At 47.1% G+C, this 125854-nt stretch overlaps 2 protein-coding genes, 1 long non-coding RNA gene and 1 pseudogene across 14 annotated transcripts; 2 read left to right on the top strand and 2 right to left on the bottom strand.

Moving 5' to 3' along the window:
- The first annotated feature begins 5436 nt into the window (after window positions 1–5436).
- On the top strand, window positions 5437–24575 carry MEAF6 (MYST/Esa1 associated factor 6). 8 transcript variants are annotated; one of them, XR_012497144.1, is made up of 9 exons: window positions 5437–5596; window positions 6773–6888; window positions 9187–9274; window positions 9421–9466; window positions 13145–13191; window positions 17744–17936; window positions 21429–21458; window positions 22243–22276; window positions 23024–24575. XR_012497144.1 is itself a non-coding variant. In XM_074334408.1 (8 exons), the coding sequence occupies exons 1-8, from the start codon at window positions 5507–5509 to the stop codon at window positions 23030–23032; spliced, it is 606 nt and encodes a 201-aa protein (XP_074190509.1). In that variant the 5' UTR covers window positions 5439–5506; the 3' UTR covers window positions 23033–24575. The 8 variants fall into 8 exon arrangements, 2 of the variants coding, with proteins under 2 accessions (XP_074190509.1, XP_074190510.1); XR_012497142.1 differs by lacking the exon at window positions 13145–13191 and adding an exon at window positions 21564–21621 and having other exon boundaries at window positions 5439–5596; XR_012497145.1 differs by lacking the exon at window positions 21429–21458 and having other exon boundaries at window positions 23024–23126.
- A 3091-nt stretch (window positions 24576–27666) lies between these two features.
- LOC141572616 (small nucleolar RNA U3) lies at window positions 27667–27743 on the bottom strand (annotated as a pseudogene).
- A 5170-nt stretch (window positions 27744–32913) lies between these two features.
- Window positions 32914–42647, bottom strand: ZC3H12A (zinc finger CCCH-type containing 12A). Its single transcript, XM_019726547.2, has 6 exons — window positions 42512–42647; window positions 41214–41689; window positions 36612–36751; window positions 35362–35596; window positions 34684–34790; window positions 32914–34511 (listed from the first exon to the last, which is right to left on the bottom strand). Exons 2-6 carry the CDS (start codon window positions 41606–41608, stop codon window positions 33631–33633), a joined length of 1758 nt encoding a protein of 585 aa, XP_019582106.1. The 5' UTR covers window positions 41609–41689; window positions 42512–42647; the 3' UTR covers window positions 32914–33630.
- Window positions 42648–42762: 115 nt separating this feature from the next.
- Window positions 42763–77041, top strand: LOC109444847 (uncharacterized). Of its 5 annotated transcripts, none has more exons than XR_012497138.1 (6): window positions 42763–42897; window positions 54027–54870; window positions 58043–58191; window positions 58614–58798; window positions 62130–63019; window positions 76054–77041. It is a non-coding gene; the product is annotated as an uncharacterized LOC109444847 (long non-coding RNA). The 5 variants fall into 5 exon arrangements; XR_012497139.1 differs by having other exon boundaries at window positions 61580–63019; XR_012497141.1 differs by lacking the exon at window positions 62130–63019 and having other exon boundaries at window positions 54027–54688.
- The last annotated feature ends 48813 nt before the right edge of the window (window positions 77042–125854 follow it).

Raw genomic sequence — 125854 nt, 5'->3', positions numbered from 1 at the left:
ATTGTTTTTCCATTGAGGTCTCACGTACACATGTGTACTCGGCTAAATGTTGACTAGAGTGGGGAGGGGCAGCTGGCTAATGTTTATTCAAAAGAAATGGAAAGATCCTCTTTGAAGAGTGAACACAATAAGGTTCAGATGAAAGGTTAGATGACATGACAACGGAAGAGCAATTAGCATCCCCCCAATGTGTTGCACATGGGCCACTATAACTAATATTTTCCCAATTTAATTGTGCCACATAGATCATATGTTACATCTGTGCATGTCTAAAAGGTGGGTTTTGTTTTGATGAGTTTTTCTCTTGATCCAGAGTGATGGTTTTCTCTTTCAGGGATTAGGCCTAATCTGGCATCTCACTCCAAGGCCTCCTTGTTCAGTCTGTTCTATTCGTACTATTGCTTCCTGCAGGCCTTGGGCTTTGCCTCACACACCAGCCTGGTGGGCACTGTGATAGATGACTATTTTGTCTACATTTTTCCATAACAGGTCCCAATTGTGGAGTAAACTTTTGCTTCCTGTGGCTTAAGAGAGTCTTCATGCCCAATATCTGGGAAAGTGTCCCTCCTACACACACCTTTTTTTAAGAAAGATGGTCAAGGAAAAGATACTACCCATCTCCAAAGCCAAATATCACCAGCAGACTTCTCATTTGAAGCTGACAAAATCCTAAAGCTTTCTTGAATGAATTCATTGCTTAGAAACTCATGTTCATCTAAGCTACGTATTTGCAACTTTATTCCCCACCTTTTCTGTACCCTGGCTGGCTTGTCTACAAATTATTGCTGTCGAAATCAAGCTATCTGCAAAATAGCCCTTTGCTTCTGATCCCCTCCCCCAAATCCTCTGGTGGTCTGAGTCCTGCCAAGGTATGGGACAGAGTGTTCAGATTTTCCCCATAAAACCTTTTTCTGGTCATCTAGTTTCCTCATTCTAATATTGGCAAAGGACAGCTCATTAACTGCAGCTGGTGCTGTAAGTAAAAGCACAGTAATTCAGACAACTGAAATTAAAAAAATTTTGTATTGAGTATGTCAGTATACAATAGACATGTAGCTTGGTTTTAAAAGGCTTAGAACTTAACATATTTTCAGGTTGGTTATTAGTTGATATTGTACCCAAATGGTGATATTTTTTAACATCCTTCCCTTTGTGGAAATCTGTGGATGTGAGGAATGAAATTATATTAATCAAAGCCTAAGTGTGACACACCACACACCAGCAATGACTGCTTGTGAGATGACGTTCTGAGACCACGATGATCCTGGGTATGTGAATTTATATCAACTGAAAAGGCTACTTGATTGAAATGAAAGCTTTGGAATTGGAAGCTTCATTTGGTCTCCTGGGTGAAGTTTCCAGTATATTTATCAAATGGGAAACAATTTTAAGACAGTTAATTTGTTCACATGTACCCTAAAGTTAAAGTGAATTAATTCACTAAATCAATAGTTGCATAAGCTTACCATGCTCGCATTTGATTTACAGCTGTGAGTTAGAAGCAGCGAGCAGTAATTTAGAGGTGGGCTGCACCATGTGCAAGAGATGGCATTTAAGGTATGCCTTAGAGATGAAGTGGATTTTGAATCAGTAGAGGGAGGGCACTGTTTCAGACTGAGCAGTCCAGGGGACAGCAGAGCGGGAGTGGAGGATGTGGAAAGGATCCTATAACATTAAGCTGTTTACCTGAAGACTCACAGCAAATTAGTGGAAGAGCTCGGATGAGAACCCACCTCAGTCCCGGTTCAGTGGTCTTTCCTCTGGACTGTGGCTTCCCATCTGCCTAACAGAGCTTAGTGAAGAAATCTGCGGAGGGAAAAGACAGCTGAGCTGGTTCATTAGGTTGTCCATTCATAGGGGGTTCAAGGAAATCACAATGGCTGGGATTTCCAGGGATAAAGAGTGGCTCAGGCAAATCCTCACCTCAGCAAGTCATAGCCAGAGCTGCTTGGAAATCATTATGTTTTCATAAAAGTAAACAAATATTCAATAATCGGGTAGCTAAGAATTGCCATGAACTGAGAGCTCAATAATAAAACTGGCTAAAACTTAGGAGTACTTTCTATGTATAAGGCATAGCTTTAAGCATTTTACATGTACACTGACGCGTACCTTGATACCTTCACACTTCTTCCTCATAATCCTACGAGGCAGGCTTCTCTTACCATTTCATTTTGCCGATGCAAAAACTGAGGCACAGAGTTGTTCAAATCACACAGTGGTAGGTAGGACCAGGATTCAAACCCAGTCACCCTGGTTCCAGATGCCACATGCTTAACCACTGTGATATACTGCTTCTTGTAGCCATGAGAGTTACAAGATCTGGCCCTCACAGAGCAACATAACCCGGAGCTACAAACAGTGCTAGAGAGGAGAAGCAGTGGGGATTATGGAAGCACAGAGAAACAGTATTCAATAAAGCCTTAGGAGTCAGTTACTCAGAAGAGGCCAGTGGGGATGAGGAAAGAAAGGCATATGAATTTCTAGGCAGATAGACTAGCACTCAAAAAGACCTGAAGTAACAAACTAATGAAACTTTGGAAGCACTTGAAGTTCAACAGGGAAAAAAGGATGAGTGAGACTATTGGTTTCTGAACCCTCCTGCTTGAAAGTAGCTCAAACTTCTGGATAAAATATAAGCAAAACAATTTCTTAAAGCATTCAAGAACCTACAAATTAGTAAAACAGTTGTCAGGCAAAAAGTGAAGATAAATAAGAATCCAGAGAGAGATGGACCGTAGATGTCTGGAAGCCACCTTTGGTCTAAAGGCAAACCACATTTGATTCTAGCAAATCAGATCTTACCCTCGCTTGAATGGGACAGAAATCAAAACCCAAAGCCCACAGGCAATAGTCTAATAGAACATGATTCCCACAAAAAGCTGGCATATCAGAGGTCTATAACTTTTAGAATAAAAGAGTGGATAAGAAATTGAATCTTCCCAGGTATTTATAGCCTGGAAGCTCAGGAAACCTCAGGCCTTGAACTTGGTTTAGGATGACCTTGTGCCTCCAGGTGTCTGAAACAAATGAAATTCATCTTTGGAGGAAGGGACTCTTTATCTCCCCTCTAGTTATTTCCACATTTCCCCCCCAAAATACAATTATTTTTATTAATGAACAAGAAAAGGCATTATAGGTGAGAAACAACAGAAATAACGGGCTGGCCTGGTGACTCATGCTGCTAATGCCGAGGTCACTGGTTTGATTCCCACATGGGCCAGTAAGCTGCGCCCTCTACAGCTAAGATTGTGAACAACAGCTCTCCCTGGAGCTGGGCTGCCATGAGCTGCCGCAGGCTGCCATGAGTGGTGGGCAGCCAGCCTGAGCCGCTAGATGAAATGGACCAATTCTTCAAAAACCATAAACTACCAACATTTACCTGATAGGAAGTAGATTATCTGAATAGTCGTACAGATATTAAAGAAATTGAACTTGTAATTAAAAAGCTGAAAAGAAATAGCCACACCCAAATGGTGGAAGAATTCTACCAAACATTACAAGAAGAATTAGCACCATTGTGTACCTTCTTTTCTAGAAATTAGAAAAACAGGAAATACCTCCCAACTCATTTTAGAAGGCCGTTATTATTTTGATACCAAAGTCAGACAGGAAAGTACAAACCCTACACACCAATACCCCATGCACTTAGCCACAAAAATCCTCAGTAGAATATCAGCAAATTGAATCTAGCAATATATAAAAAGAATTACACAACATGGCCAAGTGGGGTTTATTCCAAATATGCAAGGCTGGTTCAACACTTGGAAATGAATCTGTGTAATCCACTATACCAAGAGGATAGGGAAGAAATATCACAATCATGTCAATTAGTACAGGAAAAGAATCTGACAAAATTCAATACCATTCATAATAAAAACTGTCAGTAAACCAGGAATAGAGGCGAATTTCTCAACTCGATAAAGAGCATCTACCAAAACCTTACAGCTAACATCATACTTGCTGGTGAAAGACACTACTTTCCTAAGACAGAGAAAAGTCAAGGATGTCCCCTCTGACCACTCTTATTCAACATAGAACTGGAAGTCCCAGCCAGCACAGTAAGGAAAGGAAAGGAAATAAAAAGCATACAGGGTGGAAAAGAAAAAATAAAACTGCCAATTTGAAGAGGAAATGATTATCTATGTAAAACATCCCAAGGAATCTACAAAAACACCTCCTGAAACCAATAAGGGAGTTCAGCAAGATCCCAGGTTACAAGATCAACACACAAAAGAAATCCAGACTGTAGCAGAGAGAGACAAAAAAGATAGTGGGTAAAAAAAATTGAAGGATTATTATGTTTCATCTAGAAGGAGAGAGAAAATGAGGCAGAGGCATTATCTGAAGAAAAAAAGCTGAGAATTTCCCAGAACTGGTGAAAGATACCAAACTATAGATTGTAGAAACCCAAAGACTTCCAAGTAAGGGGAAAAGGAAGGAAGGGGGGAAGGAAGGAAGGAAGGAAAGAAGGAAAGAAGGCAGAAAGGAAGGAGAAAGGAAGGAGAAAGGAAAGAGAAAAAAGAAGAAAAAAAATCCTATCGAGATTAACGATAGTGAAATTTACATAACTGAAAATTGGAGCAGCAGGGGCCAAGTGAAAACAAAGTTAAGGAGACTGCACTTAATGAATAAAGCTAACACTCACGTAGTCCTTATTACTTGCTAAGCCCCTTACAGACATAAAGTGATTTACTCCTCACAGCAATTGTATTAAGTAGGTACTATTATTACCTCCATTTTAGAGATAAGGAAGTTGAGACAGTGAAATTTGGTTACTTGCCCAAGGTGGCTCAGCGTATCAGTGGACGCTAAGGTCGGATTTTGAACAAGGTAGTTCTGGCTCCGGTTTTCGGTTTTCGTCCTTAACCACCACACATACAGTACTTGTCTCTCTAAAGGGCAATGAGAAGCCACTGAAATGTTGAAACCAGGCGAGCGATACATTCATTTTCCAAAAACAAGTTATCCTGGCACCACTGTGGATAAGAGATTAAATGCAGTTTAAGTGTGGAAACAGGAATCTGTTGGAATAATGTAGCCAAAAATAGGGAAGGCCGGGATGACCGAGGGAGATGGCAAACAAAAGCAAATGGATTTGCGGGCTCTTCCAGGGCCCAGGGGACTTCGTTTTGTATGGGATTAAGGGGTGAAGGAATGAGGATGAGACCCAGGTTTTTGAATTGGGCAATTCGGCGGGCAGTTTAAATCATTCACTGACGTGACTTAGGAGGAGTCTGGTTTTGGCACGGTGAATTTGCAGTGCCTGGAAACGTCAGCCGTCCATGAGGGGCAGAAACGCCTGTAGTACCAAGACTAGCAGAGCGCCCATCACCGCCGGCCTCCAGGTGAGGCGCGCGCGGGACCGAGGCCCAGAGCGCCGCCAGGCCCGCGTCTCCGGAAGCCGCGAGCGCAGGCGCAGTGCGGCGCGGGCGCCCCCTGGCGGGCGGCGGCGGGCAGGGACCGCCCCCACAAGCCGGCGCCGCCGCTGCCGCCTCAGCCCAACATGGCGATGCACAACAAGGCGGCACCGCCGCAGATCCCGGACACCCGGCGGGAGCTGGCGGAGCTCGTGAAGAGGAAGCAGGAGCTGGCGGTGAGGGGCTAGCATCGGGGACGCACGGTGGAGGATCCGCGCCTGCCCCCACCTCCAGGCCCCAGCCCCGCCGCGCCAGGCCGTTACGGGCGCTGCGCGGCGGCCGACAGTCCGGCGGCCCGAGCCTGGGCTGCGCATTCCGCGGCTCGCCGGCGCCTCGGCTTCCTGGCGGTGCGGGAGCCCGGGCCCCGAGGGCGGGGCGAGAAGCCAGGAAGAGGAAGGAAGAAGGGGGAGGGGGACGAGGCGGGCGGGGGGCGTGGAGGAAGGATGGCGCGTGGGGCTGGGGTGCTTAGGTGTGGGAGCCCCGGAAAGGCAGTGTCCGTGAGCTTTGGCGGTGGGTGAGGGCGGGCGGGTTCGTAATCTTTGAGTGTTGGGGGCGGGCGTATCGGTGGGCTGTAGGAGATTGGTTCGGGCTTGCCTGTGGGCTTTGGCGGGGTGGGGTAGGAGGCGGCTGTGGAAGGGGGACCCAGTCATCCAGTCTGGTCTTTGGAGGATGGAGGGGCGCATGTCCTTTTGGGAACTAGGAGTAGATCCATTGGATGGAATTTTTGATGGGCAGGGATGTGACGTGTTTGGGAATATCTAGAAGGTGACAGCCGAGGGGAGCGGATTCAATCTCGGGAATAGGAATGTGACCCAAGGTCTCATGCACCCTGGTGGCTAAGCCCTCCCTCCCCCCCTGAGTCTTGGCTTGGGCACCTGGGAGGCTCATCTCACCTGAAGCTGCCCTTCCATGTTTCCATAGCAACTGGCTGACCATTGCAGGCAGCCTTTTTGAGCCTGCGGGGAGGGGAGCGACTTGGCGCTGGAAGGCTGCTCCCCCTTCCCTCCCCACTGGCAATGCCTTTTATGAGTGGAGCCTGCCTGAGCTGGGGTTTTTGACAGCTGGGTTTCCATGAACCCTCTGAAGTATATACAAAATTTTGCATGTGTGTACATTTTTCAGGGGACAGGCTCTCTATATTTCATTCTATTCTCAAAAGGATCCAACAAGACAGGTCTAGACTGTCTTAGTCTGAAACAGCTTGTCCCTTCCCATACCATCTGTCTCTCCACAAGGGTAGTTTAGTGTAGTTGTGCTTGAGTTTCTAAGTCTAATATTAAGATTTCAGTTTGGTCCGACTTAATATTTGCATTTAAAAGGCATTATCCGTTTCCTTGTTTTTCATCTCTCAGGAAACACTGGCAAACTTGGAGAGACAAATCTATGCTTTTGAAGGAAGCTACCTGGAAGACACTCAGATGTATGGCAATATTATTCGTGGCTGGGATAGGTATCTGACCAATCAAAAGTGAGTGTCAGAAGCCTGTAGTGTTTGTACTGTGACCTACTAATACTTGTTTTTAATGCTGTGTATATTGGTGGCAACTTTGCAGGGAGGCAGAAATAAGCAGTGTGGAAAGCGGTTTGCGCTTGAACTTTGCACTCTGGCTCAGCCTCGCTGAGTCATGCTAGACAAAGCCTACATCCATAGACTAGGGAAGGTCTGGTCCATAGCACAGGGATGTGTGAAGCTGAAATGAAATACAGCCTATACTACCTTACACCACAGCATTCTATTAGTGTCTTCCACATTTTAAGTCGTCATGAGTTCCACCCTCACAATAGTTGCCAGACCTGTGTGCCAACCCTACCACTATTTATTTAGTGCTATTATTCCTGAAAACTTTCTACACTTTTTGAAATTTTTAAAATCTATAGAAAAATGGAAAGAATAGTACATGAACACTTGAAACCCTTCACCGGCATTCACCGATTAACTTGCTGCATTTGCTTTCTTGCTCTTTTCTCTTTTCCTCACTATAATATATATAAACACACATACCTATATTTACATTTTAAAAACATTTTTTTTTAATTTTGAAATAATTATAGATACGTAAGAAATTATAAAAATAATACAGAGAAGTCCCATGTACCCTTCACCCAGTTTTCCCCGATCGTTTTTATGTAACTATAGTACAACATCAAAACCAGGAAATTAACGAGTACAATGTGTATATGTAGTTCTGTCATTTTATCATTGTGTGTAGATTCCTATAACCACCACTGCAGTCAAGATACAAAACTATTCCATCACCACAAAGATCTGTTACCTAACTCTACCCCTGTGTGGTTGTATCCCTTTTGCCCTATACTTTGGGTTTGTTTTTTTTCCTAAACCATTTAAAAGTTAGAAGCCGAGATCATGACACATTGTCCCTAATTATGTCAGCAATTATCTCCTAAGAATAAGAACATTTTTCTTAGTTAACCACAGTTATCATGTCTAGAAAATTAGCACTACGTTAATAGTATCTTCTAACACGCAGTGTTTATTCAAATTTCCCTAATTGTCCCCAACATGCTTTGCTACCTTGTTTTGATCCAGTCAAAGTTTTTCGTTGCATTGATGTTTTTTTGGTTTCTTAATAAGAGCGTCTCCCACCCTTTTTGTTGGTGAAGTTGTGGTTTACAACATTGTCTTGTAGATTGTCCCAATTCTAGATTTTTCTTATTGTGACTTCATGAGCGATCCTTTAAACATTTTTGGCAGAAATGTTGCATTAGTGATTTGTGTACCTCCTGTTGTTTACCTTTATTTTATTAGGCGGCACATAATGTCAGATTGTCCCATTATTGGTGCTGCTTAAGTTTGATGATATGATTTCTCCATTATGAAAGCTTATTTTTTCTCTTTGTAATTGACAAGTAATTTTGGAGCTTATACTTTTAGACTGGGAATATATTGCTCCTCCCAAATTTTATTCAGTGGTTTTATTATACATTGTTGATTCCTACCTGAATCAGTTATTATACTGGAGGTTGCAAAATGGTGGTTCTAATTTTACTGTTCCTTTTACATTTATTACTGGTATTCTGAAAGAAGAGCCTTCCCCTTTTATCTTCTCTCCCTTTCATTCTATCTCTGTCCCTCTTTAGCATCACTATAGACTCATGAATTATTTTTTTTTAAATCGGTGTTGGGATCTAGTGCTGTCCCTTTTTTACTGTTGAGGTTTTATTTTTTAGTATAAATTAATTTACTGAAATTGATAGAGAAGTGCAACAATCATAAATATACAGCTCAGTGACTTCACAAAGCCAACACACCCGTTGTTATCCTTTTTAATGCTTAGTTTATCCCGAATGTGGCCAGAGGCAGCCTCCTCAACCCGATGCCTTTGTCCTTTTGATATGATCCTATTAGTCTCAGCACTTTTCCTGTCATGTCCTTTTATTGTCTCAGACCTAATTATCAGCCATTTCTCTAAGGAATCTTGGTTTATTTCTTTAAATTTTAAAAATTAAGTTTGCATAACAGAGACACTTCATATCAATAGTCTGCTAGTTGTTTTTAATAGTCGTTAACTACATATTAAAATGAAAATGATTATGAACCCGCTGAAGTCATCTCGTGTATCACAGAGGAGTACCTTCCATTGGAAAACATTTGTGTCTTCATAGGCATTCAGTGTAAAGCTTATTTTGGTCAATCTGAGTGGTGTGGAGGTAATGAAAAACAGTTCTCACATTTGCCCTGGGACAGCTTCAACTTGAACCGTAGACCGAGCTTGGTGCTTATCATGAATTCTTGTGTGTGTTTTAGAAACTCCAATAGCAAAAATGATCGAAGGAACCGGAAGTTTAAGGAAGCTGAGCGGCTCTTCAGTAAATCCTCAGTTACTTCAGCAGCCGTAAGTGAGGTCGGGGTATCTTTATGTGGCCCTTTGTTGGGGAAGCCCTCAGTTAAATTTCTGAGTTTTCTCTTTCCCTTCTGTCTGTGAGTGCTCTCCTGAGGTCTGTGATAATCTTTCTAGTAACGCGTGGTTTTTTTCTTCAGGCAGTAAGTGCATTGGCAGGAGTTCAGGACCAGCTCATTGAAAAGAGTAAGTTTATGTTTTTACTTTTTCATCAGTTTATTTTTTATTTATTTATTTTTTAAAGATTTTATTGGGGAAGGGGAATAGGACTTTATTGGGGAACAGTGTGTACTTGTAGGCCTTTTTCCAAGTCAAGTTGTTGTCCTTTCAATCTTAGTTGTGGAGGGTGCAGCTCAGCTCCAGGTCCAGTTGCCGTTGTTAGTTGCAGGGGGCACAGCCCACCATCCCTTGCAGGAGGTGAGGAGTTGAACTGGCAACCTTGTGGTTGAGAGCCCACTGGCCCATGTGGGAATCGAACCGGCAGCCTTCGGAGTTAGGAGCACAAAGCTCAACCGCCTGAGCCACTGGGCTGGCCTCTCATCAGTTTATTTTGAAGCTACCATAGTAACTATCTTTAACTCCTATCCAGCTGTGTATCTGAAGACTGTATCTGTTATACTCTTGTCTTTCTAGAAGTTAGTAACTCTCTTGCATATCTTTAATCATGTCTTTCTTATGAGAAAGAAATTATCATGTCCTTCCTTCCTGCCTCTTCTATCACAGGTATGTTGATGATAGCTGCTCAAAGACATAAAGATATGTCTTCACTCCTAATAAGTCGTAGGGAATTTTTTTAAAGTTTAAGTATTTTATCATGGAAAATTTCAGGTTAATCTAATAAATTCCCCACATACCCAATTTAATAATTCGTAGGAAGTTCTGATCCTGCAAATAGAATGTACCTGTGTATTCTTAAATATAATAGTGGAGTGTAGGTAGCATTTACTTTGTAGAGAAATTGTCATTCTTTGTATGTAAGCCATATAGCCTAATTCTGTTTTAATTTCTAGTGATGGGCTATAGACCTGTACACTTACCTTTCTGAGTCAGACTCTGTGTCCCTGTGTATTGGTTCACTTTGAAATACAACCTGTCTTTTGTATTGTGGCTGTGTACTTCTTTCAGGTGGCATATCGTGTTGTGGGATCCAGTTCTTTTGTTTGCATTGGGGCAGTAGTTTGAGGAAAAGCGATTTTGGTAGTTTGGAAATTAGAATTACTCAGTGACTTCAATTATCTCTAGGTACAGATTTCTAAATTTTTAGCTCTATCCTTAACCCTTTTCTGAGCGTTAGTCATACATTTCTAGGACATTCTAGAAAAATGCCTTCTAGACATTTCCACACAGATACTTCAACCCGAACATTTTGTCTAAAACCGAGCTGTTTTATTTCCTTCACCACATGTCTGCCCAATTTTTCTGTTATGGTACTTCTCCCGCATTCAAAACTTTGTAGGCATCTTTTTTCTTTTTTCTTTTTTTTTAATTTTTATTTTAAGTGTGTTCTTCCAGGACCCATCAGCTCCAAGTCAAGTAGTTGTTTCAATCTAGTTGTGGAGGGCGCAGCTCGCACTGGCCCGTGCGGGGATCGAAATGGCAACCCTGGTGTGAATAGCATCGTGCTGTAACCAACTGAGCTAACTGGCCGCCCCTGGAGGCATCTTTACTTTTTTCTGCCGACCTAATCAGCTGTACCAAGTCTTTTTGATTTCTGTTTTGCTATGATTGTCAGTTAAATCTTATTTCTTTTCAATTAATGCCACTTTTAGAATGTAGAGGCATTTCATCTGCTTTGTACAGTAAATAAGACAGTTAAGGAACATTCTGGATCTCACTCCTGTGAGTTGAGAAGGAATGATACCTGACTTCTCAGTTTTCACAAGAGCCTATTATCCTGCCCCTGGCTTATCAGATAGTTTAGTATATGGCTCTGTACCTAATTATTCACATAGAATAGCTACACCTAGGAAAAGACTCTTAAAACTAGAAGTTTGACTGAGGCAAGTCCATTATGTATTAAGGATTTTCTGACCGCCCATTACTCTAAGATCTTCCTCCTGGGCTGAGCCTCACCTCTGTAATACCTCCTATTGGTGTTCCTTGGCCTTCTGTATAAAGTTGTGTTTGGTCTTGTAAAATGTGTCTATTGTAAGAGGATGTTGCAAATGTTGTTTACTATCATTCTAATTATCATCTCCTTTAGGAATAGTTTTCCCTGACTGACTAGGTGTTTCTTACTGAAAATCTTGTAATTGACTGCTAAAGTGCTTAAAACCAAATTTGTGGTTCCTCTCTAGAAAGCAAATTGGAATTTATAGCATGCATTTTAGGACTGAATCTTAGTATTGCATCCAGCTTACTTTCCTTTTCTATTCGTCTTTGCCTTACATATCTCATTTTAAATTTGTTTTATTGAATTTCATTATACGAATCACAGTAAACTGCCTTGAATTCTTTTTGGAATAAAGCAGAATATAGAGTATTACATAAATACTGGAGTTCATTAATTCAAATGGTTAGAGCCCCTTTAAAGTAATTCTGTTGCATTTTATCTCACCACCTCTATTACCACTTCCCACTGCTATTTTTAAGACTTTATTATATTTTTGTCTTGATTTTCTGCGGTTAACTGCAATGTATTTAAGTATGATTTTATTTTTTAAATTTTTTTCTGGCTTGGGTTTCACTGAACTTCATGAAACTGGGTTTTTTTTTGGTTTTTGGTTTTTTTTTTAAATCAATTCTGGAAAATTCCCAGCTGTTACCTTTTAGATACTACATTTGTTTTATGCTTTCTCTCCTCTCCTTTGGGTACTTGAGTTAAATGTATGTTAAACCTTCTCATTTTATCCTTTAAGTCTTTCATTATCTTATCTCTTCTATATCTTCTATCCTTTTGTCTCTGTATTGTATTATGAGTAATTTTTTTCTGACTTATCAGTTCCTAATTCTCTTTTCAATTAAATCTGATTTGCTGTTAAACCTTCCCTTGATTTTAAACCTTTTGTTATTACATTTTTATTTCCAAAAATTTTACTTAATTATTTAAAAAATTGTTATGTAATTTTTCAATAGCTTTCTTTGTAGTTATTTTCAAACTTGTCTTTTATTTCTTTAAGTATGATAAGCATAGTCATTCTATAGTCTGTATATAATTTCAATTTCTGAAGTCTTTAAGGACTTGTTTTTGCTACTGTTTTCTGCTGGTCATTACTCATGAAATCTAATTTCCTGTGTGCTTGGTTTTCTTTGTGTCTTGCTCATTATTATTAAAAGTATTTGTAGAATAAGTTGAGGGTTAGGATGAAGGTGCTGTCTTCCAGAGAAGACCTGTGTTTGCTTCTGCTAGGTACGCGGACCTCTTTAGACCAAGTTCAAGGCTTGGGTGTCCCTAAATGACCCAGGTGATTCAAATGAAGTTTTAATTCCATGAGTGGAATGGTCTACTTTGCCTTTCATTTCTTTTCCTTTGTACAGAATCTCTTCAATGGCTCAGAATTTCTGTACAACAAATCTTTTGGAATGACTTCTGTTTTTTATCTTTGGTGGCAATGACGTGAACATTCTTTTCTCTTGAATTTTGACTTGCATATTCTTAGATCTCAAGAATTTTAGAATTTTGCACTTTCAGCATTTTATTTTGAAACCATTCTGAAAAATTTCCTAAAAAATGCATTAATTTTTGTTTCCTTTGGCTAAGGAATGATAAAGTGGATTCGCATGGTCCCCAGAGGGGAATTTTATGCAAATTAGTGAAGCATTGCATATTTTTTTTAAAAGACTAAAAGAAAAACAAAACAGGCATATTTTATCCAGTTTCCTTTAACGGATCTCTACTGTTTATTTTACTGGATTCCTCTGAAGCTTTCATCAAACCAAATTTCTCCTCAACATTTATGTCATTCCAGTGGGTAAGTAGACGACTGCATGAATTGTTGCTCTGGGTATCTTCCTTAGCTCCTTTAAACTTGTGCTGCTCAGAAGTTATTGCATTGACACTATGTAAAAGCTATTCCTTTCTTTTAATAAGTAGAGTATTTTATTTGAAGATGTATTAAACTTAATCAAAACCTGATGTTCTTTGCTCTAAAAATCAATTGCTCACTTTTATGTCAATGAGAAACAAACTCATATGTCTTCCCCTAGTGGCAGTGTCATTCGGTTGGCTGACTTGCTGCTGCACTTTGAGATGTTGTCACCCACCCCTTTTGCTGTCACTCCTCTTCTGCTTCCATGTGCCAAGGAAGAAAATTATTCTTACTTTGTGTCTCACTTTGTGTTTGAACAGTGTTTAATCTAGTCTCCCTAGCTCCAGACCCTCTTATAAACCACTTCTAGCCCGATAATTCTAAACTGTGGATTTGTACAGAGAACTCAGTAGTCATTGTTGGGTAAATCTCTATTCAGAGATTCTTTTTGTTTGTTTGTTTGTTTTTTGGAGTGTTTTTTCTTTTAATTAAAATTATTGGGGTGATGATTGTCAACAAAACTACATAGGTTTCAAGTGTGCAATTCTATAGTACATCATCTATATATTGCATTATGCGTTCACCACCCAGAATCAGTTCTCGTTCCATCACCATGTATTTGACCTTTACCCTCTTCTACCACCTCCCTCTCCCCTTACCCTCTGGTAACCACTAAACTGTTGTTTGTCTATGAGTCTTGTCTTGTTCCTTTGTTGCCTTTAGTTAGTTTTTTGTGTGTTTTTTGCCTTTAGTTTTATATGCCATATGTGAGTGAAGTCATATGGTTCTCTGCTTTTTCTGTCTGATTTATTTTACTTAGCATAATGATTTCAAGATCCACCATATTGTTGCAAATGGCACTATTTCATCTTTTCTTATGGCAGAGTAGTATTCCATTTTGTATGTATACCACCACTTCTTTATCCATTCATCTATTGAAGAACATTTTGGTTCTTTCCATGTCTTGGCTACTGTAAATAATGCTGCAGTGAACACCAGAGTACATATATGTTTACAGATAAGTGTTTTCAGATTTTTGGGGTAGATACCTAGGAGAGGGATTGCTGGGTTGTATGGTAATTCTATTCTTAATTTTTTGAAGAACCTCCATACTGTTTTCCATAGCAGCTGCACCAATTTACATTCTCACCAACAGTGTAGGAGGGTCCTTTCTATCCACAGCCTCTCCAACACTTGTCATTATTTGTCTTGTTGATGATAGCCATTCTAACAGGTGTGAGGTGAGATATCTCATAGTGGTTTTGATTTGCATTTCCCTAATAGCAAATGAAGTTGAGCATTTTTTCATATATCTGTTGGCTGTTTGTATGTCTTCTTAGGAGAAGTTTCTGTTCATGTCCTCTGCCCATTTTTTAATTGGATTGTTTGTCTTTTTGTTGTCGAAGTTGTATGAGTTCCTTGTATATTTTGGATATTAGCCCCTTATCGGAGGCATTGTTTGCAAGTATCTTCTTCCATTCAGTTGGTGGCCTCTTTGTTTTGTTGATGATTTCTTTTGCTGTGCAGAAGCTTTTTAGTTTGATATAGTCCCATTCATTTAATTTAGCTTTTACTTCCCTTGCCTTGGAGGTCAAATTCATAAAATCCTCTTTGAACCCAAGGTCCATAAGTTTAGTACATATATTTTCTTCTATGCAGTTTATTGTTTCAAGTCCTTTGTTTAGGTCTTTGATCCATTTTGAGTTAATTATGTACATGGTGACAGATAGCAGTCTATTTTCATTCTTTTGCATGTGGCTTTCTAGTTTTCCCAGCATCATTTATTGAAGAGGCTTTCTTTTCTCCATTGTATATTTTTGGCTCCTTTGTTGAAAATTATCTGTCCATATTTATGTGGGTTTATTTCTGGGTTCTCAATTCTATTCCATTGGTCTATGTGTCTGTTTTTCTGCCAATACTATGCTGTTTTGATTATTGTTGCCCTTAGTACAAGCTAAAGTCAGGGAGTGTGATACCTCCAGTATTGTTCTTTTTTCTTAAGATTGCTTTGGCTATTCGGGGTCTTTTGTGGTTCCAAACAAATCTGATGATTTTTTGTTCTATTTCTTTAAAAGATGCCATTGGGATTTTGATGGGGATTGCATTAAATCTGTATATTGCTTTGGGTAATACGGCTATTTTAACTATGTTGATTCTTCTAATCCATGAACACGGAATGTGTTTCCATTTCTTTGTGTCTTCAATTTCTTTTAAAAATGTTTTAAGCAGTTTTCAGTGTATAGGTCCTACACATCCTTTGTTAAGTTTTAATTCTTTTTGGTGCAATTGCAAAAGGAATTTTTTTTTAAATTTCTTTTTCTGAAATGTCATTGTTAGTGTAGAGGAATGCAATGGATTTTTGTATATTCAGAGATTGATAGCTTCGCTTTGTTATGTCCTGCTAACAACTGTTTTACTGCAAATAGTATTTACTGTTTGTTTAGAATTTGACTTGCATGCTTGTTGACCTCAAGGATATTGAGATTTGAACACTTACTGTGTTCTGGACACTAAGCAAACACTTTATTTGCATGATCTCATTTAATCCTTAAAGCTTGAGAACAGGGAATATTGCTGTAGCCCAATGCCTGGTCCATAAGAGACAGTCAACACATAAAAGAAACATAACTCTTGTTTTACAAATGGGGAAACAGGCTCAGAAAGGTTAAGCAACAAGTCACTTCTCTTAACCATCACCTCATACTGTCTCCCTAGATGAAATCCCTTAATCTGACATTTATGAGTCCTCTTAACCTGTCATTCCATTTCACCTCTTATTTCTCAAGCTCTCTGTTCAAATGATGTTGTTTGATTCATTTGTCCCAAATATACCTTGTGTTTTCCCACCTCTGCACTTTTGCTTACGCTATTTTTTTTCACTTATTTTGGCTTCTCATTTTTCAAGGTCCAGTTTAAATTTCACCCCTTCAATGAAGCTTTTCCTACATAATACACTCTTTCTTCTCTGACTCACATGATACTTAATATCCGTATCAGTACTTTGGCACATAGGTTACTGCCTGGGATGTTAACCTCTTTAGAGGTAACATAGGTGGATTCTCCATAGGGCTTTGGCTCAATTTACACTGTTTTGTATGTGTTTGCACACGTGTGTATGCACGTGTGCTTAACTTACAGAATATGACCACCTCATCCATTTACTCAATACTCCCATAGCATCTGGCCCAAAGTGAATAAATAGTTCATTTTGCTCATCAGTGTCTTTTAATAGAATTGCCCCATCAATGTTAGAAGGGATGGATTGGCCAGTATACCCTTGTTGAAAACCAATTGATCATAAATGTTAAGAGTTTATATCTGGACTCTGAATTCTTTTCCCTGGATCTGTATGTCCGTTCTCATGCAAGGACCACACAGTCTTGATTACTGTAGTTCAATGTGGTAAGTTTTGCAGTTCTTTTGCAAATTTTTATATAAAATCCGTTTTCTTGAACTTCAGAAGGGCCGGATTGGTCAATATACTTTTTCTAGACTCATAATTCTAGAGCTCCCTCTTCTGTTGCTTTCATGAAGTGTTCAACAATAGTTTCATGAGTTCTGAGATCTGGTTCTGTTTCTCTTTTGCTTTGTGGGGACCATCTCTTCCTTTCACTAATCGTATTCATGTGCTACTCAATTTGAAGTCTTCCCAGCAGTTTAAAATACAAAAACATCAAAAGAGGAAAAGTGGTCCCTGGTCCTGCTGTCCTCGTTTAACCATTTTGGAAGCAGATAATGTACATATTGAGGAGCCTTCAGCAGCGGAGTAAAGTGCACGTCTAACCCCAGCCTTACCTATCAGTTTGAAGAAATTTTCTTTCAGGAAAGAAAAAACTATGCATTTACCAAAATATATGTAATTATTCTTTATATATATACACATATTTATACAAATAATTCTTGAACTTGCTTGTTTAATATAGCTAAAGGATGTTTTAAAATTGGGACTGTGTGTCAGCTAAAGAGTATGATTACTGTTTTTTAAAACTATTCTTAAGACTTCTCAGAGTAACTCAGGTAATGGGGCTCTCCTCATGGGCCCCTTTTCTTGATAGAAAGACAGGATTCCTGTGTGGTTTTGGGGAAAGAACCAGGACCAGCTATAGGAAGTTTTCCCACGGTCATCCCTCACCTGTCCCAAAGAACTGTTTTCGGTAATGCTTCTTGTATAATTGTTAATCCCATTAATATAATCTGTGTTTAAATAACCTTTATGCATTGAGGTTATCCTGGTTGTACGGTCCCGTCTCCCAGCAGTCCTTAGATCTGTTGCCTCTGGTTTCACTGTTTCCAATTACACATTCTTCAGAAACTCAGCTAGCTTTAATGCTTTGTCTGTATGTATCTTCTTGTCAGTTAGAAGGTATGGTCAGTGAGGATAGAAATATAGTCGTTTCCTATACATTAGTGCTCAAAAACATCTCTCCTGACTGACAGACAGATTGCCTGAAGAATACTGATGATGTTTCTGGGGGCTTGTGTTTATCCCTTCCAGGGGAACCAGGAAGTGGGACAGAAAGTGATACTTCTCCAGACTTCCACAATCAGGAAAATGAGCCCAGCCAGGAAGACCCTGAGGAACTGGATGGTTCTGTGCAGGGAGTGAAACCTCAGAAGGCTGCTTCTTCTACTTCCTCAGGGAGTCATCACAGCAGCCATAAAAAACGAAAGAATAAAAACCGGCACAGGTTAGTGGCAGGGACCACCTCCCACACCCTGTATCTCCCCACCCCCCAACCCACCCCCATCCACCCAAAGCTTCCAGGACTGTTGCTGTGAAGGGACTTTACTAGAATAAAAATTCTTCAAGGTTGGTTCTGTCCTTCTGTTGCTATTGGGAAGAAGTTCCATTGGTCCAAAGGAAACAGACTAATTTGTCTGAGGGCTGAATTGGTAGACATTAGTGTAACCGTGCAGAAGGACAGACTTCTCACTGTTTCTAGTGTAAAAGAATTTTATTCCATAAAAACTTTAATATGGTGAATTTGGAATCCTTTTAGAAGTGGAAAAGGGGAAATAGAAGCAGAACCTATGTAATAGTGTTTGAAAAATGCCACTCGTCCATGTTGGGAAGCTGCAAAGTAGGATAAAGTCCTTTGCTCTTAATTCTGATTCCTGCCTACTCTATTCCCTTGTGCATGCAGAGAACTAACATTCCTTTTTTTTTTTTTTCAAATACAAGTTCTATGGTTGCTTGTGATTTCTCTGTTTTTATGTATCTGCAATATGCTGATTTCAGATATCAGAGGAGTAACATAAAGTCTAAGACGTAAGAGTGCCTTCCTAGATTAACGTTTGTCCACTGTGTTTTTTTGCAGTGCATAATGAGCTAGGAATGACATCAGTGGACAGAGAGGTCAGGTGTCACCCAGAGAGGATTTTAGCATTCACTCTGCTTGGGGTTTGTATAATAATGCAGTTGCCTATTAACTCTGATAATGGGAAATACAGCTGCACCCAGAGAGGATAATGCATAGTTTCTAGAGTAAGGAATCTTGCCCTGGCCTCAGGCCTTCTGGAAGGCATGGAAACCAGGTATCCATAAGGCAGCTTTTGTTCCGCTCCTCTTGGGAGCCTGCGTGCGGAGGAGGTGAAAGGAGGCGTGCAGGGGATGGGTGGGGTTCCCTGTTCTCCGGTGTGCTTCCGGGGTGGGTTGCTTTACAAACATGTGGGGTATTCCTTCGTGCACCCAAGGTATTGAATTGCTGGTGCCATGGGCATGGCACTTGGGGGTAACACAGAATTAACTCTAACGGGTTTAAGCCTCCTGGGCATCAACGGATTCTTTTATTCGTTTAGGACTTTTTCTTGGTGGTGGTGGTAGCTTTTAGATTGCAGACCTAGTATTTCCTCCAAACAGTGACTAAGGACTGCTGCTTAGCATTTTTCTGCAAACCACAGATCATCATGCCAATCTCATAAGTGCAGTAAGACATAGAACAAATTACGTATCTTTTCTTTTTTGTAAAGGCGACATGTTGTTTGATCACTGATAGGACCGATGCTAGCTTATCATAAACAGTAGCAGAGAACCATACTCTTAAAAATATAGTTTTTCAGTTGTCAGGATACTTAAATGTCACGTTCTGTGTTGCTTTTCTTAAATTTATTCCACTGTCATTTTAAAATAATGATGTTTTCCCTGTTTCACAGTGTTTAGAGTAGGGGGTCCCATGAAAGTCTCTGGGACCGTTTTTCCCCATTACTGATACAAATAGACTCTAGATAGCTATGGTTTCCATAGGGACCTGGTGATAAAATGGGATTAGGCGTTAAACTTAACATACTTCTTGCAGGTTTCTAGTAGATTTCCATAGGAACAGCACTTCTTCCTATCCTTTTCTCTCCTGTCCCTGGAAGCTAACTCCTTTCAGAAAAATTACTAGGATTTATAAAGATCTTTGATGTTAGTTATTGTTTTCACAAATAAGTGCTTTTTGTTTGGGAAACGGGATCCTTTGGCTATTTTCCTGGTTTAATCAGGCTGGGTTACTCCCTTAGTCTTAGGTACTCGCCTGCTCCAAGGGAGCAGAGTGGAGCTGATTTACCTTCTTCCTAGGGAAAACAGGTTCCGAGCGCCCGAATGGCACCTCCGGAGTCAGTTAAGGGTCTCAGCAGATTCCTGACACCTTTCGTTAAGCAATGTGTCTGGCCCAGACGCCTCGCCCCCTGGCTAATGTCTTAGTGGGTCTGACAGAGTGGAGCTGAGGGTGGAGCACTTGGCACACATTTCTAAGTTTGCACCCAGTCCAGTACTAGTTTCTCCTCCAACGTGCCACACCCCATATAGTCAGATAAAGCCAATAGTAAATTATTTCATCAAGTGTGTAACTACTATGTGCCAGGCACTGTTTAGTGGTGAGTAAAGCAAAGGGGAAATACATATGGTACTTAGCAAAAAGGAAGTACTTTTGAATTTGTTCTCTTCAGGAATATGAAAATTTATCAGTTAATTTTTAGCATTCATAAATGCTGTTCTGAGTTTTTATATTTTACATATCTGAATGATTAAGTCCCAGTATCTTTAAAGAAAAAAGTTAAAATAATAACTTACAGCTTTTCTTTTAGATAAACTACTATACCAAACTCTAGAATTCTTTAAGATAGTTTGTAAATTTTTCATTAAGTAGGTACAGTCTACTTTAATTTGTGAACAAAGTTAAGTAAGATTGAAAGTTAAATTTTTGATAGTTCCTGGTTTGTACACTTACTGTATCCTCTTTCTTCCAGCTTCACTCTTGCAAACACTGGCTAGGAGGAAAAAACAGACATTTGCATGTTGTTTTACCACCTGTCTATAATCTGAAAAGCTTTGGAGCCACCTATGAAGCTGGTGGTGTCATGCTCCAGGTTCATGTTTGTTATAGAGGTCTGTCCAGACATGGTCTGTCAGCAGTGATGGCCCCAAATGGCCTCCTCCTCGTACTGCTCCCATCCAGATCCCCGAGGCTTAGGTGCTTGTGGGTGTCAACTTTCCTTTGTTTTCATAGGGGCGCAGCAGATTTGAGTGTTCCATAACTGTAGCCCTGACATAAACAGTTAACTGCCATCACCAGGGCAGGCTCTGCAGTTTCTGGAACAAGACTCACCTATCACTGAAGTTTATTCACTCGACCCTTGGCTTCTAGAATGAATGCTGTAGAAAAGGAGTACCATGATCCCTGGACATGAGTAGAACATATAACTGGAGTTAAAAGTTGTAAAATGTTTCCTTTTTAAAAATTGTATAATGTTTTAAAAAATGTATAATGTTTTTATCTTTTATTGTAGTGCAAGTATGTTTTGCTGAGTTGTTAGTACTGTCTTCAAAGCACCTTTTGTTATATGACTAAACCCTTCTTTCTCTGTTTCTTCTAATGCCCTAATTCTATTTGTCATTACAATGAAATATTTTCAAAGTTCTAACTCTGAATCTGACCGCTAATACAAGGCCTGCAGGTATCTAATTTCTAATGCAATAACTTTTCCTTTCATAGTCTGTTCTTCTGATATGAAAACCATTGAGGGAAGGGAATCTCAACCACAAAATCTTTGGTGCTTTGATGTTTGAAACTTTATGGCTTTAGATTCTTAAAGCTGATTTTGTTTCTACAAATCTTGTTAGGGTGGCTAATCGACTAATTTATTCAATTAGTATATTAATTTCTATTGCTTTCTTCCTTTCAAATGCTGCCCCTCAGCCCGTCTGGCATGTTTGATTATGACTTTGAGTAAGTTTGATTTGAATTAGTATTTGTGCTGTGTTGTTTAGTGTGTAGAGACCAATGTGCCTTTTTGAGACCTTTCTAACCCATAGTTTATCTGTTTAATTGTAGGTATGTATATTAGGTTAGGCTGGGAAGTTTTTTTTAAAAACAGAAAAACGTGATGGAGGTAACATTTTATTTAATAACTTCAGCAAAATTAAGTAAACTTCACTTTTATGCATTTTAATTGCTTTTAAAATAGATAACTTTTACTTTAATTCTTATTTAAATTGATTTTCTGGCTTTGCTTCATAAGGATTTTAATAATTTAAGATCTTGATATTTTGCTTTGGAAAGATTTAAAAATTGAAATTTGTTTAATTTCTTTTGTGTTTCATGCCCAGAAATACAAACTCCTAGTCTCTTTCCTGTTCGTAATCACTGTGTGTCGCAGTGACTCTCAGTGGTGTAGTTACAGAGCTAACACATTAACGTAGAGCATGCCCTTTTAATCCAATCTCTTTAACGTGTAATTTTGGAATCACTATTAAAAATTATATGGCTTTCATAACTGCTATGTATTTCCTTTTTGAGTCATCTAAGTTTGCCTTGTGGCAAAAATATTTGCTCATGTTTTAAATACTTGCTTAATAACTGGATAAACAACTAAATATGACATAGTCTAATGAAGAATGTGGATTTTACTTAACCAAATAGTCTTCATTATAGCTTATGCCCTATGCAGTAGCTGATTCTTGGACTCTTTCTGTAAATTAAAATGCAAATATCTTTTATCTTTCCTATACAGGATTGATCTGAAGTTAAACAAAAAACCACGAGCCGTAAGTATCAGCTGGACCATTTTAGAGAGGCTGGTAATTCTGGAGATGATTAGAAAAATGTATTTGTCTTCAGAGCTTGAATGTTCCTAATCCGGGGTCATGACTCTCATTTTAAAATCTGGGGTGTCCATCTGTACCCACTTCAACTTTTAAGTGTTAACTTTTTTTTATATTTTGGAGAGAGAAAGGAGTCGCACATTTTTACTGAAGATACCTTCTCTTTGATTAAATAAAGAATTGTTATACTAGCTTTTTTTCCTGACTGGTGAGCTCAGGATGTCTAATGAAGGCAGAATTGGTCTTTTAGTCCCTTGGCGGACTCAGAAGACAGGCTATTTTCAGATACGAAATAACATACAGTAGTACCTCGGTTTTCCAACATAATCCATTCCGGAAGACCGAGTTCTGAAACGTTCGAAACCCAAGGTACGGTTTCCCCATAGAAAGTAATGCAAAATGGGTTAATCCGTTCCATACCTTTAAAATCAACCCCTAAAACTGCAAATTTAGCGTGAATTTTACAATCTAATGATACCATAGATTCATAAAATTTACGGCATTCGTAAGCCGAAATGTTCGTCAATGGAGATGTTCGAAAACCGAGGTACCACTGTACATTACATTTAAGAGAGAATCTTTGGCTACAGGACAATCCCCTAGCAGAGTTGTTTATGAGATTTTGTTTGTCTTTAGGTTCAAACCAGCGTTCTTCTGTGAATTAATTGGGACTTCGTTTTCTCTCTTTAGGACTATTAGAAGACTCATTAGTGCAGAAGCTTCCAGGCTGTAGAGCCCTGCTTCCCTCCTCCGACCTCACAAAGATAAACATCCCTCACCTGAATGTGTGGCCATCCACCTCTGCTTTCCCAGACCCAGTGCCTGTGACTCTTGAGTAGTTTGTTCTGAAATGTGGTGACAAACAAGTCGTTTTCGTAAGACCACATCGGATCATTTACTTTGTGTCATTTTTAGTAACAGAACTGCAGGAAGACCAAGACATGGTTATAATCCCATCAAGTTGCTAACTGAATCTCTCCCTTCTTGGAACAAATGTCTCCCCCCACACTGGCTGGCACCAGCTTTGTCTGTGATACCCATTGAGAAATGGTCTCTGCTTTTGTTTTATGCTGAAAGTAGAACGCAGGTTACATTTCAGAGGGAGGTTGTAAATACCTGGCATTTTCTTATTTTGTTTGTGTTTTATCATTTTTCTATTGTTGTTTTTATCATCTTATTTTCTTTTGGGACTTTTTTTGTAATGCCTTTGTACAGCTCATACCTTCCTGCTGACATATCTGATAATCTGTTTCGTGGAGTTGCCAATATTCTTAACTGAAGGTAATCTGGTTGACCACAAATAAAATGAGGAACTTGGCTCTTTGTTTTGTTGCAGGGGAAAGGTAAAGAGTGTTTATTTAATAATTACCTATCTTAAATCTTTCTGAGTTGGAAGCAGTTTCATATTCAAGGAAGAGGAAAAGGTGAAAAACTAAGTTTTAATCAGTCCTTTTAAAATAGATATTTTTATTTTTTTGTATAAATAAAATTTCATAGGCTTTGATTTCTCATGCTTTACTTTTAAACCTGAGATTGTTTTTTCATTTATTTATTTGTATCATGCCTTACGAAAATTTCTTTTTCCATCTTTTTTCTCTTTGCTGGTATTTGCCTGATTAAATATTGCTCTTAAAATCTTTAAGGCATATGGAAAGCCTCAAAATTGTGCTCAAAGCTGATAACGTATGGAACTCTTGAACAGGGTGAAAGATAGGATCAACGAGAACCATCAGTGCCCAACAGGTCCCCCTTTCTTATGGGCGTGATGGGCCGAGGAACTCGCTGGTGATTGTTCCCTGCTTCTGGAGCAGTGGTCAAGGTAGCTTGACTGTACATTGGAATTACTGGGGCAGCTTAAAAAATTACTGCTATCTGGGTCCCACCCCCCAGAGACTCTTGACTAGGGTACCATCTAGTTAGGGAATTTCCTTTCAAAGAGTCCCTGGGATTGTGATAGGAAGCCGAGCTGAGAACCACTACGTTAGGAGACTGGGTGGTGTGATTGAAAGCCTCTGTGGTGAAGCAGTCTAAGGGGTAAGATTTGGGCCTTACCTTTCCTTTGCCTCTATTTAGTCATAGTCCTTTACTTATGCCCATATCTTTGTTAGAAAAAATATGTTCCATTTGTGATGATATTGGTAGAGCTGAATATGGGTGATGTCTATTATCAAAACAATTCTACCTTGTCAGATGTGCAGAAGCTTTCGCTCTTATTCTCAAATAAACTTTGTTTTGTTTTGGACTCTGGCTGTTTAGGTGTCGTTGGCTATGTCTTTGGTAGCAGAACTCCAATGTCAGGGTTTTCTGTGTTTTTTTTTTGATTTTTTTTTTATTGGGGAATATTTGGGAACTGTGTTTTTCCAGGGCTCATCAGCTCCATGTTAAGTTATTGTTTTCAATCTGGTTGTGGGGGGCGCAGCTTACTGGCCCATGTGGGAATAAAACCGGCGACCTTGGTATTATGAGCACTGTACTCTAAGCACTGAGCCAACTAGCTGCCCCCAATGTCAGGGTTTTTAAGGAAATAGATTCTTATATTTAGGTTGTTCCTTAAAAAGGGGGGGGGGGGGGCGGCCAGATGGCTCAGTTGGTTAGAGCACGAGCTCTGAACAACAGGGTTACTGGTTCAATTCCCACATGGGCCAATGAGCTGCATCCTCCACAACTAGATTGAAGGACAATGACTTGGAGCTGATGGGCCCTGGAGAAATACACTGTTCCCCAATATTCCCCAATTAAAAAAAAATTTTAAAAAACAACAAGTAACAATGGAAACCAGAAACAGTCTATATCCTTATCAGTTTGTCTCCTTTTCCGGGGTGGGGTGGGGTGGGGGTGGGATACCTACACTTCCCTTAACTCTGCCAGAAGTATATGGCAAACCTGAAAATATTTGACTTTCATAGTTTGACATTTGCTAAAGGTAGGGTAGGACTGCTCTTTAAAAAGTATATTATTTAAAAGCATATCTGTGTGTATATATATATATGAATATACCCACATGTATATTGATTGCAGAGTCGTGCTGCTTGCTTTATACTTACTTTCTCTACAAAGTTTAATCACTGATTATGGGAACCTCCCAGTTTTCCTATAAGTTGCCCAGGTGTACTGGAGATTTTTCAAGTCCGGAGAGATCGCTTAGATTCTCTGCACTGGGGTGGTTTAGAAAGAGGCACCAAGGGCTGCCTGCCTACCATGCTTGTGATACTTGTAACCTCCATTATAAACTATGTTTGCCTGACTTTAAAAGGAGGTAAGGTAATGACTTTGATCAAGTGATTGATGAAAAGAACAAAGGTGCTACCCCAGGAGGACACAGTCACTTAGGTGGCAGATGCCTTCCGAGCACCCATCTGTAAGGTTTGGGAGAGGTAGTCTGCTGGGTGGCCTACGATATCCCATCTTAGCAGCCCCCACCAGCGACCTCTGAACTGGCACGACTGCCAGGACCACCCAGAAGATGCCTCCTCCTGGCCATGGCTTCACCATGTTAGCTGGGTTTAGAATAGTACTTTGCTTCAGGTCTGAGGGACAGAAAATGAATCGGCTTAAAGAACGAGAGCCAAATTGCAAGATGACTCCCTTCTTCCCTGTCCTGTAATCCAGAGGGACAAGAGGGCAGGGGGCGCTGAGGGCAGTCATGCTGGTGGATTTCTGCCATCTGGGCAAACTTGGTTTTCTGTACTTTAGCCTTCTCAACTCTTAGATAGAAATAGGTTGTCCTTTGCTCCTTTTGGTAGTTTTAAGACATTAAAAACAAGTCCAGACACTGTAGTTAACGTTTTATGTCTTATCTTGGGAAGGTGGTGTCTGTACCAAGCTTCCTGGCAAGTCTCAAGTATGCTCTCCCAGGGGGCTGAGGAAATAGTTTATTCAAACTCAATATTCTAAACACCCTCAGACCCTATAAGTTGCCTACAGCAACTTTGCAGGAACAATCGACAAAGTAAAAGATGGTTTTCCATAGGGCCAGGGTGGGGGACTGAAGGGAGGCAGCATGAATTTGGACAGGGCCACTGGGATGAGAGCATGGACTTTCAAAGTCGCAATACACATTTTGGGCTCGAGTGCTCTAAGGAATTGATCAAAAATACCAGTAACAGAACTGCAGGAAGACCAAGACATGGTTATAATCCCATCAAGTTGCTAACTGAATCTCTCCCTTCTTGGAACAAATGTCTCCCCCCACACTGGCTGGCACCAGCTTTGTCTGTGATACCCATTGAGAAATGGTCTCTGCTGTTAAACAGTCTCCCCACAACTGACTTTATACTTTCTGCTTAGAAAAAAATCCCTTGCTTTGAAAGAGTAGGAAGCAGGCACCAGAATTATTACTCCAAGCTTGAGTCTTTGTGTGCTGCGGTGACCTAAGTACTCTATAAGCAGCATTCTTGACATCCTGACCTACGCAATAAATAAGGGAACCAGGCAAGTGTGAAATGCCTGAGCTTGAAAGCAGTAAGTATGCTGTTTTGAAATAGACTATGACCTAGTTTTTGCTTTTCTGATTTCTCTGTCCTTCAACCTTACTCCAAATTACTGAGGCATTATTACACTAACAATTCACACGTGAAGCCCAACCCCGGGGCAGTGCTCTGGTTTGGCTGCGGTGTGGAGAGAGCAGATCATGCTGCTTTGTACACATTTACTTCTCCCAGGTTGGTGACATAGTCAGTGCCTGGGAAATTGATGTGTGCGGAAGATGCAGAGATAATGAAAAGAAGGGATTGGGACTCATTCCTGTGTTAATCTAAATTAATGTTATCACGTCTGAATTTTATAAGCACTAAGATTTACAATTTGAAACAGTTTTCACTTTGCAAAACTGCTTCTGTAGAGTAGAAGTTTTCACCACTGAGCTGGGCTGTGGTGGAGTTGATTCTGACCCTCACTTTGTAGGGCAGTCGTCCCCAGTGGGGAGGGTTTGGAGGGGGGCTCATGGGCGGTGGGAAGAATATATCAAGACTTTGATTTATATTTACTTTCAGGCTCAACCTTATTCGGTTCCTCACTTTGAGTGTGTTATAAACTATACTTAAATGTTAGTTTATTAGTACATGTAGATGATTTATGAATGAAAGGTTGAACTACAAGCAATTGTTGATATTCAACCATTTTGATCTTCAAAAATGACAGTCATCACAGTTTAACCACATACGCATAGTAGAGGTATATATGCTCCAAGGTTTTACTATTCGTGTACAAGAATAAACTAGAGACCCCCAGGACAGTACAACCCGCCCCAGATCCCCACCTGCACCCCCATAACTTACTTCTGTTCTCCAAGGGGCCTTTACAATTTTAATTTAAACGAGCAATACAAATGGCATACAGTCAGGTACTCTAAACGTTCAGAGAAACTTCTCTAGTAACAAACTATAGAAATGATCCCTGAAAGTATAGTCTTTCAAATGGCAGGCATTCAAACGGTACTGAATTGAGTCAACGAAACGTCAGTCCACCTGTCTCAGCTACCAGCTGTCCTTCCCAGAGACAGTTTCTTGTGTATCCTTCCAGAGGAACTTGGTACATATGTGAGCAATATGCACACGTACATGTGTCTCACAAAAATGGTAGTGTACGACGTGCACTGATAGAACCTTGGTTTTTTTCATCTAGCAGTACAGCTTCGAGAATGTTCTGTCATAGCAGCTGCCTCATTGTTTCTATTGGCTACTTAATATTCCATTGCATGTGTATACCAAAATGTATTTAACCAGTCCTCTACTGATGACGTTACAGTTATTTGCCATCTTTCGCGGTTTCAGACTCGTGTTTTACACACCTCATTTTGCAAGTATGTGAAGTACTTGTAGGATAAATTCTTAGCAGTGTGATTGCTGAGCCAAAGGTTGTGTGTCAAAGGATTAAAACACACAGATCTCATTGTAACTTCATCTTCCAGATCATTTGTTAAAAACGAATGCTTGTAGTTTTCTTCTTTTCCTTTCTTGTTCCTTCAGTTCTTGAGAATTTTTTTCCATTGATGTTTACCCTTTTTATTTTACATAGTCCTATTTGTTGGAATGACTTTTTACATTGCTTTTTTTTTTGTAATTCAAAAGTTTCTTTTTAAACATTTTAATTAAATTTATTGGGTGACATTGGTTAGTAAAATTACATAGGTTTCACGTGTACCATTCTATACTACATCATCTGTATATTGCATTGTGTGTTCACCGCCCAGAGTCACTTCAACATGGATGGATCCTGAGATTATCATGCTAAGCGAAATAAATCCAACAGAAAAAGTCGAGAACCATATGACTTCACTCATATGTGGGATGTAAAACTGAAAGCAGCAAAGGAACAAGACAAACAAAAACTCATAGACACAGACAACAATTTACTGGTTACCAGAGGTAAGAGGGAAGGGGATGGTAGAAGAGGGAAAAGGGGGTCAACTATATGGTGATGGAAGGAGAATTTTACTTGGGTAATTTGTTACTCAGAACAGTTGGCATTTTCTATAGCTTTAAATTTTGTAGGTGCCTTGACTGTGACCTCTGGTGCTGCTTTCCAGGGTAGAGCTGCAGGATGCCATTAAGAATTCCATGTTTTTGCCTTTGAACTTGAACTTACTTTCCATATTATTCTCTTTATTGTTTTCAGATCCTGCTGAAGATCCTTTAGGCCCTTTGTTCAGGCCAGTGCTGGTGGCTTGGGTGGCTAAGCTGGCCCCCTGGTCCGTAGGCAGTCATACCAGTAGGAGCCAGCAGGTGGCAGGTAGAGCACCAGGATGGCCCTAGCCTTTGCTAGGCTCTTTGGAGAGCAGCCAGAATCAGAGCCTTTGGGCTCTTTTCCAGTGACCTGTCCTTCCAGCACCATGCCCAGCTCAGTAGAGGTGGGGGTGGGGTTGCCTGATCCTTTTCTCCCACCTAGTTTTGCAGCCATTTCTTAAATGAGTGAGTAGTTTAAGATTGCCAGCAGCTGCCTTGAGTTGGGCTTCAAGAGGCCACACCCCAGGATGACAGCTTGGTGCCTACTCCCCCTCCAGGAACTAGCTGGAAGGATTTACATACCATGGCCTGGGATGGCTTGGGTTTCCTTAATTGTAGGGCCCTACTTCCTGTCTCTTTCAGCCAAATCTCCCACACCCTTCCCATGAACTAGGAGGTCCCCAGAACAGGCTCTTACTCACTGCCCTCTACTCCACCCACTCTGCTATGTTCTAGGGGGAAAAAATGAGCCAGAAGTTTGAGAAACTGTGGGGCAAAAGTACTAACTAACCCTTGGCCTGCCTTTGGGGGCATGAGCCCTGAGGACCAGCTGGGTCCAGAGCTCAGGTGGCTGGCAGGACCCCCTTCTCCTAGATTTGTAGCCCATTGAATCCCCGTTTTTCTGTTGCTCACTCACTCTGTCTCCGACAGAGACCTGCCCAGCACTTCCTTCATGCAGGAGTCTTCCCCTTCTGTGTTGGGGAGACAGACTCTGGCTTTTCCAGGAGACATGGGGGAGGTGGGCTGGTAGGAAGAGGGAGGAAGTGGCAGCTGCAGTGGTGAGCGGTGACCTCTTCGCAGCCACTCCCCCACACTACCCTGCAGGAGATTAGCCATGTTTGGGGTGTTAGCAGCACTGGAAGGCCCTGGGAGAGGTGCTCCCCTTGAAGCCCTAAAGCTCTCCTGCTCCTATTTTAGGTCCCTAGATTTTTAGAGACTGCTGGATTTTCCTCAGGCTGGTGAAGTGGGTGGGGACACCCAGGACCGGGAATTTCATCCCATTGTAGGCCAGTTCATTCTCTGCCAAGGAGGCTGAGGTCTCCACAGGCATCCTCCTCCCCAGGCGGGGTTAACCTGTGTGTGAGACAACTTGCAAGAAAACTCAGGGTCAGGCCCAGGGTGAGAGCCCCAGGGTGGGGCCTGTGGGGGTTCAGGGAAGGACTGGCAGGAGGCCATCCTCTGTGAGCTCCCCGGGACCATTTCCCAACAAAGCGGGAATTTGCATACTCATTGGTTTCCCCGTCAGCTTCTGAGCTCCTGGAACCAGGAAAACTAGAGGAGGAAATAGCACACAGGGCAGCTACCCAAGTTTGACCCCCTCCAGTGCCTCAGCCTCAGCTTCTGCCTCAGGATCACTGTCCAGGCCCTGCCACTCTCTCCTTCACACCAGCCTGAGCCCATGTGAACCTTACAAGCTGTCTTAAGAGGCAGGCCAGGAAGCTGAGGCTTGGGGAGGGGAGGGCAGTTCCCCAGGGCCACACAGCCAAGGAGAGGGACTTGAACCCAGGCCTTCTTTCTCTCATGCTGCCATCTCAAGAACTGAGATACCCTTTTGTCAAATCTAGAGAGACCCAGGGATCATTGTGTCCCTTTTACAGGTAGGGACACTGAGGCCCCCTTCATAAAGGTGCTTCAGAGAGTAGGGCAAGAGGTCGTGGGGAGAGCTTCACAGTTAAAACCCAAGTCATGGGAAAGAAATATCCTGGGCATTGGGCCTGGCAGCCTCTGAGTGGCTCTGCCCGGAAGTTAGATTGAGAAAGAGGCCTGAGGGGAGGCTACAAAGCCTGTTAGCCAGCCCAGCCAGCTGCGGCTGCCGGGAAAGCACGGGATGCAAGTCCAGGCCAACGGCACTGAACTGACTCAGCCCTCCCCAGCCCAGCCCAGCCCCAGCTGGCACCTGCTATGTGGGCTCTGATGCCCTTGTTGGTGCCTGGCAACAAGCCAGCAGGGCCAGACACGGCCTCCAGACATCAGCCCAAACCAGCCTGGACCTGCTGCCCTCGCCCACTCCCACCTATTGTAGGATCTGCTTCCGCCCCTCCCCCCCCCAAAGCAGAAGCAGCAAATGAGCAAGAGTTCAGCTCTGGTCAGGGACCAAGTGTGAGCCCTCAAGTCTATGGACAGTCAGCTGGTGGGATGGAAAGAGGGGTGAAGGCACCCTATTCTGCTTCCAGCCTCTGGATGCCTCCCGGCCTTCATGCTCCACTGGGGTGCAGCTAGAGGGGGGCTTGGTGGCTGGGGCTGTTGGGTATCTGCTGCTGAGCAGGTGGGTGGCGTGGTCCTGCCTCTGTCATGCTAGAGGGATTTCTATATGAATGTAAACGTTAAGAGGGTTATGAGGTATGGGTGTTAGTTGGGGCGCCCCCACCTCCTCCACCCCACTCAGGGGCCTGAGAATCACTGTAAACTAGTGCCTGGGGCCCTCCCTTCGTCAGGTTTGTGGGGCCAGGGGACCTGAACTTGAGGCCCGGTCGGTCTGTCCCCCTCCATGGGACTTGGGCAAGTCACTCAGCATTGCCATTGGCTGATAATGAACAGGACAGTCCGGTATTTTTGCTTCCTGTCCCATAAAAACAAAGGCCCATGGATAGCCTTTTAACCTGCAGTACAGTTGTTGATTGGAAACGATATTTTATAAATAAGGCCATGAGATTTCTTTGTGCAGCTCCAATCCTCCCTAGGAGGCTGGAAGCCACAGGCAGGGGGCACCTGGCGAGCATGCTGTGGACTGTGCGTGGGCTCCTGTCTTAAGTGCAGGCTTCTAAGGACGCTCAGCATGAGGAATGGGCTGGGGGGCCCAGCATGCAGGGAGCTCCCCAATGTGGCATTTGCAACATGCTGCACAGCTGCTCTGCGGCAGAGCAGTTTCTTAAAAAAAAACAAAATGTACAGATACCATAAAAGCTTCATAAACAATAAGTACAGATTAGGTGAGATGTTCAAAGATATGCGTATAATTATTAAAACTCTATTTTTTCCATTTCCCCTGCTGGTGGTGTTTGTTTGGGGATCACCTGACAGCTCAGCTTTTCACTTAAAATATTTAACATTTATACCTTAGTTTTTTATCTTAAAAAAAAAAAAGAGATGTATCATCCTGCCTGGCCTCTTTCCTTCTAGGGGCAGATGAGAAGGTTGAGATGGTGGATGGAGGTGAACACAGCCCATAGAAAGTAAGAGCAGAGGTCCTTTCATGAGCACTTACTATGTCCCAGGCATTGGGCCACACACCCAACACATATGATCTCAGGCACTCCTTACAACCACCCTGTAAGGTAGGTACCATTATTATCCCCACTTTGTAGACGAGGAAACAGACCCAGAGAGGGGTAGTCACTTGCCCTAGGTGACATAATTGGTGGCAGAGCCAGTTCTTGAGTTTGGGAGCAGGAGCCCTAAGCTCCTACTTGGAGGTTAGCCTAGCCTTGCCTCTCCAGGCTGCCTTTGGCCCTGCTCTGCTCTGCAGTTCTGGGTCTAGAACAAGGCAATCTCTGGGAGGACAGAGCTGAAGCCGAGCGCCCAAGGGCTCCCCCACACCCCCCCACACCCCAGCTCCCCTGGAAGCCATCTTCTCAGCCAGGTGCCTTTTCATCCTTGTCTCAGGTCACAGAAAAGGGGAACAGGCCCCATGCCCAGTACCACCCCCTCCCTGCACCCCAGTCTCAGGACTCCAGGCCGTTTCCCATTTCTGCTTCCCACTTTCCCCCACCCCTGCCTGTGGCCATGGCCTCCTCCTCTCAAGGGCCTCAGGAAGGATGCCTCTGCCTCCTCTCGGTGGAGCTCGGCAGGTCTGAGGCACACACCTCTGACCTTCCATCCTCTAAAGGCCAGCTCAACCCCCAAGTACAACGCCACCTCTTTAAGGGGCTCACATTATATTTTATTGATGTGTTCATGGAGGCAAGGACTTTCCACTTCAAATGTTAACATTACACACACCCACCACCCCATGTGGAAGGGTGAGACGATGCCAAGTGTGGAGGTTGGGGGAGCAGAGGATGGGGTCAACACAGTCCATGGACCCCTGGCAGGGGCGATGAGATTGGTGAACTAGGGGACAAAAGGAGGTTAAAAAGCATCTTGCTTATTACTAACATGAAGCCTCATGCCAGGCAAGAGAGCATGGGTAAGGCCTCATTGGCTTAGAGGAGGGGCCCTTGGAGGGCAGGCACACAGTGCCCAACTAGCCAGCCAAGGCCGGCACCCCAGGGACGGGGCGGAGGTGGGGAGCCTGTGCAGAGGGCCTCCAGCCTCTGCTCCCCCGCCTCCCTCCCCGCCCTGAGAGAAAGGAGGGTTTGGGCTTCAGCCACGGACCACGGCCGTTACCGGCAGCGTCTCCTTAAACTACAGATACAATGTGCATCAACAGGGTGATCGCTTCTGACCCACTTGGGCAGATGGCTAGAGGTGCCAAACGGGCCAGAACCAATCCTACAGTATCACTGGTTTGTGGGTTCCCTTCCCTACTTTAATCCTCCCTCTGTCTAGCCTCCAGGGTGGGCCTCAGGGCTGGGAATGGGTTGCTCGATAGCCCACAGCCCAACCTGACAGGCCTCGGAGGGCTGACAGGGCTGCCTACTCACTGAGGTGCTGGTTCTTGTAGGAGAGTATCTCCGCAGCCAGCTGCTGGGGGTCCAGGAGCTGCGGGAAGCGCCCCATCACGGCCTCTACCAGGCGTGGGGGGAAGACACCACACAGTTTGGTGTACACACTGGCTCGCTCCTTGGCCAGGCTGCCTGCCCCACCCCACGGGCCCCTGTCAGCCCCTGGGCCTGGCACCTGGGGCTCCTGGAGCACTGGGGTGGGTGGGGGAAGCTGGTACGGCTCAGACCAGTACTCTCGAGGTGGAAAGGCGGCTGGTGAGGGTGCATAGTCAGCAGGGACACTGAAGTGGCCAGCACCCACGGCCCGTCCGAAGGCAGAGAAGGCTGGAGTGGCCGGGAGCTCAGCCCCGTAGGGGCTGTAGCCAGCATAAGGGCCTCGAGGTGGGCCCGGCTCACCAGGGCTTCCCCCTCGACTCCCCCAGAGTTCTGGCATCAGGTTCTCCAGGGAGCCAATGCCCGAGTCCAGGCAGTCCTGGGAGGTGTACGGGAGAGAATCCAGGGTCTGTGAAAACCAGTCCGTGAGCCCAAAGCTGCTGCCACTGCCCCCACTCGGTGGGAGGCTCCTCCCTGCAGTCGTGGGGGCCACGGTCTGGGTCAGACCCTCTTGGTGGGGCCCCAGGGATGCCTGGGCTCCTAGCTTCTTTCCTTCTAGGCTGCACTGCTCACGCTCTGTAGGCTGAGAGCCAGGCTGAGATGGAGGTGAAGGCTGCCGGCCACTTCTGTCCTTGCCCGCGGCCCTCGGGGGCGAGAGGAGGGCATTGGCACGCAGCTCGTCAGCCACTGAGCGCTGGGGGCGGCTTGGCCGCTCTGGATGGAAGAACCGGCACTTGATCCCGTAGGTGCACTTCCTCCCTGGAAGAGAAGGAAGGGGGATTGTAAGCAGGGGAGCTGCAGAACCAGGGGTGGCACAGAAAACTTGGGGTTAAGTGGTCCCCAAGAGGAAGAATCTAGGGCACAGGTCAACTTAGGTGAGAGGAAAGGGAAGGAGCGAGAAAGGCAGTGGAGGGTAGAGCGGGTCTCTTACCGTAGGGACATGGCTGCTTCCTGTGCTCGGCCGTGAGTGGCTTCTTACGCAAGAAGTTGTCCAGGCTTGGCCCGTGACGGCCCAAAGGGTCATCGGGGGGCATGAACCTGAAGAGCAGGTGGGAGACATGAGAACTTCCAAGTGCAGGTAAGGGGCAGGACAGCAAGCCTCCCTCGGGAGGCTAGGGGAGCAGCTCTGGAAGCTGGTGCCCATCCAGCAGGACGTGCCTGGGTTCCGGGTGGGACTGCCCCAAGGGAGGGGAGGAGAGCCCAGTCGAGGGCTATACGTAGCTGTGGGCGACTTTAGAGCAATCCTTGTTGCTGGGAGCTGAGGCGGTAGGGAGGCCAGCAACCTTAAAATCTGACTCTAATGCTATATCCACTGGCCTCTGGTCGGAGAGTCAGTGCTGGGAACCAGGGAGGCTTTCTTGGAACCACTGACCACATCCTGTTACAAACGCTGCTGCTCCATTCCCCAAAGCAAAACTCTACCCCGGCCTGGTCCCAGCCTGACTCTTCTTATGTGGAGCCATGTCCCTCTCACTCCCAAAGCTGCCTGGATCCAAGGCCACTGCCGCCCAGCAGAGCTCCCCCAGCCCCAGCCCACCCCAGGGCACCTCTGGTTTCCCCTCAGGACTCAAAGGCCATCAGCCCGCCCCCCACCCCCTCGGGAACTCACTTGTCATTGACGAAGGAGTACATGAGCAGCCGCTCCTCGATGAAGCGCTTCCACTCCTGCCGCTCACCCTGGAGGTCCCGGTACGTGTCATTGGAGACCACCACCCCGTCGGACTCGAAGGCCAGCTTCACGATGAAGCGGTCGTCGTAGCACACCACCCGCTTGCCACCAACACGCCGCGACGGCGTGAACACCAGGATCTTCTTCTTCTCCAGTTCCCGCAGGATGTGCTGGTCTGGGAGGTGGCAGGGGCACAGGTCAGGGCCCAGCCTGGATCCAGGGCCAGGCCTGTAGGGCTCCCTAACCTGGTGGCTGGCACAGCAGCTCCTAGCTCCAGGTGCACGAGGACAGGAAGTGGCTCTGCTGAGGCCACTCCACACCCCAGCCGCTCACCTGGGCCTTGCACATAGTTTGCTGCCTGAAAACCAAGAACACCTAAGAACGGACCTGGAGGTCAGCTCAACAAAGGCTCTGGAGCGCAGAGGTGAGCCTTGTCCTTTCCTTCGGGACATCAGGTCTGTTCCTGCCTGTTCACAGGTGGGCTTGGCTTGGTGCTCACCTAGCCGGCCTCACAGGGGTCCATGAATGAGCCCCAGTTTGAGTGGGGCAGGAGACCTGTCTCGGCTCTGTGCCCTGAATAGCCGGGACAAAGCTACCAGAACCCATCCAGAGGGGGACACTTTTCACAGCCAGCCTAGCCCCATGTTTCAAGACTTCTAGGGACACACACTCAGTTTTTTACTCTCAAAGGTTGGGGTTCTTGTTGTAAGAACAATGGTAACAGCTAGCATTTATCAAGGATTTGCTATGTGCCAGGCACTCTTCTAAGCACTTACCATGTATTAACTCATGCGATCCTCATGACAATCCTGTGAGGTTGTCAACTCCCACCCATGTCTGAGGTGAGGGGTACGTGAGGGGTACCTGTCTCAGCAAGGTGAGCCAGAGCCAGGATCCAGAGCCCACAGGCTCAGCCACCACACTATGCTGCCTGTGCCACTGGGGATGTGAAGAGCATCCCACCATTAGGTGAGGGAGGTGTCCAGTACTCAGAGGCAGAGGCTGCACAAAGTGACCTCCAGTGGTCACTGTTCAGAGCAGGGATGCTGAGAACAGCACAAAATGGGAAAAAGAAATGCTGGTCCCTGCTTGAGGCCTAGATGTCATTGGTCACACCCAAAGGGTCTTTCCTGGGGAGAATCAGGGCTCCTGGGGCGGCAAGAGCATCCCTGTCCAGAGGTACCATTCACCTGTAATGGGCGCATCAGGCCGAGGCTGCTCCTTCCTCCAGGATGGTACAAATACTGTGATGTCTGTGTGGCCCCGCTCCAGAAACCAGTTTACAGCCAGCAGGATGCCTCGGCAGGAGAAGACCTCCTTGTTCCCATGGCTGGGGGGGGAAAGAAGGGTTGGGGTCAGCCCACGGGGATGGCTCACCTGCTATCCTCTAGAACCGAGCAGGAGGGAGGTCCCACTCTAGCCCCTGCCCTGGCTCAGGCCACCGCCTTCCGGCTGGGGCCCAAGGCTTGCATTCCCTCCTGGTTCTCACAGTGCCTGGGATGGCCAGACCTGGGGCTTTCCCTCATATTCCATCTCCCGACAGTGAGGAAACGCCCAGGAATCTGGCAGCACTCGCTCCCCATGTGGGGGAGGGTCAGGCTGCTTGCAACACACCTGGGGGTGGGGGAAAGGAACAGGAGACTTCTGGTTCCTGCCCCACCCGAGGGTGCTGGGACCAAGGGGACACAGATGTACACATGCAGACTGAGTCACCACCCCTCCCTGGCCTGGGGGTGGGGTTGCGGGAGGCGCCTGCCCCAGCTCACTGAAGAGAAACCAGATTGCTGTGGATTAAAGTTCAGTCCTGCACACACTGGCGGAGCTGGGCTAAGGGGCAGAAGCCACGAGCCCAACCTCTAAGGCAGGCGGGCAACACAGGTGGAGGAGGCTGCCCAGGAGCCTTTCAGTTTGAAAGTGAAAGGATACTGCTTTTCCGCTCAAGACCGCCAGTTCCCCAAAATGCCTGCACTGCCCTGTACTCTCCTCACCACTCTCAGAAAGGCATAACCCGAGGCAGAACGACTGTCTGGACAGGAGACTCAGATAGCAGGAGAGCTGGGACATGGGACATGCCCCTGCCATGGTCTCATGACCAGACCTCACCTCATCCTAATGGGGTCGGATCCAGAAGAAAGCCCTGAGGTGCTGCTGGGTTGCTCTGACTCAGTTTCTCTACCTGAAAAATGGGCCTGGCTGTCTGCAGCCTCCTTAAGAAGGCCCATCTCAGTGGGACAACTTTCCTGTTTGCTTGAGACCAAAGATAGTCCAGCAAAGTGGAGGGTCCCACTGGCTTCCTGGGAGGGTGAGCGGGTGGAGCTCCCAGGTAACACTGAGTATGGTGGAAGGGCTCCAGGACCAGGCTTGGAGGGGGGCTGGAGGCCAGCTGGGGGATCCCTCCCCAGTAGCCCCTGCCCCTCACTAACCCCTCAGTGAACAACTCAGACTCTTATATTTGGCAAATAAAACAGAATAAACGTTACGCAAAAGAGGCAAGTCCATGGCCGACCACATCCTGTGGGTGGCTTGGGGGGTGGGGGGTTTGATAGCTAAAGCCCCAAGAGAAGGTAGAGAGGGAGGTTGGGCGGCTGGGGGGGCACAGAGGCTGTCTGGAGGTGAGGCCAGGGCTCCCAGGTCTGAAGTTCTCTGTAAATTGTAGGGAAGCAAAGTTCAGCCTGGAGGCAGTGCTCACCCCGCCTGCTGGGGCCTCCCGACCAGATGCACAGCGATCAGCCTGCTTACGATAAAAGTTAACATTTACTGAGAGCTCGGAGCCAGGCCCTGATCTGTGTGTTTATAATGACTCATCAGCAAGCTTCTGAGGAGGGTACTATCATTAAAAGGCTCCTTTCCCCTTTATTCAGATGAGAAGAAGGTGGTCCACAGAGGGCAACGAGTTGCCAGCATCATGAAACAGCGATTGTGGAACAGAGATGCAAACCCAGAGCCTGTGCTCACAACCACCATAGCTGCTGACACTCAGACAGGTGGCAACCCTGACGGTGGGGATGGAGTGGGGACTAGCGGGTACCAAGCTCCTATGGGAGGCCAGGTGCATCTCACACCTCCTTGCTTCACCCTTATAAGACTAGCGGCAATGAAGGAAACCAAAGCTCTGCGATTCATCTAAGATCTCCCAGCTAGTGGTAAGAGACAGAACTTGAATCCATGTATGGGACCACTGGATTGTCTTCCTGTTCCCAACAGCAAGATGTGAAGTTTACTTAGGAGAAAAAACGAAAAGCTCCCAAACTTGAATTTGAATAATGTTAAGAGGGAGGGCAGGCTGGGCACAGGAAAAATGATGCATCTGGCCAACTCCTGCTCCTCCATCAGGACCCATGTGAGGCGTCACCACCTCTGAGAGGCTGTCTCTGACCTTCCAGGATGGGTCAAGTTCCTGGTTCGTCCTCGTAATACCCATTGTATGAGAGGGACTAAAATTAGCTGTAGGAGGCCTCCGCACCTGGGAGGACCACGTCTAGTGTTCTGCTTCCCCTATCATATTACTCCCTTCCCTGGGCCTTCTGTCCTGTGTCCCCAAGACCACGAGGGTGTGATCGTCTCTGGCTGGGCTTCCTCTCTCAGGCATGCAGTCCGCACAAGCATCCACCTACCTCCTTCTGTACACATGTGTGTACATGCATATGCCCCATCCTAGGCCAACATCTTCAAGCCCTGGGACTTAGTGGGATGCCAGGGTTTCCAGGGCAGCATTCTGCCTTTGGGCATCAAAAACCTTGGCTGCTCTCAGCTGCCCCAGCCTCCAGAATATTCCCTTGGCAGGTAGTCAGAGCCTTACTCTTGGCAGAAGTAGACCAGATACTGCCCGTCCAGGCCGGGAGTGCCGCCCTACAGCTAACTTTAGTCCTTCTCACTGCAACGGAAGAAGCTCGGCTGGCACAGGAAAACCAGATATCCTCCCACTACCACCACAGTCCTGTTTGCCCAGGTCAGGGCCCCCCAACCTGGCTAACTAGACACTGGTAAGGCACCTGAGTACATAGGAGACTCCTGCTTAGCAGCTCCCACCCTAGGACAGAGGCCAGGGCCAGGCCAGGCTACCCAGGTGAAAAGATCTGCCTGGGCTGGGCCCAGCTAGAGAAAAATTCCCTTAGAAGGAAACAGAGGTGAATTTCCCCACGATTTGCATATGGTGGGGGCTGGCCCGCCTCCCCTGTGGGGGAGGGGGCGGCAAGGCAGGAACACAGTAGCAGCTGAGACAGGAAGTTTGAGGCTGGAATTCCCCTCTTGCTATGGCCCTGAGCTCAGAAACCCCCAGCAGCTCTGCCTCACCCGCCAGCTTCTCCAGTCACCCAGCTTCTCCAGTCACCCCGCCTGGCCTCTACCACCTGCCCCTCCTTCCTCTCAAGCCCCTCCTCCTGCCAGGATACAAACACACACAGCACATGGCTGCCCCAGGGCTCAGCACTCTGGCCAAAACCCCTGGAGGAAGGAGTCACAGACACATCCTGGCTCCTTGCCCAGCCACATGTTGCTGGGGCCTGAGAGGACCCCTAACGCTCAAAGCCCAATTTGTGATCAGCTGCCACTGGCATGTGGGAGCCAGCTTTACCCAACTTTCCACCCAGGCTCAGCCCATTTCAGAGATGGGAATACTGACTTAAAGGTGGCTAAGGTGGGACAGGACCAGCCAGACAGCTCTGACTTGGCCCAGCTGGGCAGGGAGTGGAGGGGTGGAGGGGTAGAGGGGGCCAAGGGCCTCGGGGCCTCAAGCAGCCCACCAGGCAGATCCAGGAGAGCAGCAAGTGAGGGAGCCCTCCAGTCTCTGTGCCTGGAGTCTCTCTGGCCATGCCCACAGGAACTTTTCCTTGTGAATGATCTGCCAGCCCTGACTCACCAGCCCACCTTAGAGGGACTGAGAGAAGCAGGGCTGGAGGGCAGAGCCTGGACTGAACAAGGGTCTGGGCTCCCTGGGGTCAGGAGCAACCCTGGCCCCATCCCACCCCATCCCTGTTAAAGCATGGGGGGAGGGGTACTGGGATTGGGTCCTGGCTCTGGCCCTAGGGAGCTCCCAGAGCCCAGTCCAGCCCACGTGGCTCCAGCCAAATCAGAATGGACCCAAGTCACAGCTCACCTGACGCCAAAGCATCAGGCCACCCGTTTATATCTCCCACACAGAGCTAGGTCCTCGAGGTCACTCTTGGTCACAACTACGAAGGCCTCCATAGCTGGGCCTGCTTCCATGCGAGCCCAAGTCTGAGATAGGCCTCAGAAGCCCCAGCTCCTGAATAACTGTACTCACGACTACTATTACTGCTCCCTGAGCGAGCTCTCTGCAGGCACTGCATTCACTCCTCACAACCGGGGGCTGGGTTGGCCCTGTCTTACAGATGGAGGAGGAACGAAGGCTCAGAGAGGAGGTGACTCCTGGCTCCTCTAAGAGTGAGCGGGAGCCCAGTCTGATTCCTTCCACTGTACTGCCTCATGTCACAGGAGAGAACAGACAGTGCTTGCCCTTGGGGAGAGACAAAGGGCATAAGGGGAGCTCTGGAGACAGAGGACCCGAGTTGGAATCCTTGCTCAACCACTTCCCAGTAGTGTGACCCTGAGCAAGTCTTTGATCCCCCGTCTCATCCCTAAAACATTCCTAGCCATCCTACTTCCAAGGATGACAGGAGCCTCCTGGCACGCAGTAGGGCCTCAATAAGGAGCTTTTCCTCCCTCTAGACTAGTGTGTGAGAAGAGGTCAACTCCTTTCCAAAGTCCCCTCTACCAGAGGTGCAGAGACCCACCATTCCTGGCCACATCTTGGCCACAGAAGTGACACGTACCTCATGGCCACGTTGCTCCCGTCGATGACCACTGGCCTTAGGTCACTGCTCTCCTTGTCCTCCTTTGGGGTTGAGGGTTCCAGGATAGGAGCCTTAGGGGTGCCTCCACCTCGGGGGACCAGAGGGGGCTGAGGGCAGGGGTCTGGTGAGGCCTGGCGCTCCCGCTCAGCTGCTGACCCATGTTTCAACAGCTCACCCAGCACTGTGTTGGTGTCCGCCTGGACCCCCAGCTTCTGCAGGACGCTGTGGATCTCAGCAGATGAGTAGCCCAGCTTCCTGAAGAAGTCCACCTTCATCTGCAGCTCAGTAGTGGCTGCTTCCTCAGCAGGGGGCTCCTGGGCCGACCTGGGGGTACCTTGGTAGCTGTGGCTGTCTTCAAGTTCCCACAGACTCATGGCGGGGGCTGGCTTCCTGGGTGGGCCTCTCTCCACCGGCCACTCACAACTCAGACTGGTGGAAGGCACCTGTCACAGCTCCTTGTAGGACAACCACAGGATTAGGGATGGGGAATGGCTCTCTCCCATCCGCCCCACCTAACAGGATGAGGCAACACTGGTGACACTGTGCAAATCCATCTTCCTGTGCTACCTCTGTTAGTCCTCTCAAAAGTGCTCCCAGCTAGGGATCATCGTTTGCATCGTATAAAGGATGAAACTGAGCCACAGCCACTAAGAACTTGCTCAAGGTCATCCGGCTGTTGGCTGATGACGAAAGGATTTGAACTTAGGAAGTCTAAATCCATCTCTATCCCAAGCTCAGTCCCACAACAACTCTGGGGACCCACAAATCTTGGGAGGTCTCAGAGAACCTCGCCGCACAACCACAGCTGCGGGGCGGGGCGCTGGGATGGAAACCCCGGGCTGGAAGTGCGTTGCGTCTGTGTGTGTGGGGGGGCGGGGGCTTCCCCACTGAGGCCATCGCCTCCGCCTGCCCGTCCTGCTCACGGAGCCAGGCCCAAGAGGCGCAGGGCCGGTGGCCAGATTTCTGGACCGGGGGAGGAGAACTTTCCGGGGAGACCCACAGGCGAGAAAAGTTGCTGGGAAACTCTGGTTGGCCGCCTACCTCGGTGACGCGGAGGCTGTCCCAGCTCCGAGCTCCGGAGCTTGGTCCCCCTTCCCCTAGGTTCCTCCAACTTGGGCTAAGTTGGAAGGGGTCCGAGGATAGGCCAGGCCGGAGAGGATCGGCCCCACGTCCCTCCTCGTCTGGTGTATCCAGCCGGAGCCCTCCCCGCCCCCTCCTCTGCCCGGCCTGAGGCCCTCGCCCTCGCCCTCGCCCCTGCCCCACCGCGCGCAACTCACCCCGCCGTGCGCCGGCCGCAGCAGGTGGCGTCTCCATGGGGCCGAGTCCCAGGAGCAAGGCCCGCGGCGCCTTTATACAGGGCGGTGGGCGGGGAGCTTGCGTTAAGGACCTTGACGCGGAAGCCGGGCAGGGGAGGAAGAGCAATTCGACCCAGGGGGCGGGGCGGCCACCGCCCCTTCCTGCTCCGCCCCACCGCCCGCCCCGCCTTCGGCCTTGCCCCGCCCCTGCCCCGCCCCTGCTTCTGGTCCCGCCCCCGCAGCTGAGGGCTCCGGGCTCCGCCGGGAATAGGGGCGGGGGACCAGGGGAGGCAGCCCCTTCCGTGGGTCTCCAGGCCCTGGCGGCGAGGAGATGAGGAGGGCGGGAGTGCACGGCCCGCATGCGGAAGGTAAGCACAGGCTGAACCAGCCACAACTGACTGAGGTGCGTACATAGATGCAAGGACAGGTACAGCCATGTACGTTCAGATACTTGACAAGTACTCCACGACTGACTAAGGTACAGTCAGAGACGCACTGAGTGAATCAGGTACACAGAGGTTGGTCCACGCACCCTTGGAGGTAGGTTCTTAGTCATAAAGACAGGTACGCTCAGACAGGCACTTTTCAGATGGAGACAGGAACACTCAACAGGTACACCATGACTAGAGCAGGTACACAGAATCCCCGAGCTGCACTCAGGACCAGGAGTTTTCTGAAATGAGGACCTTACCAGGATAGAAAGATAGGTACATAGAACTAGCAGATACACAATTAGGAGGCGGAAAACCAGGCAAAGAACGTGCGTTTACACCAGTCACCATGTGAGTTTTCACAGCATGCTGTCTTACACAGCTGTGAAACTCACAGAGGCCACCCACCCCTCCACAAGAATGCTTTTAGGTTCCCAGGTCAACCAGTCATGATCCCACGCTGAGCGCAGCACTTTACAATATCTACCTGTGGGCTTAGGTGAGGAAGAAGACAGAGGTTATTATACCCGTTCTACACTTGAGAAATTCAGAAAAGGCTAATTGCCCCAGCTGGAAAGACTCGGAACCAGGACCAAGAGCTCCCATTCCGGGGCATCAGCTGCCAGCCACCTTTACCACTTTGAAACCACCAGTGACCTAGGGAAGAGGGGAGACTCTTCTGGTGGAAGGGTGAGGCCTGGGACCTGCTTTCAAGTGTGTGTGTGTGTGTGTGTGTGTGTGTGTGTGTACAAAGGGAACAGAGAACCCACAAGCTAAACGACCAGTTTTTGGCAGTGCTACCAGCTCACTTTGCAAATGGGGAAACTGAGGCCCAGGGAGCCAAAGCACTCAATACCGACTGTATCCTGTGTGAGCCAATACTTTACTTACATTTTCTCTGCCTTATCATAGGTAGTATCTTGTAAGGTTGGTATTAGTGTTGTACCTAAGAATTGTTTATTGTAAAAGACACCACATAGTCTATTCATGGTTAGCTTAATGGATAATAATAATAATAAAGCATCCATGTATCTATCACCGAACTTAAAAAACAGACCTGTGCCAATGCCTTGGAGGCCCTCTGTGTGCCTCCTCCATTGCATCCTCCTCCCCTCATCCTAAAGAGCCACTTGGCTGAATTTTATTCTAATTGTGCTAATCATTTCCTTGACTTTCTTTTAGTTTTATCACCCTTGTATGAATCCCTAAATAACATTGTTTAGTTTTGCTTTTTTTTTGCTTTGTGCAAATGGACTCATTCTATATGATTATGTGACTTCCTTTGTTCATGCAGCATTGTTTTTAAAATCCATTTTCTATTACCTATGTACCTATAATTTATTTACTTTACTATTGAATAACATTCCATTTTAGAATATACCGCTGGTTAGTTATCCATTCTCCTGTTATTGGATGTTGTTTATAGGATGTTTTTGGTTTTTGCTATTACAAAGGGTGTGCTTTGGATATTCTTGTACCTATCTTAATGCAGTTGTAAAGTTGAGGAAACGGCTGCTCAGAAATTCAGAAAGGTGAGGTCACCTGCCCAGGGTCCCGGAACTGGTGGAGCTGGAAATCACACAGCTCTCTCTGAGGCATTCATCTCCACGTTGACACCTGCTTATTCTGAGACCACCCCAAAGAAGGAGGGAGTGTGCATTTCTAGCTGGGTCCTGACGCTCTTCCTCTCGACTTGCCTGACCCTGTCTAGCCAAGTCCCTGCGTTGTTGCCTGGTCATCTTTAAAGACCCCAGAATGTCCCTTCCTCTGTACCCCCCAGGGACATAACCAACCACCTCCTCACATGCTCACAGCCACTCCCGATCAGTGCTGTGTATGCTGCACCCCTCATCTTCCCAATAGCCCCTTTTAGACTTGAGAAAAACTCCGTGACAGTAGGCATTTATTTATTGTAGTAACTACCTTTAAGATAGGACCAATCTTAAGTAATGAGTCTAGGTTAATAATCGTGATGACAATTCACCCACAGCGATAATGCCTCACATGTATGAAGTACTCACCAGGCGGTGGGCCCTGTGCCAGCACCTTGCAGGCACTCCGTGCCTTTGTATCCGCTTCTTCCCCAGCCCAGGAGTGTCCTCCCTCCCCACTACTGCTTGGCCAATTCTATTCATCTTGTTGATGATGTCACCTCCTCTGAGGCCTGCCGGGACTCTTTAGATGCTGAGTTGCTTCCTCTTCTGTGTTCCCCCAGTGTCCCCATATGCTGGGTTGTGGTTGCCTCCCTGAGACGACCTCTGGGGCCAGGACTGGGCTGGGACTCCGTTAGTGCTCCCAGGCTACATGCTGCCCAGCACTGTGCCAACGGGAGTCTGAGGGACATCGATGAGTCATGCAGCTCCTGTGCCCTCCCAGAGTGAGTGCAGTTGCACTCTCTTCCAGCTCATAAAGGCTGCTCTTGTCCAAGAAGCCAACTCTTATGCAGAACCCATTGCTGCTCCAGGGAACTCCTGCTCCACTTACAGCTGAATTTTGCAAACGTGGGCCCCAATCCCCAGGAGTCCTCTGGATTTCATGGTGCCCAGCCCACACACGCCCCCCTGCCTCTTGCATGCCTGTCTCAGTGGCTGAGCTTGCCAATTTCCTTCCTGGAAACTTCGTGCTCTCCTGCCACCTGCCTGCACCTGGCCAACCTAGATGAGGTCTGCAGAGCTCCAGGACTGGTCACCCCCTGGGTGTGGGGTGGGTGTGGGGGGAAGTCTGGAGAGGGAAAGATTCCAGGAATTAATTACCTTGGCCTTTGGTAGCTCCACTGGATGTCTCTAGGAAGGACGCGGGGCATTAGGGGACCTCTGTAGAAGTCCCCAACTCTTAGCAGAGTGGCTGCAGAGGTTAAATTCAACAAGGTCTCCTGAAAATGGAGAAAGGGCCAAGTCCCTTCTATGTTCCGAGGATCCTGGTATATTTGCCAAAGATTTGTTACAGTAGAGCTACAAACACTGAAGTATGTCTTAAACTGTAATTGAGCAAATTAACTTTTTTAAACATGTAGTCAAATGCAGTGCAATATATTTGGACTATTGACAAGATGATTGAAGGATTTGTTTTTTAAAATTTATTGTTTCCCTGGTGAAAGGGCAGGGGCAGAGAAAAGGTGAGCCTGGAACATCTTGTGGTACCAGAGTTAGGAAGTGCTCAAAACACAAAAAGGATGGGGGGGGGGGGGTGTGTGTGTGTCAAAGGGATCCAGGAGCCAAAAGCTCCCAATGGCCAAAACTGCAACAATTAGAGCAATACAATAAATAACGGAATATTCTATTGTAACCCAAAGCATGAAATACATATCTGTGAGTTCCTACATGTAGAAATAAATGATTGAATAACTAACGGTGGGTGGGTGAGGGGCAAAAGAGACAAATCTTCCAAATAGCATAAGTAGATTCTCCCTCCTCCAGCTTAATTATCCCCTCATCTAATAGTAACTTTGCAGTGGAGAAACCTGACAGACATCACCTTGACCAAGTGGTCAAGTTCAGCATCACCCCGTAGTAAGTCAAGTGGATATCATGTGATGAGGAGGGCACTTCACTTCTGTGGTATTCTTCCCCCAAACCCATAACCCCAGAGAAAAACATCTGACAAACCCCAGTTGAAGGACATCCTACACAATACTTGCCCGGGTCTCCTCAAAACTGAAAGGGGCATGAAAAGCATGGAAAAGCAGGAACAGTCACAGGCCAGAGGGCGCTAGGAGACATGCTGACAGATGCACTATGGTTTCCTGGATTGGATCGTGGAACAGGAAGAGCATTAATGGAAATGCTGATGAAATTCAAATAAGGTTGGGACTTTAGTTAACAGAGATGTGCCAATGTTGTTTTTATTTTTCGTTTTGACAATGTACCGTGGTGGTGTCACATTGATAACACTAGGGGACACTGAATCTGGGTGAGAGGTACATGGGAACTCCGCTATCTTTGCAACTCTTGTGTAAATTTCAAAATAATGCCACAATTAGAAAGTTTATTTAAAAAATATATAATTTCATGGGCCTTACTGTAGGTGGTATGTTTTGGTAATACGGCCAGACATCTTTCTCCATTTCTCTCTCTCTCTCTCTCTCTCTCTCTCTCTCTCTCTCTCTCTCTATATATATATATATATATATATATATACACACACACACACACACACACACACACATATATCTTGTGACTAAGTGTAATCATTTGGTGATAGCGTCCAAAGTCTAAACTTGGGGACTTTTTGTCTGTGGGGCCCTGGCCAGCTGGGCCTCCTGCTCCCCTCCCCCGTTCAATTCAGCTATTCCTGCTCCCTCTTTTCTGAACCTTAGAAGCTCACATTCTGATATAAATGATAAACATCTAACTATTACTTTGTTTTGTGCACCTAAAACTAATAAAATAAAATAAAATTTTTTTAAATTAAAAAGCAAAAAGAGAAAAAAAAGCTCACATTCTGCACTGTTAGGGTGGGAAAGCCCCAGAGAGCTTGATTAGCTTGAAACCTGTGTTTTATTGCTGGGGAGACTGAAAGAGGGAAAGGGACTTGCCTCTCGCCACATCACAAGTTCATTTCGGCAAATCTGAGAATGGGACCATCCAGGCTTTCTCCACCCCAAGCACCCTGGCTCCATGTGCTGCAGACGTGGGGATCAGAAATGCTGGTGACTGACTTAGGGAACTGATAAAGGCAAGACCTGCCTGGAAGGAGGGGTAGGCTCTCAGGTGTCTCCAGGAGAGCACGGTGGCAGTGAGGTTTTCTCTTTGGCACCATTGTGCACTCACTTAATCAGTGAATCCCACCTGGTTTGGAATGTACAGAAGAGGTGGGGTCTGAAGGAAGGCAAAAGGGTAAGTCTGACTGCCCCCCTCCCTCCCCAAAGCCTCTGCTGTGAAGGGGCCAGAGGGAATTCTGCAAAGCCACGAGAGTGTGCAGAGGGGCTGGGTCCCAGTTTTGAGGTTGAACACTCCCTAATCTGTACTGGGGGACACAACTTTGGTGATTTACTGGCCTTCCCTAGGGCTAGGAGAGTGTGGGGCTGGGCTGAGGTGGCCCTGCTACTGAGCATTCTAGAGTGGACATTCATGCCCTCTGGCCTGGGAAGGGGAGGGGCCTGCCCCTGTGCCAGGGCCCCTGCTGCTGTCCCCCTCACTGTGTTCCCACACTGAACTCTAAAGGTCTGGGGCGCCACCATCTCCCCACCTGACTATGGCTCCTTGAAGATGGGTCTCCAGGACAGGACCTGGGACAAATGTCCGTAAATGCTTGGTGAGTCAATACATGAGTTAGCTGGAGTGGTTTCAGGTATGTTTTGCCCTGAGCATCTCTGTTGCATCCCCTTTTCCAAGTCTAGTTCATGGAAGTCTCTGTGTATCTGAAAAGGGCAGTCATAGGCCTAAGAACTCGGGAGCTTGAAATTTACCTGCAGTCTCCAACTGAGCCATCTGTGGAGAATCAGATAAGAATGGAGAACTAGAAACTGTAACGTAGACAACTTGCAACTGAAGTCTAACCACAGTCAGGAGGTTGCTGCTGGCTGGGCTGACATCAGCTCATGTGGTCAGTGTGGCCACCCACAGATGGAGTTGTGTTGTGACCAGCTCACAAGATCCTGGAGGTCACTAGTGTGCACCTCACATGCTGGTCAGAAGTTCCTATGGGCTGTTGGAGATATCATTGGCTGATTAACATGTGATGGGAACCTTAATGGCTGTCTCGACGGTTCCCTTTGCCGGATTCTTCTTTTATACTGGGAATTTCCCAGCCTTGTGATCTGGTCAGAAATGACCCCATTCTAGGGGTGGGTCTTAACTGGCTTAAGCAAATGAGAATATCGACTCCTCCAGGCTATAGTAATTGGTCAGGAAAAGGCACATGACCCAAATCAGGCCAACCAGAGTTAATGAGTCTGAATTCTGGGTCTTTTCTTTGAGCTAACTGGGAAGCAAGTGCTCTGTTTCTTGCCAATCACAAATGAGAAAAGCAAGCAGTGCTAGGAGCTCCTGGAAGTCACCTTGTGACACATCATAGGAAGCAGAGCCAAGAGAATGAGAGAACATACGGCCTTGGTAACAGCTGCTGGATCAAGCCTTGCCTGAAACTATTCCTAGTTCTAGGATTTTGGGCTATGTAAATCCATAAATTCTGTCACAACCAAAAAATCCTTTATAATGGTAACAATAATTACTTAATAATTATTAAGTATATAATAATTACTAAATACAGTTTAGTGGGTAAAGTCTTACAAAATATGGGGTCTTGTGGGGATGGTTTGGAAATAAAGCAAACCCTTAATGGTGAAAGGTCAGCAAACTGCTGATCTAGTTCAAACTTTGCCATTTGGCATGTAGTAAAGCTAATGCCCGGAAAGATCTTGAGATTTGCTAGGGGTTTTATAGCTGCTCAGTAGGGCCTCCTGACTCTCTGTTCATTAATTCTTGATGTTTGATGATAATAATTGGGATGCTTGAATGTCTGTGCATTCCTTGTGAAATCATCACTATGTTTTTCTCTCTTACTTGTTTTTCCAAGAGGCAGAGAAAGAATGGCAATGATTCTCTTCATTTCTCAAATAGGGAGGCAGAGCCCAGAAGTTGGTGGTGGAGGCTAAATGTCCTGAATATCACCTCGCTCCTTACGCTAGCTACCTCTGCCTCCATTAGGAAAAGAGTAAAGATTCGGGGTGTGGCAGGATTCCTTCTTCTGGCCTTCCTTCTCCGCTGCTGAGTGATTAAAGAGGACTTTGAGTTGTAAGGGCCAAGGAAGTAACATGGGCCCTTAGGAAAACAAAGGCTACGAGGCTCAGAGAACACTTAGGATGTTTCAGTTGCCAGAGCCTCCACAAGGGAGACCAACATAGAGCGATGGGGGTCTGTATGCATGGGATTCTGGCCTCGTAATCCATGTGACCTCAGCTCTGATATCTCCTCTCCCCTGCTCCAAAGCCTTTCATGGTTCCTCAACATTTTCAGTAGCCACAGGGGTGACATGCACAGCTGCACAGGTGGTGCACTGCACAACTTGGATTATGATCTATGTGGTGCTCCCTGGAGTTGTGGAGTTCACAGCTTGCACAACCATCCACGGTGAGCCTCAGTTGCATTTCTCAACACGTTTCTCAACATGTTTGGACACTTAAATTGTTTTCACAGCAATTGATGACCTTTTTTTGAACAAAAACATTATTTCATTTTTGCAAGATAAAGGAGACATTTGAGAAAAATGTATTTTATTTTAAATCAGTCTGATCCCAACGATTGTGTTAAAAGCTTGTATTTAATAAGATTTACTATTTTTAAAGGCTGCTTCTGACCCTTTTCCATTTCATAAGTGATGCCTAGTGTTTAATAGAATTTAAATTAATTTTATGAGGAAAAGCAAGATTTATAGACAAATGAATTAAAACCACTTCATCAGGCTTGGATTAGGGACTGAAGGTAGGCTGAAATTATCAATATAGATTGAAATTTAACTACTTGCTAGTTAAAAAATAGATATACTTGCTTTCAGTACATAGGAGTTTAGAATTTTTGCATCTTGTGCTTCATTTTTGTAATTTATGTAGTTTTAAAAACAAATTTTGGGGCAGGCCGGTTAGCTCAGTTGATTAGAGCGGGGTGCTGATAACACCAAGGTTGCCGGTTCGATCCCCACTTGGGCCTCTGTGAGCTGCGCCCTCCTTTTAAAAAAAAAAAAGATATCCCTTTCAATAAGTATAAAAAAACCAAATTTTATGCTTTGTTTCTAAACAAAGAGATAAGAGAGAAGATATCATTTCTTCAAATAACCCATTTCAGGTGTGAATAGCTGTTATTTCCAAAAGATGAAAAGCTAAAATGGCTATATTTTCTCTTTCCAGTGTTGGGTTTTGAAGTACCAGAGACATCTTGATGTTCTACATAAGATTTTTTTTTTCTTCAACAGGGGATACATAAACAATGTAGAAGATTCAAAAGGTACAGGTGTGTTTATAGTAGCTCCAAAATCTTTTGTTCCACCGTTCTTAAAAGTGATTCTGCTCTCCAGGAACAACTGAAGCTAGCAGTTTCTTATGTATCTTTCCAGATAGAATCTATGCTGCTACAAGCAAATATTTGCACATACATATTCTGCTTTGTTTTTCTTTATTTTAATGCAAACGAGGCCCTCTATAAACCAACAGTACCTTGCTTTTCTCAGTTCATAATAAACCTTTGAGATAATTCTAATCAGTACATGTTATACTGCCTCATTACTGAAAGATACTCAGCTGAAAAATATTCTATGTCCCATCATTTATTTAGGCCATTTTTGACTGATAGACATTTGAGGTGTTTCCAGTCTGTAGCTAATTACAAACAATGCCGCAGTGTAGACCTGGGACTACTCACCACTTTGCAACTGTGCAAATACATAGTAGGATAAACTCGTCTTCCTGAGTCAAAGGGTGTATTAGTTCACTAGGGCTGCCGTAACTTAGTACCACAAAGTGGGTGGTTAGGCAACAGAACTTTATTATTTCACAGTTCTGGAGGCTGGAAGTCTGAGATCAAGGTATGGGCAGAGTTGGTTCCTTCTGAGAGCTGGGAGGGAGAATTTTGTTCCAGGCTGCTCCCACGGCTTCTCGTGGTTTGCTGGCAATTTTTGGTGTTCCTTGGCCATTAGACGCGTCACACCATCTTTGCCTTGATTTTCACATGGTGTACTTCCTGTGTGTGTGTGTCTGTGTCCTAATTTCCCCTTTTAAGGATACCAGTCATATTGGATTAGAGGCCCACCCTACTCCTGTATGACCTCTTCTTAACTAATTATATCTGCAATGACCTTATTTCCAAATAAAGTTACATTCTGAGGTACTGAGGGTTAGGACTTCAATATATGAATTTTTTTTGGGGGGGAGGATACAATTCAAACCATAACAAAGAGTATATGAGCATTTACTTTAAGAAAAATAGTGCCAAATTGCTCTTCATAGAAACTGTGCCATTACCTTCCCACAAGCAATGATGAAAGTATCCTATGTCACCATGTCTTTGCCAGCACATTGGGCCATCAGGCATTTTGATCTTTGCCATTTTAGGAGATGACAAATGGTTAACTCATTGTAGTCCAACTGGTATTTCACTTTTTTCATATATTTAAGACTGATTTGCATTGTTTTTGTGACCATTTATTCACATCTTTTGCCTATTTTTCTATTAAATTATCGGTCTTTTATCCTGTTGATTTGTAGGATGTCTGAAGATTAGGGAAATTAGTGCTTTGTAATATATTTCAAATATTTTCTTTTCCTGTTAGTCAATTGCTTCTTGACTTGTCTATGAATTTCTTTTTTCTTTTTTTTTCTTTCCTACCCAGGGAAAACAATTCAATTTTGTGTAGACAAACAGATCATTCTCTTTATGGCTTTGGGGGTTTTCTGTGCTACATAAGAAGGACTTCTGTACTCTAAGATTATGACACAAATTCTTCCATTGTTTTCTAACACATAGATGGTTTCATTTTTTTATATACAGTTTTTTGTATCCATTGGAATTAATTTTGGCATAGGTGTAAGGTAGGGACCCAATTTAATTATCCTGGTAGATACATGGTGGTCCCAATGGCATTTATCAAGTACGTGTGAGATTGATCAGATGTAAGTAGGGTGTAGATATGAGGAATTTGCAGAAATATTTTCATTAAAATTTTTTTCCTATTAAGTTGTATTTCAGAACCATTTTTTTGTTAGAATTTATGTTTTTAACCAGTGATACATTATGAGGATAGACTATAAATTTGTTATTATAATAAAAATAATTTAAAACTGGCAATTTAAAATAGGCAAAACTATCCCAGGGGCTGGTAGTGTTCAGCTGAGTAATAAAAGGTCTGATCACTTTGAATCCCCATTTGATAAGCATTGAGTCTCTTAAACAGTTCCCTTTAAAAAATTAGTATTTATTAATTGATTACAATATAGAAGTAGAAACAGATGGTAGTACTGCATTTAGAGACATGAATCCCCTGGGAAAACTCGTTGACCCTCTTGGGGTTCACTTGAAAGGTTAAGAGTTTGAATCCTGACTTTTTCACCTTCCAGTCCTGCTTCCTTGGGTAACTTGCTTGACCTCTCTGTGCCACATTATTAGATCCACACTAATGTGATCTCATCACATTTTTCTTTAGCCCCAAACTAATGTGATCTCAGGCTGCATCTATAGAGGTATAGGGTTAGGGATGAGGGAGGTGATTGCTGGAGAGTTGTATTCAGTTCTGGTTGCCATACTTTTGAGGGGACAGGGAAAGACCAGAGTCCAATTTGCAGAGGGCAAAGAATAGTGAGGACTTGGGGAAACTAACCTTGGAGAATAGAGACTCAGAGGGGCAGAGGCAGGAGCAATAGTATAACCCTGCCTGGCTCCAAGAGCCAAATTGGGACCCGTGGAGATAACAAGGGGCTGAGCACCAACTTGGACTGCCAGAACATTCCCACAACGAAAAAGATTACGTTCAGAGGTAGTGAACACCCCGTCACCAATGGTATGCAAGTAGAGTGAGGAAAGGTTCCTGCTTTGGGCTCTCAGATTGTTTCAACAAAAATACTAGATCCTACTGATAAAAATCCATATATACACATGTTATAGTCAACAAATATGCAATCTACATTTCCCCTATTTTAAGGTATACTTTTTTAAAAAAATGAATATTACTTTAATTGGTGCTGTCTTACAATCGATGTGTACTCTTAACGCATCCTTCTTTCTGAAAAATTGTTATTCAGGCATTTTTCAATCAGCAAAATGAAGTGTACGATTTGGGAAGTTTTTTGACAATCTATACTTTTATCTTATACTTGTCCCATTAGAATGTCTTGAATTAAAAGAAATCGATCTAAATAAATAACATATATTTTTAAAAATCCAACATTCTCTCCTTAGTGAAGCCATACTCAATCTATTGAATCCATCCGAAGGTGACATTCCACCTTGTCGCTGCCGTCCTTGCATCTGAAATGGAACAGATGCAGGCGATTAAACCGTTTTTTAATCAATTCACAGCAGCAGGTTCTTGGCTGGGGGAAAAAACATTCCACTTATCAAGAGATGTTATTCCTTCAATAGATGAGAAGCTACTTCTCCATAAAGAGAATTTGGAGGGAGCTCTTTGTTCTGCGGGGACAACATCTGGATTTGAATATGTCCATCCTCAAAAGATTTCTCATAATGGATTGAACTCAAAACACTCAGAACAAGGACCGGTGAGTTTTCAAAAGGAGACACTTCCTGGAGGCGCGAGGCCCCTCGTATCCCCACCAGCTCAGCTCTGGGGGTCGGTGGAGGACCCCTCTACCATTCGCATCTAACTTTCACAATGAAAGGACGATCATCATCTTCCTCCTCCCTACCCCACTCCTGGAATTTGGGACCTGAATTCATTTAAAAACATTGGTGGTTTCAGGAAGCTCTTTTAAATTATAAAGCTGCCAAGGAGATCTTACCATGAAAGACCATTTTAGAGATGAGAAAGGAGGAAGCTAGGCCAAGGCTGGTCTGGCTCTCGCAGTGGGTTCATAAAGTGGGGTACGCGGAGCGAGGCCACCTGCGGACGATGCTGGCGGGCACTAGACCCACGCGGCAGGCGTCCACGGACCTGGGTTCGAACCCCCCCGGCCTGCCCGTCTCTTAACCGCGACCTTGGGGAAGTTGTGTAACCTCTGGCACCGCGACTCCCTTTCCTGGAGCCCGAAGCTGGAAAGAAGCCCCTTGAAGCACTGACATCAGAGGTGACGCGAGTCTCTGCAGGCGGAACGCGATGCCACTCCCTTTCCCGTGTTGGGGCGGGCGCGGGTGTGTCGCCTCCGACCAGGTGTGCCTGGCTCCTCCAGCAGCTCTCCTAGCTGCCCGCACCCCGCGGCCCACCAGACCCTCCCTCGCTCCTTCGCCGGGTCCGCAGATCACACGACCGGTGGGTTCGCTTGTGGCGCCCCCTCCTGGTGACCGTAGTGAGGCCCTTGCCTGGTCTCAGCAAAAAGAAGTCTTTTCCGGGTCTAACCCCTATCTCCCCTGGGGCTGTCAGAAGTATGAAAATCAGGTCGTATGGAGTCCAGGCAGTCCTTTTTCTAGGCTGGGCCGGCCATCTTGAGGCCCAAATGGAAGGGACCACCTAGCGTGGGATCTATGCAGGATTTCTGTGCTAAAAGGGCCCTTTGGGAGTAACACTGAGGACTGTTGTGCTGATGGGGTGCATAAGTGGGGCTTTCACCTGAGCGTGGGAAAGGCGGAGAGACCCAAAAGAAGGATGCTAGGTTAGTGTGGGGACAGAGCCCCAGAGAGCAGTTTCCAGGCTCTCGGCCTCACGTAGAAAGGTGCTGGCTCAGGTAGTAGATGGCCATCAGCTGTGACTAGTTGGCCATCGACTGTTACCAGTTAGCCATTAGCCACTGATGTAACTGCCGTGGCTAAGCTAGCAAGGTGGTGGCGTGGTGGTGTGGCTTGGCGTGGTGTGGCGGAGTGTGGATTGCGGATTGCAGTTAGCAAGGCGGGTTGCAGCTAGCAAGTGAGGTTGTTTGGCAGAGAGAAGCGGACGGCAGGTTGTGGATAGTGTGGCTCCTGCTTCCTGTGTCTCCAACCCAGCCGCCAGCGAGACTATAGTGGTATGACTCCCCTATCTATGGCTCCGTGGGTGTTCCTTTTTGGCCTCACCATGTCCTGCGTTCTTACGTGGGGAGTAGGACTAGAGACCCTGCATGACAGGGTTTCGAGGAAAAAATAAGGATGGGGGAGGGGGAGAGAGTCTCTGCCAGAGGGAGGGTTTTGGTACAGCCCCCAACTCACTGACCTGGTTAGCGCCTTTCTCCCGTCTCCTCCCATTCCAGATGTGATCAGTGTTTCGGCTGTATTGGTGAAGGGTCTCAGTTAACCATCTCTTAAGAATAGAGAGAACAAAAGGGATTAGAGTTAAGCACCAGGCAGAACTTCTCAATTAAGAGGGATGTTGGACCTCAGAAAGGAAAGCACCGGGGGACCTTCCCATCTAGGCAAGCCTCCAGCTGAAGTGGGGTCTGGACAAAGAAGTGAGACAGCTCCCCGAAGCTCCCCATCTATCCTGAGGGTTCTGAGACTAGGGCGTAGTCCTTGGGGAACCAGGATAGAAAGGCCTCTTGTGAGGTTCTTGGTGGCTCTGGCCTTTGGGGATGGGATGCACCTGGGCAGGGAGAGAAACAGGGGCCAGAGTCATTGCCATCCTGCCCCATTGGCAAACTCATCTTCCTTCCCCTCTTATCTGGCCTCTTCTCTGGTCCCCCAGGAGAGGCCATGATGCTCCCCTCCCCCCAGGTGCTCCCATCGCTCCCATTCTGTAATGGCGGCTCCATGTCTGCCCTCTCCGCGGGGCCGTCTGTCGTGCTCCCTCTCCGTTCTCTCCCCGGCACCAACCATGCTGCCTGCCACATCACTGGTGCTTGATGAATATTCGATGACTTCAAATATTGACTTAGGAAGGTGCTCCAGGTCTTCCTTGGCTTTAGGAAGGATTTAGGCGGGCAGAAAAGGAGGCAGAGCCCAAGGCTTGACTGCCTGCCCGTGATCTGGGCAGCCCCTCCTCTCTCTGCACCACCCCCTCTCAGACTGGGACTGCCTGGCAGGGTTACCCGCCCCTTCACTTAGACACCCTCCTCACTCAGTCTTAGGCTTGGGCACCCTCTCCCAGGCTGGCCCCCTCCTCATCCATCTGGGCCTCTGATTCCTCATGCTGGGCCCCTCTCCCCTGCATGGCTGCCCTACTTAACCTGACTAGGTGACATCAGCACCAGCTGTCCCATGTGTGAATGCCCCCCTTGTCCCATTTGTACTGATACTTCAGGCCAGACTGTCCCTTGTGATAGACAATCTCCTCACCTTGACATTGATGCTGGGCTGCCTCCCCTACATGACCCCCCATCATCCTGCTCTGGTTTTCCAATGTTCCCCCACCCCACACAGATGTCTCCTTGCTCTGCTGTACCTAATTAATGGCTTTAGGATTGAATAGTTCAGGAAGGCAGGAAGGAAGAGAAGAGGAGCCACAGAACGGTGTTTTTCTTCTTCTTTTTTAAAAGATTTTATTGGGGGAAGGGGAACAGGACTTTATTGGGGAACAGTGTGTACTTCCAGGCCTTTTTCCCAAGTCAAGTTGTTGTCCTTTCAATCTTAGTTGTGGAGGGTGCCGTTCAGCTTCAAGTTGTTGTCCTTTCAGTCTTAGTTGTGGAGGGCGCAGCTCAGCTCCAGGTCCAGTCGCCGTTACTAGTTGCAGGGGACACAGCCCACCATCCCTTGTGGGAGTCGAACTGGCAACCCTGTGGTTGAGAGGATGCGCTCCAACCAACTGAGCCATCGGGGAGCTCAGCCGCAGCTCAGCTCAAGGTGCCGTGTTCAATCTTAGTTGCAGGGGGCGCTGCCCACCATCCCTTGCGGGACTCGAGGAGTTGAACTGACATCTTTGTGGTTTAGAGGCCACTGGCCCATGTGGGAATCCAACCGGCAGCCTTCGGAGTTAGGAGCATGGAGCTCTAACCGCCTGAGCCACCAGGCTGGCCCCCAGAACAGTGTTTTTGTAAAAACATTTTAACGGTGAAAATTTTTGTGCAAGCAAAATCTTGGAAAGAATATATATAAACTAGAGCTGCTCTGGTTGAATAGAGAGAGAGAGAGAGAGAGAGAGGAGACTGGAGCCCCACCCACTTGGTCCCGCTGTCTCAGACCTGTCATTAAGTCCTAGGGGTTCCTCAGTGTACAATTTTGGAACTACTGGAAAAGAATTCTGCCTAGAATAAAAAGGGGCAGCCCTTAAGATGTCCTCTCTGAGCTCTTCTGAGAAGCAGCCCACAGGTAGCTCGCTCACCTTGTACCCTGAGGTAGCTCTCACAGCCAATGGGATGGAGCCTGGGGACAGCAATTGCCCCTGCCTGGAAGGGTCTGGAGCGGGTGGGGGCAAGAGAGCCCTGGGCAGATGTTGGATGCCTGTGGGAAGTGGGTCAGGGTCTGCAGGACATGGGCTATGAGTTATAGGACCTTCATGTGCTGAGGAGCTGAGCAGACCACCTCTTCCCCATCTGCGCCCCTTTGTGGTTCTTTATGTCTCCATCTCTGGTTACCTCCAGGAATAGAAGCTGCAAATTCTGCTTTGGTGGCTGGAGCAGATGTCATTGACCTCCTAACGGGTATTCATCAGACTGTGAGCAACACTTGAGAGTTTACAAAACACTTTCACATCCATTCACTGGTTGGATTTTGATCTTTGCAACTGTTGGTAAGATAGCACTGTTACCAATTTCCTCTGGGAGGGAAGAGGAAGTGAAGGATTCGGGGTTGCGTAAATTGCCCTGAGCCGCAGAGATGAGGCCAGGAATCCCAGACTCCCACCCCAGCACCCTTGGCCTTTCCCCACCCTGTGTCTTGATCAGGCTAAATGAGGTAATGAGCTTCATTAGCCGGAGCCAAATGTGAGGTTAGGGCTCAGGGTTTCCAACACCAGGGAGCAAGCTCCAAGGCCTCTCACTGGGATGGGAAATTCAGAGTAGGATGACTACGTAATTAGTCATCCAGATTATGACATTTTGGAGAATGAAAGGGAGGACCATTAATAGTTACCCCAAGGCAACAACCAGGAACTGGGAGATGAGGTCACTCTATTATGGAACCACCTGCCCCACCTCTTCTTCACCTCCACAGTCTCAGCCCCTCAGACCTGATGCAGGACAGTGTCCATTCATCAGGCATTCAGCAGTGCTGGGCACCCCGCAGAGCTTGTTTGATTGTATCTTCATGACAACAGTGGCTGATCCAGTTATTGTTCCCACTTTGTTGTTGGAGAGACTGAGGCCCAGAAGACTTTCTTGTCCAAGAACACACAGCTGGTAAGTGGTGGAGTTGGGGTTTGAACCCAGGGAGGCTGGCTTTCCTTAGAAGGATTATGAGAAAATTTTAATGAATTGGTTTGGGACACAAGAATTGTGCCATAGAGCGGGGGTTCCCCAAGCGTCTCCTCAGACCTTCCCCCAATCTCTCATAGCTGTCTTTAGTGTAGGCACATCATTGAAAGGACCTTTGAGTAGTGAGGGGATGTATAGCTGAGGGAGGGAGGCAGACGCACTCAGCAGAGGGGACCATATTAGGAGCATGAAGTGGAAGTGTCAAAGCAGGATCAGATAATAAAAGCTCACATTTATTAAGCACTTACTGCATACCAGGCTCTGTTTTAAGTGTTTTCAAGGTGTTGTGCTACTCAATCCTCACAACAACCCTATAAAGGACACAACATTATTGTTCCCATTTTACAGATGAGAAAACCAAGGCCACTTGCCTTCCATTATTACACAGCTGGTAAGGGGTAGAGCCAGGACCACCCAGTTGGCTTAACCATCATACAGGTTGTCTTTGAGGAAGAGGATGCTGCTGGCCCGGGGTGGAGTCTCTCTCTCTTGCCTCCTCTAGGACACCCAGTGGGCTGATTTTCAGGGAGGAGAGAGTCCATGGTCCAGCCTTCTGTAGGCCCCAGCCAAGTGTCCACCAACTCCCCCTGCTGCTTCTCTGTCTCCTACAGGAGGCCCGGGGTGGAGGGAGACAGGCAGAGGTGGAGCTGCCATCTCTGCTGCCCTCTGCAGCAGCTCATTTTCATTCATTTCCTTCAAAAGCTTCTCGCTCTGTTTTTAAATCTAATTTTTCAGCTTCTTTTTTATCTTCACTCAAGTTGCTTTAATGAAACGAAAATGTGTCTGTTTCCTCTGCTGGAGCTGCCTGGGGAATTTCAATATAAAACAAACAAGTTGGCTTTTAAAATTAAATTTTTATGGGTGGCATTTCCTCATTTAATGGGAGGTACAAAAGGCTGGAGTAAAACCAATTAACACGGGGTTGGGACTCGGTGTTCAGCAAAATTAAACAACAGGAGCACAGTGTGCTGGCAGCTGGGGGAGGTGAGCAGACAAGGCAGCCTTGGAAGGCAGTGCCTGCCTGAGGCCAGGATGCCCTTGGGATGGACGGACACTGGCACATGTGTACCTGCACGCCTCACCCCACCCCTGTCCCCAGGACCCCATGCCCAGGTGCTTGCCTGCTCTACACATTCAGATGGCAGGCGATGGTGGGAGATAAGCAAATGGGGGGATGGCTGCTTTGGATTCCTGGTGTCCTGGAACTGGAGTCAGGAGTGTGGCAGCTCCAGCTGACCCCTACCTATAGACCTGATTGTGCTGAAGACACAGGAAGTAGGGTTCACACTGACAGTTACAAACAGATCCTGTAAATACTGGGCCATGGCACCACAGCCCCCAGGTAGCTCCCAGGAAAACAGTTTCAGAGAAAGGGCCTGGGCCACCTCTTCTGCTCCTGTCCCCTCCCCCCTCCCCGCACTGATTCTCTCTGTCCTCCACTGGGTCAGCTGTCTTCCCACCCTTTCTGCCCTCTGACCCCTCATTCTATGGAGAGGACCACTCTGGTTACTAGAATCCCCAGAGCGATAATAGGATGGGGAAAGCCGAGTGTCCACCTGCTCTGGTCAGGAAATCCAGCTGGTCACCACCAGCACCCTTAGTCCTCCCCCATAAGGCCTTTGGACCCACCAGTGTCCTCCTGGACAGAGTCCTGCTGTCCCTGACTGACCCAGTGGGAGTGCCGATGGTGGGTGCTAGGACCTGGCTCTCTTGTGAGGGTGTCTTTGAGGGAACATCTGAGGTCGGACGGAGGGCTTCCTGATGCAGGCCTGTGCTCTGATCCATGCTCACTGAAGAGTCCCTCTGACGTCTGTCTGAGGATCCAGGTGACAGTCTCTTTGAGATCAATCTGAGGAATCTGTAATTTATTTGCAAGTCTCTTTGAAGCCTGTTTGAAGCCTAAAGACTGGGTGGGCTTGAGGAGCAGTAGCACAAAACCAACAAAAATGGCTCGAGGCCACGGCTGACATTGACCCTTCTCCCTCCTTACAACAAAGAGCAATTGTGGCCAAGCTTGAAGTGCATTCTTATGGCCAGGATGCTGGCAGAGCAGGTGGTGTCTTTCCTTTGGTGATGTATGAAGTTTGCCCCAATCACAAAGCAGTTGGCCAGAACCCCTACTCTATCTCCCAAACCAGCAGGCTGACCTTGACTAATCTGGCAAAGGCAACACACTTCTTCAGGACCACATTAACTTCCTGGAGAGACACACAATGTGCCCGATCTGAAATGGGTTTTTAAGCATGAATAGTTCACATGGTGCACAAAGTGGGAAGGACAGTATTGACTGAGTGACACCAGGGAAGACACAGAAATATGAAACAGTTCTCTGTGGGCCAAGAGAACTACAAGTGTTTCCTGGAGTCCAGGACTCGCGGGAGTTAGGCATATGAAAACACACAAAATAAAGTAATAGAGACAGCCTTGTAAACTGTAGAGTGCTACACAAAATGAAGCATTGCTGTCGCCACTCATGTCTCTTGCTTGTCATGGGAACCAAATGAGTCGAGATGTGTGATGTTGCATTGTAAGCTGGAAACGTGTTTATACAAATGTTAATATATTTAGAGAATAGGTAGAATAAGTGTGATAATCTGGAGATGGAGTAGACAATTAAAACATCTGCTAATTTCTCTCTTGAATTCACATTTCAGGAAATGTTTATAAACTGCGAATTCTAATTACTTTTCTCTCACCTCTTTTCAGATGAATACACTATGAGAGATTTACAGTAGCTATTAAAAATATTGTCAATTTCCTGGTATTATCAGCTGGGACTCTGTAGCCAGTACCAGAAGACCCATCACAAAAGGATGTGTAGCTTATGTAATTTGAAAGTCCAAAGGTAGCATGAACTTCAAGACAGGTTTGATCCACAGTTTGTTACTCCTGATGCTCAGGCCAGCGTCTCCATGTTGGGTACCAGTAGCTTCTAGCTTCTTCCTCCAATTCCTGGGAGAGAGAAGGGCTTCCCTTTGGCCAACCAGCCAACAAAATTCCTGAACTTCACTTCTGAGTGGACCACTTGGGTCACGTGGATGGGGAATGCCAGGGCCTTTTGGTGTCAGTCTAGATCAGGTAGCTATCCCTATAACAAACACTGGAGTACAGAAGGTGGAATGGGTGACCCCCATACCTGGTCACTGAGGTGGACCACTGGACTTCAGGTGTGCAGACCTGGATTCGTGTTCAGTTTCTGCCCTCATTGCTGATTCAGCATTTAAACTTTCTCTTTCCTGTATCTCTTCCTTTGCAGGCGTCATACTGGTCCAGACCTCAACCAACCTATTACCCCATACTCAAACTATGATGATTGTTTATTTATTTGTTTTTTTAGCTGCTTACCCAGTCCCTAGCCTCTTTGCTCTCCAATAAGTTTTTCTCAATAACTGCTCAAAAGCTCAACATATTTAATCATAGCAAAGAATGAATATTACAGCCGATGTGATAAGACAGAAAACATAATTACAAAATGCAGCTATGGGAAAATTATCATCATTTGCCAAAGACAATTTTATCACTAGAAAACCCAATAAAATTAACTCAAAACAATTAATTATGGCAAATAAAAGAGTTTAATAAGATGCTAGAAACAAAATAACAAAAATAAGAAAAAATGCTTTTTTTCTGTGACAACAATAATAAGTTTTCAAATATTGTATTAGGTTATCTGGAGAAGAGGGTTTTTACATTTTTGTTTTTAAACTTAATGAGGACATTCACTTGGGGATAGTTGATTTCTGGAAATTATGTTGGTTTTTAGAGGTGGAGACACATATGACCTTGAATTAGACCCATCCTCCCACTCTTTTAAAGAAAATCACCAGGGTGGTTCCTTCATACAAGTAACGCAAATACCACCTGGTTTTCTAAAAAGAGACCTGGAAAAAGAAATCTAAGTGCAGGAAGGCAAACTGAAATGGTAAATATTGTGTTTTGTGATGACGGCTTTTAAGCCATTTGCTACAGATGTGATGTGGTTTTATTGGCTGGGGTAGGAGCAGAGGAGAATAGGGATTTTCAAGTATTGAGAGAGAGAGAGAGAGAGAGAACCAGGAGGAGGAGCAGCACGGCAGTGGGGTGACAAGCAGCTGTTCCGGACTACGTGGCACATGTGAACACCTACCCAGGTTCCCGGATGCCCAGGTATAATTCTCAAAATGTTAAAAACATAATTCTCATGCAATACATGGTGAGCCCAATCAAAATCTTATTTAGCTCAATGAGAAAATCTTGGAACAAAGGTGATTCAAAGGAGGATATGAAAAGCTCATATGAAAAACAACGATGGACTAAGATTACTCAATTAGATACAAAATTGGCCAATATCCTATAGGGCAATAAAACCATAACCTTTGGGGTTATTTTCTCTGCTGGATGGAAATCATTTGTACCTTATCAGTTTTCCACGAGTGAACGGCTAACTTTACAGAGCATGGGCCCTAATCAATAGTAATCAGAACCTCAAACAAAGCTGCCTGCCCTAGAGAGTCAGCTGACTCTAGATGGGCTTGCTGGCCAATTTACAGGACTTGGAGAAGACGCACAGCTATTTTTTTTTTTTTTTTTGCTTATTTCCAGGTTTTGAATAGGATGAGGAAAAAGGAACCTCATAGAGGACCATGCTTTGTGTAGTTGGAGTTTTAGGGATGCAGAGTCATTATAGATGGACCCCAGGAAAGAAATATGAGTCAACCTTGGATCCCAGCGTGGTGAGGTGGGGCAAAGAAGAGCAGGTCCGTCAGTGCCAGTGGCTTGGGGCTCCATGGGGAAACATGGCCTGTTACCCACCCCTGTGCCGTGCTTTGAAGCACCTCTCCTTGGACTCAGTCACGCCAACCTTTTTATTTTCTCGAGGTGGTTTTCTGCTTTTTTAAAATTAAAAGGTTTTTATTGTGGTAAAACATACATATCCATAACATAAAAAATGACCATTTCAATAAGTTTACAGTGTGCAGTTCAGCGGTATTAAGAGTTAACATTGGGGTGCCACCGATATCGCTCTCCGTCACCAGAAGTTTTTCATCTTCCCAAACTGAAACTCCATCGCCATTAAACACCAACTCCCCATTGCCCCCCGCTCCTACTTCCTTCTACACCATCTGCCTTCTGTAGCTGTGAATTTGACAACTCTAGTTACTTGTATAAGTAGAACCATACAGTATTTGTTCTTTTGTGACGGGCTTATTTCACTTAGTGTAAAGTCTTCAAGATTCATCCATGTTGTAGCATGTGTCAGGATTTCATTCCTTTTTAAGGCTGAATAATATGCCATTGTATGTCTATATCATATTTGGCTTATCGTTTCATCCATCAATGGACAGTTGGGTTACTTCCATCTTTTGGCTATTGCGAATAATGCTGCTATGGACATCAGGGCACAAATACCTGTTTAAATCCTTGCTTTCAATTCTTTTGGGTATATACCTAGAAGTGGAGTTGCTGGATCATGTGGTAATTCTATGTTTAACTTTTTGAGGGACCGTCATACTGTTTTTCATAGCAGCTGTGCCATTTTACATTTTCACCAGCAATGCACAGTGTTCCAATTTCTTTACACCCTTGCCAATACTTATTTTGTTGTTGGTGTTGTTTTAAATAATAGCCATCTTAATGGATGTGAAGTGAAAACTTTTAGTTTTTAAACAATTGCTGAGGGCCAGTGATTATCAGAAGAAAGTCTGACTGAGAGTCTCTCCCCATGTCTCAACTAGCCAGCAATCTTTGGCTGATGCCCTCTGAGGTCAATCCCACTTCCAGGACCATGCCTAGAAGAAATGAGAAAGCCCATGATTGGTGTTACTTCTTACTGCCATGTGGTGTCGCTGTTGAAAACTAGTCCTACACAGTCTGATGGATATTGCCTGTGCCTTGCTACCGTGTTTCCCTGAAAATAAGACCTAGCCGGACAATCAGCTCTAATGCGTCTTTTGGAGCAAAAATTAAAATAAGACCTGGTCTTATTTTACTATAATATAAGACCGGGTCTTGTATAATACAATATAATGTAAGACGAGGTCTTATATAATTTTGCTCCAAAAGATGCATTAGAGCTGATTGTCTAGCTAGGTCTTATTTTCTGGGAAACAGGGTGCTGACGTCTCTGTTGGTTCAGTTCCCTCCATGAACACCCCTAGATCTTCCAGAGGAAACAGTATACGTTGGCTAAGATTACAGTCCCTCATTTAACAAATATTTACTGAGGGTCTACTATGGGCCAAAGCCTTGACCTAGGTTCTGGGAAAACATCAAAACAAAATAGACAATGATCCCTGCCTTTCTGGAGGCTAGACAATAAACAATGACCACAATAAAGAAATAAATTACAAAACATGTTAGAAGGTGTTAAGCACAAGGTGCTAAGCAGAATGGGAGATGACAGCGTAGAACAGGGAAGGGGATTGGGCAGTGTGGTGGGATGCTGAGGGAGAGTTCCATCATTGGGAAGGCATGCAATAAAGTCTTGAAGGAGGTGGGCTATCCCTGGAGGAAGAGTTCCAGATAGATGGGCCAGCCCTAAGGCAGGAGTATATTGGGTATGTTTGAGGTCGGAGCCAGTGAGGGGGATGGGTAGCAGGAGAGGAACATGGCCTTGGAGACCATCTAAGCACTTTGGCTGTTATTCTGCAGGATTCTGAGCAGGGAAATGACATGATCTGATTTATGTTTGTTTGTTTTAATTTAAGTATTTATCTATTACTTTTTTGGGGGACAATTTAAAGACTATTTTTCAGAGCAGTTAGGTTCATAGCAAAAGTGAAAGGAAGGTACAGAGATTTCCCATCTACCCCTGACCCCCACACAAGCAAGCTTCCCCCAATATCAACATCCCCTCATAAGAGGGGTACATTTGTTACAAGTGATGAACCTACATGAACACGTCATTATCACCCAGAGTCTGTAATTTTCCTTATGATTCGCTCTTGGTTTTGTATAGTCTATGAGTTTAGACAAAGGTATAATGACATACATCTATCATTATAGTATCATACAGAGTAGTTTCAATGCCCTAAGAATCCTCTGTGCTCTGTGACTTATGTTTTAAAAGATTCACCAGCCTCCAGAAATGTGAGAAATAAATTTCTATTGTTTAAGCCCTTTTAACAGATGATAAAACCGAAACCTGAGGTTTAGGAGACCAGGTCACTCAGCTGGGAAGTGGTGGAGCTTTGGACTGGGCTGTGGTGGGAGGATGGGGAGCCAGAGAGAACAGGGCTTGGGGGAGTCCTGCCTGTGGGGATGGGGGGCCCAGCACTGAGGAGTTGCAGAGGGATAAGGCCAAGTCTTGGGGTGACTGGGCCTGGTGGGCTCCTGCCTGGGGGTGGTACCCTCTCTGAGCAGTTTCCTTGAGGCCTGGCTCCAGCTTTTCCAGGGGTACAGGGGGTCTGCCTAGGATCCCACGGAGGCCCTTCCTTGCAATCTCCCAGGCTTGCTGGTGCTTGAGCTCTTTGAGGTGGCAGGTGGTGGCAGTGGTGGTGGGGGGGCACAAAGGGGGAAGGGAAGGCACCCACATCCAATCATGACTCCCCAGGGCCCATTCGCGCTCACTCTCAGAGACTGCTGTGAAGAGCACAGTGTTAATGACAGTAATTGCTTTAATTATTTTTTTGGTTTGGAGAGTCATAAAATGCGACAGCTCGCTTAGTGCTAATCATGGTAATTAGGAGGGGCTGGGGGCTGTGCTTGAAGGGCAATTGTTAAGTAGGGGGAAGCCACAGCCTGCAAAGACAAAGAGAGAAACAAATGGTCAGTCACCCTTTTTCTCTCCTCCCTGTCCCGCCTTCCCTCCCCCCTCCCCTGGCCTTTTATCCCCTTTTCCCCCCACCTCAGGTCTCCCCTCCTCCCCCTGCCCTGCAAGACTCTTTGATGGTGACAGTGACCATAGGGATGGGGGTGGCAGTGGTAGGTCTGGAGGGAGCAGCTGTTCTGGGGAAAAGGGGAGAGTTCAGCCACCAGCAGAGGTCTGGGCATGCTCAGAGCGCACTCCTGTGGAACTCCCCCAGGGCTGGGAGGCTTCAGACAGTTGGCTTTGACCAAGCACCTTGACCCTTACACAGGAGCCAGAGGCAGAGCAGAGCTGCATCCTTGAGCAAAGTGGAGGTGGGGGAAGCCTTAGGTAGCAGAAATTGGGCCACTTCCTGCTTCCCTTAACCCTAGCCAGCCAAGCCTCCTTGTGTGGGGGTGTGAGGGGGAACAGAGAGGCTCCTGGGGTTTGGTGAGGAGCTACTATTCCAGGAGGCCAGATGTGGGGAGAAGGGGCTTGTTGGGTGCCAGGTGCTGCTCCAAAGTGTGTTGCTTATGTGAACTCGTTTAATCCTTCTATCACCCAAAGAAGCAGGTGTCATTAGCGTCCCATTTTACAGATGTGGAACTGAAGGACCTTGCACAATTCATACAACTTGGAAGGGTGGAGGCTGATGGGAACCCAGACAGCTGGGCTTCAGAATCCTGCTGCATCAACACACTCCCCACGCCAGGCTTTGATGGCCTGTTCCTGCCGGTTCTGCTTTGTCCTTTGTTCCTAGTAGGCAGCACAGGCCCAGCACAGTCTTGATGGAGGGAACAGTAAGGGAGGGGAGGGAGGGAGAGAGGGAGGGAGGAAGGATTAGAGGCAGGGGCTGGTCCTGAGGGTATGTGGGCGGCTCTCAGCTCCCGTCCTGTCCCTGCACCCATTCGCTGCCTGTTGGAAGGCCTTCTGCTCCTGCCGCCACCCCCAGAGACTCCAGGGGTCCCAAAACACAGCTGCTTCCTTGTCCAATTCTATTTTCTTCCTAGACAAATGAGGGGCTAGATCCGCCTTCCTGTTCACACAGACAGGCTGGTTGTCAACTGCAGTGGCATCTGCTCTTGTCAAAAAAATTAAGAAGGAAGTGAAAGAAGCCACAGCCCTAGAACTGCAGGCTGGAGAATCTGGGCCTGGCCTCTCTTGGGAAGACCCTCCCAGTGTCCCATTGGAGGCGCCTGGGGAGGCAGGCCTGCCAGAGTGTGTCAGAATTGGTTCTCCACCAACAGTCTCTTTTCTTAAGAGGGAAGTGTGATGATCAGTGTGGCCTCTGGAGCTCATTCCTGAGCTGAATCCCCGTTCCGGACTGCCCGGCGGTGTATTTGGGCAAGTTATTTGCCCTCTCTGTGCCTTAGTTTCTCCATCTCTGAAATGGGGACAGTGTTGTGAGGGTTAAATGGATCAATGGAAAGCACTTGGCACTGAATACATCTAGCTCTTGGTGAGTATTTTGGTAGTGTTAGGATACTCATTCTTCTCTTCCTGCCTCAGGGGTCGCTCCTCTGAGTGGGGGGCTCAGCCTGTCCATAAGGTGGAGCAGAGTGGGGAGAGCTCTGATGGACCAGCAAGTTGGAGAAAGCTTCATTCATTCTGTTAACCTTATTGACCCCAGGACCCTGGTCCCTGCCCTTGGGGACCCCCCACTCTGGTGGGGGTAGGCAGACATGTTAACAGAGAATTATTGTAAGAGGCAGGTATGTGATGTTTAGGAAAAATAGGAGGAAGCAACTAGTGGATGTGGGGAGTGGTGGGGTGAGGAGATCAGGAAGGCTCCCCGGAGGAGGTGGCATGAGCAGAATGTGGAAGAGTGAGTGAGAGTTGGCCAGGAGGCGTCAGGGTGGAAGGCCCCAGGGAGACTGAGCAGCGGGAGCCAGGCTGTGAGGGGCCTGCTCAGCCATGTTCAGGAGCCTGGGCTTTATCCTAAGGCAGTGGGAGAACCGAGGGTGTGGAGTAGGGAAGGACACCATTGGCTTGAAGGGGGGTGGGGGGCTTAGGTAGCTGTTGGAGGATGGATGGGTGTGGGAAAGGACTGGAGGCACCTCCTGGGTTGCTCCCCTTCCTCATTCATCTCTGTCGCCCCAGCTGCCATGGCCAGCCCAGGTCATTGGCGTTACTGGGTACCACTGAGTGGATAAGCAAAGGAAAGGACCTCTGGGATCACCCAGGCCTGAGATGGCCGGCACCAGAGAGATGGCTGGGCCGTGGCTGGAGCTGCAGAGCTGACGGTTTGGGGCTTCTTAGAGAGGGTTTGGGGACTTCTCTTCTGGATCGTGCTCTCCTGGCTCCCCCCACATCTCAGCCTGGAGTCAGCCTTGGTGGGGAGCAAAAACGTCACAGAGGCAGCTGTGCTCGGCCAGCTCTGTCCAGCAGGGGGCAGCCGTAGTGCATGGATGGGCACCCCGCTACCGGCTCCTAGAGAAGGGTCTATGGGGGGCAGAAGGGGGGTTCAGATCCAGGGTGTCAAGGGCTTCCTGGGTGAGTTGAAGGGCAGGGGGAGGGACACCTTCATGTCCTCAGGATTTCATCTATGGTGGCAGTCCTGCCTGAGAACGAGGACCCACCTGCAGGACCCTAGAAGCCAGACCCGTTGCTCCAGTAATTTTCAACTCTGGAAGCACATTGGAATCACCTGAGGACTGTTAAAACATGCCCATGCCTGGTGCCTTCCCCAGATCAATTGAATCTGAGTCTCTGGGGGTGGGGCCAGGCAGTAATTTAAACTCCACCCACCTTTGTGGGTCTAATGCACACAGATTTACTTGCCAGGGCCCTCTTTGCCCTCCTGGGGGTAGGTCTGCCTCCTTCACATCTCGGGACCAGAGGAGTGGGTCTTGAGGCTGAGAGAAGGTGGCGAGCAGGGCACATGACGAGGATATACCAGCTGGCCCAGCATGAGGAGTTCTGAGCAGCTGTAGTGTGGGCACATTCTTGTGTGAAGGTGCTGGGTACCTACGTGCACAGAGACGTGACCCTGTGGGCACACGCAGGTACTTCTGGACTCGTTCTTTCTGCACAGAAATGTGTACTTTAGCCTCTGTGCTACACGTATGTGTCGGTTAACATGAGTGTCGCTCTATGCCCGCCACTCTGAGCTGTCTCTGTGTACATGTGTGTCTTTGCACACACAAGTGTGTCTCTGTGTCCCTGTGTCTCACATGCGTGGCTGTCTCAGGACTGGCCTATGTGTGCTCATGTTCTTGGGTCTTTAGGAACCAGTGACAGATTTGACGCTCTGCTATTTGAATGTCTGTTTCTCTTTCTGGCTCTCCTTCCAGTCTGATTGATATGCTGCTCCCGTGTAGTCTCCCCAAAGACCACACACAGGCGAATTCTGTGTGGACAGAGTCAAGTGTGGGCTTAGAAAAATCTGCCGCAGCCCCTCCAGGCAGTGTCTTTAGTTCACCTCCAAATGGGCAGCCAGTCTTGCTGGCAAGAGCCTCCTTGGAGCTGCTGCAACCAGCAGTGGCACCATGTGCCCACTGAGTGTGTCAGGCCCCCTGCTGCTTCCTGCTCACCCACTTGGAAAAACTGGGGGAGGGAACGAGCTAAGCAGGGCCTGAGGGAGACATGAGGACTCCCAGGCAGGCCAATTATTTGACATTATTTTATATTCATATTCCTTATGGGGGGGGCGTATAAAAGTGATATTCCATTGATAAAATGATGATCTGTTTATGGTAAAAAAAAGGGATTTATTGCATGCACTGATCATAACGTACATTTTAATTTATTTAGAATTGCCTTTGGTATCAGAGTTTTTCCGTCATTTATAATTGGAGGTGCATTGTCTGTCACTCACTGTAAGGACGAAGATAACTTGCGTAGATGTGATTACAAAGTTTGCTCCTGTAGATAGCACTCCTGTATCAGGCATTGTTTGGTTTGAGAATGTCGCCAGCTCTGCAAGGCCATGTTTAACCTAAATATGTACTGCCTTTTCATGAGTTAGAAAAAGGAGCCTCATTCAGGCAGCCCCAATCTCATGGACACACAGCTTTGGGGGTGGAAATGGGTGGGACTTCAGCCCCACTCACCCCCTGGGCCTCGCTTAGCCCTGAATTGGGTGGTGTGGTGTGTGTGGGCATACCTGCATATATGTGTGTGGTGGGGCAGGCTGGGCTTATCTCTGTGAGGGTGCGTGCTGTGTACTGGGTTTGTACGTGTTAGTTGTGTATCTGATATCTGTTGGCACGTTGTGTGAGATGTAGGTCTGGTGGGGTCTGTGATGGACTGAATGTATGATGTCTTGGTGTAGTAGAAAGTGGGTTCCACATGTGTGGTGGTCGTCTGCGGGGGGTGGAGGTGGGTGAATATGTAGTGAGTATCGTGTTGGATGGGATGGTAATGCAGATGAGGCAAGTGCTACGTGTGTGTCTGTGGTGTGTGCCTTCCATTGAATTGGGTGAATTGGGAGTGCCTGTATGTGTGGGCTTGTGCATGTCTGTGGATAGGGTTCCTGGGAACAGGTTCAAGTACTCAGTCCTTCCGGTCTGGCTGTGGAGCTGGCCCAGCCTTGGGCAGGCCTCCCCAGGGCCCCTACCCAGCCTCAGGCTGCCGCTGGGGGTGGTTCCATCCTGCTGCTGCCACATCCATACAGCCCTCAGGGTCCACCAGGTTCCTGTCTGAGGGCTGGAAGGGTATAGTCCTTTAGGTAGGACGGGCAGTCGGTGGCATTTGCATAGGGACTTTGCTTTGGCCCGAGTCCACTCTCTCACTCCCCTGCCCCATCTCCAGGCCACCATCATCGAACTATTGCAATAGCTCCTTATTTGGCTTCCTTGCCTCCCCACCGTTCCCAATCTATTCCCCACTGCATCCAGCATGTTTTTCCAGAACTCAAATCTGGGCACATCTCTCCTGACTTCAAACCCTTCAGTGACCCCTCACTGCATGTAGGATGAAGGCCAAAGCCAAGCTCCTTAGCCCAGCAGCCCAGGACCCTGACCCTTATTTCCCTCTCACTTCAGCTCCCCACACCCGTCCTCACCTGGCAGGGCCATTTCCTTGGATACCAGAGCAAGGTCAGGCCTCTAGCTATTCCGTCCGCTGGGCCTCAGGCCCCTCTGGGGTGGCGCCTCCTCCTCAAGGGCAGCGATGGCAGGATAAGGAGCAGGTCATTGTGCCTCCCTGTAAAATGGAGATAAGAATAGTGTCCCCGTCTTCATGACAATATTAAATGAGATAATAGTAATAGGAGTCAGCGCTCAGAAGATCTACCAAGGGCTGTACACATAACACATTTAATCCTCGTAACAATCCTGCGTGTGAGATACTTTTAGCATTCCCATTTTACAGAAGAGGAAACCGAGTTATTGACTTAAGGTCTTAACCGGGGGAGTGGAGACAGGTGGTCTGGCGCTCTTAACCGCTGCCCCTCCTGCAGGAGAAGGCCAAGTCTTTAGAACACAGGAAGTGTCAGGAAGTGTTAGCAGCACTGCTCCAGGACAATGTCTCCTTTGAACAGCAGTAGCCTAGGAGGTAGCAAAAGGGAAGGCTGTTGTCCCCAGGCGATATATACGAGGTCCTTACTGGACCCAAATGGAGACTGGACCCGTGAGCCAGTCAGTCCTTGGCGGAGTGTGGTGTCCATCCTTAAGTAACAGACCCACCATCAGCTGCCCTGCCCTCACCTTCTGGCATAGAAAACCCTGAATTACCCCCTTTAGCAAACAGCTCAGTGAATATCTTCTCTGGTGTAGGGACCCTTGTCTGACACGTTAAAACACTCAGATTTTGTTTTATTTTTTATTATTTAATTTAACTCTGCTGGTTTTTGTTCTGCTCCTTGACAGTTTTCAAGGCGTCTGTGCCAGTGTTAGCTATGACACAAGAGTCTCGGTCTACATACTTAAGTGTGCAAGAAATACCACATTTCCCCCTTTTCAAACCAGTTTTACTATCTAACATTGAGTTCCCAATTTTTCTACTGAGAATCTGGGAAATTCAGCCTCAGACACTTTTGTGGCTAAGTTGGAGGTATATGTGTGTGGGGGATGGGGGTGGGGTGGGGGTGGGGGTGGAGGTAGCGGTTCCTGTACACAAAGTATCGTGAAGCTGTAGACCAAATGGGAGCAGCTCAGGGGGCATTAGTGAAGCAGAAGGTTGGTGCAAGGACTGCCACGGAGAAGAAGCTGCCTGTACTGCCCTGCTTGGCATTTCTCCTTGGGGACATGTCCAGGACGCCTGTCCTAACTTATTCATCAGAAGTGCCCTCCCTCTCTTTGACCTCCCAGTGCACTTTGAGGGCCCTGAGCACAGTCTATCTTGGGTTGTGGTGTTGATTCTATCCAGTTCAACGTTGCTGGACTCGGTGCCAGATGCTGAAGGTAAAAGAATGAGCAAATTAGATTTGACTCCTGCCAGTATTTTAGTGGGGCCACTGAGACGCAGACACATGATGAAATACCTGCTTCCATGAGAGTGGGGTCTGGGGAGCATCAAGCAAGGGTTTCTGAGCCAGTCTGGGGGTCAATGAAGCCTCCCAGAAGGACATGGCATTGAAGCTAAGACTGAAGGAGGAAGGGCAGAGGTCTGCAGGTGGAGAGCAGGTGTCAGGAGGGATGGTGTGTGGTAGAGACTGGAGGCCAGAGAGTGGGGCCTGGCAAGGACTTCTCTGGGGCACAGAGACATCTGGAAGAACATAGGGAGATGATAAGGATGGAATCCAGAGCGATGGGCTGGGGCTGGCTCATGCAGGGCTTTGCAGAGGCCTTGCATTGAAAGTTTGGACTTCACCTACGGATAACATAAAGCTGTTGAAGGAAAGTGACACTTATACTTCAGTCTTAAAAGAACACCCTGTCTGAGGTGTAGAGGGTGTGTTGGTAAGTATTTAACATCTAACTCTCTGGAAACAAGCCGTTTTGCCAATTTCTGTGGTATAAATACTCCCTCCATGACTGAGTTCAAGCTACCAAGGTGATGTTACACGTTGGAATGAGGAGCTGGGATGAGATAATAGTCTGAACTTCTGAGCTGGTAGCGGCTGGCTCCAGCACACCACTGGTTGGAGGGGAGCAGGGAGGCATTATTTCTCTTACTAATGTGAGTGAGCAAGCGAGGTCCCCTGTCATTTCCCTCTGTCTCCTCTCCAGCGTGAGCACCGAGGCCCAGAAATATTCTGGAAGGACAGACAAGGCAGAAGAACCGTCAGGAGCATCCCATTCCATTTCCTGAAGGGATCCCTAAGAACCAAACCTTGGGAGGAAGTCAGAGGCAGGAAAGCGTGCCCCATGTGATCAGATTTCAGGGCCAAGGACGGGAATAGAGCACACTGGGATGGGAGGCTCATGAGCTGATGATAATAATTATGACAATTATGCAAAACACACAAATAATAATTACAGAAAATCATGATTATTATTTGTGGGTGTGAGATGTCTTCAGCTTTTTGGAACCACACAGAAGCATCAGATGCCCCTTTTTCTCTGTGTGTGTGTGTATCACTGCTAAGCTCGGGCTATGTGGCAGGAAATGGAGCTTACACCCCTCTCTAGATAGACTCCTGCGTTGAGCCTTGGAGGGATCCAGCCTTCCTCACCCAGTGACAGTCTGCGTGGGCCAGACCGCAAGGTCAGAAAGGCAGGGCCCTCTGCCGGCTCCCATCACAGGACGTCACCCTCACTGAGGACATTGCCATTGGTGGAGATGAACCAGGAGAAAGCAACGATTAATCTGGAAGAAGAATTAAAAGGCTCAGAGGCTGCGTGTCTCTTTCATGAGTTGGTTTCCTGGTTCATGGCTTATTGGATACCTGACCCAAATGGGCTCAGTGAGATTCTCTTTTCCGGAAACTGAGAACTAGGACTGGGAGAAGGCCATGTTAGGATCTCTAACTGGGAAGGTGGGAGTGTGTAGGTTCTACCCAGTGACCAAATGGACTGCAGACAGAGAGAGAAAGGGCTGATTCCCGGTGAATGCCTTCTGCATTCCAGTGCCAGCTCTTCCACGGAATTCCCTGGATCTTTGTAATGCAAGTCCCAACCATGCCAACTTGAGGGGTTTTTAAAAATTATTTGCAGCCAATATTCTAAGCAGGGATGTATGGTAAAACCTTTGAATGTTTTGATTTATGGACCAGAGATCCACTCAAGCCAGCTCACACAAGACCCTAGTGGCATCGTAAGGGCACCCTTATGGGAATCCAACACGAGGAGCTGTCATAGGGCTGGGAAACCGGGACAGACTGAGTTTAAGATGGCGCCAGGACCTCCACAGCAGGAAGGAGTTCATTAATTTTCTTAACATGACTTAGGTTCACGTCCTTGTGTCTGCTTTTTCTGTGCTGCTATCAATTAACTAGTTCTTTTTTATTTCTTCTAGTTCAAACTCCTGAGAGAAAAATTCTGATTGGCTCAGCCATTATCTCTTTATAGAGCCTTTTGTGTCAGGCTATGTGATAGGCTATTAGGTAGCCAATGGATGAGCTGCTCTGGTGTCAGGTGCTCATTTATGGTCCAATTAGATGTCAGCTCTTGGCCGGATGCCTTTGGCAGGGTAGATTCAAGCAGAAGTTGGTTGCATAGTGGCTGACCTGTGCGGCGTGAGTGCAATTCAATAGGTGATGGGGAGGCCCCGAAGGCTCTTGAGGATGTGATATGATCAAAGCTGGGACTTGGGAAGATTAATCTGGTTGCAGGGAAGAGGATAATTGGAAGTGGGGAGGCCTGGTGCTTTAGCCTAGTGAGAGATGATGAGCTGAGCTGCCCTCATCTAGGGAGCACCGCCAGCTGGGATTGGGCGGCCCAGTGAGGTTCCAAAGGCGACAGCTGTAAGGAGGCGTTCACTCTGTGTCTGCAGTCACAGGGACCTGAGAGTGCCCCCTTTAAATTTTGCCTCACTCACCTCGCCCTAGGCCCTGGCTGAGGGGATGGAGAAGGCAGCTGAGTTTAGGCTTAGTAAGTGGTGGGTTGCAGGTGGTGAGCGAGCGGACCTGCCTTTCTCTGCTTAATGCTGATGCTTCTGGTGTGGCCAGAGGCCAGATCCAGAGATGGGGAAGCGGGAGGAAGGAAGGGCAGGTTTCTGGAGGAAGCTGAGAAGTTCCCTCTGGGGTATGCTGAGTTTCAGGTGCCTGTGGGCAAGATCTCGAGTAGGCAGATGGGAATGTGTGTCTGAAGCTTGGACAGAAGTCAGCGCTGGAGAGGTGGCCTTTGACAGGGTCAAGCATAGAGATGACAGTGAGGAGCCTGGCACAGGCCCCGTCCTCAGAAAAGCTTGGTAAGCAATGTCAGAAGTCATGGGCATGGAGCTGGTCCCCCAGGCCGTGTTGCAGGGAGGCATGGGCCTCTAATGGGTCTCTAGTGGTGAAATTTCCGGCAGCTAGAAATAGCTGCTGGGTTACAGGGCATTTGTGACTAGGAGGAGACGTTCATATCCACGTATTTGCCTTGTCCTTCAGGATTCCTGACGCATAGATGCCTGGTTGATGGGTTGAAGACCAAGGGTCATGGCACCTCCTCGCTCTTCTCTGTGAAGGTCCCTGCTCTCCTAAGAAGTGGCTTCTTGGTAATCACCCAGAGGTCATGCCTGGTCATCAGTGGAACTGAGAGCATAATCCTCCACAATCCTCTTGCATGGGGTCTTAAAGGGGATGTCACACTCATGCATTCGCTCGAACTTTATTATTTCCTTGTGAAGGAGAATGTGCAGGGCTCATCACCCCCATTTTACAGATGAAGCAACGGAAGCTCCGAGAGGTTAAGTGACTAGCTGCAGGCCACAGAGCTGGTCAGGGAAGGCTGGACTGGAATCCAGGTCTACTTAAAAAATATGCAATCTCCTGAACCGAGAGGTTATCATGTATTCTAGGCTTTCCTTAGATATATGATAATAAGATAACATCAGAGTTATATAAATGTCTAATATTTCTTAAGGACTTACGTGCTGGATATCGTGTTATACATTTAAACCTCACAACAGCTCTATGAGGTAGACACTATCATCCATCTATTGGCAAGAATAAAAGAGATAGATAACAGCCAGTGCTGGCCATGGTGTGGGAAGACGGCTCTGGCATATATCACTGGGAGAGAGAATTGTTCTAAGTGTTAGGGAATGAAATCAGCAGTAGCAATTAAAATTTAAAATACGGATACCCTCTGATTCACAAATCCCTCTTTTGGGAGTCCATCCTGTGGGAATAAAAGCATCAGAACATAAGGACACATGTACAAAGACATTCATTACAGCACCATTTGTAGTGATGAAGATGAAATAATTGAACATCCATCAAGGGGGACATGGTGCGAGGTCCTGGCTTGCTGTGCTGTGGATGGCTACACAGGCAGTGTGTGTGCGGGGGTTGTCCGCATGCCGTGACCTGGACGTTCTCCGTGATGTATATTAAGTTAACAAAGCAAGTGTGAAGTAATGTGAATCCTTTTTGTTTTTTTTCTCGATAAATAGAAAGAAAAAAAAAGGAAAAAAAAAGCCCACATATGTTTTTGTGTGTTTGTATGGGCGTAGAAAATTATATGAAAGGATGTGCACCATCTGTTGTGACCTCAGGGAGATGAGATTGAAGGGAGGGAGAGGGAGAAAATGAACTTTTCATACACTGCTGTATTCCTCAACTAATGCTGCCTGTGAGAGTCATGGGTGGCTTCCCAGAGGTGGTGACATTTGAGCTGAGTCTTGAAGGATGAATGGGAGTTTGTCACACAATGAGGTTGGGAGGGGATGACGTTTCAGGGAGGGGTGCAGAGATGTGAAAGCCCATGAGTGTGGAGACAGGGCAGTAGTCTTGTGGGGTTGCTCACTTACTAGGGGTGTGCCCTGAGCCCCCATGAAGGGAGTGGCTCTGAAGATGAAAATGAGATGATGTACACGCAGCGCCTGGGGCACAGCAGCCCTCCGTTCCTGCTCCTGAGAACTGGACTAATTCTTCCCATATATCGGGGTACGGACTAAGGATCATGTGTGACAAATGCATGCCAGGTACAGAGGATGGAGTAGGGATACAGATGAGGGTGGTGGGGTACGGGGCAGGGCGCCTGCTCCTTCTTTGTCCCCTTCCTTATTTCTTCCTCTTCTCCGTTAAATCCCCCTTTGTTTTCTCCCCCAATCCTCTCGCCTCAATTCCCTTTTCCTCCTTCTCCTTCCCTTCCTCCTCCTAATTCCTTTTGCCTCTTCCCACAGGCACTTGCAGGGAGAGGGGCACAGCTGAGTGTCGTCCTGCAGGACAGTTGGCTGGACATGCCACAACCCTCCTCAGTCCCTCTTGCACCTCCCTGACCTGGGCAACTCAGGCCAGACCGTAGCCTGTGATGCCAGATCAACTTGGGTTCAAATTCCAGCTCTTCTACTTATTAGCTGTGTAACCTCAGGCAAGTGGCTTAGTATCTCTGAGCCAGAGCTTTTTCATCCGTAAACTGTGCGTGATGATTCTTCTCTCACAGGATTGTTGTGCAGATTTAATGAGAAAATGTTTACATCTAGCATTGACTTCATGTATATAGACACAAAACGATTTTTTAAATTTCTTAATCCTCTTTCAGCCTAGTTTTGGTGGGGATTCTGATAAAGTTTTTGAACCTCTGCTTTCTGTTTGGGTGGCTTCCTTCCTCCTTCCCTAATACTGGAACTGGAATTGTGGAGACAGCATTCTGCTTGCCATCTCCTCCTCTCGAACACAAAGAAGCAAGTGAATCAAAGCAGTGGAACCTACTGGGAGAGGAAAGCTCCGGGGTGGGTGGGGCTGTGACTGGCTCCGCAGGAGGCATACAGGAGGCAGCTGCAGGTAGCTGGGGGCAGGCAGCAGAGGATTTAGAGGCTCCCCAGCACCCCTCGGAGTCTGTCCCTGGTCCGTGTGTATGTGTGAGGGACCCTGGAAAGGGCCCATTAGTGGTGATGGAAAGAGCTATGCGTTATTAATGGTGTTTGTAGTTATAAGCTCTGCTAACAATTGTAACCATCGTCCTTGTAATAATGTGCGTAATGAAAGCTCTAGCAATGAATTACTAGATCAGCTGTGACTTTGATGACCATGGTGAATGAGTTTGAGGCACATCTATGTGAACAGGCCTGGGCACAGACTGTCAGAGAGAGGGGCACATGAGGGCAGGGGACGGCCTGGGGTGTAGAGGCAGCCCTGGCATGGGAAGACCTGGGCGTGACCTCTGCTCAGTATCTGCAGAGCTGTGTGACAGCACTGTCGTGTTAGCTCTCTGAGCCGCAGTTTTCTCACCTATAAATTGGAGATGATGCAGAGCCTTGAGGATTAAATGAGATGATACACCTGAGGTAGGCAGCACCTCTCTGCACCCCCTTGCTTCCTTTTGCAGCTACACTGGCTGCTTTGCTGCTCCAAGGAGTGTCACCCATGCCCCAGCTGTAGGCCCTTCGCACTGGCTGTTCCCTCTACCTGGCCCACTTTCCTCCCAGGTATTTTCACCGCTTGCCTCTCCTTCTGACAGGTCTCTGCTCAAATGTCCTCTCACCAGGGAGGTCTTTTATGACCCCCTTATCTAAAACAGCACCCTCACACTCTATCCTCTTTGCTTTGTTTTTATTCACAGCTCTTGACGTTTTATATATGTAGTTGTTTATTACTTTATTATCTGTCTCTTCCTCTAGGCTGTAAGAGTCCCAAGCACAGGGACTGTTTTTGTTCACTGTGGAGTCTCCAGTGCCTACAACAGCACCCAGCCCACAGGAGGCACTCCGGAAATAGTTATTGCAGAAATGAAAGAATAGCTCCGTGACAGGCAGAGGATGTGTGCTCAATACGTTGGCAGGCAGGTTAAAACTGTGAGCAAATGCACAGGCGCTGACGCACTAACAAAATTGATGGTGAAGCTGTTCTCCAAAGGCTCCCTCTTCATAGGAAAACTCAGCGCATCTGGTTTTCTGCCCTCCTCTGCTCACTCGGCCCCCTCCCCAATCACCGAGAGGGAGAGCCACGAAGCTGACAGTGAACTTGGACGAGGAGTCAGACCATACCATTGAGAGTATACACCAGACCTGGGGTGGCAGTGTGCCAGTGAGGACCAAGGCGGAGGCTTCTGAGCCTAAGAGCCATGAGAAAGGATCTTAGGAACCCTTTTGCCAGCCCCCTGGCTTCTGTCTAGAAGATCTCTAACAGTGGTGTGTGCCCATGAGTGTATTGTGAAGTGTGTGACTGTGATAAATCATTGTGCGTATGCTGGTGTGTGTGTGTATCTGTATCCTGAGTTTGCTTACTTGCTCGTATGTGTTGCGTGAACAATTGTGTGTGTGGCTGTACACGAGTATGCCGGCTACTGGCTTATGTGAAAGGTATGGCACTGGGTAGCAGTGTGTGAATATGAGTGTGTGTGAATTTGTTGTGTGCCTTTGCTTGGGGTTGATCTGTGTCTTGAAGTTCAGAGATGTGTGTGTGTGTGTGTGCATGTGTGTATGTTTGAACATGTTTTGTGTGTCTATTCTAGTTGTGGGGCGGGGGTTATTTTGTGACCATGTCTGTGACTGAAACATTGTGACTGATTAATCAAGGATTTCTGTCGCCCGGTGCAGTTTGTCCTTAAAGCATCCCCCTTGAGACCTGTGCTCCCAAAGATACCAGTTGTATCATTTTGCTTGTGCTTGTGTGACAAGTTATCCTGACACGCAGCCATGGAGAGAGAGGCGGGTCTCGTGGGACGATTTCTGCTGATTGCTACTGTTTCAACAGAAACACAATTATTTCATAAGGCCAGGCTGATGGTGTTGCAAATAACCAAGACCGGGACCACATCCCGTTTGATACTAATTGGTTTGATGATGATAATTGTTGCATTGCAGACAGTGTGACTATCTCCTAATTTAATATAATCAATAAGGTAACAACAGCTCAATGCAAATGAGATGTGGGGAACTGTGGGGCCATTTGTAAGTTGTGTTCTTAATGCATATTCCTAATTAGCTATAGCGGGCTCCCCACCCTGGAGTGTGGGAGGGGTGATCATTTTTTTCCCCCCTTCTTCCGCCTCCCCCCGCACTCCCCCAAGCTGTCCCACTCCCCCAAGCCGTTGTTTCTCAGTCTAGTTGTGTAGGACACAGCTCCCTGGCCCATGCTGGAGGTATTATGAGCTTGCCCTCCCCTCAGCTGAGGCAGTCGCACACTGCCCATGGCAGCCTGCAGCTCACAGCAGCCCAGGCCGACCTCCAGCTGCTCACAGCTGCCCGGGAGAGATGTTGTTCACAATCTTAGCTGTAGAGGGCGCAGCTCACTGGCCCATGTGGGAATCAAACCGGTGACCTCAGCGTTAGGAGCACAGCGCTCCAACCACCCGAGCCACTGGGCCAGCCCAGGAGTGTTCATTTGTGATGCCACACATTCTCCAAACCTTCACTCTTAGGCTCAGGAAGGGCTTATCCTGGGGCTCCTAGGAACCCCAAAGACTTTCTTAGGATCAGCTGAAATGGAGTCAGGGCGCCGGTGTTTAATAGAGCACTTCCCTCCAGATTCATGACATTCCCAGCTCAGACCCCTGTAGGTTCACTGCCTCTTCCATCTAATTGGGAGGTGCTCTAGGGCAAGCACTGTGCTTCTCTCATCAGACTTGTCATTCCATCACTCAGAAACCATGTCTCTTTCTCTGAGTCAAGGCTCAAATGCCACTGCTGGTGTTTTATTCACTAGGCTAGGGCTTTACCAAGGCTATCGGGGGTTCTCTTCTTTCAAATCAGGGTCCCCCTCCAGAGTAGAGCTCTGATTCCGCTCTCGGCCTGGTGCTTGCTCAGACTCCTTGCTAAGGCCTTGTGTACGGGCACACGTGCATGTGTGTCTGTTGCAGTGTGCCCCAGATTGGTAGGAATACAGTATAGCAGCAGGGGTACGGCTTAGTGTAGTGCTTTGGAAGAGACTCTGGATCCAGACTGACTGGGTTCAGTTCTCAGCCCAGCCACCTACTAGCTGTGTGACCTTGGACAAGTTATTTGACCTCTGTGTGCCTCAGCTTCCTCATTCTATAAATGGGGGAAATAATCATACCTACTTAGAGGTCTCTTGTGAGATTTAAATGTGTTAAATATCTTAGCACCTTTTAATATTTATTAAAACAAAATAAATTAGTTATTCAATCCCATTAGCCACATTCAAGTGTTTAATACTCACAAGTGGCTAGTGGCTAGAGTATTGGACAGAGCAGATATCTTATGTCATGTCTACATAATTTCCATCCTCACAGAAAGTTCTATTGGCCAGCGCTGCTCTAGACCTTTGATGTTGAATGAGCTGAGCTCCACGGAGGTCCCACACTTCTCCAGATTTTGCTGTGGGTGCACCTGTGTTTTCTCCAAATTCTAATTCTGTGCACTGCCCAAACTCCTCTTCTGCGGGCAGAAAAAGTCCATCTCTACGCCATCTCTTGTCACATCCCCTGCACATGATGCCCAGACCTGGGAGCCCCAGTGGCTGTTGAACCAGATGGCCTGGGAGTTATTAATAAGAGACTGTGTGTGTGTGTGTGTGTGTGTGTGTGTGTGTGTGTGTGTGTGCATGTGCGCATGTGGGGGCTGGGGTCATGTGCTGGCATCATCATTTTGGAGCCTTCCTTGGGGAAATAACAAATGGCATCACTACCCAGCAGTCCTCCAGTGGAGTCACCTCATAAATCAGTGTGAAATCCCAGTCCCCACTGAGTTATTCCATGGCCCCAGAGATAAATGACCCAAAGGCCATGAGGCGGCCTTTCATGGCTTCCCCTCTCACCCGACCCTGGCTGGGCCTGTGGACAGGTGCTGGCTTGACCGTCAGAGCCCCAGACCTCCCTCCTGCCTCTGCCTGTAACGAGTGGTCTGATCTTAAAGGAATCACCCTTTCTCTCCAGGCCTCAATTTTCTCCTCTGTAAAGTTGGGGGTGGGAAGAGGGAGGGAAAATTACACAGGAATGTAATATTTGGGATTTACAATTGGTTCCACCTCCAAGCCCAGGGAAAAGATTGCAGGACTGTGAATCCCGGGCTGTGAGGAGACTGGAACCACCTTTGCATTTCCCTGGTAATTATTATGCGCTAGAAGGTCTGAGAACCTCTGGCCTAAGGGCATGTGCAATGCATTCCTGCTTGTGGGGAGGAAGTGGCTGGGAAATGAGGTACCGGAGGAGGGGGAAGGGGATGGTTGAGTGAAGGGACTGGGTCCAGGTAGGGTGAGGAAGGCTGTGCCTTCCCTCGGAACCCTAGGCCAAAGCCAAGTTTCAGAAGGTTTGGCAAACTGGGAGTGAGACCTGGCTTAGAACAAAAGCACAGTCTGGTCATCTGATCTGAGGGGCAAGTGGGATCAATGGCCTTCCTTGGAGGTGAGATTGCCCCTCTGGGTTTCTGGAGAAAAGCTCTGGTCCCGATGGAAGCGGCTGTAGTAACTATCGTGTTTCCCCCAAAATAAGACCTAGCGGGACAATCGGCTCTAATGCATCTTTTGGAGCAAAAATTAATGTAAGACCTGGTCATATTTTACTATAATATAAGACCAGGAATAATACAATACAATACAATACAATACAATACAATACAATACAATACAATACAATACAATACAATACAATACAATACAATACAATAATATCATACTGGATCTTATGTAATACAATACAATATAATATAATACAATATAATATAAAACTGGATCTTATATTAATTTTTGCTCCAAAAGACACGATAGAGCTGATTGTCCAGCTGGGTCTTATTTTTTGGGAAACACGGTAGGCAAGAGGGATGTGGTTATATAGTAGTGGTTAAAATACACAGGTTTTGGAGCCACACAGAACTGGATTCAAATCCTGGCTTGATGACACTTAAACCACATGACCTTGGGCAAGTCATTTAACCTCCTTTGTGGAATGGTGACAGCACTATTTGGCCTCACAGGATTAAATAAGACAGTGTGTGTGAAAGCCCCTGCCACATAGAAATACTTGTATGTTCTCCTTCACCAACTAGCTTTCAGGACCCTCCTTGACAAGGCTCAGAGTAATATGGAGGCTTGGATAGGATTTGGACAGAAACAGTAACTGCCTCTTGCACCATGTTCTGTAATCTACCAAGGCCTTTCATGTCTGTTGTCTCATGATGGTCTTGTGGCAAACCTATTGGGAAAACTGAAGTTCAGAGACATTTAGTGATTTGCTGACGGTGATTTTCTTGGACGTAGGAAAGGGGAGGGGTACACATCTGTCTAAATTACAACCTACTATTCCAAAATTGGCCACCTGATGGCTGCTGGTGACAAAACTTGCCCAAACTCCAGAAAGAGAGCATATTTGTGGGGCAAAGTGGGATGGCACCATCGGGAGATTCCCGGGGAATTTCCACTTGGACCGGGCTTCTGCTTCACTGGGTCATGGGTGGGGATGGGTTTCTATTATCAGGGAAGCCTTTGTCTGCCATCTGTTTAGGGTGCACTGGTGGGGGCGCGATTTGGGTTTGGGTGGGTCTGTTGTGCCTCTCATCTTATATCCTGGCCTTCTGGCTGCCAGGCCAAGTCCCACTGCCTCTCCCTGTATTTATTCACCACCTACAGCTGTGTTTTCAAGAACTGGGTGGAGAGTGAGGCTGCCAGGTTGGGAAAGGCTGGGGTAAACAAACGACATGCTTAGGCAGCAGTTAACGCAAGTAGCTGTATGGTTCTGGGCAGGCAGCTGGCAGAAGTGTCACCCAGGGCAGCGCAGGTGTGAACTGGGGCAGACTGGGAGGGAGTCATGGCGAGGCAGGAGGCAGAGCTGGGCAGGCATCTGCCTCTGGGGTTGGCTAAGATCAGACCGGACACCATGTGGGCTGACAAGCCTCCGGCAGAGGCCACCAGGACCATGGATAGCTCTACAGGCTTTCTGGTGTGGGATCCCTCTGCAGACTTTTATCCCCAGACTCACTTAACATCCCATAGCTTTCTGGTTTGCAAGCCCCTTTTTTAGCTTGGTCTCTGGGAAGCCCCTCCAACAGTTCTCAAGCTCTGTTTCCAAAGTCCTGTGACTTTGACCTGCCTGGGAGTGTTTTGTGAAGGTGTTTGCATCTTTCAAGGGTCCAGTTTGTTGGTGGGTGATCCTTGCTAATCTCTGGGGCCCCTATATTTTTAGTCCAGGGCCTGGTCCCAGCCAGGGACTCAGTCTTTACATGAGCTGAGCAGTCACCAAAGTTTGCCCTGAATTAGAGGGACTCTGCTTTTTTTTTTTTAACCAATCATACTGCCCACCCTCTCAAGTCCCCAATGCCCGGTACCAACACCCCCCCAGCTCCTCTTTTCTCTCTCCTTTTGCTTGTGACTGCTGGAGTGAATCAGGGCTGAAGATCAGAAGTCACAAGTTGAGAAGCTTTTCCCACTAATGAGCTCTCTGAGGGCTGCAGACAGCCCCTTCCTTTGTCCCACCCTGCCCTGTTCACTTATTTATAACAAATCACAGGAGGAAGAAGGACCAATCAGCTCACAACACTGCTAGTTGACAACTGGAGGGAGGAAGGGCAGAACTGGATGACTCAGTCAAGAGACTTTGCATGGGGGCAAATCAGGAGTGTTAAACCTTATACTTTTTCTGAGCATAAAATCATCTAGTCCAAGCCCCTCGCGGTGCAGGTGAGATGTCTGAGGCCCAGAGGGGCCAAGTAACTTCCTAAATCTATGTGGCCAGTGATAACCAAACCAAGAACTGAAATTTGGGTCCTTTGAGTCTCAGTCCAGCACCGTTTCTACTATAGAGCTCCTTTAGAATGCATTTATTTCGAAAACTGAAGCGAGGTCTCTGTTTCAATTGACAGCTTGGCATTTTTCTGTCTGACAACACTTTGATAAATTTAGAAGAAATGGACTTATTTTGGTACATCTGGGGACTAACAAAAAGATCAAGATTGCCACTGTGATGATGTCGTCACTCTGCCACATTGAAACAAGCTGGCAGTTGACATGAATGTTTTCAAGGAGACACGCTGTCTTTAATTTGTAATGGATTTCAGCATAATTTGGCTGTGGGTAGAAGTTGCTATGGATATGCCGGAATTGAAAATGACCTGGAGTTCAGAGTCATTATTGCTTACCTAAGATACACTGCTTGTTCCACTGCTGGTGAAACCAGCAGAGGAAGTGGCTAAGACAGTCTGTATTCTGAGCGTTTGTTACCATTATTATTTATGATGGCAGGTAGGCGTTCGGTGCTTAGTGTTCGGCAGGACATGGGCGAGGAGAAGCAGAGTGTGGGGCAATCCATAGAAAGCCTGGTGTTCTGAGGCCCCCAAACCTCCTTTCCCATCCATCTAGCTACTTCCCTCTCGTCCTCAAACCTGGGAGGACTGGAGATACCCGTGTCCCAGGCCTGAAGAGTCCACGGTGGCTGCTGGACAACGGTCTGGACCCAACTTCCCGACATCCTCAATCCCAAAGGCCAAAGGGAAAACTCCTCCCGAGAGCCTTGGCGGTTGCCTCTGGGGGTCGCTCTGGCAGGCTTAGTGCACATGGTCCTTGTAGGAACTGGGGAGGGAGCAGCGAGGGCCCGAGTTCAGCAGTTGAGTGCTGGCACGTGGGCCACTTGGGTGGAGAGGACTTCTCACACTGTTTTCCTACATCTGAGGGCAGAATTGACTTTCCTCAGAGAGATTTAGCTGATGGAATTCTCTCCTTCCTAGCCTCAGGCTCCCCTGCTGGACCCTCCCATGTAGATGCCCACAGTCAGGTCTAAAAACCAGCTCATCTTCCCCTAAATGTGCTGTTATCCCTGTGTCAAAATAACAAAAATCACTGCGGGGCCGGTTAGCTCAGTTGGTTAGAGCCCGGTGCTCTTAACAACAAAGTTGCCAGTTCAAGCCCCGCATGGGCCACTGTGAGCTGCGCCCTCCACAACTAGATTGAAACAACTACTTGACTTGGGGCTGATGAGTCCTGGAAAACACACTTAACATTTTTTTTAAAAAGTTAAAAAAAAAAAATCACTGTTATCCAGCTCTGGTCAGTACCCTTAATGGATTCCTCTAAACCAGGGTAAGCCACTGGCATTTTATAAGGTGACATCGAAGCCACCACTTCCCATTTTTTGCTTTCATTCCCTTCCTACCCTCTGCATTCCTTCGCCTTATACCTAGATTCTCCATATGTGTTCAGCTTTTTTAAAGTTTACTACCTAATGCTTGTTATGTATCAGGTATCATTCTAAGTACTTTAGATGTATTAACTTATTAGTATCTCTATCAGATAGGGACTATTATTATCACAACTTTACAGATTAGGAAACGGAGGCACGGAGAGGTGAAATATTTTGCCCAAGGTCATACACAAATAAGCAGCAGAGCTAAGATTTGGACTTGGCACGCTTACTCCAGAGTCTGTTCTCTGAGCTTCTATACCAGATTGCCGCCCAAATGCCAAACTGGTGAGGCATTTGATTTAATTTTTCCTCAAGATTCTGCTTCTCAGATGGACCACCTTGGCCTGGCTGTCCACTAATTATCTAGCCACCCACCTACCCACCCACTCATCTTTTCATTCAACAAATATTTCTGAATGTATCTACTATGTGCCCAGCATTCTGCCAGGTGCCAGTGGGAGCCAAACCAGACACAGTTCTTGCTCTCCTAGGGACGGCAGACTTATGGAGCAGATAAATAGACAACACTTTAACGCACTGATTACTGTGTGTTTACAAGTGGGCATATGTGCCCTGAAGAAGTGATACAGTTCCATGTATCGCAGGCCGTGAACCATGAACCAGGGCTGCTACTCCACGTCCTTCCATCCTATTTCCTGGTCTTAACCCAGACCCCTGACCCCCATCAAACACAATTTCCTAAGCCTAATAGTTTTCAGGGGTTCCCACCATCCCAGTGACCAACATCATGTCCAAAGCATCTTCCTAACCTGGCACCGTTTCGTGGGGTGGACAGAGCCTTCAGGGGCAGCCAATTCTAGCTGTTCTCCCAGGACAAGCCTTTTTTTTTCTTCTTCCTGTCTTTCCTGACCCCACAAACCTCTCTGGTTATTTGACTATAGATAAAATTATTTTCCTTCATCTTGAGCAGTGGTTGAAACCTTTTGTGGGGGCATGGATCTCTCTGAAAGTTTGATGAAGAACATATTTTGAGGAAAAAAATATTTCCCTGGATTTCTAAGCTACCTAATCCTCCAAAGGAGGCCTAAGCTTGCACCCCAGATTTGGAGGGTACTTTTTAAGGCTAAGGCAACTATACTAGCTGAGTAGACCAGTGGTACCCACAGAAGTTCACTTCCTACTACATACAGATGTTTTGTTTTCCTCACCCTAGCAGAATTCACTTGTATCTCATTACTCTTGTTCATTTTGAGCAGTGATTGAAGCCTTTTTGGGCCATGGATCTCTTTGAGAGATTGCCAGAAAACAACAAAACAACAACAACAAAAAACAAGACCTCCGTTGAGAAAAATGTACATACTTAGAACAATTTTCACATGATTTCAAGGGGTTTGCAGTAGCTCATTCATGGGTCCCAGGTGAAAAATTTCTAACTTGAAAGATGCCCTTTCTTTGTTTTTATGGCTTGTACTACCTCTTGACATGACCTCTGAACAGTAGAGAATTATTAATGCTCCAGGAGCTGGTCAGTGTCTGGGGGATTCTATGGGTTTCCCAGGAGGGGTCTCTCAGATACCATTCAGGATGTCGGGACCAGTCGCAGAGGTGGAGCTGCTGCCTGGTGCTTCTCGAGACTCCATTAGCCGGAGGCCCAGTGAGCACAGGTTGCAGCCTCGTGGCTTCCCCTGTACCTGCTCACTCCCATGTGCACTGCTGCTCTCTGTTAACTGCGCTGATTGAGACAGGCACCCACGACTCATCTCAATCACTCTTGGCAGGGAATCTGAGTACGTAGTGCAGGAAAAACAGGTATGAGACACATGTAATAGCCCTCCTGACCCAGTACCCATGACAGACGTTGCTAATCAATCAGAGCTTTCTTTCCCATTTGGCCCAGATATGGTCTTATAATGCTTTTCAAATAGCAATTTAGGTAGACACCACCAATCCATCAGAGTTGGCATGTAGGATGAAATATATTTGCCATCCTAGATACAGGGGAATGTGGGCTGGACGCTTTGGCTCTAGGCCTACCTCTTGCCAGTCTAGGGGCTCAGATCCCACTTCCCAGCTGGCCTAGAACTCCAGGCCTCTGTTGGTCTTGGAGGACCCTCCATCATCTGGTCAGTCAAGCTGTACCCTGATGGTGCCCCTAGGTATTCCCCGTAGGAATTCCCCCCTTCCTCAGCTAAAACGTCTTCAGCGTCCTTTATTTTTCCCTAGCCATGCTTCAGGGACCTCCAGTCAAACACTCACTACCTCAAGTCTAGAAATGTCAAGCATGGCCCCATTCTGACGACTCCTGTAATCCATGCATCACGCTTCCTCAAGCATACAATGCATCATATCATCCCCCTTTTTGAAATCCTTTTGTCCTTTCAAACAGGAAATCCACATTTTTTTTTTTACCATGGCCATTTACAACTTGGCCTCAACTGCTTTTCCACTTCTCACCGTTCCTCTGTGCTGTAGCAAGGTCTTACGACACATCATTTTCTGATAATCTGGGCTTTCAGAAAACCCCAGCCCTTTTCTCTGCCTGGTGAACTCCTACTCTTCTTTCAAGACCCCTGTCACATACTCTCTGCTCTGTGAAACCCTGTCTGTCCCACGCTGGTTTTGTGATTCCATTGTCCCCTCCCTACTGAGCTCACCATGCATATCTCTGTCCTGGTACCTTTGACACTGTCTAGTAGCTGCCTGTTTATTTGTGGGACAATGTCTGATGCACCCCTGTGTCCTGGAACCCAACCCAAGACAAGACACAGAGCAGGGATCTTGTTGACACACACCGCATGTAGCCTGCGGTGGGGGGAGACCCTCAGCCTTCTCTTCCTGTACCCCAAGGCAGCAGTTGCTCTATCATGCTATCTTGCCAAGCAAAAGCTGTCTTTGTCTTTTAAATGATGGCTTTCCTCCTCTTTGCAGAAAGGGCACCTCATTGAAATTCACCAGGAATGGGCAGTTCTTAACACGAGTCTCTTGGCTGACCAGAGATACAGCTGCCAATAGCCGGCACCCCTGAAAGCAGAAGACATTTTGTTCATGAACCGTAAGGCACTCCCTTACACCTCTGCAGGAAGACAGCCCTTCCCTTTCTCCACTGGCCTCTCGCAGGCTTCTCTGGCTTCCCTTTGCTTGGTGTGTGAGGCTGGGGAAGTAAGGGGGCTGGGAGCCCCCCAGTGATAGTAGAAATAGGGGTGTGTGAGGGGCCTGACCAAGGTGGTTTGGGGAAGAGCTGCTTGTGTGGGAGGGGGCTGGAGACTTCAACTGAGACAGAGCTTGGTTTGTGTAGGGGCCTCTCATCTGTGTCATTTGATAAACAGATGATGGGCTCCTCACTGAGCCCACGATGGTCCACGGGCTCAGAGAAAGATGGCGATAACAGTAAAAATAACATTACTAAGAAGAATATATCACCGTGTAGCCCTGACTCTGTCCTAGGCACTGCTCCAAATGTTTTTCATATATTAACTTCTTTAGCTGCTCAGTATAACTCTTTGTAATCCGTTTTATTATTATACCCCTTTTACAGATGAGAAAAGGGAGGCCATGGAGAGATTACCTCATGTTAACTGTCCTATGGGTAAATGGGGAAACTGAGGTTGACTCAGACACCACTGGAGGAGGTCATGGGCGAGACTGTATTAAAAGTATAAGGAGTGATGGAAATCCCCAGGACATTATGGCTATAGCCTGGAGAGAGTTATTTTACTTCTCCAAGCCAATCCGTTCTTATCTAAGCAGTAGGATAATTATATCTTCTTAGAAGCTTCAACCTAAGGTTCAGATGAATTCATATAAGTAAAATGCATATCACATTATAGATAATCAATAAACAGTAGCTGTCATTATTAACGACCTAATTGCTCTCTTTTGTGCTCTGTTTCTTACACTTCCCTTCCAGAACCTTATCAGGCTATTTTAATTGTCTAACTATATATCTGTCTGCTGCTATACTCTATGCCCCTCAAAGGCAACAGTCAGCTCTTATCCAGCTTTCGGCTCTCCAGCTGGAAGACGGGAGGTTTCATGTGAGGAAACTGAGGCTTTGAAAGAAGTTATTTGCCCAAGTGGACAAGCTAGTAAGTAGAAGAGCCCAGGTTCCCCTCCAAAATGCTATGCAGGCTATTTTCTGATCTATGACCACTGAGACGGGTGGTGAAAGATCCCATTCTAGGGCCTCTGATTGTCTGGGTGGGAGCTGCAGGTCTCTGGGGGCTGCAACAGGGGAAAATGGGCATGAGAGTCAGTGAGCCCTCTTGGGCCTGAGCTATCGGGTCCAGGGAGGAGATGGCCTACAGGAGATGGATGAGACAGGGTTTGCTGAGTGATCAAATATGGCGGTGAGCAAGGGGGAGGGGCACAGCTTGACTCCCAGGTTGCCTTTGGATGTAGGAGGGATACAAGAGTTTGTGGACAGGAGGGGAAGATAATAAATTAGACTTTGAAAATGCTCTGGGGCAGGAGTTTGTTGGACAGGCACCTAAGGGTCTCTAGTAGGCGTTTGTCTCTAAGGGGATGCAGGCAGGACACCAGCATCTGCCATAAACTGTGACCCGCCGATTGACTGCGTAGTCACTTGACAAAAGGTGACCATGTACTGAGCTGGACTGAACCCCAGCTCTGCTGTAACTTGCGAGCTGTGTGACTTTGGGCGTGTTACTTAACCTCTGAGTCTCATTTTGTGTAAAAGAGGGGTGATTAAAAAGTACCTCCTAGTATGTTGTTATGAGTGTCAAATGAGATAAAACAGGTCAATGATGAAACATAGTAAGGCCTCAATAAATAATGACCATCAGGACCAGCTTCTCCTGCTGCCAGAATGCTGACCCCTCTTGTTCTGGCACGCTCTTCCCTATTTCTGCCTTTTCTGTCCCACCAGCACTCTATTCTAGCTATCTGTCTTTCTGTCTTTCTGTCTGTCTATCTATCTATCTATCTATCTATCTATCTATCTATCTATCTATCTATCTATCTATCTATCTATCCATCCATCCATCACAGATGCTCTAAACCTCTCTGTGTTTAAAGATCCATGTCCCTTAAGCATCCCCTCCAGCCCTTTTGAGCAAAGAGGAGCAGAGAGTTGTGAGTTATTGTTTTCCTCCAGTGAGATGTCATCTGTACCTTAACAATGCCTTGATCCATAGGTGTGACTAATGGTGTGAATATTTGACAGGTGATAGGTCAGTGCAGGGGGGCAGAGAGATCTTTCCAGTGCTGGTCAGACAAACACACTCAGAAGGTGTCTGCTATGTCTTCATGTGTGGACATCTGCCAGGAGTATAAAGCTGAGACTGAGGATCTGGAAAGTCTCCCCTGGGATTAAGTAGGGACAGGGGCCTTTGTGCTCTTTTTGTTGGGAAGTCTTTCAGTGACCTCTGCAGCCATGGCGTCATTCCATCTGGCCCTCTCACCTGTCCCCAGGTTCTAGGAAGGCAGGGAGGTAGTGGACAACCGCCTGATGTTTAGTACATGTTCAATAATGTGGAAGGGAGGAAGGAAAAAGCTATTACCTGAGGATTCGGAAGCCCACGTTTAAGTCCTGCCCCTACCTTTACTGGGTGTGTGGTCTTAGACAAGCAACTTCCCTTGTCTGAACCTCAGTTGTCTATAACGTGAGGATGGTAATGCCTGAGTGCTTTAGCAGACCAAACATTTAGACCGATGTGTTCACTTGGTTGGGGCAGGATTTGAAGCCCACACTACAGAAGGGCCTTGCCCAAGGTCATGTAGCCCGGGTTTGGCTGCGAAACCAGATCACGTGGTAGTGCTTAGTGACGTGTTGCAAGGGGGTAAGAAATGGTGTGGTATTGGTAAGGGAGCATAATGGTCACACCTAATTATTTACTTGGGTTCTCAGATGCAAATGGAAAGAGAACCCCTCTCTGCTGAATCCTTTACTGCTTGCCGCGCTTTCAAACCAGGGGGCGCTCCTAGAGGAGACCGGAAGGCTCAGAGACCTTGACCGTGTGTATGTGTCTCAGGGGTCACAAGCTCTAGTCACACGGAAGATGCGGGCTGCTTTTGAAGCTCTTCTCAGTGGCTCTCTGCAAAGTTTTAGGTCTCAACTCAGCTGCAAAATGAATGAACTGCTCATCTCACCAGCACAGAGCTCACATATGGGCCAAACTCCTTGCTCAGTTTTATGGGGCCAATACATCTGCAGAATCACTTACCCATCACTCTGCAGACGGAATGCATTATTTTGGAAAACTTTCTTTTCCCTCTTCCCCCCAAAAACTTTTATTTCCTGGTAGAAATGGTTTATCAACGTCTTTAAAAAACCGCTCAGCTCTTCTTAGCAACCCCTGATATCATAAAAGAATGGCAGTGCGAATGCAAATGAATTGGAGGGCATTAAAACACCCTCTTGCTTCGGCAGCTGAAGTGGAGAAGGGCTGAATGATGGATAGCACACGGCTTTCTGCTGAGCGATTTCGCTCTTTTTACTGCTGCCAATGGCTGATGTATTTCATCTTTTGTTTCCTTTACTGCCGCTTAAGCAACCGCCCTCAGGCTGGGGGTATGTCCCTGGGCACCCACTTCATCTGTCCCTCTGGGGACGGCTCCAGCCAGCTGTTTTGCACTTACTGCCTGGTTCATGGAAGGTACACTATGGCCCAGCTGGATGGGGCCCCAAGGGGGCACCCCTCCTATAATCACCGAGCTTAGTAGCGGAGACTACTGGAGGTGGAAACCCTCTGCACTCTCCTGAGGGGACACACATCCCCTTCTATTCCACTCATGTTTATTGAGGCCTGTTGTGTGCCAGGCTCTGTGCCAGGCACAGCGAGGATACCAAGAAGTGAAGGACACAGCCCTGCCTGCAGTGACCTCACCATCACGCTGGGCAGAAAACTCACCCCCAAGCAGTTATACACATGAACACACACACAGCAGAATCTTTCCACAGGTACTCACACTCATCTCCGTGTATAAGGACACACGCTCACACTCACCTACACACCAGTGCAACGCACGTGGAAACAGTCACCTACACATATCCAAGTACACACACCTGAGTGTGCCCAGAAACACACACAGTGAAGCCTACCAACTCTCAGACCTGTGTACAGTCACACACACGCACACACACACAGTGCGTGCTCCTTCACGCCCGCGTGTGAAAGTTAAACAATAAAACAAAACTATGTATGAACCGAAGCTGGAACAAGTGGGCAGGCAGGTGAGAAAGAATTCAGGGACGTTGCAGTGAAAATGACAATGCAGGAAATTGGCCTTCTAGACTCAGTTTAGTCTCTTACTACCAGCTGTGTGACCTTGCTCACGTCTCTTAATGTCTCTGAGCCTCAGTTTCCTTATTGGAAAATGAAGCTTTTCTGGATACAAGAGCCTATGATTTTGTGAAATCAGAAGTTCAGGAGTCAACATGTGCGGAAGTAATAACAGTAATAGTGGTAGTAATAAGGGTAACAGCTAATCTATTTTGAGTACGTACTATGTGCTATACCCTGTGTTAAGCACTGTGTATACGTTATCTCTTTTAATCTCTACAACAATCCAAAGAGATGAGTACCATTAGCTGTGCTTTACAGGAGAAAACCAGGGCTGAGAGAGGTGAAGTTACAAGCCCAGAGTCACAGAGCAAACAGGGATGGAGTCTGTATTTGAGCACAGACAGGCTGGATCCAGGGCTTGTCCTTCTTGCTCCGTTGACCATGTGCCAAGTTGGACTTGTGCTGGGCACTGGGGACCAGGAGATGAAGGACACACACTGCCTCCCCTCGAGAGGCCCACAGTCCAGTGGGGAGGCAGCCCTGTACTGGACACTCGGAGCGAGGTGTGTCACGTGCTGCTGGGGAGAAGGGGTTCCTGGGAGACCCACCTCTCTGTGCCTGTAATGACACTTGCTTGTGAGTCTCGGGAGTCAGGGCAGGTAGGTCTGACGGGGGGGGGGGGGGGATGTGCCATCATATGGGGTTTCTCTGGGTTGGGTGGGAACTGTGTCGAGATAATGAGCTTCAAGTCAAGCTTGAGAGGCTGGAGCTCTTCTGGGGTGTGTTGGATGTGTCTGTGTGTCTCGGGTTAGGACACACTGTGATGCCCTCTGTCCTGGCCTGGGCCTGGGCTGGAGCCTCCATGGCTTTGGGGGAATTAGGGAAAGAGCTTTTCGCCAGAGAATTGCAGCCCTGCACCAGGGCGGGTCCCAGGCTTGGAGATGGAGTGTGGGCTGGATTTCAGTTCCCTACTCATCCCTATGTGTGGTGACCCTGGGAAGGCCACAGGGAGAATGGCATGGAGTGAGGAGATCAAAGGTCCTCATAGGGCTTTTCCTTGCAAGGGGAGAAGGAAGGTTGTAGGGCCTTCTGTTAGTCTCTCAGGAGAGGGGCCCCCTTCACCCAGGGGTGGGAAGGAGACATGAAAGAAGAAGAGGGGGGATTGGATTTCCAAACCACCATATAGCTCCAATAATAAGAATAGCTGTTCACGATTGTACATCTAGGAGTGAGTGGCAGGGGTGGGATTTGCAGGCAGCTCTGAATCTAAAGGATAGTCACCTAACCATGACACTGTACTAGTAGGTCCTCAAATCTTCCTTGAGCACATACTGTGTGCTTGTGCGATGGCATGGGGCTGTAGGATAGAGGAAGTCAGGGGACCCTGAGACACTTGCTGACACAGAGTCTATGAGCTGATTGGGAAAGCATGCAGCAAACACACACGTGCACACGTGGAGTGAAGCAAAGGAGACTTACCTGATGGCTCTCTGTAGATACAAGCTGTTTCCCCTGGAAAGGTTGGTGTGACTTTCAGCTTTTCCTCCCTTGCATTTGGCCTCCATTTAGTCCAGGTTAGGGCTGTGCACTCCATGAAGGCAGGGCTCCTGGTCTCCAGGCTTTCAGTAACGATGTGTAGAATGAGTTAGTCCTTCCGGGCTGCAGACCTCCCCCCCCTGGGGCAAGCCACCCCCTCCTTTGTTTTTCTCCCTGTTTCTTAAGCATCCTTTTCAGGGAGGGTGGTCGAGGTCACCTCTGAGTGTCCTTGCGGAATCCTTTTCCCTTTCTTTCCATAGAAATCTCTTGTTCTCTGAAGGTTCTTCTTGATTGTGTTATGAGCCATAATGGTACCCAACTTTGTGTCACAGGGACCCAGGAGACAGGACCCGCCTCTCTCCCCTGAGCCACGTGAGTGGATTTGTTCTGTCTGTCTTGGTGCTCGGGTGGAGCCCTCAGGAAAGGAAGGCAGGCAGGGCTGCGTTTGGGTCTGGTCTTGGGTGGAACAGCTGGGTGCTCCCTGGCCAGACTCCGGGTGCTGGGATCTGGCCCTGGGGACCAGCTGAGTCCTGCCACACACTCAGGACAAAGCCTGCCCAGACAAGGGGCTTGTCAGGAGCACGCCTATCTCTTCTTCGAGTGGCCACGGCTAAACCTGTATCTCCGAGGTTCTCTCTGCCCTCATTTTTCTGGACCCTCTCTGATGCTGGGCAGAGCGGGTAGTTCCCCCTCCATAGGATCCATCACCTGTCCCTCAGCTTCCCACCTGATGATAACGAGGGCCAACCCTCAGTGATACAGCTCCTTCACCTCCCTGTTGCCACAGCCTTCTTGCCTTGTGGTCTCTTTCCTGCTGACCACTGCTCGTCCCCTCCAACGCAGATTCCCTATCATTGCCAGGCAGCCTGCTTCTTAAAAAGTTTATGGAGGTGGGATTCACATAACATACAACAAACCACTTAAAGAAACAATTCAGTGGCAGTTAGTACATTCACAATGTTGTGCAACCAGCACCTCCATCTACTTCCAAAACATTTCCATCACCCCAACAGGAAACCCCGGAAGCAACTTGGTTCCCATTCTCTCCTTCTCCCAGTCCCTGGAGACCAACAATTTGTGTTCTGTCTCAATGGATTTACTCCTTCTGGATATTTCATATAAATGGAGCCATGCAATATGTGACCTTTTGTGTCTGGCTTCTTTCTCTTAGCATAATATTTTCAAGGTTCATCCATGTTGTAGCACGTGTCAGTACTTCATTCCTTTCCATGGATGAATATAGTCCATCATATATAATATATCTTCATACATCACAATTTGCTTTTCCATTTTATCCATTGATGGACATTTGAGTTGTTCCCACCTTTTGGCTATTGTGAATAGCACTGCTATTTGTGTACAAGTATTTGTTTGAGTACCTGTTTTCAACCCTTTTGGGCATACACTGAGGAGGGGAATTGCTAAGTATATGTTTGATTTTCTGAGGAGCCGCCAAGCTGTTTTCCATTTTACACTCCCCTCCCACCAGCAATGTACGTGTGCCCTCTTTTCGAATGGACCTGACTTGTCCATCCCATCCAAAACCCGCCCGAAATTCCTCATTACTGACTATGGTGGTTTTCAAAGCCTGGCTGAGGAACTGGAAATTGAACTTGTAAAACTGACAAAAGAGTAAAGGTCCAGCTCAGGGTGACGCAGGGTCGAGGGGACGCAGCCCTGCTGCCAGCGTCCTCTCACTCCTCTCGGCCATCTCGGACCCTCTGAAAACCACGGGTATAGCACAGGCGCCTTATTCTATGGGAAACTGCAGCCAGAAGAGGGAGAGGGGCTTGGTTTAGGTCACACAATGAGTCTGTGGCAGAGGCACGACTGGAACCGAAATCTTCTGGCTCCCTATAAAGGGCTCACTTTTTTTTTTTTTTTTAAGAAAAAAATTACAAGTGATATTTGCTTGCAATAGTAAATGCAAACACTACAGGAATACAAAGTCAGAAGTGTAAGATTTTTCATCCTTATCTCCTACCCCACCCTCCAGAGACAATCAGTGTTAAAAGTTTGACATTTTTCTACATGTGCACACACACACACAAACACTCATACACACATTCACATACACACTCACCTATGTACACATACACACCCATGTGAGTTTTTGGTTGCTTTTTAGTTTTTGCAAAAATAGAATTGTACTAGACATACTGTTTTGTGATTTGCTTTTTCCTGTAGTTTTGGAAGTCTGGAAGAACCAAGCACTTCCCTTGGAGAGCTTTACAGTTGGAGTGACATACCATGGAGAAATGGAAGTCCTTCAAACACATTTTTGTGCTTGAAGAAGGGAACCTGGTCTACGGGACCCTGCAGGCTAGGACTGTGTTTATTTGGTGTGGGTGATATTACAGGTGGGGACCAGCTGAACAAAGCCATCCCCAAAGGTGACAAGTGAGCTGAGCTTGACAGAAGGGCTTGTTTCTGGGAGGTGGGTGGGATGGGCTGAGAGAGAAGGCCGAGCTGTGGAGGACCTTGAATGCTAAGGAGTGGAAAGGACAAGTTAGCCATTGGGCAGTGGGGAGCCACTGGAAGAGAAAAATGGAAGTGGTGCTTCTGGAAGACCGAAGATCAATGTCCATCGTGCATGCATGTGTTTGTGTGTGCATGTGGGTTTGTGTGCTTGTGTGAGCGCCTGCTTTAGAGATGGCAGCGTATTGTCTGGGCGTTTGGATGGCACTAGCGGGAAGGAGCCAGTGGGAGACGGCCCCCGTGATGGATGACGTGGGTAAACTATGAGAGTAGATCGAGAGATGACCTGGGGGAAGCCTCTGGACTGGTGTCCAGCTGGCAGCAGGGAAGAAGGAGACCCAGAGAGAAGTAAGAACTTGTCCTGGTGTAAGTGGGAGCAAGGGTGGGGCTACTGAGACACTGGAGGTCAGGACAGGGTGTGGATGTAGGTGGAGGGGAGTTAGGGACTCTGGATTTGTATGCCTCAAGTAGAGGTCACGGAATTGAGTCTCCAGGATTCTCAAAGGCGCAAGACCAAGACTGGCTGACTTGGGATGCCCTCAGCCTGCCTGCCCACTGTCTTGCCCCACTTTCTGTTTCCACCTTCTCTGCCCCCTAAGGAGGATTCTGTGAGTCAGGATTGGACGAGTAGAGAGATGAGACTGAAGGGGTGGTACAAGAGCCCGAGGCTCTAGCTGCAGGGTCAGTGTCAGCATTCTCGTTTGTTGTGGAAATGGAGGTGAGGGAGAAAGGAGAGAACAAAAAAGGTAGCCTCAAACATGTATATAATGAACTGCTGAGAGAGAAGCTGGGAGGGGGAGAGACAGGAGAGCTGAGAGAGCTGAGTGTAAGGGTAAGAATTTAAAGGTTTGCCGGATGTGAGGCTCTGGGGAAAGGTAGAGAAAAGAGGAAAGGGGTTTTTAAGAGTCTGCTTGATTTGAACTGGATCCCTTTTACAATGCTTTGAGAGATTTAAGTAAAAATTGGAGTTCCTTTTTAATTGCGTTTGGCGGCCAGACTGTGTTTCTCTCAATGCAGAACCAGGGCAAGACCAGGCCACAAGGGGCAGAAGAATTCATTCGGACTGCATAAGAAATGCTCTCCTCTCCCCTTCGTTATGTTTTGTTTCAGAAAATGGAATGCATGTGAAACTGATGTGTGCATTGTTAGTAAATTAATGATGGAATTTAGGATTAATGGTGTCAGAGATAACAGGAAACAGTAGCGTCTTGATTCAAGGACTAGAAACCCGCTCAAAGTAGCTCAGTCATTAAGGGAACTCGGCTGTAAGGATGTTGAGTGCTTCCTGGGGAGATGGAGCTGGTCCTCAGGAGATGGAGCTGGTCCTCAGGACAGGACGGGAGCTGCCAGCGAGAGCTCCTCCAGCACCTCTCTCTGCCTCTGCCCCTCTGCAGATCTTACATCTCTGTCTTGCTTTTTTTCCTTCCCTGAAGAACAGCCTCTGTGGCTTCTCTGGTCCACACGGCAGAGAACTTGGCTCCTGCTGCTCTGGAGATTATACGAAACACCTCAGAAGTAGCTGAACATCGCTCTGATCCAGCTCCAAGTTCTTTTTTTTTAGATTTTATGGGGAAGGGGAACAGGACTTTATTGGGGAACAGTGTGTACTTCCAAGGCCTTTTTTCCCCAAGTCATGTTGTTGTCCTTTCAATCTTAGTTGTGGAGGGCGCAGCTCAGCTCCAGGTCCAGTTGCCATTGCTAGTTGCAGGGGGCGCTGCCCACCATCCCTTGCGGGAGTCGAGGAATTGAACCGGCAACCTTGTGGTTGAGAGCCCACTGGCCCATGTGGGAATCGAACCAGCAGCCTTCGGAGTTAGGAGCATGGAGCTCTAACCGCCTGAGCCACTGGGCCGACCCCCCAACTTTAAGTTCTTGAAGAGCAATTCTGATTGGCCCTGGTGGGGTGAGGTCCCCACCCCCACCTTGGGCTGGCAGGGTGGAGGGTACAGGATCAGGGTTGCTGGAAGCCCAGCTGCAGCCTGTGGCAGTCGGTGTGTGTGTGTGTGCGTGCGGGAGGAGAGGAAACAGTTCCTAGAGATGGAGCCGGCTGGGGAGGCAATCCAGAAGCTGTTCTCAGCAGATCTCTCTCCTTTTGAGTGCTTAATTACTATACCATTCCAAGAATGACTATAAAAATCTGATTTTCCCTGCACTTCAAGACAGAGCTAAGTCCCCTGTGTTTCTTCTGTTGCTCCGAAGGGGACCTGGGAGGGAGGGGGAGCACAGAGCCCTTTCTCCTGCTCCAGCCCCGCAGCCCCGCCCTGCACCTGTCTCAGCGCCCCCCTGCTGGCCTGGGCCAATCCATCCTCCCAGCCCGGAGGGGTTGAAGCCTAGTATCCTTGGGCCCCTCTGAGTCCTCTTACCTTCCCTGGTGCTCCTGTGCTTGGTTCTGGCAAACGGCCCCCACTGGACCCCCACTGTGGGAACTTGCTGGGCCCTGAAGCTCGTCTAGGAAGGGCTTTGTTTCCACCATTCCCAGCCCCTTCTCAGTGACTAGATACTGAGACCAGGGCTCCAGGGGCCCTACTGATACCCCTCCCCCAGCTCCTTGTAGCCCTGGTTCTGGCACCATGACAGCTGGTCTCAGAGGGTCCAGGTGGGGTTGGCAGGGTTGACTATTCCATGGGCAAACCTGAGCATGTGCTTAGGGCAGAACAAAGGGTGAAACCTGCAGCTCCAATGATCCTCTTCCAGAATTTTGCAATCTGAAAACCTGGAAAGCAGATATTTTAATTTTAAAAAGTGTGATACTAATAACCTTGAATAGGCTTTCACTCCGTGACAGGTTTTGTTCTAAGTACAGCAGGTCTTCAAATAGCGTTATGACGTTGATGAAATTCTGTAGGAGCTTAACTCTTGTTTATATCAAGTAGCCTATGGTAAAATTGGTTTCCTTATAACACTGTTTTGCTTCAAGCTGCAGCACCTACCCACATTAAGTGAGGACCTAGTGTGTATTACCCCCTTAATCTTCACAACCACTTTAAGGAGTGGTCATCACCTCCATTCAAAGATGAGGAAACCGAGACACAGAGAATTCAAGTCACTTGCCCAAAGTCAGGCTTTAAAACCCTAACTACTACATATACTGCCTTTGCCATTTTTGTACATTTTGTGTCATTTCCAAAAATCAAAATTTATTTTGAATTTTATAGTGGGAGAGGGGGATGGCACTAAAATCTTTTCATTTTCTAGGGCATCTGAAGATTTAATCCCACCTTGACCTTATTTGCTTTCAGCTGATCTGCTTATTTTGGTTAGAGGGGCTCCACTCATCTAGAACTTTCCTGGAACAAAGCTCTGGCCAAGGTTCCACCCCCTTCTGCCTGAGGCCTTTGGTTGGTTATTTCCGGTGGGGCTGACAGCGCTTGCTTCACTGAGACAGGCATGGGGAGCTCCTGTGTCGACAGGTGGGTGGTGGTGGACACGCGGGTCTGAGCCCCTCTTCCCAGCCCTCTCTTGCTGGAGAGATAGCCAGCCCGGGTCCTGAGCTACACAAGTCCTCACACCCTGCTCCTGCCCCTTGCTGGCTCCCACAGCCCTCCCACAGCCACAGGCTGGTGGCAGATGGCTCAGTCTCTCCATCACAGAGCCCACTCTGAGGAAGCCCAACACCTCAAAAGCAGATTTGACTCCAGGCTTTGGCGAGGTGTCTGCAGGAGGGGCGCTAGCAGGTGGTGTCTGCAGGAGCTTCAGTGTGTTTATTAAACACCTCCAGAGCCAGCTGCTTGCAAGGCCTCCTGTAGGGAAGTGCTGAGGCCAGGAGGACAGAGGTGGGTCAAGACTGCCCCAATCCAGCAGGATGTTCCTGGAAAGCCTTCCCTAGCCTCAGCTTCTCACCTGAGCAATGGGGACAGTTATCCCTGATGAAGTGGAAAGGGCGAGAACTGTAGCTGGTAACAATAATAATGGTAATGAAGATGATAATACCTAAAACTTACCGAATGCTGGCCACTAGTAAACTCTTAGTGCTAAGAGCTGTACGTGTATTAGTCACTCAAAAATATTTATTGAGTGTCTACACAATGTCAGGCACTGTTTGAAGTATTTGAGATAACACTACCACCAAACAACATGATGGTTACTATAAGCCAGCACCACTCTAAGCACTTTATGTATATATTATTTAATTCTCACAACAACCCTGAAGGTAAGTGCTATCATTATCTACATTTTACAGGTGTCAAAAACTGAGACAGAGAGAGCTTAAGTAATTTACTCAAGGTCACACAGCGATTAAGTGGTGGAGCCAGGATTTGAATTCGGCAAGTTTATTTTGTTTTCTTTTTTAAATTACATATGTATATTATATATATAATACATATGTTATATATATATTATATATATGTTTTTTTTTTCCATTTGTTTTCTTTTTTGAACTAGGCAAGTCAGTAGGTTTAGTTCTGGAGTCTGTGCTCTCAAACCTCACAAGCTCTACCTGTGAATAAAGCTGCCTTCAAGGATCTGATAGCCAGTGTGGGTGGACGTATGCTTTCAACAATTTATGTATATATATTTATGCATATATATTTTATGTATATATATTTTATGTATATAATTTATATATATATGTTTTTTTTTCAGTTTGAAATGTGGTGAAGGAAATAAATTAATTCATACACTAGGCTAGCGATTAACCTAGAGAGAGAGATTTGAGATAATGTGATCAGAACATTCAGTCTTCATCAGAACTTTATGGTGGGTTAGTTTGCTATCCCATTTTCCAGATGAGTATGGAAAGACTTGGAGAGAGTAAATGTGGAACCAGAGAGGGGCTGAACAGGGACCCAAATTCAGGGAACCGGCCTCTAATACCAGAACTCTGCTCTGAGGCTCTCTGTGCTATGGTTTGGCCCTGGGGGAGGGCTTTTTGCTAATTATAGGGCTTGGGCTGGGTGGGGTCTTTGGGTCTGTCCTGCAGCGTCTTACCTTGCTCTTTGTTCTGAGGCATCAAGAGCAAATTGTGCCCCTCTTGTGTCCCTTATTGTCATCCTGCAGGGTCTGGTGTGTGTGCGCGTGTGCCTGTGCGTGCCTGCACTTGCCATGTGGGATTGTGTGTCTGCCTCCCCTCCCTGCAGCCTCGTTCTCACACAGACCATTTTCACCTTTTATTAGGTCATTTCATAATTGATTGAAATGTCCCAGGTACAGTTCTCTTAACTCCAGGGTGATTATGACAATTATGATGATTATCAAGGAGAGAGAGAGAGAAAGAGCGTGCGAGCAGAGGAGAGAGAAAGGGGGCTGGGGGCTGGGAATCGATGAGCGTGCTTTCATTAAGCGACATTGTGTGAGATTGTTCGCCTTCAAAAGGCAGCTGTGAAAAGGAGAGAGTAGCTTTAAAAAAAAGACCCATTATGCAAGCGGTGCGGGGTGCATGGTGCTGGCAGGAGACCAGGGGGTGTAATTAGGGCAGTGACAGGCGGAATTACATGGTGTCTGGCAGTGTTGCCATCTCTCATTTGGCGGGGAGGAGTGGATAGAGTAAGTCACAGGTAAATGGCTGGGAAGTTCTGGACCCTTGCTGGGAGCTACTGGGTCTTTTGGTGAGCCAGGGTGACTTGGGACCAGGCAGAAGGGTTGGGGAGTGTGGGGCTGCCAGAGTGAATTATTTCTACAGCAGGGAGGGGTCCCTTATTTTTGGAAGTCTTTTATAATGGCTTGATGCCCCTTCGGGCTTTTCGCGCATTCCCACCCCAACAGCAAGTTGGCAAAGGAAAGCCAATTGTGTGGAACAGAGGATGCAGATAAAGAATTTCCAGCCTCCTCTACTCAGAAGGTCTCTGGCTGTTCCACAAGGAGGGAGAGCTGCAGCCTTCTGCCGGCCTGCCAGTTCCTGTGGGTGGGCAGGTGCTTATCGGCAGGGTTTTCTCTAGGCACCATCCAAACCCCTGGGATGGGATTAAATGGTATCTGCAGGGCAGGTGGAAAGGCCTGATGCCCCAAACCCTTCCTACCTGCAAAACACCAGGGGTCCACAGTCTCCCTTCTTTTTCATTCCAACAATGGCTTCCCTCTAGAGCACTCTTAACCTGGGGTCCTCCAGCCTCTGCTTGCACACCCCCAGGTGGGGGAACTTACTTCTTAGAGAGGCTCTGAGACTCGACTATCTGGGTTTACATCCTGTTCATTACCAATGTGGCCTTGGGCAAGTTCTGTCACCTCTTTGTGCCAGTTTTCCCAACTGTGACATGAGAATAATCGTCCTTATGCTGCTGGATTAAATGAGATACTTGACGTAAAGGATGTAGCCATTATAGACGTTCTTCAGGCACAGCCCAGGATTACTTTCTTGGAAGATAGTCCTGTTCTTGTAGGGAGCTGAAATCTGGCAGTTTATCTACTGATCCCAGCTCTGCCTCCTGGGGCCAAACAGTTCACCCTTCCTTCCTTCCTTCCTTCCTTCCTTCCTTCCTTCCTTCCTTCCTTCCTTCCTTCCTTCCTTCCTTCCTTCCTTCCATTTGCGTGCTCACAGGGTGCCAGGCATTATGCTGGGCAGGAGACATGTTTGTGCAGAGAGTGAATATGGAATTCCTGGTCCCCAGAGCTTATGCTTCTCTGGGGTCTGGTCACTTTTCCATCATAGGCACTCTGGTCTGTACATGCCCAGCAGGGAGGGGCCAGACCTGGCCACAACGCTCAGGTGCCACCTGGCCTGAGAACAAATGGGGAGGCATGGGGTGTTTAGGGGAGGAGGGGCAGCCAGGGCCCTAGGCTTGGCCTTTGTCCTACCTCTGAGAACAGCCAGGAGAGGGGTCTGCAACACCTCACCTACCCCAGGAACCCAGGCAGCCAGAAGTGGGCTGTTGGCCAAGGAAGAAGCCAAATGGCCAAGCTCCTGGTTTTGATGCTGGGAACATTCGCGCTCCAAGCATCCCACTGCCCACGAGTAAGGCACCAGTGCTGCCCACCAGGAAGGACTTCACGTTATTATTACTTTTTTTTTTTTTTTAACTCTAACAAGGAAAATCGGAATCTCTGTTTCCTGGAACTCCTTGCGCTGTTGTTTAGATAAGTTGAAATGAGCTGTGATTAAGCTAATTTTGAGGTAATTAACTTGGGGGAAGGAATTCTTCACTTCTTAAAATTCTAAGTGACTGTTCATTATAAGAGGGAGCACTCGCGAAGGAGCCACGCGGCTTTTAGGAGCCCCGCTTAATTAAAACATAAGGAACTCAGCCACAGAAGAAGAGTTTACCATCGTTAATGAAAAATGAATATTCTTTATCTAATTACACAGCATAATTAATTGCAGTCTCCAACCGCAGAGGCAGAGGGGGCAGGGGAAGCCACAGGCAGGCAGAGTCTCCCATTCTCACACACCCCAGCCAGGGTTCAAGCCTGACTCTAGGACCCTCTTAAAGTGTCCTCAGAGCCTGGGGAGACCCCAACCCAGGGAGACCCCAACCCTGGGTGCCGAAGGGCCAGGCAGACAGGAGACTCCTCAGAGCAGCGGGAGTCAGTGCCTGCCTGTTCCCAGCGGGTCTCTTTGGTGGCAGTTTGAGCCCACGTTAGCCATCCTGGGTCCTGTCATTCACTTTTAGATTCAATACATTTATCGAGTACCTACTATGTGCTAGACTGTGAATAAAATGGACCTCAGCCCTGCTCTGAGGAAGCACATAGGTTTGAATCCTGGCTCTGCTACTTACTAGTTGTGATATTGGGCAAGTGCCTCAGTTTTCTCATTGGTTAAATGGGATTAACAATAGCATTTATCTCATAGAGTTGTTATGAGGATTAAGTGAGTTAATAAAACATATAGAATGGTGCCTGGCACATACACGTGCTTTGTAATAAGTATTTGTTATATAAATAAATAAGAACAAGTGAGAATGGGTGCCATGAGAACAGGAGGTAACAAGACCATAACACGATGAGGGCTGGTTTTAGACTGTGTTCAGATGCGTGGCCACCCTTCCTTGCCTCTCCCCCCACCACCCCCAGCTTCACTGTTTCCACCAGGTCCTGAGGCGTGTTCTGCTGTCTTCACCTTCCTCTCATCCTCCTGGGGGCTTCCTAGGTCACCAGCACACTCTTTGGTTTGCCCTCTGAGTGCCCCTAGAACATTTCGCCCAGGCACAGAGTTCTGTCAAGACACCCGCTATCTACAGGTGAGGCGATCCCAGAATATATATAAGAAGACATCTTGGAGATGCTTCCATCCAACCCATTTTACCGATGAGGAGACTGAGGCCAAGGAGAGAGTGAGGTGGGTGAGTGGTGGGGCTGGACACCAGGCTCTGCTCCCGTCCCAAGGTCAGCTAACATCTGTCTTCTCTGAGCCGCCTGGGTTGTCAGTCCCCCTGAGTCCACACTAGCCCCAGGATCCTTTTGTCTGGTGCCCTGAGGAATTTGTATTGTCTCTCGGTTCACATTCCAGTCTGAGCTCTGGCTCAAGATGATTTACCAGAAGTTCATTTCCTTCCTGATTCCCTGTCTCTTTTCACTTCTTCCTCTCTTCTTCTGACTTGCACAGAGGAAGCTCCTGGGGTTACAAGGACACATAAGACCCTGTCCCCTTCTGTGTAGGGGCATCTAATCTAGTCCCATTCTCTGCATCCCTTGGGACGAGATTCCCTGCCCCACACCTGACTCACCTTTGGTTAATCCAATTTTGTGGTGGAACAATGGCGTTGCTTTTGCCTTTCACAGTCATTTGTGGGCTCTGTCTCAAGGCAACCCAATCGCAGACCAGAGAAACAGTGGGGGTTGCTTGGGGAGGCCAGTCACCAGGGAGTCCACCTGTCTCCAGGCAGGACGCCTTCTAACCCTGCACGCTGGTTGCTCCTTCCTGCACCAGCTACCCTGAAGTGACAGTGATGGAGGCCACTGCCTTCAGAGGAGGCCATCTCTGGGCCTACCAGACCACTGCTTGGGGGTTTTGCTCACTTGTCCCCCTATCTGGTAGGGCAAGTGTCTGGCAGGGCAGCTGTGATGGCGTAAAGATGAGCAGGAGGCTTCTACCTGAGTGAAGCTGACCACATTCTGGATACGGCTTTTATTTAATCTCTGAAGTGTTTTGACATTGTCTTTGGAGCAGAGGGAGAAGTGGCTCCGGGGAGGGGCCAGGTGACAAGAGAAAAAAGAGAGAGCATGTGTCAGGTGGGGACTTAGGGAGATAAACAGATGATAGCTCTGGAGAAGAGGCGATGGGAAAATATTGTTGGCTGTCCCCAGGAACCCACTGCTCCAAAAGGAACTTGGAATGGCCCCAGGGTTTTTGAAAGTTCTTTGTTCCTTTCTTTCTGGGGGAGCCAGAGCCTTCCCAGTAATGAGTCTCTGGGACCAGGTCTCAGATGGGTCAGGCGGGGACAGGAGGAGTGAGTACACTAGTGGATGTTATGCAGAAACAGTGTCAGGAGGGGACATCTCCACGGCTCCCATGCGTTGTTCCCTGCACAAGCAGCCTCCCCAGGGGCTGGGCACCTTCCTGGCACGATGCTCCTGCAGCCCCGTCTCTTCCCCACTTTTATGTCCCAGTTATGGCAGAAGATGCATGAATTTATTTCACCAAAGCTAACCTGCAGCAAAGGCATTATGTTGACTGGAAGAAGAAGCTTCCTGGGCAGGAGAGATGGGAGTCCCTCGTTCCTAGTTCCCAGAGACTCCAGCCTCTTCTGAACTGGCTGCAGCCAGACACTGGGGCTGAAGCAACCTCTCTCGTTCCCCGACAGCTCTAGTGTCTCCTTAATTTGATGATTCTTGAGATGGTGGGAAGCTCTTAGCACCCTTCTCACAAGGGCGGGTTTGAGTGAAACCAAATCAACTTCTAACATCGTTTCAATCACCGATCTGAAAGGAGAGATTTAACTCTGTGGTCAGGAAGATGGGATTTAATCAATGTTCATCCAAAAGAGCAAATGCTTCTTAAAAAAATTACTTTTCCTGTTATTAAATAATAGCAACATTCCCCATCTCCCAGGGAGACCCAGGTTGCATTTTGAGAAGAGGCACAGGATGCATTAGAATGCTGTGATTTATCTTGGCAATTTTGTTTGGATCCATTTTGTGGCTCTCTTGGCAAACAGGACATGTGGCATTTGACTTTCTTCAGGGCTTTTGCAATTGCTGGTGGCAGGACTGGGGTGGAAGGGGGATGCTGGTCAGGCACTAAGGTAGCTTTAATGAAACAGGTCCAGTCACTCTGGACTGACTGTGGGATTCTCCCCTTGGGAGACACAGCCTGGCTTTGGAGTTGGTCAGAACGGGTCTGACTCCTGGCTCCCCAGGTTCCTGGCTGTGTGGCCTAAGACAAGTCACTTTGCCCCCATGATCCTCAGTTACTAGAATCGTCAGATGGGAGAATACCACTATCTGGTAAGGATGCTGTGAGGAATAAATGGGAGTCGCTGGCTCCTAATAGGTGCTCAGCTGATTTGAGTTCCCGTTTTGGGAGGTTGTGGATACACGTTTGTTTTTATGTATTGAACGCCTGGTGCAGAGAAGGCACTTTCTAATTAGTTGACTAAATGGAATTCTGGTATCAAAGAAATTCGTTTAGTTCTGAAATTTTAATTCCTTACATTAGAGATGTGAATTGTGAGTTTAAGTAATTCATATGATGACACACATACCTTTGCTTAGGCCAGGGGCCAGCAAACTACTGCCCCAAAGCCAAATCTGCCTGTTTTTGTAAGTAATATTTTATTGGAACACAGCCATGCCCATTCTTTCACACATCTTCTGTGGCTGCTTTCACGCTACAACAACAGCTGAGAACTTGTGGCAGGTACTCTAAGGCCCTCAGAGCCTAAAATATTTACTATCTTGTCCTTTACAGGAAAAAATTTGCTGACCTCTGGCTTAGGCCAGTGGTTCTGAAACTTTAGCCTGCAGCGGAATCATCTAAAGAGCTTGGAAAACACAGATTACCAGGCCCCACCCCTAGAGATCCTGGTTTAATAGGTTCGTGTCCAGGGGCTAAGGTCCCAGGGGATGATGATGCTGTGACCCACTGGCTTAGGCTGTTTCTTATGCTTTTCTCCCATTTGCTTTTTAAATTCCAACTCTCCTTCAAAGGTCAGCTCAAATGCAACTGCAACGATGCTTTCATTTATTCATTTATGTGTAAAATGAACACCTATTAAGTGCCAGTCACTGTGTAAAGCCTTGGGGATACCATTTGGTGAACAGAACAGACACATTGTCTTTCCTCCTGGAGCTTACACTCTGGTGGGAATGCAGACAATGAACAATTAAACACCCCAATATAACTATGACTTGTGAAGGGTGTGATGAAAGGCAGCACAGATATCCGTGGACTCTATTTGGGAGTTATGAAAGGTCTCTGTAAAGAAGTGACATTTAAGGGGAGATTAGGAAGATGAAAGAAAGCCATCTTGCCAAGAGTGAGGAAACGACTTTCAGGCAGAGAGAAAAACTCTGTAAAGGCCCTGGAATAGGAAAGAGTTTGCTGCATTTGAGGGAGTGAAAAAAGGCCAGTGTGGTTGGAATGAAGAAAGGGAAGAGTAACACGCTGTGAGTTGAATCTGGAGATGCAGATAGATAATAGATGGCACTTTGCGCTATTGGCCCCCATTCTTAACCCCTCACTTGACTCACACACTTGCCATGGCTCGTTGTGGGTGGAGCATTCTTCCTGCCCCTTGCCTTTGGGCTTGGCCATGTGATTTGCATAAGCCAATGATATTTGTCCAGACGTTCCAAGCCCAGGCCTTGAGAAGGATTGTATATTTCGCTTGCTCTCTTACAACTTGCCATCATCATGAGAAAAACATGTTCAGCCTGACCTTCTGGTTCAAAGACACACGGAACAGAGAAGGCCTAAGTCATCTGAGCCAGCTGACCCACAAACAGGTGCTAATATATTACTGATGTTTTAGCCCACTCTGTTTTGAGGAGGTTTGTTACGTAGCAGTAGCTGACTAATACAACCATGTCAAGAAATCTGAGTTTTATTCTGAGTACAATTGAATGTCATTGAAAGTTTTTAACTAGAAGAGTGGCATGATCTGATTTATGATTTTAAATGATCTCGCTGGCTGTTGTGAGAAGGGTGAGGTGTATGGAGGGAGCAGGAGATGGTGCATAGACTCTGAATCCAGCACCGTGCTCAGCATAGGCGCTGGCAGGAACTGTTGTCCAGCTTTCCCCACAGTGGAATGAATCTCACCCATCCCTATGCTCTCTACATGTTCTTTGGGACCTTTTTACTTGTGACTTGGCAATAACTGTGCTCATTATACTCCTACCATGAGGTTGTGGAATTCTTGAGGGCAGGGCCCTGGTCTGACCCTTCTGTATGTATCCTGGACCCCTGGACGTTGCGTAGGCTCAGCTCAGAGCAGAAGTCAATAACTGCCCTAAAATGAATTAATATCGACGCTCTTTCCACGGCTGCTACAAGTTGGATTTTCACTTCAGTGGTCTCTAATGGATCCACACATTTAAGTGACTTCTACCAGGTCATGGGGTAGCTTCCTTTAAAACCTCATCAGCAAACAGGAATTGCTTGAGTGGTTCCCCTTTAGTCCAAAGACGTGTGGAGGTAGGCATTGTGGAGAGAGCGCTCTGAGCTGATAGCAAGGAGTGACTCTCCTACCAAGGTCTGAGGATCTTGGAAAGGAAACCGGCTTGGCCTATTTACAAACCTTTACTAAGAAGCTCACAGGAGTGCACCCACCATCCTGGGGACACCTGTTCTGTGTGGGTGTTTGCTAACATACTTTAGCTTCAAAATCTCTAGGAAAAAAAAGTAGTCCATATATACACACTCTAAATAAGAAAACCCATTTTCTTTGATTAATTCTGACCACCCTGCTTCTCACAGTATTTACTCAAGAAGCTCAGAGTATTTAACCAAAAGGTTTCATCATTTATACTAGGATTATATCCCAAAGGAACAAACCGAAAATGGGGATAGACTCTGGATCCTTTTGTCCCTGGAAATTTTACAAAAAGACAAAAGCTCTAATGTGTTAGCTGGTCAGCTCAAAGGCAGACATTCCCTAGGTAGACTCTGTTTACCTGCCTGTTTCAGAAATGGAATTTGAACCAATTTATTAGTTCAGCTCTGTGTATCAGAATTTACTGAGCACCTAATATTCACCCCTTCCTAGACTAGCAGTAATAGGGACAAAGATTTCAAAAAGCAGTTCTTGCCTTAACAATATTACCTTGGGAATGAGGTAAGATTATTCTTTAGAGCAACTATTTGATTAGTCAGTTTCTTTGACTAGATTGCGCAGGGACCAGGTCTGTTTTTTCTACAGTGTGGTATTACCAACACATAATGCTGTGTCTGACAGCACATAGTAGGTGCTCACGAAAATTTGTTATAATCAAGGTATAATTTACATATAGTGAAATGCACACATCTTTTGGGTACGTTCTGACGAGTTTTGATAAATGTGTCTTCCCATGTAGCCAGGATCTATAGCAGGGCTGTTTCATAGCAATGTAATGGGAGCCACGTAGGTCATTTCACATTTTCTAGGAGCCTTATTAAAAAAGTAAAAAGAGACAGGTGAAATGAACTTTAATAATATATTTACATAACCCAGTATGTCCAAGATATTATCATTTCACTATGTAATCAATATAAAAATTCATTAATGAGAAATTGTACGATATTTTGCTCGCCCCAAGTCTTTGAAAACCAGGGTATATTTTATACTTACAGCCCATTTCAATTCAAATGACCGTATTTCAAGTGCTCAACAGCCACATGTTACATGGCTAGTGGCCTCTCTGTTGAGCACAGACCAGGACATTTTCATCACCCCAGAAAATTCCCCTGTTCTGCCTGTCCCTTTCCACTCAGTGCCCTTGTCCCCAGAGGCAGCCACTGTTCTGATTTCTATCAGCAAAGATTAGGCTTGCCTGTTCTAGGGCTATGTATAAAGGGACTCAAACCTTGTGTGCTCTCATGTTTGGTTTCTTTTACTCCGCGTGCTATTTTTCAGGTCCGTGTTGTTGTATGTACGAGTGATTTGTTCCTTTTTACTGCTGAGTGATATGCCATTGTATGCATATGCCATGTGTATTTATTCACCATTGATCAACATTTGGTTTTGAATAAATGTCCATGTGACAAGGCAAGGTACACCAGGAGCCCCCCCAACAGAACAAAATGTTCTGAGGAGTCAGGGTGGCAGGATGACAACAGTTCAGGAGGAAGGCCTTAGGGCAGTGGCATGGAAAAGAGGCATTTGAATTGGACTTAGTAGGATACTTAGAGTTTTGAAGGGGGGAAAGGGAGGCCAGGAGGCCTTCCAGGGGGAGGCAATGCCCGAGGCAAAGGCCTGGAGGTGGGTGGTCAGGGCTGAGCTTGGGGAATGAAAGCCTACAGGAGTGAAGGTGCTCTGGGGCCAGATTTGGAGGGTTTTGAATGCCCCTGGGAGGAGCCTGTGGTCAGTAGCTACTTTGCGAGCCAGAGCACGACCAGAAGTCTGAAAGATCTTCCTAGAAGAGGAGACATTTGGTACAGGCCTTGAAGGAGGATCTTTTCCACTCCTTCCCTCATGCACTCTACACCTCTGAGCATCCCCCACCCTCCTGCACCTGCCTGTCTCCTTGTCTTCATCTGGACTCTTCCCTCTATTTGATTTTTTTAAAAAAAGATTTTATTGGGGAAGAGGAACAGGACTTTATTAGGGAACAGTGTGTACTTCCAGGACTTTTTTCCAAGTCAAGTTGTTGTCCTTTCAGTCTTAGTTGTGGAGGGCGCAGCTCAGCTCCAGGTCCAGTTGCCATTACTAGTTGCAGGGGGCGCAGCCCACCATCCCTTGTGGGAATCAAACCAGCAACCTTGTGGTTGAGAGGACGTGCTCCAACCAACTGAGCCATCCAGGAGCTCAGCGGCAGCTCAGCTCAAGGTGCCTGTTCAATCTTAGTTGCAGGGGGCGCTGCCTACCATCCCTTGCGGGTCTTGAGGAGTTGAACTGGCAACCTTGTGGTTGAGAGCCCACTGGCTCATATGGGAATTGAACCTGCAGCCTTCGGAGTTAGGAGCATGGAGCTCTAACCGCCTGAGCCACCGGGCCAGCCCTCTTCCCTCTATTTGGACGATCCTCCCCGCTCCCGCTTTAAGCCTCTCCCAGCGAGAAAGTTTCCTGTCACTTCCCCAGCCCTCATCCCCACAACATCGCTTCCTCCCAGTCAATCCCCATGTTAATGTTTCTCCATCATGGCCTCCCATTAACCAGCAGCTGCATTTATGTGGCCCATACATCAACCCAAGCCTGTCTCTGGTGAAAAGGTGTGCCATGCCACAGGGGCCATTCATCAAACCTGCCCAGTTGCTGAAGGCTTCCTGGGCTTCAGGAGCATTAGGCTAGGGCTGTCACAAATACCCTAGTTTCACCCTGTCTCTGCGGGGAGGGGTCTCCAAGTCTCTGGCCTTGAGAAATGGCCGGGATGTTCCCTCACTCAAGCGATGATGTCACTGTAGACAGACTATGCAACTTAGGTAGGGAGAAGCTATGGGTCACACTATCAAATCTGATTAAAATTCATCTTCAATCAATCTTGTTGATGTATTGGTTGCTGAACTAGAAGCCTGAATATATCTGTTCTCATTTACTTTTCACACCAACCCAGTGAGGTTCAGAATAGTTGTCCCTGCTTCAGGAATTAAGAAAGGGCGCTTTAACTTGCTCAGGGCTCCTTCCACTTCAGAAAAGTGACAGAACCAGGGTCTGGAACCCAGGTCGGATTCAAACTCAGTGCTCGCTCCACAAAGCCAGGGGCCTGGTGAGTGGCTTAGTGGTATGGCTCTTGGCTTCTCTCTTCCTTTCACGTCCCCCTCCCAGAGCCTTCCCAGAGGGTGGCTTATTTCTTGGAAGGCAGCTATGCTCACCACTATACCACCAACGCTCACAAGTGGCTTATTTCTTTAAGCTGCAGAAGACGAAAAAGAAAAAGGGAAATGGTGAAATGAATGTATTACCAAGTTAGAAACATTGGAGTGAAGAATTGATCCCTAAGGCTAAGTAATTTCCCTCTTTCGTGCAAAATATAAATAAATCTGTGTGGCTTCTGCTGAGTGATGACCTGGGCCTCCGGCTGGATTTCGTAACATGAAATGCCCTTCAGAGCCTCGGCCTCCTCTCCTTGACCTCACCAATGAGCTGTTCTAAATAGCTCTTGTGTTCGCCCCAAAGTGGGGATGTTGGCAGCTCCTGCGTCTTGCCAGCTCCACTTAGGCAGACTTGGGGACGTCTCGCAGAGCCTTTCTACTGCTTAGCTCAACCGTAGCAGGTGTGGCCTGGAACTGCTGATTTTCAGAACCATAAATAGACAGGCTTAATTATTATTATTACTATTTGTTTCTCTAGGCTAAAGGGGAGGAGGTAGGAGGGGGGTTGTTGGTGTCTCAGGTGTGTGATTATGTAACACAGATCACTCCTCTTCCCTAAGGGTTTCATCTAATTTCTGGGAAGAGAAGGCTGGGGTGGCGTGTCCTAAATTAATCATGAGGTATGGGTGGGGAGGGGTGGGGGCAGCTTGAGTCACCCTGCTCTCGCCGTGGTTTAATTTTAGCATGTTTCCCTGGGGTAGCCCTTCTTCCAAGCCTCTACCTAGTCTTAGGTAAGAACCTGGAAAGAAAGAGCGGGAGTGTTGGCTGGCAGACGCTGCTCCCTCCCGGGCTGGCGTGGAGACAGCACGCTGGCGTCTGTGTCCTGCTGTTGTCAAGTGGGGTCCTCTGGGCTTGGATCTCAGGAGATGATTTTATAAAGTGCAGGAGTTTTCCAGAAGACAGATGGCCTGGCCTTGTTGGGTGGGTTTTCCATCTTTGAAGGGTGCAGAAGTGCAGACAGACTCTACGGGGTTAAGGAACCTAGGACTCGAGGGAGAGGGTGGAGTTGGCCTCAAGTAGCTTCCTGTTTCTTGATGTGGGATTGTGACTAAAAGAGCAGGAGCTGCCAGGGCATGTGTTAGAGGCAGGCAGGGGACATAGAGTGACTCTTAGCCTTAGTTTATTCTTTAAGACAAAATCTTTGCAATTTTTGTCTTCAGCACCCCTAAGACTGACCACCTTCAGGGAAGGGAGGCAGCTCAGCTCATCACATAGATTCTGCCTGTGGCTTTGATCTTCTGCCTCCACTGGGAGTGAACACTGATTTTAAACATGGAGGGTCTGCCCAGGTGGGACCCACAAATCCCTTCCCTATGCTGTTAGCAGGAGTTCAGGGGGATCCTGGGGCTGATGGAGTCTTGGGGTTGGGTCATAGACCCTAAGTGATTTGCCTGTGTAGTGGCCTCTGCCCCTCTGTTCTCTGAGCCTCATAGATGCCTTATAACCGTACCCCTATCTCTCCTAGTCGTGAGCTTATTGCTGCTTAAAACTAAAGAGGGCCTTGACAAGGGCAGAAATTGGTACTAGGGGATGGGATGTTGAAATGACTTGCACTGGGCATATACCATACTTGCTGGTCTCCCCGCATTGGACCCACTGTCCCATGTTTGAGAAGTCTTCCAGCTTCTGAGTCTTGATGGGAACCAGCAGCCTCAGCAGAGAATCTGGAAACTCACTTTCTCAGCTTCCCTTGCTGTCCAGGGCATGGGCTCAGGACCAATCAGATACATCCCTCCTGGACTTTGACCAGGGAGTAAAAAAGCAGGGCTCTGCAGACTCCATTCCAGTGAGGGGCTAGCAACAGTGAGAACTGTGTCTACTTTCTGGAGACGTGAGTGGTGAAAGTTCCAGGAGCAGCATGTGGGAAATATGTAAAAAAAAGCAGCATGTGTGGAGTGGAGAGCAGTGGGGCTCTGCTCTGTGTCCAGGGATGAAGTGATAAGGGTCTGGTTTGCTGCAGTGAAGCGCCCACAAAGGTCTCCCTAGGGACCCCGATGTGCACCCACCGTGTGGTGGCCCTGGAGACTATATGAAGAAAGGAGTGGCTGGTTACTCCTTTTGACTTTAAGGAAAACACAGCAGGAAAGAGATGAGGTCTGCTCTTAGTTTTCTGCAAGATAAGGGGGGAAAAACAACAACCCGCCCCCCAAAAAATCCCCAAAAAACCAAGTCATGTAATTCTGCTGTAGAAAGCCTTTTCTGCCAGCTGCTTGTTCTCTGAGATCCCTGAAGGCCAGCTCCAAAAGTGACCGTAGATTACCAAGTGGCAGCTTTGGCCAAGTTCTTCACTGGGCTGTGTTCTCATGGTCACGTCCCAGGGGATCTTCCACCTCCTGCTTCTTTGAAGTTCTTCCAATGCAGGGTCCCTATAGGACATAGATGAGCTCTCCCTCCATGGTGTGTGTATATGGGTGTATGGTGTGTGGGACTCAGCCCAATGTGGGTCTCTGCCAATATGCAAGAACAGATTAAGGCTTCTAGCTGTTCTCGGGTTAAAATTCAAACTCTGTATGACCCATGAAACTCTGCAAGTTTGGCCACCACCCACTTCTCCTGCCTCAAGTCTGGCTACAACTGGCTTTCTTTCAGCCATGCTGGCCTTTCTTGCAGGTCTTCAGAAGCAGTTAGCTTTTGTCTCTGATTCTTCATACCTATTTTCCTGTTATCTGGCATATTCTTTCCATCCTTTCAAAGGAGAAATTCCGGGACTTTCTCCATTCTTAAGACCAACCTCTGCACAAAATCCAGTTTGTCTTTCTGAACCCAATTCTCTGATTGTGGTTTACCAACATAGAGCAGAACAGGTCTATCAACTCCTTCTGTGTGGATGTTATACCTCTATTAATGCAACCTCTGAGCACTAAATTATTTTTGGTAGCTGATTCATGGCATTGACTTATAGCTCTCTAATGTCCCTGGAGCTGTCCCCTCTTTCAAGGGCTATAAATTCAAGTCTGCTTATGTGCAGCTGGTCTCTGGAAACAGATGGATCTGGCTTCAAGGCTGTCCCCATCCTGCTTGCTCTTCTCTTAGGCCCTTTTAGCCTTTCACACACAAAGCTGCTGTTCTGAGCTTCTTGCAGTTCAATCTAGCTCTCCTTGTGAATATAATTGAAATTTCACAGTCATCAGTTTTTAAAATGATTTTTTGAGCTTTGGAAGGCGACGAAAGTCACAAAATGTCTTCAGACTATTCTTCCCAGAGCTTCTTTTAGAAGTGAATCTGCTCTCTTCCCAGCTTGCCAGAAGCATTTGCTAAGCCCCTACTGTGTGTCAGGCACTGGGCTCAGTGCCTGGAGGAGAAGGAGGGGTGTGAAGGGCCCTGCATTTGCTGCAGTCCAGTGGGGCGTGGGGTGGAGGAGGGCTCAGACTAGCAACTTGCCCGTGACTAGAAACAAAGGCAGCCGTGATAAATGCCAGGAGGCACAAAGTGCTGTGGGAGCCCAGAGGTAAGGTGGGGTAGAAATGTGGGATGCTCCACTGGCTTGATTTTCTTTCCATTCTGGAAAGCATGGCTCCCAGTTTCTAGGCCATCAATGTGGAGATGTTTTCAAGGGACTGTGAAGATTTCAGAATCATTCTGCCTGGAGACAGGGGATGGCTATGTAGACCTTTTGTGATTTCAGTCCAGCCACTGCTGTCTTAGTTAAATCCTGTTGCTGCTGGCTTCTGCTTATAACACTGCCCACGCTCATGCAGGGTCCCTGCTTGGCGTGGCCCTCCCTCCTGACCGCCTGTACATATCCCTCCTAAGTGCTGCCATTCTGGGAAGGCTTTCTAGATGATTCCAGCTGTGGGGAGATTGACCTCTCCTCATGCTCTAAATGCTGAGTGGGTAGCTGACACTTTGGCCCTGCCTTGGGCAGCTCCAGAATCCTTTTGTTCCGGGCTCTTATCTCTGAGCATGCTGCCTGGGCAGGCACAGTTCTTTTCCAGCACCAGTGACGTTGATTGAGAGCCTTAAAAGTAAATGCAGAAAAGGACTAACTTTGCGTTGGGGAACCCAGGTGATCAATGTTAGCCTCACCAGTAACAAGTCATGTTGATAATCACGTGCCCCCAATACAATTCAGGGAGACGGGCGCTGTGCCTCTGTGATAAGCTTCTGCAAATCCATAACCTCGGACTATTCAGGAGAAAACACCGGACAAACCCAAACTGAGGAATAGTCAATAGAATACCTGACTGCTACTCTCTAAAAGTGTCAAGGTCACAGATTAGAGGAGACCAAGGAGATGTCATGACTCAATGCAATGTGGGTTGCTGGATTAGATCCCGAAACAGAAAAAAGGGCATTAGTAGAAAACCTGAGTAAGTCCAATAAATGTCTGTAGTTTAGTTATTAATATTGTACCAATGTTAATTTTTAATTTGACAAATATACCATAGTTCTGTGAGACATTAATATTAAATTAGTATTAGAGGAGGCTGGGTGAAGGTATTTGGGAACTCTGCACCATCTTTGTACTTCTTCTGTAAACCTAAAATTATAAAAGCAAAAAAAGGCAGATAGGCTGGAAGCAGAGCACGTGGGCTCAAATCTGGCTCCTCCATTTCCTGGCCGTTTCACTTTGGACATGAAACACGGCTCCCTGAGCCTCAGCTTCCCTATTTGGAAGACAAGGTTAATAACAGCGCTTTCCTTGTGGGATGGTTGTAAGGATTCAGTGAGTTAATGATGAGATACATATTTAGAAAGTGCCTGGCACACAAGAAGCAATCAGTAAGCTTTAGCTATTGTTATTGTTATTGACGATGGAGGAAGTGCAACTTCTAAAAGCTGGGAGGAGTGGGGAGTATATTGGGTGACAAAATTCAGTTAAGATTTGAATAATTCACTGCGATCCCATGAAATAAACATCTACGATCTCTTCTGCATGCCAGGCGTTGTCCTGGGGGTTGGAGAGGGGAACCAGACCCGGTCTGTGCCCTGGAGGAGCTCAGACCTGAGGGTGGCAAGGCAGACCGGACGCAGATAATGATTACGGTAAGGGGACATGCAGCCAAAGAGGAGCACGTTTCAGGGGCTATGAGGTCAGAGGCAAGAACGCTGTTGGAATCCAGGACCGAGTAGGGAATCAAGTGAGACGTCATGGCTGTGCTAACACTGGAATTGGGTTTTGCTATGCGAATAGGAGTTGCCTAGATGTACAGGCTGTGGGCATATAGTGTAGTAAGCACGTTATATGTACGTAGGCATTGTGCTTGATGCTTTATCTAAGTTCTTTGAAGTCCTCTCCACAGCCCTGCAAGGTGGATGTTTTTATTATCAACTTATAGTTGAGTCCACAGAGGCTCAGAGAGGGAATGGGGTCCCTCAGGGTTATAGACACGACGTAGTTGGCAGACTTCGGATTCAGGCCCAGTCTGTCTGACTCCAAAGCTGCCTGCCATGATGCAGCGACAGAGGCACTGCAGGCTGAAGGAGCAGCGTGCGCCCAAGTGTGGCATCATGAGAACAAGTGCTGAGGGTGCCTGAGGTCATCTGTGACGTGTGGAAGAGGGAGGCAGTTTGGAGCGGTAGGCTGGGCAGAGCATGGAAGACCCCACTGCTACTCCCAGGGGTTTACACTCTGTCCTAGCGGTCAGGTGAGCCATGGAAAGGCTTACCCAGGTGCAAGGTGGTACAATCTGCATCTTAGGCAGCTCCCACCTGGCTTCAGCGTGGCGTGTAGTAGGAGGCAGAGTAGCGGGAGGAACCTGGGGAAAAAGGGAGGAAAGCAAAACGAGAGAGACAGATGATGAGAGGCTGGTATCACGAAAGATCTACTCAAGTGAAATGAAGGAAAGTGAGAAAAATGAAGCTTTACAAAAGCTGCTGTGAAAAAATACACTGGTCTTAGTGTTCTCTGAGCCTCATGTGAACCAACCAAATAGCATGGCTGCCACGAGCAATGGATGGGGGCTGCGTGAATCGAGGAGAGGGAGGTGCTGGTCTGTACCCTCTTCTCACAGCTGCTCAGAGCACTTGAGCTCAGAGATCTGGTTGATTTCCAGATGCTCTACTCCAAAGGGAATGGAGATACCCCAGGTCCGTCTAATATGGGGACAGCATTCCGGATCACGTCCCCGAGGGGCAGTTGAAGGACCTAAAGATGTTTAATCTGGAAGAGAAACAGTTCAGCAGAAAATGGAGCATTGTGCCCGTGGTCCTCAGAGGACCAGGGAGGGAACGTTACAGAAAGTTTATTTGGGATTTTCCCAAACTCCATTGTTCCCTTCTGTTCCTTTCTGTTTATTTCTCTGAAGGCAGTTTCTTTGCTTTTATGGTCCACAGGGTGGGTGGAAAGGGCCCCCTCACACAGTGTCTAAGTTCTTGGTGCCCAGTAAGACTTAGTTTCTTCCTTTCTCTCTCTCTCTCTCTCTCTCTCTCTCTCTCCCCCCCCATCACCAGTTTCCCATAATCCTCAGTGAAGGTCCTCTGATTGGTCCAGCTTAGACCAGATGCCCACTCCTTGTTCAAGCGACAATGGTCACAGAGGTAGAGCCACCGTGGTCCTGTGGAACACTATAAAGGGCAGTGGGGGCCCATTGCTATAGCCACCTGGAGGAAGAAGAGGGAGGTTACTGGAAAAGGGGGGCTGGGCAGAGAACCCAATAGGTGTGGCACAGCTAACCTATTTGAACCTCTCTGTCTGGGCTCTTCCCAAGGTAATCAAGTCTTATTCGCCAACCTGCTGTGTTTCTGGAGGAGAGACCCTCGAAGTAGAAGGGGTGTCTATTCATTAACTGCTCCTCTTGTTCCAGAGCAACACTAGGTTCCGTTTTCCAATTGTTTGGCTATTTCCCAGGAGTGGAGACATTTCTGATATTGGAACACTAAGACTGCTGTCCTCTAGAGTTGGGGCTCCATGTCTGGGGAGAGGCCCCAGCTGCTGGCTCTATGGCTCCTGAACCCCTGGACTGTCCAGGCTGTTGGGTTGTGATGCTCATTGACTATAAAGAGTAGGCTTGGAATTGGAATTTTCTGGGCCTCCAGGTCCCTGGTCACAGCATCTGATGCTCATTAAACCACAGGTAGATGAATTGGCTCTGTGGATGCTGACTGTGCAACCTCAGGAAGCAACGGCAGCAGCTGGGATTCCAGCTTGGCGAGGTGCTGACAACACGCTGGACAGAGCCTCTGACATGAGGCCCGAATCTCCGTCTCTCTCTCTCTGTGTTGGACCAGTTCCGGGTAGGAAGTTCCAAAACCTGAACTATCCAGCCTGCACCAGCCTGTGGGTGAGAAGGCAGCCACAATATCATTCGTCCTTGACTGTAAGAGCTGCAGGTTCTGTCTGCTTTTTGGGAAGTCTCCCCTTCCCACGGAAATCTTCCCTGGTTATACTGGGTTGCCCAGGGTAGCAGGCCCTCAGGTCTGTGCCTCTTCTTCAATTCTCCTTCCTGGGGAAGCCCACTGCTCACCATCTGAAGGTAGCAACTGGCCACTGCGACTACTGCTGATGCCCTCGGTCAGAAGGTGACCTCCTGGGCACTCTGCCTGGTGCAGATGGCCTGGTTCTGCTCTACCACTGCTTCATGTCCCTCTGAACTCTGCCACAGGAAGCCAGGGCTGAGGTGGAGAGAAGACCCACTTTCTTTCTTCTGCTTCATGCCAAACCTGGCCACGTGGGCACCAAAGCAGCTGGTCTGGACCCACAGTCCACACAATCAGTTCTTAGTGAAAACAGCTCCTTCATCTCCTAACCCCTCTCCTGGGTTCAACCTCAGCCCATCATGTGGAGCAGGGCAACAGGGGCTGCCTCTAACCGTCCTTCTACTGTCCTCATTTCAAACTTCCTTCTAATTCAGGGAAATTCAGAAGCTCCCACGTATGTTATTTTATAGTGGGGAGGCAGGAAGTTAGTCATCTGAATTGCCCCACTTGCTGGAAGCATCCAATATCCTGTTCCCACCCTGCCAGGTCACTGCCAGTTTCTCGATTTGATTTCTGTTTAAGTGTTTATGTCAATCAAAATTAACCAACCTTTATCAAGTACTTATTGTGTAGTCAGCATGGGAGAAATTACTTTTTCTTTAAAAAAAAAAAGTTTTCCGCTCTCTGATTTTTTTTCCTCCCAGATTTCTCAGCCTTCTGGAAGGGATGCCTTGAATTATTCAACCTGCAGTACAGCTCTCTGGGGAACATTGCCTTGCGGCTACTTTAATCACTAGAAAGGTTCAGAGTCAGTTATAATCAAGCCGGAGTCAACGTGGAAATGCTCATCTCTGGCTTGAAAACAAGATCAAAAGCAAGACTGAGGAGGAGATAGAATCTGAGAGGGGAAATGGATGTTGGTTTCCAGAGGAACTTAGGTCCTTCCCATATTCCGAAGGGGTTGCAGACCAGAAGCCCCAGCCCCTGCAGGGCACATTACTGCATGTTTCTTTGATCTTTTCCAGTGTTACTGAGAAGCTGGTTACAGCTCTCTGCCACCTCAGGGGCAAACTGACCAAGGATGGGAACTCTGTCTGATGGAGGTTGGGGGAAAGTGGTTACATTTTAAGAATGTGTGAATACAGGGAAGTGGAAATGCAGATGGGTGGAAGGTCTCTTTCAATCCTGAACTAACCTGGGATTAGGCATGTTTAGGCAAGGATGGAAGGGTGGAGGGCTGGCTGGAGGACATCACCAGGGTGGAAAAGCGTCCTGAGGGAGGTGAAAGTGGGTCCACCAGCTTTGCCTTAGGGAAGGGGCAATTCTACTCTTCATTTGGGTTCCTGTTTCAGGAAAGTGATGGGGGTGGAGGTCTGCAAAGAGGTGTTTTTAGGGTCCAACTTGTATCATCTGTGTTAGACTGTGTGGCACAAAAGGAATGGGGGCTGGGGTGATGGTGCCAGGTTAGCATGGGGTTTCAGAGAATGCAAAGTGGTCTTGGTGTGTTGAAGGTCCAGCTGTCCCATTGATGGCATGACAGCGACAGGGCCACTACCTGTAGCAGTAATGGAGCATTGAGGCAGCTGAGATGGGGTTCCCCTCTCCCCTGACCGCCCATTATAGCCCTCCCCAAGGAGGGGTCAGTGTGGAAGGCAAGAAACTGTGCTCCCTCTCCACCCCAAAAGAAGAAGGATGCTTCTTAAGGACCCCAAGTCACATCTAGGGTTTGTGGGTGTGCTGTTCCTTTTCTTTTCCATTTCCTGAAAGAGATAGCATAGGGGTCCTGGTTAGGGCTTCTCTGAAATGAGAGAAGGTTGAATTCTCTGCTTTTGCTTCTCTCCCCTCATCCCCAGCTGGGCATCCTAATAAGGTGTTGTGGAGGGTGGAGCCTGCTCAGCCTGGGGACAGGCTTTGGGGCTGTTGCTGCCTCTTACTGTGTTTCTGTGTGGCATTTTTTTCTCTTGCCCTTGGAGGCAGGAACAAGATGGGGGCTAGAGCTGGTCTTGCTCCAGAGCAGTGAGGTCTGAGATGAGGTTGGGAAAGGGGGTGGAGCAGCCTCGTTTAGGAAAGGCCCAGCCCAGCATTCTGGGTTGGGACCAGACATCAGCTCATAAGAAGGCTCTGGTCCTCTGTTATTTCTTGGTGGGGCTCTTTCCCTACGGACCTCTTAGGAGGAGGAAGGTGGCTGGGCCAAGGCAGAATTTGGAAATTCTGGGACTGGTCCAGATGCTATCCTAGCAATTCAATCTCAGTAGCACTCTGGCCACACAGCCCCAACCCAGTGGTGGTGGAGGGTGCTGGAAGCCTCGGGGACCTTGGGAAGCAGGATTCTTGGCCCTCATATTGGTGCCCTCCATGGTAAATATTGGCTGCCACCTCAGGCGTGTGGCTTGTTCCTTTGGCTCAGTGGGCAGCAAAGGCTTTGGTGACTGATATCCCTGATGGGACCAGATCACAAAAGGGGGGAAATGGCAGATGTGAATGTGGCAGCTGAGAGGATGTTTGTGGCATATATGTCACCCACGGAATGCCCAGGCTGCCTGGGGTCAAGTCTCAGCTCTGTCACTGATGGGCTGTGTACCCTCATTCTTTCAATGTCTCAGTTTCTTCACCTGTAAAGTGGATAGAAGCTTGTGGTAAGGGTTAAGTAAGCTAATGCATGCAAAGCACTTGGCACAGTGCCCAGCATGTAGGAAACGCTCAGCCAACAGCCACTAGTGCTCAAATGTGTTTTTGTGTCCTCTCAGAGACTAGAAATCCTGCAGTAGCAGATGGGGGCTAGAGCCACGGACATGCCCCTTGTTGCTGTGGCTGTAACTCCTTTGTACCCCACAGGCTTGGGGGGTTTGGAAAATACTGGTTAATTTTATTTTATTTTTTTGCAGAGCAGTGAAGCCACGCAAATGGATAGGACTCTCCCTCAGCATTTTCCTATTTCAGTAGAATCAGCAAAAAGTGATTACATCCTATTATAAACATGTACCACACAAATGAAAAAATGAACACTACAGAAGAGTATAGGATTTCTCCACCCTGGGTGGCTGTTGGCAATTTGGTGGGTTTCCTTCTATGGTTATGTAAACATATCTATCACATATATTCTCTCTCTCTCTTTCTCTCTCCCCATCTCTCTTTTTCAGAGGGAGAATCATACTACATACATGTGATTGCCATGCTTAGTAATCTGCCTTTTCCCTCTTATTATTGTATCACACACATCTCCCTCTGTCAGTGCATATATTTCTATCAAAATCCCCCACCTCCATCATATCTTGTAGTTCCCAGAAGATTTGGGGCATGCAAAGGGACAAATGATATTCTAACAGCCCTAAAGGAGAATCTAAAAAAGGAGGTACTTTTACAAAAACATTTAAAAAATTATTTCCCTTGGTTAAAACATTAATTTATCTTTAAAAAGAAACTTGAAAAATAATCGTATGTACTTCATAATCTTACCACCCAGATATAATTGCTGTTAGCATTTTGGAATAGTTCTTTCTAGCCTTTTTTTCTATGTCCACTGTGTACACTAGAACATTTTCAATTTATGTTTTCTATTTAATATTATTTTATAGATATTTTCTCTCATCACTATCTATCTATGGCCTAAATATGCAGTAGCCAGGATCATAAGGCCCAATTTTTTTCAAATGGAAGATTCAGTAAAGAGTTTTGGGGCCAACTTGAATATATAGAAGAAATCATTGGATGCTTACTCATAATGTGTAATTTATAAATTTAGGTACACAAAGATATTTAAAACCACATATAACATGAAGTATGTTGAATTTATAAAGATTAGTTGGTTTTTTATTTTTGTCACTTATCATTTTATATGGACTACCCATAGTCTGGAGATCGATGCTTTCATCAACCTGGAAGCTGCTTTGTGACTCACCTGTCATAGGTTTCCACAGCACAGCGTTGCCATGTTTGTCTAACTTGTTTGAGATTGAGATGCAACACTTCTGCAATCAGTGTACCATGTTGTCTCTGGAAATTGAACGCCAAGCCGCAAGTACCTATTTGCATAACATAAGGACAGTCTTTTTATTTGTCCCATAAGTGTGTATTAGTGATCTCTACAACATAACCACTTACTGCATTGCTTTTAAAAGTGATCTTTAAGGGCTTGTTTACAATGACAGCCAACACTTGCAATTGTGAGGTTGTAACCCTCAGAGTAATTACTAATCCCTGTTAAATTTCTTTGCTTCCTTTTGGCCAATTCTGGCAGGTGACCTCTTTAAACATCCCAGACTAGCATTGATTGAGGTCAGGGAGGTCTAATGTGATTTCCCCAAACAGTACTTTGTTGTTTAAAATAAAGTAACTAAGAGACAGCACACTTAATAGGAGCCTCTTTGTAAGAACTTGAATTTAAAGAGATTTTCTCTTTTCTATGGGATAACTGTGGGGAAAAAATCCTCACGTTATCCTTGGACATATGCTTTTTTTTTTTTTTTTTAAAGACTAGATTAATGGAAGCGTAGTTTTACATCTTTTGGCTGTGTTTTAACTTATTTAATCAATCCTCTTTTGTTGGACAGTTCAATTATTTCCTCTTTTTATGCTATTATAAATAACAAGTCACATTTTTGTACTTGTAGCTCTGGGCACATTGTGAATTTCTTCCTTGGGACAAATTCCCACAGGGTCAAATGCTGTGGCTATTTTTAAGGGTCTTGATACATTGTGCCAAATTGCCCTTTGCAAAGTTTGTGTCAATTTATAATCCCATCAGCAGTGAATGGAGGTGGGCACTTCATAATAAAC

Source organism: Rhinolophus sinicus, linkage group LG06, assembly GCF_036562045.2.
Source record: "Rhinolophus sinicus isolate RSC01 linkage group LG06, ASM3656204v1, whole genome shotgun sequence".
NCBI lineage: Eukaryota > Metazoa > Chordata > Mammalia > Chiroptera > Rhinolophidae > Rhinolophus > Rhinolophus sinicus.
The sequence above is the reverse complement of the archived record's forward strand: the minus strand, read 5'-3'. Positions and strand labels throughout refer to the sequence as shown.

Excerpts from the sequence above, each read along its gene's own strand:
- MEAF6 (XM_074334408.1), top strand. The coding sequence starts at position 5,507 with ATGGCGATGCACAACAAGGCGGCACCGCCGCAGATCCCGGACACCCGG. Across the intron at positions 6,889-9,186 it reads AGGTATCTGACCAATCAAAA|AAACTCCAATAGCAAAAATG; the intron begins GTGAGTGTCAGA and ends TGTGTGTTTTAG. Across the intron at positions 9,275-9,420 it reads CCTCAGTTACTTCAGCAGCC|GCAGTAAGTGCATTGGCAGG; the intron begins GTAAGTGAGGTC and ends TTTTTTCTTCAG.
- ZC3H12A (XM_019726547.2), bottom strand. The coding sequence starts at position 41,608 with ATGAGTCTGTGGGAACTTGAAGACAGCCACAGCTACCAAGGTACCCCC. Across the intron at positions 36,752-41,213 it reads GGGAGCAACGTGGCCATGAG|CCATGGGAACAAGGAGGTCT; the intron begins GTACGTGTCACT and ends TTCCCCCCCCAG. Across the intron at positions 35,597-36,611 it reads GCCTGATGCGCCCATTACAG|ACCAGCACATCCTGCGGGAA; the intron begins GTGAATGGTACC and ends GCCACCTCCCAG.